Below are 144,179 nucleotides of genomic sequence, written 5' to 3'. Positions count from 1 at the left end.
GTTTAAGGGCTCGCTCACACTACTGTATTTTTGATTCAAGTGTAATCCAACAAAACATCAAATCACAGTCTGTCCAAGGAAAAAGTTGCTGCATATCTGAGTAGCCTGTGTAAATCAGGTTGCGCTAGAAAATTCAAATCAGTGGGTCCATAGAAAAAATTGGACTGCAGTCGAATGACTTCAGAATGCAGTCCGATTTTCATGGATTGACTTTTCAATCTTCTCCCCTTCCAACAAACTCTGAGATCACACTGATGAAACTGTGATCACAATCTGATCACGCTCTCATCATACTATGATCAGAGTCTAATCAAAATGTAATTTGAAAAATTGATCCGATTTTCTCTGATGAGAAGAAAATGGTCACCTGCATCTATCCTAAGAGTGTTCCCTGAAAGGGAATCTGTCACCAAGTCTTTGCACCCTCATCTGAGAGCTGCATAATGTAAAGACAGACTGATTCTAGTGATGTGTAACTCACTGAGCTGTTTGCAGTCATTTTGATAAAATTAATGTTTTCTCTGTTGCTGATCTAGCAGTTATACAGAGCTCATGAATATGCTGGACTACCTGCAGCAGGCCAAGTAGTCCTGTAATGATAATCTACTGCTGATTAAACAGCGATTTTATCAAAACTCCACTAAGCAAATCAGTAAGGGACACATCGCTGGAATCAGGATCTCTTCCCTGATGTTATGATGCTCTCAGATTAAGTAGCAAAAACCTGGGGACATATTCCCTTTAATTCCTTTTTTGAGCAGTATATAAAATTTAGCATCCTAAAAAATGCTGTTTCTAAATTGCTTATATAGTTTTGGAAAGGAAGGAAGTTTTTGAAAAAATGCTAAACTGGCAACGACTGTAAACTTTTTAGAGTGACTGGAATTTAACTTTCACTATTAGTAATTGTTGCAAGTTTTACTTATTAATATTTCATTGATCTGAAGCTCCTTTAAACAAGGGTGAGGCGGAATAACAACTGCGAACGTGTAATATTATATACCCTGTAATATGGAGAATTGGAACGTGGTAGCAGTTTGCAATTCTAAAGATTTATATTGGCTACACATTATCCGGAGGCAGAGGTAATTCCGAAGTTTCTCTATTCAGCTATATGCACTTACGAGGAGTGATAGAATGAAATACAGAATTTTTTTACGTGCACAGGTCAAAAGGTTATACAGAAAGAATGCCCTGGTGGAATATATTTTGTTAATAAGCAAGGTATGGTCCAACATTGCCTTCAGTGATTGAATCTGTTGTTGGCAAGAAAGCCGTTGCTTCTAAAAAAAACATCATTATGTGTTGTCCCTGCAAAGAACAGCACCTACTAAGAGTTAAAATGAATGTTCAGCATTTGGCACGCGGTCTTTAGGACTAACATGCTTTATAGAATGATTTCTTAATGCTTTCTAATAACCGATGCTTAGTTTTCTGATGGAAAGATTAAAATCTCCTGCATACACAGTATAAATAAGAACAGTCCCAAAGAAAAGTAAAACTTTCATCAATAATTCACTAAACACAAGAAAAATTCCCAAATTTTGCCAAAACAGAGTTTCATAGAACATTTTTTTAACCCAAACCATGAAACTTAAGGTGGCTTTACACACTACGAGATCGTCGGGGTCACGGAATTGGTAACGCACATCCGGCCGCTTTAGCGATGTCGTTTTGTATGACACCTATGAGCGATTTTGAATCGTCGCAAAAATGTTCAAAATCGCTCATCGGTGACATCCCCCCTCTTCCCAATTATCGTTGCTGCTGCAGTAATGATGTTGTTTGTCGTTCCTGCCACATCTTTTGGAGATTGCAGCAGAGAAGAGGCGAGGACCAGAGAGAGGAGACACCCATAGGACCAGACCTCCCCCTAGGTGAGTATTATAAAATTGTTTTTACGTTATAAAGAGTAACCTGGGCTCTTATATACAGCATGTTGGAATGCTGTGTATAAGAGCTCAGTGGTGGTGACTGTAGCTTATAGTCGCCAAATCTGGTGTCAGGTTCCCTTTTATTTTCACTCATATTAGTTGATGTAAAAATGAATATACCCTACATCATAAACTATTACATCTAGTATTTTCTATAACCTCCATCTTATTAAGGACAGCATCAAGTCTTCTAGGCATGGAATGCACAAGTTGGTGAGATATTTAAACATCTGTCTGTTTCTATTCTTCTAGAACAACTTCTTTTGCAACCTGGATGCTGGATGGAGAGGCATGGCCATCTTGTCACTTCAAAATTCCCCATAGATGTTCAGTTGGTTTCAGATCAGGATACATACTTGGCCACTGAATCACTTTCATCCTGTTAATCTTCAGAAATGTAACAGATGTCTATTTTGAATCATTGTAATGTTTGAAAAGTGCACGTCTACCAAAAGTACGGAATGATCTTCGCATCTTCTCTTTCAATATAAAGCACTATATCTAGGTATGCATGAATCATGATTACATTAATGAAACATACCTCATCGTCAACATTTATGTAGCCCCATATAAGGACACTGTCACCACCATGTTTCACTGTAGGCATCAAGAATTTATCTAAATTCATTTTTCTAAATGCATGCTGTCTACAATGAAGCATGGTGGTGGCAGTGTCCTTAGATGGGGTTGCATGAGTGCTGCTGGTGTCGGGAGCTTTTCTTTAGCTTTTTTATAGTGATATATTTAACTAGCTGTACTACCCGGCTTCGCCCGGGTTAATAACTGCTGTTAGCAAAATAGAATGTATTAACAAAAATGTATTCTGCACACAAAAACCACAAAACAAATAGAAATGTAATTATTAAAAGGCAAAAACTAAGCTAATAGAAGCATTTCCCAACATATATTTCAACACCCCAGATATTCCACACAGATTTAACTAAATTGGCCAAGTAATGTGCTCCGTCTGTCTCTTTCCTGTCTGTCTCTTTCCCTGTCTGCCTGTCTCTGTCTGTCTTTTTCCTTGTCTGTCTCTATTTCTCTGTCTCTTTCCCCGTCTTTCTCTATCAAGGTCTGTGTCTTTCCGCATCTATCTTTGTCTGTCTCTCTGGCTGTCTCCTCCTTCCCTGTCTGCCTTTCTCTGTTCCTGTCTGCATGTCTGTCTCTGTCTCTTTCCCCGTCTGTCTCTTTCCCTGTCTGTCTCTATCTCTCTGTCTCTTTCCTGTCGGTCTCTCTCTCTATCTGTCTCTATCCGTCTCCCCACCGACATCTTATTACCTCACATATAAGCTTCTTATACTATGAAGGTCTTTTGTTCCTATAGCAACCAATCACAGCTCCTACTAATAACCTGTAGTTCCAGGCTCCATTTACTTTAATGGAGGCATGTTTTTTGGAGCGTAACTGTAAAACGCGGGGTACAATTTTCCTGTCAAAAAATAGTCTGTGACATTCCCTGGGTCACATGTCTGTGCAAAATTTCGTGATTGTAAATGCGACGGTGCGGATACACTTTTCGTTTCCCTTTTTCCCCATTATGTAGATAGGGGCAAAATTGATTGGTAAATTGGAACATGCGGGGTTAAAATTTCACCTCACAACATAGCCTATGACGCTCTCGGGGTCCAGACGTGTGATTGTGCAAAATTTTGTGGCTGTAGCTGCAACGGTGCAGATGCCAATCCCGGACACACACACACACACACATACATACACACATTCAGCTTTATATATTAGATTATGTATTTTTACCATGACCAACGTTCTCCTTGTTATTCATTGACTTTAATCATGTCCAATAATTTTATAATTTGATAGAATAAATATCATATTTACTTTATAGATAAAACCACAATAAAAAAGTATAAGACCTAAAAATAATTTTGTATTTAATATATTATAAGTATAGACCATATATGTAATGTTTGTAAAAAATTGTGGCACAGATATAGGAAGCGGACGGATAATTTACTAAATATAATTATTATCTATTCCATATTATTCATATATTGGTATGTATAATATCAATGTAAAGTGCCTAAGTTCTTGATGGAACTTTAAAGTGTCTCCATGCAATAAATATATATGTCCATATAAAGTGTCACTGTTTTTAAAGGATAGGACTCATCATACACTCTATCAGATGTGTTGGTAGCTTTTTTTTCATAATTATATATTTAATCATATATTTTTGCCGTGACCATCGTTCTCCTTGTTATTCATTGATTTTAATGATGTCCAATCATTTTATAATTTGATGTAATAAATGTCATATTCACTTTATGTATGTCTATTTTTTTGTAGCGTAGTCCAGTTTATACAGGTTAACCTGATGCCATCAAGGGTTTCTATATAAACAGACAGGAGCTGATGGGTAAGGACAATATTCAAGGTGGGCCATTTATATGGATACACCTAAATAAAATGGGAATGGTTGGTGATATAAACTTCCTGTTTGTGGCTCATTAGTATATGGGAGGGGGAAACTTTTCAAGATGGGTGGAGACCATGGCGGTCATTTTGAAGTCGGCCATTTTGGATCCAACTTTATTTTTTCCATTGGGAAGAACACATCAAACTTATTGAGAATTTCACAAGAAAAACAATGGTGTGCTTGGTTTTAACATAACTTTATTTGTTCATTAGTTATTTACAATTTTATGACCACTTATAAAATGTGTTCAAAGTGCTGCCCATTGTGTTGGATTGTCACTGAAACCCTCTTCTCCCACTCTTGACACACTGATAGCAACACCGCAGAAGAAATGCCAGCACAGGCTTCCAGTATCCGTTGTTTCAGATGCTGCACATCTTGTATCTTCACAGCATAGACAACTGCCTTCAGATGACCCCAAAGATAAAAATCTAAGGGGGTCAGATCGGGAGACCTTGGTGGCCATTCAACTGGCCCTCGATGTCCAGTTCACTGGGGTGGGCCATTTATATGGATACACCTAAATAAAATGGGAATGGTTGGTGATATAAACTTCCTGTTTGAGGCTCATTAGTATATGGGAGGGGGGAAACTTTTCAAGATGGGTGGTGACCATGGGGGCCATTTTGAAGTCGGCCATTTTGGATCCAACTTTATTTTTTCCAATGAGAAGAGGGTCATGTAACACATCAAACTTATTGAGAATTTCATAAGAAAAACAATGGTGTGCTTGATTTTAATGTAACTTTATTTGTTCATTAGTTATGTACAAATTTATGACCACTTACAAATTGTGTTCAAAGTGCTGCCCATTGTGTTGGATTGTCAATGCAACCCTCTTCTCCCACTCTTGACACACTGATAGCAACACCGCAGAAGAAATGCCAGCACAGGCTTCCAGTATCTGTTTTTTCAGATGCTGCACATCTTGTATCTTCACAGCATAGAAAATTGCCTTGAGATGACCCCAAAGATAAAAGTCTAAGGGGGTCAGATCGGGAGACCTTGGTGGCCATTCAACTGGCCCACGATGACCAATCCACTTTGCAGGACACTGTTCATGTAGGAATGCTCAGACCTGACACCCATAATGTGGTGTATAATCCATTAGATAATTTATTTATGTTATCTTTATATATTTTGGAGCTAATTGGGAACATCCAAAATCCAATAATCATGGATTGATTTGACAGAATATACAATGATGTAGACTATAATGATAATGTCGCCTTATTTAGGTTGATGAAACATGGTTTTTGGGTCCTTACTCTGTCACTCCAATTACTACAGAAAATGAATATTTCTGATAAGCCTCTTTTTTAAAAAAAAAAAAAAAAGAAAAAAAGTGAAATAGTCTGATCTGCGAGTCACATCAGCCTCTCTTTTCCCATTTAGAATTCTTATCTACGGCGACACCTTGAATTTTCAAAGTAGCGAGTTGTTGAATGGAAAACCTGCTTATACGGTTTGTACCTAGCATTTAAACGATTCTGTATTACGTGAGGAAGGAAATGTTTCCTAGAGATGCCACGCAGCCTTGAGATCGTTTGATATTTGACATTACAAATAGGAAATATACTGTTTACGTACATTGCTCATTGATAAATGCAGTTAATTCTTAGATGTAAAATTCCAATTAGTATATTTTTTATTTCTAAAAATGTATTCGTTTTAATTGTATTCGCCAACGATACCTTTACATTACATAGCTACCATAGGTCATTATATGTGAGATAAAATGCATAGGGTACATTTATTATTGGCTTTAGGCCGGATGATTTGTATATAAAACGAGTACATTTTATCATCATATTTGTGACATTTCTTGCTACCTTTTAAAGGTTGGAAAAAATTGGGTGAAAATATCTATATAAATATACAACAGTTAGTTGGGGTGTTAGTGCATCCAAAAGAGCGCTAAACTTATTAAAATGCATGCATTAATAGATACATTTGTACAAATGAGTTCACAGGGAACCTGTCATGTTAATAAATGCTATTACCCTGCAGATACAGGGTAAATCTGCAGGTAATTGTCACGGGTTGTAATATAATAACTTGGGGGAGAGGCGCCTAGAATGGCCTTCAGACTAGGGGACCCTAAGTTGTCCCTTATTCCAGAAGTGGGTAGACGCCATTCCATGTGGGTACCCTGACCCATTCCCCCAGGTGAGCGATTGTCTCCTAAATAGGCTCAGACATGTATTATCTAATCCCCCTGGTGTTCACACTTCATGTGGAATTTCCATGTATTTTGACTGGTGTCTCTGTTATGGGGCTTTGTACACCATGTAACTTTATAGGCCATTATGCACCTGATTGCATATTTGACTTATATGGTCCCTGCCTATTGTGGCAATGTGCTATGGTTTAGTGTTGTTTTTGCCAGCATAGTGTTCTATTCAATTGTGTGCCTCCTTTTTTAAATGAACCTGTCACCACTTTTTTGGCCTATAAGCTGCGGCCACCACCACCGCACTCTTATATACAGCATTCTAACATGCTGTATATAAGAGACCAGGCCGGGGGTATAACATAAAAAACACTTTATAATACTTACCTAATGGTTGTGCGGTAGGCCTTATGGGCGTCTCCGTTGTCTGGTGCCAGCGCCGCCTCTTTTGGCCATCATTGTTCTCCTTCTTCTCCAGCCGCGGGGCATGACTTGTCTGACGTCATACACACTTGCTGGCATTCAGGTCCTGAGCAGGTGCACTTTGATCTGCCCTGAGCAGGGCAGATCAAAGTATTGTAGTGCACCTGTGCAGGACCGGCGAGTGTGTATGACGTAGCCGCATCATGCACCCAGGTTTCAGAAAGAGGACGAATATGGCCGATAGAGGCGGCGACAACGGAGACGCCCATAAGGCCCACCGCAGCGATCGTTAGGTAAGTATTATAAAGTGTTTTTATGTTATACCGCCGGCCTAGGCTCTTATATACAGCATATTAGAATGCTGTATATAAGAGCCCGGTGGTGGCGGTCGCAGCTTATAGGCCAAAAAAGTGTTGACAGGTTCCCTTTAATGGTGTACCATTTGTACCTTGTATTATGCATTTTTATGCTAATTTATACTATTCACATGTTAAAGAAAAAAGAGATTTTTTTTCTGGAATATAAATGTACATTTTGTATAAATTGTTACAAACTTATTTGTACAATAAGGTACATCACATGATCTAATTATGGTATCTTGGGTTCCCCCTGGAATGTGCGCCCCAATCTTGTTTCTTTGTGTCACACACCATCATCATTTCACCTGATTAATAAAGTTTTTCACTTTCATATGTTGGCTATTTGATCGCAATTTTTCTTTTCCTTTGGTCATATGTTTGTAGCGATTTTCCCTGGTTCATTTCTAACCATTTTCTGATTGGTATTTATCTCAATCATTCTGGATGATTGTCATGCAATGGGTTGGCTGCTGATTATTTTTGATCTCATTCCAGAAGTACACCTTATGGTGGCAAGGTCTGGACCACCAACATGACCTTCATTCCTGTAAAGCTCTGGTCTAATACCCCTGCCAAGGGCTGGGACAGGAGAAAAACAAGTGCATCTGAATAAATTAGAATATCATCAAAAAGTTTATTTTAGTAATTCAATACAAAAAAGGGAAAAGCATATATTATATAGAGTCATTACAAACAGAGGGATCAATTTCACATGTTTATTTCTTACAATGTTGATTAGTCTGGTTCAGTAGGCTACACAATCATGGGAAAGACTGCTGACTTGACAGATTCCAGAAGACAGTCATTAACACACTCCACAAGGAGGGTAAGTCACAAAAGGACATTGTTAAAAAAAGCTGGTATTTCAAACACTTGAAATAGATCACAGTTGTAATGACTCAATATAATATATGTGTTTCCGTTTTTGTATTGAATTACTGAAATAAATTAACTTTTTGATGATATTCTAATTTATTGAGATGCACCTGAATATCCTACAAATAACAACAAACAAGGGAAAACAAAGCTCAAACTCACAGCAAGCACACACAGAGGAAAACACAATAAGTGCTCAGGGAGAAATAAAGTACAGGGAAGAAATAAACAAACTACAAGGGTATTTCCAACACACACCAAATAGCATGCAACAAATCAACAAAGCTGAATCAAATGCACAGGACCGGTATCGCTGGAGCTAAGTTAGGGCTATCATCAGCATGACCCCATGTTCCACCATCTTTTAAAGGGGGGAGGTACCTGTGATATGTTTTCCATAACCTGTGCTCACAGCAGCAATTCACAGACCAGCAGGAATTAACTCCCACTAGACTGGACACCAGAGAGAGCAAAACTGGACAACGCCCTGCTCTGACTGAGCAACTTAAATGCACTAGGAGACGTGTCAGACTCTGAAGTGTGAACAGAGTCTGAAGAGGCCAAACCACCTGGTGAGTTAAGAGCAGAACACCACATGAGAGTAATAGAGTTCTGAACCTGCCCGGCACCTGCCCTGAGATCCCCACTGCCAGGAGGAAATGAACTTTATTCCTCCAGGCAGCCTTCACTTTCCAGTAATGGGGGTGACGTGGGTTCAGTTATCACTCAGTATATAGTGAGCAGTGGCTGTAACTACTCCCCTCCACTGACTGACAGCCATCTCAGTACTGATGCACTGCAAAGCCGGATGTCAGTCAGTGAAGAGGGTTCAGTTGCAGCCCGCCTCAATTCACTGAACAGGGCAGAGCAGGTTAAGAAAGCTATTGACCTGCAGATTATCCCCATATCTACAGGCTAATAGCATATTTTCACATGACAGTTCCCTTAAAGCATGACACATTAAAAAAGCAGTCTTATTATTATCATTATTATTATTATTATTATTATTATTATTTATTGCGCCATTTATTCCATGGTGCTTTACATATGACATATTAAATGTTTCCTATTGCCTTTACGTACCAGAATGTATAGAGACTTAAAATCCACAGCTGGACCATACTGTACCTTCTTGTAAATTGTGCACTGTCGAAGATAATGTTGAATTACAAGATTTTCTTCTTAGCAGCCTCCCTCTGGCAGTACAAAATTTCTTACCTATATTGCCCATACTTCCAGAGTAAAGATTGAGAGCAACTTTTTGCCAATACACAAGTTCTATATACACTGTTTGCTTAACTCTAAAATTATGTAAAGATAAAAAATGTGATATTCATTGTCTGGAGGATTATCATCATGGACTATGTCAGAAACATAGCCAGCCTGTATGCAAGTATAACCAGAGAAGGTAAAAACTGAAAACATGCAAAAACAATATGTCTCTGTCAAAACAATATCTTTTGCTTAAAGTGAACCTGTGAGCAGTTATGGGTGCATATTGCTAATTGCTGCCTAACTGTCCCTGTACCTAGTAGACTACATAAAGAGATCTTTAGAAAAAGTATTTTTAAAGATCCTTTATGATATGCTAATGAGGTCAGGGACGAGTTGTAAGGGCGTTAGTTCCTCATTCCGCCCTCTTAGCATGTTAGCATGCCCACAGGGGTGTACTAACATGCTATTCAATGCAGCATCACTAGCGGTGACATGTGTACCTGTGTTCGCTATCACCGATGATCAAAAGCCCTGACACTTCTGGTCATGCGCACTAGACCTTGCTGAAGCTGGGACACGTACACCTGGCTTTAAACTGCATATGACCGAAAGTGCCCGGCATTCAGATCAGCAGTGACAGTGGACACAGGCACGCACATACTAAATTGAATATCATGTTAGCACTCCCCTGTGTGCTAACATGCTAAGAGGGCAGAATGAGCGCAGGAACTAAAGCCCTTGTGACTAGTCCCTGCGCTCATTAGCATATCATAAAGGATCTTTAGAAATACTTTTACTAAGGATCTCTTTATGTATGCTACTAGATGCAGGGAATAGTAATATGCACCCAGAACTGCTCATGGTTCTGGGTGCATAGTGCACCTGACAGGTTCCCTTTAAGGAACTTTTTACTATACCAGTAGTGAGTGCTATATCTTAAGACAACATTGTGATAAATGTTTAAAAAGAACCTTTCTGCCCTCCTGAAAATGTTGGCTTTAGTAAACACTCATAAAAATCTCTATAATATATACATTACATTCCAGATCATTCTTTATCATAACAATGTGTTCCATTCACTTGGAAGTTCATGATCAATTGTTAAATCAAGGTGTTACTATTGGTATATGAAAGAAGCATGTCCCTGGATTGTGAGCAATGATTGGACAGTGTTAGTGTGTCCAGGGACAGACTCCTGTTTATACCAAGTTGCCAATTTATTCCTACATTTCTAGAAAGAGTAATAAAGAAATTCCCAAATTGCTATAATATGGGCAATACTATTACACTATTTATTTTCAAAAAGACTTGTCAGAGCTGAAAGATCATTTTTAATGACTGCTATTGATGTAGGTTGTCTAACCTAACAGTTGAGATCTCACCACAAAAATTCCACATATCCCTACAGTCCTCAGCAAACTCTTTAGAGACACCGAAGACTCAATATCAGTTCTATCAGTGGTAAAAAAAAGGAAGCATCTAAGTAACAAAACAACAATGTGAGTCTTCTGCACCGAAGCAATGACAATGATGAAGATATACTCTTGTCATTTTCTAAACATTGGGTGGTTGATGTTGACAGTTTAGATAAGTGCAGAGAAGCTATGCCTGACAAGGACTAACAGGAGATATTTGCTAAGGCGAGCTCCCTTTGGTTTACTGTATATTGTGTTTGAGAAAGGGAAAAGCGTCTGAAGAATTCAACAAGGAAAGCAACTAATATACTTTTTTCCAAGTTTATTTTGAGTTTAGACAGTGGAAGAGGTGATAAAATGTGTCACCTTTGGAGACCAATGTCAAACTAAAATAACCTTGCACAGCTGCTAACCTGAGTTTAGGGGAATAGAAGTACTTTGGACACGTTTTATTAAAAATATTTTTTCGAAAAATCACAAACGGTTCTACACAGCAAGCCGCCACTCCAGGACACGGCGATCCGGTAGTTTCTGCAAGGACAGAAAGTGATGATGTTGTTTTCTTTGGTCCTTTGGCCTCTGAGACCTGTGAATTGTCACTTAACTGGAATAAGAATTGTAATGTCCTTGGCTGTGTGACGATCAAGACCAACGTTTGTATTTTTCTTTCAGATACCCATTAATACTGCAGAGAGGAAATATAACTCTAAAGCGGGCTTTACACGCTGTGACATCGCTAGCATTTGCTAGCGATGTCGAGCGCGATAGCACCAGCCCCCGTCGTACGGTCGATATATGGTGATCGCTGCCGTACTGAACATTATCGCTACGACAGCGTCACATGCACATACCTGCTCTATGACGTCACTCTGGCCGGCGAACCGCCTCCTTTCTAAGGGGTCGGTTCGTGCGGCGTCACAGCGATGTCATACGGCAGGCGTCCAATAGAAGCGGAGGGACGGAGATGAGCAGGATGTAACATCCCGCCCACTTCCTTCCTTCCTCATTGCCGGTGGAGGTGTGATGCCCTGGACTAGCCAGGTAGTCACAGACATAACATCACACACACACCCCCTCCCCTGGATAGTTAACATCAGTCAAACAAAACCCTTGTTGCCTCCCTCCAGGGTCTGATGTCCACACCAGGTGGGGCGGAGCCAGGTGGTTGGCCCCACCCACCGAGGAGTTCACAGGCCTGGAGGCGGGAAAAGTAGTTAGTTAAGTAGGGAGTTCAGTTTGGAGTTGAGTGGAAGTGGAGTGAGGAGTTGAGTTTTGGAGTGGAGAAACTGCTAGTGTCTGGGTAGGAGCCCAGGCACTGTCAGCAAGGTTGGCAGACGGTGGTGGCCATCTGCAGGAGGTGGTGCAAGTCAGCGGAACCGTAGGACTGGGGACGGGCGGTGGCCCGCCGGTACCGAGCCGGGGAGCAGATTTGTACCAAGCACAATGGTCAAATCCGAGAGTGACCGGAACCCCAGGGGTTTCCTAACACCCAAGACCCAACAGAAGGCAACAGTACACACAGTGAGGATAAAAAGCCACCGCCATAGGCTAGAGATCCAAGGGCCAGCGCCTGCGGGCAAAATGGGCTCCTTCGGTACATACACGCCGGGGAGCGGACTACCGTTGGGAAACCATCGGGGTCAACACATTTTACAAAGGTGCAGGGAAAGACAGCCACCATCAACCTGTCTGAGGAGAGCAAAGACACTGCAGCTGGCTGCGGGACCCGTCCATCCAGCCGTTTCGGTTACCAGAGACTCTGTGAATCTGTGCCTGAGTGAGTACAACAGTGCCATCCGGCACCGCGCCACGCTGCCTCCACAACCCTGCACCCCAGCTACCCTGCCTCCCCGTATCACCACCGGGACCCGGGATCACCAACCCCTACCCACGGAGGGGGAACCAACATCCTAGCTGCTCCCTGCCACCGCTCCCGGGATCCCCGTCACCAGCAGCGGTGGTGCCCATTATCACCACGACCCATGGGTGGCGTCACGGACTATTCCCCCAAACAAACCACCCCTTTTCACTCATGGGCGATGAGCGCTGCTCGAGTCCCCGGGTCCGGCCCACCGCTCGAGCCACCGAGCAGCAGCAGCCCCAGACCCGAGCGTAGCGAGCGCGGCCCCTCCGCCCGCGACAGAGGCAGGTAAGGAGATGTTTGTCGCTCCTGCGGTGTCACACACAGCGATGTGTGATGCCGCAGGAATGACGAACAACATCGCTAATAAGCAGAAAACGATTTTTTATTTCAGACCTATTGTATGTGTGTCTCTGATTAAATTACATTAACCACTCTTCTACAGTATATACTAAGAAGGCTCCTATGTGCCTATCTCAAAAAGATACTGATCCGTGATTTTTTTTTTTTTGGAAGGATGAAACTATGAATTTACTGCATGTAATCATCGTGTCGTAATCCCTTATATATCCTTATCTTGCCGCCCCAAAATTTTGAAGTGAAACATTGTTATTTATAGAATTAATACTCAGGACAACATTTTTTTGCATAATAATAAACCCATGAACACAGAAAGGTGAGGCGCCATTGGATGCCAAATGATAGAGGCAACTATCCTAGGAGCTTTGCATTGACATCATAGTGTAGAATTTTACAGACCAACTGGTTTTAATTAGTAAAAATATAGATGATGCATTCCCTTTAAATAATATAAATAAATTCACAATATAGTCAACGAGTTAATATAGTGTATAGCTTGCACCATAATTCTAAAATGAATATTGTTTTGCTGCTTTAAGCTTATTTTAACAGTCTTCGCACATATGTATCTCGGTTTATAACACGCCTGGCTTGCCTCACATAGTACTTGCACATCTTCCTAATTACAGATTACTTTAGAAGTTACTTATACTGCAGAGTGAATTTATCTGAAACAATTGTATATGTTGAGTGTTCCGCCAGGAATTAAATCATCCCATGTTCTTAAATTGGATGAGGCGTTTAACATAAACAAAAGACAGATTAGAGGTTTTGTCACAGTTCAGTCAGACGAAATTCTGGAGGAGCAATTGTCATATTTGAATTAATCAGATTTTCTTACACTCAAGTGAATTTTTTATATTTTTGTAACAATAGTTTTGAGAGGGTTTTTTTTACAGTTTTGCATAAAACTTGCCGTGATCAACTTTCACTATTAACAAAGTCTTTTAGAAATAAAGCTTTTAGACATACAGTAATATAGGAGAAGTAACTTTGGATTGTAAACCTTACTTCTTGGTTATTTTTTCTCATTATATACAGTGAATAGTGTAGATAATGGATGTTTCTATTCTGGTTGACATCCGTAATCATGTATATAAGTATACTAGCTGTAGTACCCGGGCGTTGCCCGAGATAGTAACTGTCTCTCTCCCAGTCTCTGTCTATGTGTCGCTGTCTGTCCCGCTGTCTGTCTCTTTCCTTGTCTGTCTGTTTCTATCTCTCTGTCTGTATTTGCATCAGTCTTTCTGTCTCAATCTCTGTATCTGTCTGTCTCTCTCTCTGTCTCTTTGCCCGTCTGTCTCTTTGCCCGTCTGTCTCTTTGCCCGGCTGTCTCTTTGCCCAGCTGCCCCTTTTCAGGGCTGTCTCTTTCCCGGTCTGTCTCTTTCCCGGTCTGTCCCTTTCCCGGTCTGTCCCTTTCCCGGTCTGTCTCTTTCCAGGTCTGTCTCTTTCCAGGTCTGTCTCTTTGCCCGTCTGTCTCTTTGCCCATCTGTCTCTTTGCCCGTCTATCTCTTTGCCCGGCTGTCTCTTTGCCCGGCTGTCTCTGTCTGTGTCTCTGTCTGTGTTTCTGTGTCTCTCTATCCGTCTCACCACCGACATCTTTTTACCTCACACATAAGCTTCATATACTAACAGTTTATTTTGCTACTATAGCTACCACTGACAGTTGCTATTTATAGCCTGCAGTTCCCAGCTCCATTTAGTTTGATGGCTGCAGGATTTTTGTAGAGTAACTGGAAAGCATGGGGTTAAATGTTCCCATCCAAACAGTCTATGATGTTCCTTGAGTCACATTAGGCGTCTGTGCAAAATTTCGTGATTGTAAATGCGACGGTGCAAATTCCTTTAGCGGCATACACACACACACACATACATTGAGCTTTATATATTAGACTAGGAATACCTTAGGAATAGATGACATCTGTGTTAGCATTAATCATTACATATATGTATACATACAGGGTAGCAAAGATGTTGTAGGGCTCTTCAACAAGAAGACTATATGGGCTCCTTTCTATTGAATAGCTTATCTCCTCCCGTAAATTTAAAATTCACCAGTATTCAGAACAGTAAGGCCCCTTTCACACATCAGTTTTTTGCCATCCGTCACAATCCGTTTTCTCGACGGATCGATGGATCCATTGCAGATTGTGACTAAACTGATGCGACTGATTCGTTTTTCGATGGATCCGACTAGCTGGGGGCTAAATAATAAATTGGAGCATGGTCAGTTAAAAAAAACAGAATCTGTCGCCGGATTCCGTCATTTGACGGATTAAGACGGCTCCTGCGCCCATAGGCTTCCGTTCTACTAAACGACGGATGGTATTTTTTACCAGATTTTGTATTTGTCTTACATGCGGCACCAGCGTTAGACTGGCTCCACAAGTATCCCAGCATCTATATCAAGTCCATGGCGTGATGAGTTCCTAAATCCACCGTTTCTTCAAATTTTGTTTCGTTTCAGACTAATACTTTGCATCCCTGTCCCATTTCCAAAATGTAGTACCTATATCCAGTAATATTTTATTATTTCAAGTACGGTAACTAATCCCTCTTTTAACTTATAAGGAATATCTCACTAATTCTGCACCACACAAAGTTTCTATGGCTACACAGTACTGAATCACTTGGATTCTGCTCTCAGCATACAACTCTGCATTACTCTAGAACAGGGGATCTCAACTCCCATCCACATATCATGTCACATTTTCAGGATTTCCTTAGATATGAATTATTATCCAGAATTATCACAGGTCTTTTCTTTAAGCGATAACCCCAAAGGTACTCCTGTTGTGGGTATTTAGGACTGAAATCTCCACACTTACACACCTTGGCTGCTATTAATGAGGTTATTAATGGTTCTATGAAGAATGTTCTGCCACACTGAATTCACTTGGACAAATCATCAAGATCTGATACTGGCAGCTCCCAATGCAATTGCCATCCCAGATCTGCTCTATGTTAGAGAAGTCCAGAGATGCTGTAGGCCACTGTAGCATATTTAGGAGACATGTTTCTCAGGCATTGCCATTGACTGCCACTGGTGGTAAGCACAGCCCTACTCACTGCGGTCACCGTACTACTTGTCCCAGCCTCGGTTTGTCTCTCTGTGCTGCCCTTCCAACTCCACCGCATTTCCCTGCAGCTGGTGAATTCCACCTGGATATTAGGAGGTTCAGCTTGACTTTACAGGAGTTTAACCACACTGTGTCCTGCAGAGATTAGTTTCCCTGCCCAAACCCCTAGCAGCAGGGCTTTGATTTGGCAGCTCCACCCACCACTCATTACCTGATCTAGGTTCTAGTTCAGCTGTCTGTATTATCTGTATTATCGCTGCCATTTTCTGACTCAGCTTACCTACTCAATTTTCCCAACCTTTCTACCCCTACCTCGGCTACATCTACTAAACCTGTCCTGCCTGCAGTGATCTCGGATTACCATTACAATATTCAGCCGAACTGTTAGAGTAGTTTAAGTGAATGATGGAGAATAAAGGCTGAAATGCAGTTTTGGCTGCCAAAAGGTCTATCCTCTCCAGTGATGTGTCTCGTTTTTATTTTGGTCACAATGACAGCTGTAGATTGGTCTGAGGACCACGTGGGCAATATGATGAAGTAGGTTTTCAAGAGGGAAAGTTGCACAGGTTCTACTCATGAGATTATGAACTTGGGGGACACAATATATGATAGATTGACCTTTCTAGTCTTAATTCCAGGTACACTAACAGTTCATTGTCCCTTTGATTTGGGTGTAGAACTAATGGTATGGCTATTGCTCCAAAGTGTTCCAAGAGGTGTTTACCAAAAGAATGTCAGCATAGAAGAACGTTGCTGAGACACTCACTCGTACTCTATACTGAATACATTCTTAAGTTTGAAAATCTTGTTTCCAGTTTTTCATCATTTACATACAGTCAGGGCCAGAAATATTTGGACAGTGACACAAGTTTTGTTATTTTAGCTGTTTACAAAAACATGTTTAGAAATACAATTATATATAATATAGGCTGAAAGTGCACACTCCCAGCTGCAATATGAGAGTTTTCACATCCAAATTGGAGAAAGGGTTTAGGAATCATAGCTCTGTAATGCATAGCCTCCTCTTTTTCAAGGGACCAAAAGTAATTGGACAAGGGACTCTAAGGGCTGCAATTAACTCTGAAGGCGTCTCCCTCGTTAACCTGTAATCAATGAAGTAGTTAAAAGGTCTGGGGTTGATTACAGGTGTGTGGTTTTGCATTTGGAAGCTGTTGCTGTGACCAGACAACTTGCGGTCTAAGGAACTCTCAATTGAGGTGAAGCAGAACATCCTGAGGCTGAAAAAAAAGAAAAAATCCATCAGAGAGATAGCAGACATGCTTGGAGTAGCAAAATCAACAGTCGGGTACATTCTGAGAAAAAGGAATTGACTGGTGAGCTTGGGAACTCAAAAAGGCCTGGGCGTCCACGGATGACAACAGTGGTGGATGATCACCGCATACTTTCTTTGGTGAAGAAGAACCCGTTCACAACATCAACTGAAGTCCAGAACACTCTCAGTGAAGTAGGTGTATCTGTCTCTAAGTCAACAGTAAAGAGAATACTCCATGAAAGTAAATACAAAGGGTTCACATCTAGATGCAAACCATTCATCAATTCCAAAAATAGACAGGCCAGAGTTAAATTTGCTGAAAAACACCTCATGAAGCCAGCTCAGTTCTGGAAAAGTATTCAATGGACAGATGAGACAAAGATCAACCTGTACCAGAATGATGGGAAGAAAAAAGTTTGGAGAAGAAAGGGAACGGCACATGATCCAAGGCACACCACATCCTCTGTAAAACATGGTGGAGGCAACGTGATGGCATGGGCATGCATGGCTTTCAATGGCACTGCGTCACTTGTGTTTATTGATGACATAACAGCAGACAAGAGTAGCCGGATGAATTCTGAAGTGTACAGGGATATACTTTCAGCCCAGATTCAGCCAAATGCCGCAAAGTTGATCGGACGGCGCTTCATAGTACAGATGGACAATGACCCCAAGCATACAGCCAAAGCTACCCAGGAGTTCATGAGTGCAAAAAAGTGGAACATTCTGCAATGGCCAAGTCAATCACCAGATCTTAACCCAATTGAGCATGCATTTCACTTGCTCAAATCCAGACTTAAGACGGAAAGACCCACAAACAAGCAAGACCTGAAGGCTGCGGCTGTAAAGGACTGGCAAAGCATTAAGAAGGAGGAAACCCAGCATTTGGTGATGTCCATGGGTTCCAGACTTAAGGCAGTGATTGCCTCCAAAGGATTCGCAACAACATATTGAAAATAAAAATATTTTGTTTGGGTTTGGTTTATTTGTCCAATTACTTTTGACCTCCTAAAATGTGGAGTGTTTGTAAAGAAATGTGTACAATTCCTACAATTTCTATCAGATATTTTTGTTCAAACCTTCAAATTAAACGTTACAATCTGCACTTGAATTCTGTTGTAGAGGTTTCATTTCAAATCCAATGTGGTGACATGCAGAGCCCAACTCGCGAAAATTGTGTCACTGTCCAAATATTTCTGGACCTAACTGTATCATTAACATGTCTATCCATCCCGTGAATTTCATAATTACATGACGTTTCATTCTTGGTCTTGCATTTAATTCTAGGTTTAACAATGTTCTGCCATAACTTAATTTTCTGTAAAGAAATATCAATCTTCATATTCCATATACCAGTCCGGATGTCTACAGTGCTTATTTGTTTCCACTTTCATGAAATATTACATTTTTCCACATTCTAAATGCCATGAATAGCAGTATTTTGGAAGTGGGCACTAAAATGGATAAATAAATCCTCCATAACATAATATTCTTATAGAACCGGTATTTTCTAATGTGCTTCAAAGCAATAATAGTTCGACCTCTCTCTACAGCGTCCGACATTTGCACAGATTTCCTGTCAGCTATGCATTATCTGTTTTTCCCATGTTGTGCTGTATTGACACTTCCCGTGCTTTTTAGTCCTTTAATTTTCAATAGTAATGAATCAGTCTTAGAAACCTTCTGTCTAAAAATAAAACGTTTTAATATTCAAGCCGATTGATGAGTGTTGTGGTAAGGTAAGCTCTTAAATAATTTAGAAACATCAAACTATTTAATTTCTGGGACAGTTAAATGTCACCACATTGTATATACTATTGTTTAAAAATTAGATACAGTTGATCGATCTTGGACTGATTGGATTTAATTGGAGGTGTAATTTTAGTATTCCAGATCTCTTAGCAAAAACAGAGTAGTAGGTGAAGTTTAAACTAGTTGTGTTAAGATTAGAGATGGGCAAACCCGCAGATGTTCAGGTATGACAGGTCCGCCCAGACTTGAAAAAGAAAGTCCGGTCTGGGACCAGACTTTACCCTGAACTTGAGCCCAGACACAGCATCCAATATAAGTTTATGAGGGCCCAAACTTAAGTGCTATAAAATGGTGGTAGTAAGGGCTACAAGGCTGCAATCAGAAGCAAAACAGGATTTAAAGCAGGACAACTATACTTATCAAGTCACACTGCTTCTGGGTCCGCTCATTAAACCTTAGGAATATTCACTGCTTTCCCCGCCCACTCTCTCTGACAGTGTCTGTGATTGGTCGCACTCAAACTTTGCCCGTACCCTCTTGCTGATGTCTAGGATTGGTTCAATCACAATAGCTGTCAGCGTCCCCGGAGTATAAAGATAAATAATTGGAAAAAATGCCATAGGGTCCCCCATATTTGCTACCCAGTGCAGATAAAGTAAACAGCTGGAGGCTACAGCCTCCAGCTTTGTGTTTCATTTTGACTGTGTAACAAAATACAAGGGTCCTTGTACAGGTTTTTTAAAATTATGTAAATAAATCATCAAAAAAAACTGGCATGGGCTCCCCTCTAATTTTGACACCCAGCCAAGATAAAGCAGACAGCTGGGGGCTAGTATTTTTAGATTAGGTAGGCCCATGGTTATTGGGCCCTCGTCAGCCTAAAAATAGCAGCCCGTAGACACCCCAGAATTAAATCATCTATTTGTTATGCCAATTGTGGCGCTTTACTCTGCTCATTCTGATTGCCCTTGGATCGATGGCAATCAGGGTAGAGTTAATGACAAGGGTGATTTGTCAAAAAAATCACAGTTGCCACAAAGCCCTAGATTATTAATGAGTAGGGGTCTATGAGATCTCCCCATTACTAATTGTGAATGTAAAAATAAACAAACAGAAAAGACAGAGAAAATCTTTTATTAAATAAAACAAAAAAACACCCTCTTTGTTCAATTTATTAACTCTCTAAACACCTCTGCAGGTCTTATATAATCCACACCATGATGTCCCACAAAATTTCTGGCTCTGCTACATCCTGAGGTTGCAGTGCATGGTCACATTAGAACATGTGATTGATCACTGTGGCTGGTGGAACACTGATGGAGCCACAGCTGGAAGAGCAGTGACGTCAGTGAGTTCACAGCTGTTGGTTTCTGTGGTAACCAAACTGTGAGCTCAGGTAAACTCCCCTTTAGGGGAGCTCTTTGAACTCAGTGAAATCCCCTCGGGTGAACTCATTGAACTCAATGCTGGATTACCAAATTAGGCTATGTGTGTATGTGATTGTGTTCATGAGTCACACGTTTGCTACTGCAGTCATCATTTTTTTAAGGAATTCAATGGTCCATGCACTGACGTACCTTCCCTCCTCTTCAATTTTATTGATTATCTGACTTTTTCTTTACATACAGCATCTATGCAAATTAGACTAAAGTAGGCAGAACCTGCCAATATCGACTGAATCATCCAACAGCCCATAGTTCATGAGGGCCTCCTGACTCTCCCCAACAGATCATGTCGGGGGAGATAAGGATTCAGAATGTCCAGCTGGGTGAGTGTTCCAGCATATGAAGGAGTTGAGATAGATAGCTTCCAACAGTACAATCGGTCGAACCTTTGTTCTGAAGACAGCTATATCTAGTGCATGTAGCTTTTTGGAGCCATCATCTCAATGCTGACAGAAATTAAAATTATTACTATTCACCCAGTTGTTATCTGTGTCCATGTATTCAGTTACAGTAAAAAGGTTTTTTTTAAAAAAATCACACAAAAATATAGTGTTCCTGAAAAAAAAAAATCATAAGTTAATTGTGGGCTTCACAGTCAGTCTCCCCATTACCGACTCTTCTTAGCAGATCAGATGATACCCAGTATAATTATTATTAATTTTAAAGCACCATTAATTCCAGGGTGCAGTACATATGAAGAGGGTTTACATAGAGTTTATATAGTACAGTTTAAAAATACAACCAAGCAAAATAAATATAAACTAAGAAGTAAAAGACTTACACAAAGGGAAAGAAGACCCTGCCCTTTTGGACTTAATATCTGCAAGGTATTGGTAAAGGAAACCAAGGAGTTGGGGCAGCTCAGGTGGTAATGACATGGCAGCATTGTTACTGCAGGTTCTAGGCTTTTCTGAAGTGATAGGCTTTGAGGTTGTGTCTTAAAGGGAACCTGTCACCAGGTTTTTCCTACATAAATTGTGGCCACCACCAGTGAGCTTTTATATACAGCATTCTAGAATACTGTATATAAGTGCCCAAGCTGATCTGTATAACATAAAAAACACCTTTGATTATACTCATCTGTGGGGCGGTCTGGTCCAATGGGCATCTCTGATCTTGATCTGTCGCCTCCTGTCTTCTTGCGATCACCATCCTCTTTCCGTGCTTTGTGTGGATGATGCATCCTATCTCATCTACACAGTGTCTTCGATCAGTGCACAGCAAAGTATTGTAATGCACAGGTGTGCAGAAAGGTCAAAGAACGCCCGTGCATGTGCTCTATAAGGCCCTGTGCACACTAGAAAATGGAATTTTCTTAAGAAAATCCGCAAGCTCTGAAAGATTTCCGCACCCGCGGAAAAAAAACACAAAAAAAGCATCGAAATCCACGTGCGTTTTGTTGCGGTTTTGTTGTGGTTTTGGTGCGTTTTTTTTCGTGGGTTGGTACATGTGTTTTAATGCATTCAATGCAATAAAGCACATTGAAAGAAAAAAAAAAGGTCATTTCCTTCTGAGATAGATAGATAATAAATAGGTAGATAGATAGATAATGGATAGATATATAGATACATAGATGATGGATAGATACATAGATAGATAGATAGATAGATAGATAGATAATAAATAGGTAGATAGGTAGATAGATAGATAGATAGATAATGGATAGATATATAGATACATAGATGGATGGATAGATAGATAGATAGAAGGATAGATAATCAATAGATAGAGGACAGATCAATCAATAGATAGAGTCTCTGTGAGGACACACTGCAGTTCTCACGAGCGGTAATGTGTTCACATTACCGACCATGAGAAATGACCTGTGGTTACCTCTGCAGTCTCGTTACGAGGCTGCATTAAGTACAGTGTGTCAGACGCAGCTGCAGCAGTCTGCAAGCGTCGTGGGACCTGCGTGGATTACGCTGGAGCTGTGTGTTGGGAGGGGTTAATAAAGGGGTGAAAGAGGGGACTTTTTTGCTATTTTATTTAAAATAAAGGATTTCTCGGTGTGTGTGTGTGTGCGTGTTTATTCATGGGTTAATCATGGAAGCTGTCTCATAGATGCTGCCATGATTAAGCCTGGACTTAGTGGCAGCAATTTGCTGACATTAACTCATTATTACCTTGATAACCACTGCATCACAGCAATCTGGAAGAGCCTGGGACATGCCGGGATGTCGCATAATGGATGCGACAGTCCCGGGGCAGCTGCAGGCTGATATTCTCGGCTGCGGTCAGAGGGGGGGCATTAACCCTGGCCCTCACCCTCCCCAGCCTGAGAATACCAGGCCGCCGCTGTGTGTTTACCGGTAAAAATACGGCGGAGCCCGCATTTTTTTTTTATTTTTATATGTATGTTTGATTTCTATGTGTATTCTATGTCTGTGTCTGTGTGTGAGTGTGATCTGTGTGTGTTTCTCTGCTCCGCTTCCTCTTCCTGTCATAATGACATCACTTCCCTGCAAAACGCAGAGCAGTGATGAACATTATGTCCCGAAAAACGCGAAATACCGCAGGAAAACGCAATGAACTGCACAAAATTTGCTACCTGCATTATTCCCTGCGGGATTTCACGATTACATTACAGTCAATGCAGTGAAATCCTGCAGCTATCTGCGGAAAAGAAGTGACATGCAATTGTTTTTGCTGCGCGAATCCCGCAGCAAAACATGCAGCTGTCAAAATCTGCCTAGTGCGCACAGCATTGTTTTTTCCCATAGGATTTGCTGGTGAATCACTGCAGAGATGTTATGAACATTTTTTGCAGCGAAACATGCAGCAATGCCACGGGTAATCCGCGGGAAATTCCGTCTAGTGCGCACAAGTCCTAATACTTTGCTCTGCACTCAGCAGGGCAGAGAGAGTTCCAGAGAATGGGGGATGATTGAGAAAAATGGTTGGAACATACAAGGATAGAGTAAAGGACGGAAATTATGTGTGGGGACATATCAAAAGAATAGGTCAGACTTTTATGGGGGAGACAGATTATGGTCAGCTTTTCAGTCCTTTTGTTAATATTTTAAACTGAATTCTGTAGGTAATTGGTAGCCAGTGAAAGGAATGGCAGTGGAGATAAGTGAAGATATACACCACAAGCAGAATTATTAGGCAAGTTGTATTTTAGAGGATTTTTTTTATTATTGATCAACAACTATGTTCTCAATCAACCCAAAAGACTCATAAATATCAAAGCTTAATATTTTTGGAAGTTGGAGTGTTTTTTTTTTAGATTTGGCTATCTTAGGAGGATATCTGTTTTTGTAGGTAACTATTACTGTGCAGAATTATTAGGCAACTTAATAAAAACCAAATAAATTCCCATCTCACCTGTTTATTTTCACCAGGTAAACCAATATAACTGCACAAAATTTAGAAATAAACATTTTGGACATGCAAAAACTAAACCTCAAAAAATGTGTGACCAATATAGCCGCCTTTCTTTTTGATGACACTCAACAGCCCACCATCCATAGATTCTGTCATTGCTTGATCTGTTTACGATCAACATCGCGGGCAGCAGCCACCACAGCAATTCTGTGGAGTAGTTGGATGCATCTGATGGAGCATTGTCCTGCATGAAAATCATGTTTCTCTTGAACGATACTGACTTCTTCCTGTACCACTGCTTGAAGAAGTTGCCTTCCAGAAACTGGCAATATGTCTGGGAGTTGAGCTTCTCTCCATCCTCAACCCGAAAAGGTCCCACAAGTTCATCTTTGATGATACCAGCCCATACCAGTATCCCACCTCCACCTTGCTGACATCGGAGGGGAACTCACTGCCCTTTACTGATCCAGCCTCTGGCCCATCCATCTGGGCCATCAAGAGTCACTCTCATTTCATCAGTCCATAAAACCTTTGAAAAATCAGTCTTAAGATATTTCTTGGCCCTGTCTTGACATTTTATCTTATGTTTCTTGTTCAAAGGTGGCCATTTTTCGACCTTCCTTACCTTGGCCATGTCCCTGAATATGGTACATCTTGTGCTTTTTGATACTTCAGTAATGTTGCAGCTCTGTAATATGGCCAAACTGGTGGCAAATGGCATCTTGGCAGCTTCACGCTTGATTTTCCTCAATTCATGGGCAGTTATTTTGCGCCTTTTTTGCCCAACATGCTTCTTGCGACCCTGTTGTCTATTTGCCATGAAAGGCTTGATTGTTCAGTGATCAGGCGTCAAAAGTTTGGCAATTTCAAGACTGCTGCATCCCTCTGCAAGACATCTCACAATTTTGGACTTTTCAGAGCCCGTCAATCTCATCTTCTGACCGATTTTGAAAAGGAAAGTAAGTTGCCTAATAATTAAACACACCTTCTATAGGGTCTCGATGTCATTACACCACACCCCTCCTCATTACAGAGATGCACATCACCTGATTTACTTAATTGGTAGTTGTCTCTCAAGCCTATACAGCTTGGAGTAGGACAACATGTATAAAAAGTATCATATGATCAAAATACTCATTTGCCTAATAATTCTGCCCACAGTGTAGAGAGTGAAGGTGGATTAATCAGGCAGAAGGGTAAATTATAAGTTGGAGACATGTGAGACTGTTAGTTCAGAAGCCACAGAGAAGGATATTGCAGTAGGCCAGGTGAAAGATTATGAGGGCATGTATGCACATTTTTTCTGATATCCAGTTAATGAAGGGGTGATTCAGGAAATGTTTTTGAGCTAGAGATGGTAAGGGCTTGGACTTACAGCTTAAAGTGTGTTATTTAACTTCTACTTTAAAATAGCAACTTAAACTATGCTGCATAGTTAAAATTCTTAAATACTCCCAGAATTTTATTATTTATTATGATTCTCCCTGAGGAAGCAACAACAGAGAAACGTGCGTTGGGGAAATATGCAGATACATCACCTTGACCACTATGGGTAAATAGCCCGCCTTACTTTTGAGTTTTGTAATTGCTGCTTAATGCTTGTGCCATATGCCGTATGTGCCGTATGCTTAATGCTTGTGCCATGTGTGCACATAAAAATGAACAGTTATCCAAATGACATGCTTTTACTTTAATGTTTTACAAATCCATGGATAGATTCTACTATGCATATAAAAGCAGTTCATCCTATGTAAAGAGCTAAGCTTCACATGACATATACTGTACAGCAACTCAAAATGATGTATCATATTGTTCAGGACTATACTACTGATTAGCGATCTATGCAGTGAATTTTGCAATAAATTAAATAGGCAAGAAGGTCCACATACAAATATACATTACTTACTGCTATCAATGATGTTATTAATGGATAGACAAGGGATGTTTTGCCACACTAAATGCATATGAGCGCTCACATCATCATGATCTGCTGCTGGCAGATCCCTTTGTAATTGCTGATGATTAACGTCCCAGATGTGCTCAATAGGAGACAAGTCCCTGAGATGCTGTTGGCCTTGGTTGCACATTTAGGCCACCCATGCTGCTCACACTAGCATGAGTAACATGCAGCCTGGTATTGTAGTATTGAAAAACAGATCCTGGGGCACTTTGCAAAAATATTTGTATCACGTGTTCCACAACCAAATCAATGGTAGTGTACCATGAAGACTAAAGAGATTGGGTTATTGTAATTTTCCACCTCACACAATAATCCCGGGAGTAGGACAGGTGTGAAAATCCCTTGTGAAGGCCTCTTTATGATATTGCCTACATGGTTTCCAAAACACTCTCCAGCCATCATTGCTTTCAAGACAAAAGTGGGACACATTAATGATGAGGAAAGACTTACATACCACCTTCCATTAGTATTTTGTTATGCACCATGACAGCTTTGAGACCAATGGGGTAAGGTCAATGGAACACCCGTAGCTGGACATTAAGCTTTTAACCCAATGTCATTCAAACACTTTTGATGGTTTCTGTAGACACTATTTTAGGTTTGTAGTGTCTGTAGACACTATTTTAGGTCTAAGGCTTGGCATGTGATGTTTAATTTTACTTGCACACCACAATTTTAATTTAACAATCCGTTCTTGTAGAGAATTGCTTGTGTGTCACTCTTGCTGTTTTCCATTTCACCCAACTACTTTGGCATACAATGTTGAACAGTGCTGACATCTTGGTTTATATGAGATGTGATCTGCCAGTGTTAAATCATGGTCTCTTAATTCAACAATTCCGTCTCTCTCAGTTTACAAGTGGCCATAACTGGCACGTTGACTTGATCTGATACTTGAGGTTTGGTGTGGTTAAAAAAAATAATTGCTTTCAATCTAGCTATTATGCCGCTCCCAAATATTGGAGCTAAGTGCTTTGATCATTACAGGTGTTAAGGTACCGTCACACTAAGCAACTCTCCTGCGATCCCACCAGCAACCTGACCTGGCAGGGATCGCTGGAGCATTGCTACACGGGTTGCTGGTGAGGTGTCACACAGGCAGATCTCACCAGCAACCAGTGACCAGCCCCCAGCCTGCAGCGACGCGAGGAAGCATGCTGTGTTTGGTAACTAAGGTAAATATCGGGTAACCAACCCGATATTTACCTTGGTTACCAGCGCACACCGCTTTGCGCTGGCTCCCTGCACTCCTAGCCACAGTACACATCGGGTTAATTACCCGATGTGTACTCCGGCTACGTGTGCAGAGAGCAGGGAGCCGGCACTGACAGTGTGAGAGCGGCGGACGCTGGTAACGAAGGTAAATATCGGGTAACCAAGGTAAGAGCTTCTTGGTTACCCGATGTTTACCGTAGTTACCAGCGTCCGCAGAAGCCAGCTCCCTGCTCACTGCACATTCAGTTGTTGCTCTCTCGCTGTCACACACAGCGATGTGCGCTTCACAGCGGGAGAGCAACAACTAAAAAATGGTCCAGGACATTCAGCAACAACCAGCGACCTCACAGCAGGGGCCAGGTTGTTGCTGGATGTCACACAAAGTGACATCACTAGCAACATCGCTGCTACGTCACAAAAGTCATTCCTTAGCAGCGATGTTGCTAGCGATGTTGCTTAGTGTGACGTGGCCTTTAGTGAACTGTGATCAAGGGCGTAAAGTGCCCAAAACAATAAAAAGTTTGGTGTGTCAACCATCATGGATTTATTTGTCACAGGAGGCGTCTGTGCAAAATTCTGTGATTGTAAATGTGACGGTGCGGATTCCTTTAGTGGACATAAACACATACATACACACACACACCCACACACACCCACACACACACACACACACACACATACATACACACATACACTCAGCTTTATATATTATACTAATCACATCAGCCAAAAAAATACAGTTAGATTATCATTACCGTATATACTCGACTATAAGCCAGGTTTTCAGCCCATTTTTTTATGTTGAAAATGCACCCCCTCGGCTTATACTCGAGTGAGGTTGCCATAAAAAATTATTCTCATCTGTCCTCCATTCCTGAGGTGTCATCTTACCTGCTTCTTGCAGTCTGCAGGCACATAGACCCTTCAATGATCTCGTCCAGTGGACAGAGCCCCCGCTGCAGGCTGCCGGCATGGCTTTACTTCAGTGGAATGTTTGTGGCACTGTAAAACCTTCACTGCTGTAAAGCCATGACGGCAGCTACGGTCCCATACACCGGACGCAATCATCGAGGGGTGCTTCTTGTGGACTGCAGGCACATAGACACCTCTATGATCGCGTCCTGTACACAGGGTTGCCATTGCCATGATGGCTTTACTGCAGTGAATGCTTTATGGTGCCACAAATAATTCAACTGAAGTAAAGCGATGGTGGCAGCCTGCAGCAGCAGCTTCGTGCACCAGACGAGATCATAGAGGGTTCTATGTGCCTGCGGACTACAAAAAGCAGGTAAGAGGACACCACAGGAACAGAGGACAGATGAGAAGAATTTTTTTATGTGTAAACAATGGCATAGTAGGGGAGAAGAAGGGGACCAACATGAGCACATTACTAAAGGATGGGCACATTACTAGAGGGCTCATTACTAAAGAATGGGCACATTACTGCAGGCGCTACACAGAATGATGGGCACATTACTACAAAGGGGGGACAAGGATGGGCATATTACTATAGGGCAGAAGGGTTGGCACATTACTATAGGGCAGAAGGATTGGCACATTACAATAGGGCAGAAGGACGGGTATATTATTATAGGGAAAAAGGATGAGCACATTTCATTTTATTGTAAATTTTCCAGTAGCTGCTCCTTTTCCCACCCTGGGGGCCTCGACTTATATTCGGGTCAGCTTATACTCGAGTATATAAGGTATATGATATTTTATTATCTTGGCTTATTACAGATGTTGTGATACCACATGTGATTTTTTTTTTATTGCTTAGATTTTTTTTTGATGAATTAAAAAATGAGAGGCTGCCACAAAAGAGTTAAATGTCAAAGTATAAAATACTGCAATTTCCTTAATTTTACATCGCTTGTATAGCCTCATGCTTGGTTATATAGTATAGACTCTGAGCCTCTATAGAAATGACTTAGACCCCGACCACTTGTCTTCAGATAATTTCTTAAGTGGCCCTATATGTAGTAATACCCTCACAAAAGGATATATATTTGGAGATTATACAAAATTTAGAGCAAGATTAGTTTGCTTATTTAGTTCATTGTATTACATATTGATCACAGCTGGGAAACAAAAAATGAATAATGCAGCAAATCTATGTTTTAATATCCTTCTGGTTATTTAAATGTTTGAATACCCCCCAGGGATTTGGGTCTGTTCTGCTCCTTGGCAAAGATCAGAAACAAATAGCTTTTTCCTATGTTATTCTTGTCTTATGTAAAGAGGATTTGTAGAACTAAGTCTCTGGTGTAAAGAGTATTGAAAACTTGTTTTAAAGGATTAAGACTTGCCTAATGATTTGACCTAGGAAGAGTGTCTTCCAACAGTCAAAACAAGTGCGACTAACTAAGGTCACTTTTAATAGGACTTTGGTATCAGATGGAAAACAGATTGGAAACTATAATCATCTAATAAAGCTGTCACATTGGGTGTCCTGCTCTTCTAATAAGGACACTAACTTTATCAAAGAAATACAATTTTGTAAGATGTGTCTGTTGGGTAAATTTTACCATGTAAGTTTTCGCCCAATAAGATATAACATTTCCTCGTTAGATCACAGCAAACATAATTTTTCAACTGAAATCGCTTAAAGAGCACCAATCACCAGGATTTTCCTATATAACCTAAAGCCAGTGCTATACTGGCACTATCAGGCTGATTTTATATATACCTTTAGTTGTCAGCTAGGATGTATAGGTTTTGAAACACAAGCAAGTAAAGTTTGTTAAAAAGCAGCTTTTTGATGGGCAGCAGCTGGCGATCAGCTGCTAGCTGGAGTTGATATTCATAGTGATTCCCGCCCCCTCCCCCCTGCCTTTCCATCCAGCCCCTGTTTTTTATGCTGATTCTATTATAGAATCGTTTTACTGACTAAAAGGAGCTGTCCTGATGTCATAACGATGTGTCCAGAAGGGGCGGGGCCTCAGCCAACAGAAAAATAATGTTCTTTCCTGGTATCAGCTATGTTGGCCGAGGCCCATCCCTTCTGGTCACATGGGTATGACATCAACATAGGTCCTTCTAGTCAGTTACTAAAACGATTCTATAAGAGAATTAGCCTAAATAACAGGGGGAGGATGGACAGGCAGGGGGGCAGGAATCACTATGAATACCCACCCCAGCTATCTGCTGATCAGCAGCTGCTGTCATTCAAAAAGCTGCTTATTTTACAAACTTTACTTCCTTGTGTTTCAAAACCTATTCATTCTAGATGACAACTAAAGGTATGAATAGAATCAGCATGATACTGCCAGTATAGCACTGGCTTTAGGTTGTATAGGAAAATCCTGGTGATTGGTGCACATTAATAAAATTGTTTGTTTAGATGTTTCTGTTATATACTTTGTATGGTACACCCTGCTGTTATTTTCATTCCTTCCCAGGGGATCCTATTAATGTGTTCAGTATCACTAAGAAGATGCTACTGCTCCTGGTCTGATTCTTATTGGTTGGACAAAACAATAGCAGGAACCACTCCACCATTTCACCACCTGGGAAAGAAATCCTAGGCAGTAGGAAAGAGCTACAGTACCGAGTATGTGTGCTGTGACCACTAGCACTAGACACATTAGGTGGAAGTTCGTAATCGGTTTTTCCCTTCTTAACAAATTATCAAGTATAGCTCATGCCTATCTATCTCTGGCCATTCCATAGAAAATAAAGTGAAGTAGTAATGGACATGTGCCGCCTTCACAATGCTTCAGAGGTGCACTTAAGAGCCTGGTTCTCAGGATTGTTGAGGTCCAAGCCAGAGGTAACCCAGCAATCAACAAGATATCTCCTATCTTGATTTGGTGCAAATCGATTCTCATGACTTGGTTTATCAATTACATCAGTAGTCTGAGGCCACTGAACAGGAGCCCAGTGAATCATTTCCTACCTGCCGGCATCCGTATGTTTTCTTTTGATTAGCAAGCATAGCATGAGATAATTGGCCAGAAGGTACTCTCACACATTGACCAAAAATTGCTGACAAGACCTGGTCCTGCCAATCGTTTCACACCAATGCTACTCCTATGCTTTGAATAGGTGATAGTTTTTCTTGATAAAAATAATCTTTGTACATCAGGGTGTTTAATAATAAGTAAGCAACAGCAACAGATACACATACAATTTATAAATAACATTGCTCTACAGCAAAATTGCTTCAGAAATTAAAACAGTAAAATTCAACTAATTTTGGGGTGCTGGAAACAAATATGATTCTAAAATTTGCTGATTGGCTCTAATTTTCAAGATCCAGAAGAGGTTGTAATTACTTATGACACCTTTCATGTAGGCTTATAGAAAAATTGCATTTTTATTATTTCATTTTTCATCATTGCATACAGTAGTTAGTAGCCAGTCTATTACATCATCTATTTAGTCTATTGAACCTTGAGTATTCTATCATCATAAGCTGGGTTTACACGCTGCAACATCGCAAAGGACATCGCTGTAACGTCACCGGTTTGGTGACGCAATAGCGATCTCCATAAGTCTCTGCTAAGTCTCTGGTGAGCGTTCAACCCGGCAAACCTGGCCAACAACTTACCAGCGATCCGGACCTGCAGAGCGACCTAGCTGGTTGTTGGGGACGTTGATAAGCAGCCTTTTGAAAGGGAAGTTGCTAACAAAGTCGCTGAAAAGGATTCACACACTGAAACTTCATGATGCACAGCTGGAAACAAAGGACCTAGGAATGGTCCTGAACGACTTGTAGTGATCAGCAACTTCCAGCAACTTCACAGCAGGGGCCAGGTCGCTGATAGGTTTCACACACTGCAACATCGCAAACAACATCGCTATTGCGTCACAAAACCGGTGACGTTACAGCGATGTCGTTTGAGATGTTGCAGTGTGTAAACCCAGCTTTAGTGTGACCAATGAAAAAAACGGCAACTCTACTTCGATAACGTAATCCTAATTATAGTTGCGTCACCTGATCTTATAAATGCTTTGTGTGTAAAGTATACAGTTTTAGGATTTCTCAGCTTAGATGGCTTAAGGACATGTTTGTATATTTTTTTCAGATATGCCTCGTTCTTGCATTAACAAAGTGGATAGTTTCTGATACATATGCGGAGAAGTCAGTTTTGTGACACAAAAACAAAACTTGACTACCATGATAAGGAAAACCTACAACTTGTATTTTGTCTGCAGAATAGGAGAGCAGGACAAGAGTTGTTCTCTATATATATGCTGTAATATATGTGCATCACATCCTACCCAGTGGTTGCATGGGAAGAGGCAATTTTTGCCTTTTGCAGTTCCAGTAATGTGGAGAGAGTCAAAGTGATCGCACCACCAATTGCTATTTCTGCATGGTACCCCCCATTAGGAAAGGAGTTTCAATGAAAAAGAATTGGACTTTATAGTATCTTAACCTTCCATCTGTATTGCACCCAGTACCACATGCAGAAGAACTGCTGGTTCCAAATGAACTAGAAAAATTTTCAGTCGAGCAAAGTGAGTAAGAAGAGGGCGCTTGGTGTCATGAAGCATCTTCCTCTCACGACCCAGACTTTCTTTCAGCAACATCAACTGGACCACATCTGAAATCTGAAATGAATCATCTTGTTAGAGATTTGGATCTACCGAGGAGCAAAGTGGGCTTTACACGCTACGACATCGCTAGCGATGTCGCGAGCGATTGCACACGCGCCCGTCAGTTGTGCGCCCGTGGCGCACAATATCGCTAACACCCGTCACACATACTTACCTGCCTAGCAAAGTCGCTAAGGGTCGGTTCGTTCTGAGTCACAGCGGCGTCACTAAAAGGTCGCCCAATAAAAGCTGAGGGGCGGAAATGAGTGGGCCGAACATCCCGCCCACCTCCTTCCTTCCACATTGCGGGCGGCCACAGGGAAGGTGATGTTCCTCGTTCCTGTGGTGTCACACATAGCGATGTGTGCTGCCGCAGGAACGAGGAAAAACCTGCGTCCGGCAACAGCAACGATAATCGGGATTAGAACGACCGGTCAACGATCAATGATTAGGTGAGTAATTTTGATCGTTTAATGGTCGTTCGTGCATTTCACAAGCAACAACGTTGCTAACAAGGCTGGATGTGCATCACGAAATCCGTGACCCCAACGACATGTCATTAGCGATGTCATTGCGTGTAAAGCTCGCTTAAAGCCCGCTTTACACGCTGCAATGTATCTTACAATGTGTCGGCAGGGTCACGTCGTAAGTGACGCACATCCGGCATTGTAAGGTACATTGCAGGGTGTGACAGGTACGTGCGATTGCGATTGAACGAAAATCCGTTCATCGCATACACATCGTACCTGTCTCTAGAATTGCACGTGAGATTGTTCATCGTACCCGGGGTAGCACACATTGTAGTGTGTGACACCCCGGGAACGATGAACAGATCTTACCAGCGTCCTGCGGCGCCCGGCCCACAATGCGGAAGGATGGAGGTGGGCGGGATGTTTACGTCCCGCTCAGCTCCGCCCCTCTGCTTCTATTGGCCGGCTGTCGCGTGACGTCGATGTGACGCCGAACGTCCCTCCCACTCCAGGAAATGGACGTTCGCCGCCCACATCGAGGTCATATGGACGGGTAAGTACGTGTGACGGGGGGTTATTCGTTTGTGCGGCACGTTCAACAAATTGAACGTGCCGCACATACGATGGGGGCGTTGCAAATCGCATACGCTATCGTATGCAAAATTGTAACGTGTAAAGCAGGCTTTAAGGCTGAGCTCTTAGGTTCCCAGCTACAACAATGGAATTTTCTAGTGGGCAATGTTCGGATTCCTTTGTCCCGCAAGTATGATAAATATTTTGTCCAATACTTCTTCACAGAGACTGATCTTGTGGTGTGCAATAGCATCAGCAGTTTAGCTTTGAAGACAAGTCGTAATCCAGAGGAATAGAGACTCTTCTCCAAAACAAGCATAAAAACCATCTTGCTGCATAATGGCAATGTGCTACCTTTGGTTCTTCAGTCCACATGAAAGAAACCTATGACAACATGCTGTTGCGGTGCCTGGATTATAAGTAACATTTGTGGCCACTCTATGATGACTTAAAGATGGCTGCCCTCTTACTTGGTCTCCAGGGTGGATACACAGAGTACTGCTGCTTTCTGTGTGAGTAGGATAGTTGTGCAAGAGAATATCACTACAATAAAAGAGACTAGCATCTGCAACATGCACTTTAGTCAAGGAGGAAAAATCTTCTGCATCCAAAACATGTTGACCTACATAAGATTTTGTTACCACCATTGCATATCAAGTTGGGCTTATTGAAAAACTTTGCAAAGGCAATGGATAAAAATGTGCAAGCCTTTAAGTATCTCACTGATAAAGGTAAAGGACGGAGTCTTTTTTGGACCTTAGATTCTTAAGCTTCTTCAAGATGGGGAGTTTTTCCATTTGTTGCAGAGAAAAAAAAAAGGCTGCATGGGTGGCATTCCCATTAGTGGTAACAAATTTTTGGGGAAACTGAAGTGCATATAACTATCAAGAGCTAGTGGAAAATCTCCTCAAAACATATAAAGATTTAGCTGTAGCATTGTCCTTAAAAATTAATTTCTTACATTCCCATCTAGGCTTTTTTTCACCAAACTTTGGAATAATGAGCGATGAGCACGGGGAGAGATTTCACCAAGATATTGCGGCTATGGAAAAAAGATATCAAAGAAATGGAATCCATCAATGCTTAAGATTACTGTAGGATAAACGTATCAGATGATCCGATGCAGGAGGACAAGATACAAGAAAAAAAAAAAGTCTTGCCACTGAATGAGGAATACATTTTATACTGCAATTTCTGTAACTATTTATAATTCGTATTACTGTTAGACGGGTTTTAGTTATTAGAATTGTTGCTCAGTTTCCTCTAAATAAATATCAGAAAATTGGCCTAACAAAATTCAGCATCTTTATATTTGCAAAAAAATATTGTTTCATAGTACTGAAACTTTTATGCATTAATTATTTGTAGCAGTAAAAGGAAAACTGTTTGATATCATAGAAACAAGAGACAACTAAACATTTTCCTTGTCAGATTTGAATTCCAGACTTCCAACACATTAAAAAAGTCTCATTTCATAACTGAAGCTGACAACTTTTGAAAATGTTACCTCTTGCTGTGATTAGTTCGTCTAATAAAAACTTTTCTATTGTTTGCAAGAAGTGATTTCTTTATGCTTAAGTCATAATTATGACTCTAACTACTATAACCCCAAGTTCTCTTGTTTTAAAAATTCTCTAAGTTTGGGGTGTAGTCCTTATATACGAGTACTATGGTGCCATTTTCTGTCCAAACTTGTTCTATATATATAACGCACTGTAATGCGTCTAATTGAAAAATTTTTCTGTTTGTGTTATCTAACCAAGTAAATCAGTGCTTATACATGAAATTGTCCCTTTAGGCTTTGGGCACATGGGGCCTAAAGGGACAATGTGGTGAGATTTTGGTGAGTTTTTTACCTCACTATTTTGAAACTAAAACCAGGAGTGGAACAGTTGGAGGAAAAGTATAAACACGACAACCATAGGCACAAGTAGAAAAATAGCGTAGAAGGGGGACAAAGCGTGCAGCAAGACACGCGAAACACGCATTGGGGCAATCTCTCGAACCCCCTTGCAGGTAGACCTACTTAAGGACTACTGGTCATTAGCATTCAATTTTGTACTATGGTATATTTACTGACGTAATGCTGATCCAGCTTATTGTCAAACCTGTTGGTCCCGCAGAGGGTTTCAATGCTATCTTTCTACTTGGGCACATGGGTTTTAACCCTTTACAGGCTTGTCAGCCTTGATTACATGTAATCTCTGTAGGCTCATTATGTGGATGCTACAATAATGTATGTAACAGGACTATTTGTGACACAACATCTGTAGTTTATGTCTTGTCAGCTATATTACTGTTTGTGAAGCCGTGTATGTTTTTTTATAGGTACAACCATTTTAATTGCATCTAAAAAAAGTATATGTTTTAAATAGTACTTTTCATTGGAGTGCACAGTTTTTCTTTTCTCGTTCCCTACATTAATGTTTTTATATTACGCCCGCACATGAGACCTGAAAGGGGTTGCTTAATTTACTTATCTCATTTAATAGATAGACGGGATTAAAGACAAGTATCTATTAGCCAGATAATAAAGTGACCACACAGATCCTCTCTAATTTTACCTTTACACAGAGAGAACGGTGACACTAAATGACTGCCAATTGGTGGTTGTTTAATAGACTATTTACACAGACAGATTATAGCAAACAATGCTATAGGACATTTTTGCCTCTTAAGTTGTTGGATATAGTTTTACACAGAATACAATATATATTAGTGTTTACCTTTATAAATATTCTCATTTCGAAATGCAGTAATATTATATGTCCTTGGCTACAAAATGTTCTAACTAAAGAAAACCAAGTAATTAAATGTAATCATTTAACCTTCAAATCTTCACAATAAATATAATAGTTCAGACATACACATGACTCAATGACATTCAGAAACCCAAGATAATGTCATAAACATTGATAACAGTTGTAATTACCATACATGCATCTGGATTCAAACCCTTGAGTCTGTGGGTGGCTTCACCCGGACCACAGCAGATACACCTTTTCTTCTGGTGTTTAGTTTCTGTTATCTGTGCTTTAGTTCTTCTTGGGTAACATGTGTGTTCAATTACTTGTTTGCCTGCCCAATCACCTTTTAGGTGCTGCTGTAAATACTTTCCTTCTGTTGGTATTCCCTGCTGGTGATATCTCATTTTGAGGTTTAGCCATATGTCTGTTAGTTGCTGCCAGTCGATGGAAGACCAGCTACGATACCTGTCTCTGCTGTTTATATTTTCCACTCTGCACTACTGATGGGTGAATCCACTGATATCCAGGATCAGAGGGTCAAACTGGATTGAAATAAAATCCGGTTTGGGCCCAAAATTCATCTGAGATATCTGGCTGAATGCTGATCCCCATATAAGTCTATGGGTCCCAAGTCAGGTGCTATAAAATGGTGGTAGAAGGGATAGGGGAATTAGAGCAAGAACGTTATACTTTCCAGTCTCCTGCACGGCTGTAACACTTCTTCTGGACCGCTCATTAACCTCATGCATATACACTGCTTCCCCCGCTCACTGCCAGTCCCAGCGTCTGTGACTGGTTGAAGTCAGACCCCTACCCTGTGTGACAGCATGTCTGACTGCTTGCAATCACACACACTGTGCGTGTCTCTATTGTGGTGTGAAAATAAGTAAATAAATCGGGGTAGGGTCCCCAGCTGAGATAAAGCATACAGTTGCAGCCCCCAGCCATTTGCTTATCTTGGCTGTGCATTAAAATAAGAGAGACCCAATGGAGCTTTTTTTAAATTACTTACATTTTATTTTATTTTTTTTAAAAATGGTGTGTGGGACCCCCAATTTTCATACTCAGCTATGATAAAATCAACAGCTGGTGGTTGGTATTCTCAGACTGGGGAGGCCCCTGGTTATTGGGGTCCACCAGCCTAAAAATAGCAGCCTCCCAGAATTATCACATCTAATAGATGTGACAATCCTGGCACTTTACCCAGCTTATCCCGATTGCCCTGGTGCAATGGCAATCAGTGTAATAATGGCTAAATGACAGCTCACAGCTGCCACTAAGCCCTAGATTAGTAATGGGAAGATGCTACTACAACTTTTTTTTATTTATTTATTTATTTTACTCCATGACAGGGATATACACAATGTCTGTGATTGCAAGTAGTCAGACTTGCTGTCACACAGGGTGGGGGCACAGTCTGACTGATATAACTTCTAATACAATAAGTTAAAACCACAAATTCATGTAGTAATAATAATATGATATAAAATAAGCCACAGTTAGAGGGCTAGGTGTGCCTTTAAGTGAGTACTACAGTTATCACTATTTGGGCCTAGATATGCAGATCCTTGTCATTCCACTGCATTGTTATTGTTTTGCTCTTAACATTCTAAATTTAAACTTTTATTATTTTGTTAGCATTTTGCAAATCACCCTTTGGCTTTCAACACTGCCTAAACCTTTCTGGACAGGCTCTTGATCATAACTATGCAGGACTCAACTGAAATCTGATCCTAAGTTCCTTCTACATGTTTCCAATGTTGGTCCATACTGGTCAACTCACTGGGGTACGTATACGGCTTTTTCTTCAATTCTACCCACAAGTGTACAAATAAGTTGAGGTCTTGGGACTGTTTGGGCCAATCCAGCACCTCTACTTCATTGTCATTGAATAATTTCTTCATCAATATCGACATATGCTTCAGATTGTTGTCCTGCTGGAACACTATGTCAGCCTTTTTATACCCATAGTACTCTAGTGTATAAAGTAACTCATCTTGTAGGATCCTCATATATAGTTCAGCATTGAGACCACCATCGATACTTGTCAAGTATCCAACGCCTTTGGCTATGAAACAACTCCATATCATCAGTGTTCCTCCACCCAACTTCATAGTTCCTTCCATTTCTCCATCCATTAGCCCTTTTTTTTTCACTGTTAGCGCTCTTATCCACTTATCCATGCGGGAGCATGGTAAGCGATATGCTAATGACCCTCTGCTGCGGTGTCAGCCGAGGGTCATGTGACTGTAATACGATCTTGCAATCGCATTGCAGGAGTGGAGAAGAGGGAGGGAGCACTTTCTCCCCATCTCCTCTGTTGTCTGTCTCTGTGTGCACCACACTGCAGTCGTATAACATGCGAGTGCAGTGCGATTTTACACACGCGTGAACCGAGACTCGGTGCAAAACACAGCATGCTTCGATTGCACTGACAGCACAATTCATGTTGAGAAAAAACAGGACAGACGAAACTGCCTCATTGATTAAAATTGGTGCGAGTGCAATCCGATTTTTTATCGGATTGCACTCGCCCATGAAAATCACAGATGGAAAAGAGCCCTTACTTCCAGAAATCACCAATTTCTAATTTTCTACTGTCCATATTTCATACTATTATTTCAAACTCAAGCTTATACTTCTTCTGATGATATTGGGAGTCGAAGCCTCTTCACCTTTTTTCGGACCACAATCACAAACCATACAAGCTGCCTTTACTGATGCATTTGTCCCTCCATAACTGACAGAGCTTGTGATGAGCTGACTTGTTCTCTCTATTTTCACTGGACGTCCACCTCTTGGCTTTTGAATGGTTGGATGGACTTCATTTTGTATTTTCCCAACTATCAGGGCACTAATATGATTCAGTTTGGCAATGTTTTTTGGCCGAGAGGCCGCTATCGATGAGCTGGATGATCATGTTTCTCTTTCCTTGGGAAATCTTCTTTCTTGGGTTACCCTTTGCTTGTCAGTGTATAACAAGCTCATAAACGTTCAAGCCCCCTTGAAAGCAAAAAATAAGTTTTAAAGAACCTTTAAAAATATTAAGTAAAGAAATTTTTCTTAACTAAAATGTAAACAAAAGAAGTACTGATTATTGCTATTGCAGCATCTGCAATGATTGACATGATGATATCTTTTGAAATTTGGATTTTCTGACTTCGCCAATTTCCTCAGATAAATTTAATTTGCAGTGAATAAATTTGCATAAATCTCAATACTGGAATGCTTGTAACTGCTCAGAAAATATATATGGGGCAGAGGCAAAAGACAGAGAGGTCCCTGTTGACCATAAGAACTTAGGGGCACTTTGCACACTACGACATCGCTAGCCGATGCTTGCGATGCCGAGCGCGATAGTCCCCGCCCCAGTCGCAGCTGCGATATCATGGTGAAAGCTGGTGTAGCGAACATTATCGCTACGCCAGCTTCACATGCACGCACCTGCCCTGCGCAGTCACTCTGGCCGGCGAACCGCCTCCTTATTAAGGGGGCGGGTCATGCAGCGTCATAGCGGCGTCACACGGCAGGCAGCTAATAGAAGCAGAGGGACGGAGCTGAGCGGGATGTAAACATCACGCCCACCTCCGTCCTTCCGCATAGCTGGCGTGAGCCGCAGGACGCAGGTAAGGTGATGTTCCTCGCTCCTACGGCTTCACACACAGCGATGTGTGCTGCTGCAGGAACGAGGAACAACATCGTAACATCAGTCCTTCCGAAATTATGGAAATGACCGACGCTACACCGATGATAAGATTTGGACATTTTTGCGCTCCTTAATCGTATCAAAAAGGATTTACACATTACGATACCGACTGCGACGCCGGATGTGCATCACTTTCGATTTGACCCCAACGACATCGCAGCTGCGATGTCGTAGTGTGCAAAGTGTTCCTTAGACTCTACAGAAGACAGAGACTTACCCAGTGACTCTGGGATGGAAAATTAGTCTGCTGTACAGTCTGTGCTCCACTGGGAACCGCGGATGTGTGATGGATCAGGTAATGACCACAACTGTACAAGGTATGAGAGTTCGTAAGATGTCACAGCTGTGGGGCATTATGGAGAAGTTCCTGGGCAATTCTCTTTTTTTCCACAAATCAAATTTCAAAATGCTTAAACCCATGTGAAACTTTAAATTTCATGAAATTATGAAATTGGACTCAAACTTGATCCTCATTGAATCGTACTAGTCATCTCTAATAACCTAACCAATATTATCATTTTAATTAACCAACTAATTGAACAACTAAATGTGGGCAGCATGAAAAACCTGGTTGTTCAATTGCAACCAAGTAGCCTGAAATGCTGCGGTGTTTGAAATGCTGGATGGGGATTATAGGAAAATACCTACAGTATCTAGTCCAATGTGGTTCCAGATGACTTCCCCTTACCTCACTCCATTTATCCAGCGATCCAACATCCAAAGTAATTTTCCTCCTAAATCAATATCTATTTAATGGCATAATTTAAACTAATTTCTAATATTCATGAATGAAAAATTCCCTCTCCTTCCCTAAAAGGTGCTTTACACGCTGCAACATAGCTAACAATATATCATTGGGGTTACGTCATTAGTGACGCACATCCGGCGCCGTTAGCGACATCGCAGCGTGTGACACAAAGGAGCGACGATCAACGATCGAATAAACGTCAAAAATTGTTGATCGTTGACACGTTGCTCCTTTTCATAATATCGTTGGTGGTGCATGCCGCTGATTGCTCGTCGTTCCTGCGGCGTCACACATCGCTATGTGCGACGCCGCAGGAACGACAAACATCTCCTTACCTGCGTCTACCGGCAATGAGGAAGGAAGGGGGTGGGTGGCATGTTCCGGCCGCTCATCTCCGCCCCTCCTCTGCTATTGGGTGGCCGCTTAGTGACATCGCTATGACGCCGAACGCACCTCCCCCTTGAAGGAGGGAGTGTTCGGCGGTCACAGCGACGTCGCTGAACAGGTATGTGCGTGTGACACTGCTGTAGCAATAATGTTCGCTACTGCAGCGATCACCAAATGTCGCACAAGCGACGGGGGCAGGTGCTATCACGCACGACATCGGTAGCTATCGCTAGCGATGTCGCAGTGTGTAAAGCACCCTTAAGAGTGTGCTGTCATTGTGCTGAGTGGACAGGGACTAGCCAAGCCCACTTCATTTCAGCAGTGTCCGTAACCTCTCCCCCCTGATGACGCTTTGTTTGAGTATCCCAGCATGCACTGGAATTCTCAAACAAAGAGTCATCAGAAAAGTAAGATGTAAAAATATGGAAATCAATGTGTTAGAGTCGATAGGAAAGGAAAAGGAATTTTTCATTAAAGTATGTTAATAAACAATTTTGATTATTGCATTAAATAGATAGGGATTTAGGAGGAAAATTAATTTCAATGTAGGATCACCTTTAAGGTTAAATTAGGGAGGTTATGCAGATATTAATTACCGGATTCTTCGGATTATAAGGAGCGCTTTTCCTCCTAAAAATTTGGGATGAAAATGAGGTGTGCGTCTTAAAATCCAAATGTAGCTTACTGGGGGAGAGTGGAGAGGGATAGAAGGATCCAGGACTCCAGGAGCAATGCTGCTGCGGCTGTGAAGGGTCTGTAGAGGCTGTGCACTGGCTGTGGTGGCTTTGCACAGGCTGCGGAGGCTGTGCACAGGCTGCGGAAGCTGTGCAGAGTCTGCGGTGGCATTCCAGGGTCTGCGATGGCTGTGAGCAGTAAGGGCTGTAAATAATGGCACCCGGAGCTGGTGTGTGCACAGATGGAGCGCTCTGCTCAAGATCTCATCTACGCATGCCCCGTCTCTGGCCCATTGATCTTCCAGCAGCGGACTAAGGGAAAATGGCTTCCGGTGGTGGTGCATGTGTGGCGCCCCTGAGACTTCAGTTGCTGCAGAGTATTGCACCCAAATTTGGGTGTAATGCTAATCTCGGATCCTGAAGAGGTCAGTCCCGGTTTCACTACATTACACACTCAAATACACACCAGGTTGTCCTGTTCCCACTGGGAAGAGGGCTAGGGTCGGGTAATAAAGGGGTCACCGACAGAGTGGAATTTAAAGGATGCCCTGAAACAGGGGCCCCAGTCCCACCAGCTTAGGATCTGGGAGGGAGGGGAGCAGCCAGCAGGGGGAGTTTGGATTCACCCAACAGTTAACAAAACTAGTGAGACAGCCACACTCAGGCAGGCAGTCTGGAGGAGTTCTCCAGCAGGACGGCAACAGAGCAGTCGCATCTACAAGTGCTCCGGTGGGAAGGAGGAGAAGTTCACACAATTGCTGTGGGGAGAGTGAACCTGCTCCCCACGGAATCAACCCACACAGGGCGGCAGGACCCTAGGGAAGATCATACTTCACGTTAGCTTTCCAGAATCTGCCTGGACGGGGAAAGTTTCAAGCTTCCCTGACCACACAGCGCCCAACAGCACAATGCCAAAGAGGATCCGCTGTCTCGCATCAAGCTAGACCCCATATCGGAACTGCTGCACCTGCATATAGAGACAAGAGTACATTTCGTGAAACCCAGGGTCCCCTCGTAGCTTCAAGCCAGGGGATCCATAGACAGGCGTTACAAGGAGGAAACCCACCAAACACCCAAACCAGACTGATCTCTAATGGGTTCAGGTTCAACGGAGCCCATCATGGCAAGTGACTGGTATTACCTGGGTGAGCGGCACAGCACTAAAAGGCAGTAAATAAGCTGGAACTGCAGCCATAAACTCTTTAACTCTTTATTACTGGTACTGCCACTCCGCGCCACCATTACTACTCCCCTCATCATCCTCCCCGGGGCCTGCTCCACCTGTGGGGAGCAATACCATCCATAGCTGCTACCAACATCTGCCCCAGAGGACAGCGACAGCAGCAACAGCCCATTCCTTGGCTGCATACCACAGGTAGCGTCACGACATTCACATCACTACTACCCCCATCATCTCTCCCCTGCCATCTTTCTGTACACCTCGGGGAACGGAGTCGGGCTAGACTGCCCGTGACCACGACAGTTGATGGCCCGGCGATAAGTAGATTAATTCACCTTCCCCATGGGGCGCTACACATGCGCAGATGCGTTCTCGGCTTGTCATTGAGCCAAGAGCTCAATCTGCGCACATGCCGGCTCTGGGCACCATTATTTGAAGCTCTCACCGCCCACAGCACCAGCTTAGGTGCCACTGCCACTGCAGCCCAGGTGCCCCTGGAACCAGCACAGCCGCCCCAGCACAGCCACCCCAGCACCAGCACAGACGCCACAGCACAGCAACCCCAGCACAGCTGCCACCGCCAACAGTTTCTGGGACAGCATCTGGGACACCCACTGGCTGCACCACCTGCAGCATTGCCTTGCTCCACCACCGTCCCTGCCTCCTGTGACCCCACTCCACCACCACTGCCGCTCCCCTTTGGTAAGACATCACAGGATTATAAGATGGACCCCTTTTGTTCTCTAAATTTGGGGTGCATCTTATAATCAGGTGCGTCTTATAAACCAAAAAATACTGTATATGATGATTGTTTCAGTATCATGTTACCCAAATATAATACAGTACATATGATAATGTAATTACAAGTTAGCTGTTACTTTTTTTGCCTGTATATTACATACTGCTTCCTTTTTCATTGTCCAGTTTGTTCTCCTTCATTAATGTGACAAAATGGCAGAAAATAAACTGCTGTTCCATGCAATTCCCATTACGGGATTGCGAATTCTCCTTGCTGTAGTTTTATTTTTTTATTCCTAGAAAGATGCAGTCAGCTGCATCACAAAAGCACTTTTACAGCAACAACTGCCAATGTGAACCAGTCCATATAATGAACACCATTATGGCTGATTTATCGTCCTAGCACCGTGGCACCCATGCAGCTGTCAGCAGGTCTTGTCTCTTACAGGAAACCTTGCAGGAAGGTATATTGTTAGCGCATCTAGAAAAATATTTATTTTATGCTATCACTCACCAAGTCATTTACGTGAAACTGTCTATACAGGAATGAATCTTGACAGAAAAATAACACTTTTATCGCACTCAAACATCTCTATCTAATTTATCCTTCTACATTGAATTACGTCTAGGAAACTAGTAATTTCTTAACTTGTATTTAAAGTTAAGCACACTGCATCAAATAAAAGAGTCACAAATTCATTGTGCACTCGAAAACTATGATGAAAGTGAGATGAATACCCAACAGATTCATCTGTTACATTTTTTATCTCATTTCCTACTTCACGGAGCTGAGATATTTTAGCATTTGGTTTTCATGAGTTACACAGGTAAATAGGTGGATGCATTTATGGAATTTGAAGTGGACACTGTTCAGTCAGCGTAGAATTTAATCATGAGCCCCAATGTTATCTCAATCCGGAACCACACAAAATCTCAGTGACCAAGAGTCTCTCTATTTACCAGATTAGAGCAAATCTCACAAAATGTAATGTGGTCAGACTCAATCTATGCAGTGCGGCAATATAATTCACCTCGAATAAATTAAATCGCATCGGCTGGAAAGGGGTTAAAAAAAATCTTATGAGCAAATCTTCTCTGTCCTCCTTAATCTTCTCCTGCAGGACTTAAAATCGGCTCCTCTATGTTCTGCTTTCAATCTTCTTTCCTATATCTTATATTTTACATACATTCACTAGATCCAGAGCCGCCATCAGGGCATGACAACCATGACTGGTGAATGGGGCCTGGTCAAGAGGGGGGCCCGGCCGTGCCAGGGTACTTACTTAGCTTTATTAAGCCCCGGGTCAGGGCCAGTCACAGCTGCAGCAGAAGGGTCCAGCCGTGTCACTTCGGCCACTACAACACATATCTAAGTTGGAGGCAAAGCACTTCAAAAGCATTGCATGCAAATTAGCCATGTGCTGCAAACAAGGTCAGTGGCGCAGAGCAGGGCACCGACACGTTATCCTGAGGCCCAGCCTACGTGTTTTTCCAAGAGTGATGGTGAGACTGTGGAATGTTTGAGGAGTAGAGGCGGGGCTGGGGTGGATCCTGGTTGGAGTCTCAAGGGGGCCCAAAAATTTGAAAACCTTTGGAATGTAATCAAGAGGAAGATGGATAGTCACAAGCCATCAAACAAAGAAGAGCTGCTTACATTTCTGCACCAGGAGTGGCATAAGGTCACCCAAAATCAGTGTGAAAGGCTGGTGGAAAGCATGCCAAGACGCATGAAAACTGAAATTAAAAATCATGGTTATTCCACAAAATATTGATTTCTGAACTCTTCCTGAGGTAAAACATTATTAGTATTGTTGTTTCTAAATGATTATGAACTTGTTTCCTTTGCATTATTTGAGGTCTGAAAGCCATGCATTGTTTTGTTATTTTGACCATTTCTCATTTTCAGAAAATAAATACAAATTTTATTGCTTGGAAATTCAGAGACGTGTTGTCGGTAGTTTATAGAATAAAAAAAAAACTTACATTTTACTCAAAAATATATCTATAAAGAGAAAAATCAGAACTGACAATTTTGCAGTGGTCTGTTAATTTTTGCCAGAGCAGTATATACTGTATATGCACAGTATATATATACATATATATATATATATATATATATATATATATATATATATATACATATATTGTGATAACACGCTCGGGCTTCTCCCTTCCAGCTAAACCATACAGACATCAAGCACTGCTCCAACTCACAAGTGTCTCCTACACAGACAGGCTTACTGTGTTGCCCAGATGGAGACCCTGCCCCAACTTCTCAGACTCCTTTTACATCAGTCCTTCACCTCCCATTAATCCATTAGCAGCCAGGTGATCCTGACCAGGCTAAGTCACATAGGAACGATACCGGGGTGAGATATACCTGCCCTCATCCACTAATCCCACATGAGTCTCACAATATATATATATATATATATATATATATATATATACAGTACAGACCAAGTGTTTGGACACACCTTCTCATTCAAAGAGTTTTCTTTATTTTCAGGACTCTGGAAATTGTAGATTCAGATTGAAGGCATCAAAACTATGAATTAAAACATGTGGAATGAAATACTTAAAAAAGTGTGAAACATCTGAAAATCTGTCTTATATTCTAGGTTCTTCAAAGTAGCCACCTTTTGCTTTCATTACTATGTGACGCCCTGGGCAAGCCAGGGGTCACAGGTCATAACACCACCACACCCTACACCCCAGTTAGGAACACCTAGGCTACCAAAAATCCTTGTTGCCTTCCTCCAGGGGCTGATGTTCACACCAGGGGGTGGGCCAGGCGGTTGGCTCCGCCCACCGAGGAGTACACAGCCCTGGAGGCGGGAAGAACCAGGCAGAACAGAGTTGAGCTCAGGCAGAGCTGGAGTGAGGAACAGAGGAGAACAGTTAGGGGAGTGAAGTAGAAGGAAGCAGTAGTGGAGCTAACGAGAAAAGCTGAAGTGACAGAAAAGTGACAGTAGTAAAGCCTGAAGTTGGTCCGGGTGTGTGCCCCGGACAGTGACAGCAAGGTCATCAGACGGCAGTGATAGTCTGCAGGGGGACTGCTCGGAGGTTGCTGGAAGGACCGCGGACGGGTGGTGACCCGGCGGTCTGGAGCAGTATACGAAGAACAGTCAGCACCAGGGCAGGGGCCTTTCGGATCCCGGCAAGGCTAGGAGTCGCCATAATTTGCCAAATCCGTCAGTGAAGGGGACGTCTGTCTCCTAACAACCAAGTCCCGATTGAAGGCAACAGTCCAACCGTAACAGAGAGACACCGCCACCGCCAGGGCACCAGTTTCTCAGGGCCAGCGCCTGCGGGCAAAGTAGGGCTCCTCCAGCCCATATCCAAGCCGGGGAGCGGGTTACCGGTGGGAACCCATCGCAACCATCATCATCTTAGGTGCAGGAAAAAGGGGCCGTCACCGTCACCTACTGGGGAAAGCAAGTGCAGCCGTCCGTGGGAACCGTCTTTCCAGCCGTGTGTTTTACCGAGAACTGTGTCATCGTCTCAGGCTGAGTGAGTACCACAGTGCCGCAAGGCACAGAGCTGCCCCCGTGTCCCTGAACCCCACCGAGCCCTGCATCACCCACCTCATCATTGGGCCCCGGGACAACCAACCCCCTATCCACGGAGAGGAGGATTAACATCTGGCTGCTCCATACCACCACTCCCGGGATCCCCATACAGAGCAGCGGTGGTGTCAACAAATCACCACAACCGTGGGTGGCGTCACGGACAATAAACAATCCCAAATCCCAATCCCCTTTCACTCACGGACGAGGAACGCCGCTCGAGTCCCCGGGATCCGGCCCATCGCTCGAGCCACCGAGCAGCGGCAGCAGCAGGCCGCAGCAGCCGGACCCGAGCAGTGGGAGGGCGCGGCGTCCCCTCCTCCGCCCGCGACAACTACTTTGCACACTCTTGGCATTCTCTTGATGAGCTTCAAGAGGTAGTTACCAGAAGAGGTCTTCCAACAGTCTTGAAGGAGTTCCCAGAGATGCTTAGCACTTGTTGGCCCTTTTGCCTTCACTCTGCGGTCCAGCTCACCCCCAAACCACCTCGATTGGGTTCAGGTCTGGTGACTGTGGAGACCAGGTCATCTGGCGTAGCACCCCATCACTCTCTTTCTTAGTCAAATAGCCCTTACACAGCCTGGAGATGTGTATGGGGTCAATATCCTGTTGAAAAATAAATGATGGTCCAACTAAATGCAAACCGGATGGAATAGCATACCGCTGCAAGATGCTGTGGTAGCCATGCTGGTTCAGTATGCCTTCAATTTTTAATAAATCCCCAACAGTGTCACCAGCAAAGCCCCCCCACACCATCACACCTCCTCCTCCATGCTTCACGGTGGGAACCAGGCATGTAGAGTTCATCCGTTCACCTTTTCTGCGTCGCACAAAGACATGGTGGTTGGATCCAAAGATCTCAAATTTGTACTCATCAGACCAAAGCACAGATTTCCAATGGTTTAATGTCCATTCCTTGTGTTCTTTAGCCCAAACAAGTCTCTTCTGCTTGTTGCCTGTCCTTAGCAGTGGTTTCCTAGTAGCTATTTTACCATGAAGGCCTGCTGCACAAAGTCTCCTCTTAACAGTTGTTCTAGAGATAAGAAGGTGTGTCTAAACTTTTGGTCTGTACTGTATATATATACACACAAACATATATATATATATATATATATATATATATATATATATATATATATCTGTTTAGATAAAAAAAGCCTTCCTGCAGCTTTTAGTGACTATAGCCTGCAGAAGTAAAAACTGCTAAGTAATGGATATGTCACATGATGGTCAGAAATAGTGATATTCATCATGTGTACACAGGACAGATTATTTGGCCATCTTAAAAGGCTGCTACGCTCTAAAGTTATGATGTACTGTATTTTTTTTTCATTGGCTAACCATCCTAGTATACTTCATTCATATTTTTATACATTGAGGACCTGGTAAAGAAAGATGCAACTTCAAATATACTGAAAATTGGCTTCTCAAAGATAACTTTCTATTGGAGGAGAGTAGCATAATACCATGGAAGAAATAATGTATTATTATTGTATGCATGAGATTTCTGAACTCTTATAGCTTTTGCTGGTAGTGTAAAAAGCAGCTTTTAATGTGCATAAAAAATGCAGCAAAAAAAATGTTGTTTTATTACAAAAAGTGGGAAATTTTCCAGTACCAGCATCGCAAATAAGATTCTTGAAATCTCATGCACACATTGCCTATTTTTCCTAGCAGATTTGAGGCAGTTTCAAATATTTATTTCACTTATAGAGCGACATTAATTAAAGAGCGCTTTACAGATGTGATTATCTTTGTCTTCATTGGGGCTCACAATCTAGATTCCCTGTCACTATGTCTTTAAAGTGAGGGAGCTAACTGGAGAACCTGGAGGAATCTATCAAGGGGTATGAAATGATTGAGCATGGGCTCCTAGACAGACCCTCAGACTAGAGACCATGAACTGTCCCTTATCTCAGAGGTATGCTTGATGGTAGCAAGGTCTGAGCCCCCACCGTGACCCTGACTCCTGTCCAAGCCCTGATCTTACTCCCTCTTTCACCCACCCTTGGGGCAAGCCAGAAAACACAGTAACAAATCCCCACAAAAATGACACGGACAAGGGGCAACCAAAACTGGTACACACACACTCAAACAAGAAGGAGAGACTATACGTGTACAGTGGGAATAAAGATAAAAGGAAGGAAGTAAATGCACAACAGGAGAACATCCACACCACTCAATATAGCAATTACAGGTCACCAAGAACTGGATATCCACAAAGACTGGAATCGCTGCAGCTATGCTGAAGTTATTATCGACTCAGAGAAACAGACTCCCATCCCTTAAATAGGAAGGAGACAGCTGTGGGTGGAAATCAGCAATCAGAGCTCCCAAGAGCTGCACATCAATCCCCAGGAATTAACTCCTACAGGACTTGGGAGAAAATGGAAATTAATCAGCTGACATCTGGCTTGGGCTGATCAACTAGGATCATCAAGTTGCATGTCAGACTCTACAATGTGAACAGAGTCTGACACTGTCCTGGCACCCCTTGAGTGTGGAACTGAACACCACATGACAGAAACCCATGGAAACAGGATAAGAACATATAAACTCCTTATAGATGTTCTTGGTGGGATTTGAACCCAGGACCGCAGCGCTACAAAGCAACAGTGAAAAGTTCTGTGCTGGCCATTCTTTTCTTTCATCACTTTTTCAGTATTTTTCACCTATTCTAAACAATGGGAGGGGGAAAATGCAGCAAAAATACATGCAAAACGTACATAAAAAACGCATCAAGAACACGTAAAAAATGCATACATTTTATGTCTACAGCAAATACTTGACATCTGCACATACTCTTTAAGGTTGGTATTAGAGAAACCATCAATTAAATCCGTAGAAATGTTCTTGCTGGGATAGGGGTAAAAGACAGTTAAAGGTCAGAGTTCAGGGAACCATAAATGGAAATATCCCAGCATAACAAATGAATGGCAACACAACTTCAGAATTAGACCATTCCAGATCTGAGCGAGACACAGAGGTCTGGAAAGGAGTTGTATGCACAAAACGAAAAACGATTTGAAAAATGACAACATTTAGAATCTTGATTCTTTTGAAATAATAAAGTACAATCCATGTGCTTCCCCTTCACAAATTGCATTTTAAAGATGGAGGTGAAGAAAAGACCTCAATCCATGATCACTTTCCGAAAATCAAAGAGGAATGTATCAGAAGCATTTGTCATTTAAGCAGCTCTTTTTGTCAATGTATTTAGTCTGAATTGCAGCTACAGCTCTCCAAACACCAACACCAGGCTAGCTATGGCCTCCTATAATCTCTTATCAGATCAAATTATCATTAGAATGAAATGAGGGTCAGTCTGGAGGTGACTTCTAAACAGTCCTGTCTTCTTAACTCTCTGACTACCATGTAGACTAATAACCGTCTCCTGCAAAACAGGCTTCTCTGGAAATGAAGCGACAGATTATTAAAAAAAGGAAAACATAACAAATAATCACTTCAGGTAATAAAATTCTGTCCTCACATGCCTGCCTGCAGGTCTGTGGAATCAAATTGACTTCTGATTGAATAACGACATCAGAGCAGGCACTTGAATAGGTCATTATAGCGGAATGCCAGATTTAAATCTCATGCATTTATTTAGAATGTCAGATGATAAAAATCAGCCGCCATTCACTACCTAAACCTCTTCTACAGACAACTCCAGGCTGCTATTTGCATGATATGAACATTATAATATATTTTTTTGGGGGGGAAAGTCTGTATCAGATCTGTATCGTGGTTTCTGTTAACTATATCAAGTCTAAAGGAAAATAAAAAAGCATTTTAATATATAAGTTAAACTCATAGTAAGTGGACCAGAAATGTCAGATAGCAATTAACCCGAAACGACCTACCGGAAAAAGCTTTGCATTCGGAATATAACGTATTGTCTATGATAGAATATGGTAGTGCCACTAGAGGGCAGTCTGTTGTCTCGCGAAGTCACAGCTATAACAACTGCGAAGTATTAGTCACAGTACATAGTTTTCAATACCCAGTCATCACAAATATACTTCTCACAAAAATTTAGGGATATTTGGAAGTTTCAGGATGATCCTAAAATGCAATGTAACCGGTGAACTTCATGTGACTTTCTCTAAACTTTTGAACTACATGTTCAACTGTTCAATGTTTCAGTACTTTTTGCTCTTCTCTTAAAGCCCCATTACAAGCAACAACATCGCTAATGAGATATTGTTGGGGTCACGGAAATGGTGACGCACATCTGGCCTCGTTAGCGACGTCGTTGCGTGTGACACCTACGAGCGACCGCTAACAATCAAAAATACTCACCTAATCGTTGATCGTTGACACGTCGTTCAATTCCCTAATATCATGGCTGGTGCTGGATGCAGGTTGTTCGTCGTTCCTGAGGCAGCACACATCGCTACGCATGACACCCCAGGAACGACGAACAACAATGTACCTCCGTCCTGCCGGCAACAAGGTGGGACAGTTGGTCGCTGTGATGGCACACGAACCTCCCCCTTAAACAAAAGGTTGTTCGTCGCCCACAGCGACGTCGCTAGGAAGGTAAGTATGTGTGACGTGTCCTAGCGATATTGTGCGCCACAGGCAGCGATTTGCCCGTGATGCACAAATGAAGGGGGCGGGTGCTTTCATGAGTGACATCGCTAGCTATGTCGCTGCATGTAAAGCAGCCTTAATAAGGAACTTAATGACAAAAATCACAACAGATGTTTGATCCATGATACACCCAATAAATCTGGGGATTCCATTAGAATTGGTATTTAAACAGTCATCCTCATCATGCTGTTCACATTTTGACATCATGAAACCAAGACGCCACCTAACGATTGATCAGCAGTACCGCGCCATTGTTAGGCTTCAAGCAGGATGTTCTCAGACGGAAGTGGCCACTGCACTTAGAGTGATAAGGAAGGTAAAAGGCACACAAGTGTCATGTCAGACTATTCGAAACTGCTTACAGAAGCGTGATCTTCATGCTAGATGAACTGCAAGGGTACCTGACCACACCACGAGGCACATGAGTCATCTACGCTGGACAAGAGATCAGTTGACCTCACTGCTGTTCACTGATGAATGTCTATTCACCCTGAGCAGAAATGATGGCCACCATTAATGTTGGAGACGTCAATTACTTGTCTGCAGAAATTACAACAAAGACACATTTGACTTCTCACATTTTTTACACCGTCCCCATCTAATACCTAACAGTACAAACTCCTCATCCTGCTGATACCCAAATACTGAGCTCCATCTGTCGGAAGTGTCACTATTACTGCACCTGCTGCGTGGTACAATACAATAACAGTGAACTTCACACTGCCTCACATAATGTCTACAACTGTGACCGTTACATAGTAAAATGGCTCCTTTGTGCTATGGTAAAATTGCCCCCGACAAAATATTAATAAACTGTTCAAGTGCCCTAAAAAAGTGCCCACATTTTGCCCCTTGAAAGTAATAATTCCCCATGTGCGCCATTGTTAGACCAGCCTGAGTGCCCATATAGCATTAATGCTCCTTAAGTGTCCAATTAACATTTAATGATGTCCTCTGAGTCCCCCAATATACAGCTTCTCTTTACACAGTATGACGCACAGAAACCTCCGCTATACACAGCATGAGGGGCTCACACCTCCCCTACACAGTATGATTGGCTCACAGCTCCTCTATACACAGTGTAATGGGTCCACACCTCCCCTATACACAGAATCACAGAATGGTGGGTCCAAAGCTCCCAAATACAGAGTTTGGTGGGCCCACAGCTCTCAAATACACAGTGGAACATGGGAACCTCCAAGTTGTGACGACAACTCACCTGAGTGACATCACTGATTGTAGCTAAGTCTCTACCTGCAGATACTGCGTGTTGACATATTCCATGATTATGCTCTGTAATTTCAGATGTAGCAGAGCTGAATCATCGTGGGACCTTGTGTGGATTATGTTGGACCTGCAGAAGTGTTTTGGGGGTTATTAAAGTGGTGAAAGAGGGTGTTTTTGTTTTTTTATTCCAAATAAAGGATTTTTTCGGTGTTTGCCTTTATTTCTTTTCACTTACAGGTTAGTAATGGGGGGTCTCATAGATGCATCCCATTACTAATCTAGGGCTTAGTGGCAGCTGTGGGCTGCCGTTGACTCCTTATTACTCCGATTGCTTCCGCACCAGGGCAATCCGGAAGAGCCGTGTAAAGTGCTGGGATTGTCGCATCTAATGGATGCGACAATCCTGAGACTGCAGGCTGCTATTTCTAGGCTGGGGGGCTCCCAATAACCATGGGTCTCTCCATCCTGAGAACACCAGCTCTCAGCCATCAGGCTTTATCATGGCTGGGTATCAAAATAGGGGGGTGGGGCGCACTCTGTTTTTTTTAAAATTATTTAATTAAATATTGGGGTTTTTTTAAAAAAAAAAAACCCGCATGCGTCACTCAGCGTGGGGGCACATCTGACTGCAACCAATCACAGACACCATTGGGTGGTGAAAGCAGTGAATATGTATGAGCCTACTGAGTGGCTCTGGAAGAAAAATGAGAGGCAATGGGAACAGTTACAGCAGTGACGGAAGCTTGGTAAGTATAGCGCCGCTTGCTTTATTATTTTTTTCTTTACTTTTCCTTTATTTTTTTTGCATTTCTTGAGTGTCGGTCCGGATCATTAGACGGAATTCCTTGAGAATTCTGTGTCCGAGCCCGGCACTCGGATACGTTTGAAACCGCGCCTATCCAGACTTTTACAGTCTGGGTCCTCCCATCACTACTGACATACCCTAACTGGGAAAGAAGAACTGACATCAGAGCAGCTACAGGGAAAGGGGGGATAAAACCTCCTGAAAGGCAAACCTTATTGCAGAACAGCATAACAGAAACAATACAATGACCATACAATACTGGATTATTCCCAAGTCATTGGGACATGACAATTCAGGTGTTTAGATTTTGCTTCTTAATGACATTAGCAATATGTGTTAAACGCATTTTTATTTATTTTATTTTATTTTTGAATTGGGAAAATAAAGATGTCAAACTTTGCATTGTTTAATTTTTTATATTTTTAAAAACATTTTTTTCACTTTCTTTATTAGTCCCTCCGAAGTGACTTGAACCTGCAATTATTTGATCGCTTGTAAAATAAAACCCAATACCACAGTATTGCAGTATATAGTAAAAATAAAAAGAAGTAGCAAGGAGCTCAAAACTATTAGCACACACCTGGCTACAATAGCAATGAATTTTCTACCATGATCACTTTGTGGAAAAGAAGGGGTGTGGCACGTTTTTGAATGGATACCCCACCAGGATTGTGTGACCTAAGGCTATAGCCCCACTTTGCTTTTTACCTGCTTTTTTGCTGCTTTTTCAACTGCAGCATTTAATGCCAAAATGGATGTGTTCTGCTTTTCAAGCAAAGTCTATGGGAATTTGGTTTTCTTGAACACACTTTGCAGTTCAAAAATGCGCCTTTTTTGGCAGAAATTTGGGCAAAAACTCAGCTTTGCAGTTCAAAACGCAAATGGCATAAACAACTGACATGTGTGAGAGGAAGGTGCCAGCCGTGTAACACAGCCAGCACCTGCCCTGTGTGAAGCAGACACCCACTCAATGACAAATATATGTCATGGAAAAGAAGAGACTAAAAACACTGTTACTGTAAAAGTGTTAAGGGTGCTTTACACGCTGCGACATCGCTAACGATATATCGTCGGGGTCATGTCGTTAGTGACGCACATCCGGCGCCGGTAGCTACATCGCAGCGTGGGACACCAAGGAGCGACGATCAACGAGCGCAAAAACATGCAAAATCGTTGCTCGTTGACACGTCGCTCCTTTTACAAATATTGTTGCTGCAGGTACGATGTTGTTCATCGTTCCTGCGGCAGCACACATCGCTATGTGTGACAGATCAGGAACGACGAACATCTCCATACCTGCGTCCACCGGCAATGAGGAAGGAAGGAGGTGGGCGGCATGTTCCGGCTCTCATTTCCGCCCCTCCTCTGCTATTGGACGGCTGCCGTGTGATGTCGCTGTGATGCCGCACTAACCGCCCCCTTAGAAAGGTGGCGGATCGCTAGCCAGAGCGACATCGCAGGGAAGGTATGTGCATGTGATGCTGCCATAGCGATAATGTTCTCTACGGCAGCGATCACCAAATGTCGCACGAATGACGGGAGCGGGTGCTATCACGCTATCGCTAGCGATGTCGCAGCGTGTAAAGCACCCTTAAGAATTTTGGGGACTTTTTTCAGCTCTGCATTTTAAGACATATAAGTTATTTTTACATCGAAGTAGGCTTGTTTTGTGAAGGATGGTGTGCATTTTTAATGGAGCTATATTGGGCCACGTATAAATTATTTATTGTTTTTTATTAACATTTTTGAAAGAGGGAAAGCAAAAAGCAGCAAATTAGGGATTTGTTTTTATGACTTTTATTGCTACCATTTTGGGGTACATATTACATTTTGATCACTTGTCATGTGGTTCTTGGAGCCTGGCAAGGTTTCGTTTCACCCTATAGCTCTGTGATCAAATTCAATTGTATCCCCAACTTAATGATAAGGATAAGATTGTATCTAAGGGAGGGGATGGGTCCTGAGAAGTGAGGTCTAAGGGGTACTTTGCACACTACGACATCGCAGGTGCGATGTTGGTGGGGTCAAATCAAAACCATCGCTGTCGACATCGGAGTATGTGAATCCTTTTTACTACGATTAACGAGCGCAAAAGCGTCGAAATCGTATGATCGGTGTTGCGTCGGTCATTTCCATAATTTCGGAAGGACCGATGTTACGATGTTGTTCCTCGTTCCTGCGGCAACACACATCGCTGTGTGTGAAGCCGCAGGAGCGAGGAACATCTCCTTACCTGCGTCCCGGTGCAAAGAGGAAGGAAGGAGGTGGGTGGGATATTTACGTCCCGCTCATCTCCGCCCCCCTACTTCTATTGGCCGCCTGCCGTGTGACGTTGCTGTGACGCCGCACAACTCACCCCCTTAGGAAGGAGGCGGTTCGCCGGCCAGAGCAACATCGCAGGGCAGGTAAGTGCATATGAAGCTGCCATAGCGATAATGTTCGCTACGGCAGCTATCACAAGATATCGCAGCTGCGACGGGGGCGGGGACTAACGTGCTCGGCATCGCTACCATCGGCTTGCGATGTCGTAGTGTGCAAAGTACCCCTAAGAATTTGCTCAGTATAGCGGTGGACACTGCAGGAAACACTGTAACGCTTACCTCTCCTGGAAAACACAGACACTCTACTACCACCGCACACTGAGGAACATCTGTTACGGACTGAAATGTTTGTACTTGGTAGTGTCTTGGAATGAAAATCACTGTTCTTTCACATCAACTCCTGAATGCCAAGTTTTCTGTTATATTGTTCATGGGATTGGATCCAAAAGAAGTGCTGTGTTCTGCTACAATCACATTCAGGCAAGTCCAAAGGCAGCACTAAAACCTTTTTCATACTGCAATAGATCTAAGACTGGGATGGATGTGTTCACCTTACTGCAGGCCAGTGGCCCTAAACATAATGATAAAGCTTGAATGTAATGGTTTTGTCATGATGTGACTGCAGGTGTCATGCCAAGGACAAGAAGACTTTCGGTGAGTGGCGCAACACAGAGGGAACACCATGGTAGCAATACAATGGAATGCTCTGGCACTAAGGAGATGATAGCCGGGTCACCTTCTAACACTCAACTAAGGCTGATCCCTGCACTCCCTAATGTTCATAGATGGTCTCTTCCTACCTGTGCACCATCACATGCCTAGGCCCTCGCTGGCCCAGAACTCACCTTGACTAGTGAAGGCCAGTGATACTCTATTCTCGTCACTGCAATAAGACATCATGAGGAATGTTAGACAAAAAGGTGAGGAAAGACACAACAAATAACACTTCACACCTTCTTCTGCTGGAACGTCTCCGCTGCAACAGAAGCAACACCTCATCTTCTTAAGAGACTGGCTTCTTCAAAGTAGACAGTGTAGACATGAGCTATAACCAGCATAGAGAGGTGTGAGGAGTGGATATTTGTAGTAGAAGGGACTGGCTCAAGCTCAAATTATAACTACCTGTTAGATCACTCCAGGATAGAAATGAACCTTAACCCCTTCAGTACCAGATGGAATTAAATATGCTTCAACTCAGATTAAATGACAAACTGGCAGTAAAGCGGATCTGCAATCAACAATACGCTATAACTTTCTGATTCTTGATCCCCCTGACATCACATCAGGCCGTAAGACACTCATGTCAGGTTAAAATAGAGTCTGTCATGTTATACACACAGACCAACAGTGGCGTAACTAGAGTGCGATGGACCTCAGTGCAAAGTTTGAGCCTGACCTCCCCCACATGTTAAGCAGATGTATGGACAGTTGTAGCATTCTAAATTGTATAAAGACATACAAGTTGCCCCCCTCCCCTTCATTTTGTAGTACTGACCCTCATCCTGTACTAATGTCCCCCATTCTGGGCTACTTCCTGGTAAATATGCCCCCCATCCTGTTGCATGACCTAATCATGGCAATATCCTCACATATATAGCCCCATCTTGTTATATGTGTCCCCATCATGGCTCAATCCTAGTATATATGTCTCCTTCATGGGCCATCCTAGTATATATAGCCTTATCCCTGTATATATCTCTATGTCACCATCCTGGTATATGTCCCCATCATGACTACCTTCTTCTATATGATCCCATCTAAGCTCTATCCTGGTATATATGTCCCCATCATGGCCAATCCTGGTATATGTCCACATACTGGCCTCATCCTGGTATATGTCTCCATCATGACCCCATCCTGGTATATATGTCCCTATAATGGCCCCATCCTGGTATATATGTCCCAATCCTGGTATTCATGTCTCCATAATGGCCTCATTCGTTCATTGCGATCATTACGATCGATTGATACGTTGTATCAATCGTTACACCCCAGCAGAGCAATCTACCATCAACATGGTATAGAGAAGGAGACGTTGAGGAGAATGATATAAAGGTTTCCTGGAAAAGATTCAGTATAACTTTATTCATTAAAATCAAGCTTGTTTGTATTTTCAATCAGTCCAGTGGGTGGTCCTACTCAGTGACTGACAGTTATAGCAGCATTCACAATTGTACATGGAAAACTGTTATTAATTAAGTAGGGCCACCCACTGGACTCTTATGCATCCAAACACAAGGAATTTCAGTGCATGAAATAAAAGTTATACTGAAACTAATTCCACTATAATGTCTATCAATTGGATTAGCTTCTCCTGCTCTTTAGGAGCTAACAAAAATTTCTATGCACCATACCTTTGCAAAACAACATGGGTGGCTACTTACCTCACAGTCTGTCTTTACAGACTATGGGGAATATTACTACTTTGGAGGCCCAAAGAGAGATTAATACTTTGAAAGGGCCTCACTACTTTATAAAAGGAAATAGGGGAATAATATTCTGTGACATCCATTACTATTGGGCACAAAGCACAAGACATTATTAGTTTGTGGGAGTGTCATGCTTACACGTGGTGGTCGCGTCCAGACAACAGACGTCTGGTTCATGATAAAAAATACAGCAGACAATACAAGAAAGGGGGGTACACCGGGGACACAATAACAATGTTGGGCCCTAGCTCTAGTGAGAAGGGTAGATGGGACACCTCCTATCCTCACATGCATCTTTCCCTACACTCCTAGCTAGGCTCTATATAGTCTCCGCAACTGTCTCCGAGTAGGAACCTGAGACTCTCAGAAAAACCCTGTAGTTACCCTGGATAGTGTGTTGGCAGGTGGGAGACGCTAGCCCCACCGCTACACTAATATAACACAAGGAAATTAAGACAAACAGACAACAAAAAAAGATAATGTCCAGCTTCTGGAACACTCCTTTTAAACTCCTTCCCCAAGGGAGCCAGTATAAAATGCATTTGTACCTTCAGCAAGGATTGCTGGGTAACACATTTATATAACCTGAAGGGGCATGGCTACAAAGCAGCTGCAGCTGACACACTCAGCTAGGAACTGCTGGAAAAGCTGCTAGCGGCAATACTGACATTAACCGTTTCAGTACTAAGAGAAAAGAAACCACATTTAAATGTAGAGAGCCAGGTGGAGATCAGAGGCTCCAGTCCTAAAGCTGTCACTAGCTTAAAAAAACAGGGAGAAGACCGTAACAGGGAGATACAAAGGGAAGATTTTTACTTTATAGGGGAACATAGAGGCAACAGTATTACTGTTGAGTAGACGAGGGAGGACACTATTACTTCAAGGAGGAATTATCATTTTGTAGTGGGAACAATAGGAAAATTATTAATGGGCGAGGGCACTATTACTTTGTGAGGCTCAAAAGGATTATTACAGTGTGGAGGGCATTAAGAGTGGTAATAAGAGTAGAAAAAGGATGGGAAGGGTCATGATCCAGGCCTGGATCGACTACAGTAGTTGATTAATCCACCCAGCTCTGGCCTGGTCACATCAAGGGTTAACTGCCTTGCTCTGGTTTTCAGGACTCTATAGCCTGGCACTGCACCTCCGGTTCAGTGCCAGTGATAGTTTATGCTCTGCAGCGTATGTTACTGGTTCTGGAAAGTTACTGGATCTGTCCTGCCTCCCCACTACCTTGTTCTGACCCGTACCCCCTTCCATTTGTCTGTTCGCTCCGATCCCTGACTATCTGCTCCTGTCTACTGTTCCCTTCCCTGTCTGTCTTATCTTGGTCCCAACCTATTTGTCTTCCTCCCTTGTTTGTACTTGGACTTCCCGATATCTGACCTGTATCCACATTTCTGTCTCAAGCCTCTGTCTCTCCCTTCTACTGTATCCGTCACTTCTCGGTTTCTGACCCTCAGCAATCACCTGACTGCGTTTTAACTATCCCTGTACCATTGTGGAGACCTCCTACTGGAGACCCGGCTTTCTGACTACTCTACTGTCCTCTTGTGGTTTGCCTGCTAACTGCACTCTGAAGCTACACTGCTTGTAGCTTCAGCGTCTCCCTTTAGTACAGTGTTACAGAGAGTTTGTGTACAGAGACAATTCATTACTGTCAAACGTTTTTAGGTCTCTGATTCTGATTTTATTAACCTAGCAATAATCCTGGTTAAATTTGATCTGCTGATGTTTAGTATTCAAGTATATTTGAACTTCTATTTAAAAAGGGTTACATACTTCACTTTACAAATGTATATTTTGTAAAACTATTAGAGTGACTAATATCAAGATAAGCAATTTTTTTATTATTAAAAAGAATTGATTATAGAAAACATCCATTCCATAATGAACAATGGTAGATGTACTTTTTCCCTTCAGCCATTGAGAACGTTCATTGAATATCTTAGCAATCCATCAGTAGAGACATATCTTTTTATCACTTGTACTTCAAGTCTGTTCTAATTGAATGGCTTGACTTAATCATAATAATTTTCCATAGCATTTGCCTTGGCACTCTATCTGCGACCATTGATTTACAGCTATTGATCCATTCAGCTGTTTCTGACCACTAATACGTCTTTGCAAAGTGACAGTAAAGCCATTAAGCACATTATATAAGGCTATTCTAGGCAATCAAATGTTGTTAGCGACCCTTCATCTGTGACAAAACATAGAACAGATCCATTCAGAATTCCTCTATTTAAATCTTTTTCTTGTTTTTATGCCTTTGTTTCCTTTAAAATTACATGGCATTTTTCTTTAGCTCTTAACTAAATGCTTTTCCAATGTCAAAGCTGTGAATATTTCTAATACTGTGTTATTTTTTGACCCTCAAAAACATCTTTGGAAGAAATGACCCTATTCTATTAGATAGCCTCATTCACTCTTATTACAATGCAAAATTGCGCACATAGACACATTCTATTTATTGAAAAAAAGATTTTCATTAACAATCATCTCTGCTTAAAAAATTGCAGGATTTGACATTACAGTTAGCAGTTTTCATGATCTTATAGAAAGTCGGCTGAAAAATATACGTTCATTGTGAAAGGAAACTTTCCAGACTCAATTCTACTTGAAAATTTGTTAGAAATGTATATTTATTAACACACCTAAAAGAAATTACATATGAAAGACCAAATCCCTGGGGAGGAAAGGTATATTTTTTATTTCATACTATATTTTAAAACCATATATTTTAAAATAGCCTTCACTAATCCCACCAGAATTCATTGTATAAAAGTACATTTATTGGAATATTTAATCACTTTTTGGGGTTGAACCTCAGTACTCTTACTTTGTATGACATCTCAAAAGGGGTGACTGACTAAGGCTAATCCAAAATTTTGATTTTATGTAGGAGTTTTGGAGAAATTATGGTTAGTGATGAGCAGACTTGCAGATAACTGGGGAAAGCAGGTCTATGTTATCTGTTTGTTTGTTTTTTTTAAATCCAGTTCCGGGCCGGATTCCGGTCCCCATACTTCTATGGGGACCAGAGTCCAGCCATTGAAAATGTTTGTAGAAGGGTTAGGGGGATGGGAGCAATGCGCTGTATTTCCCAAGGCCCAGGGTTGGCTGTTACTGCTTCCAGGCCACCCATTCACTTACGGGGCCAATAATATACCTTTATTGCATATGCACTGCATATTGCATATGCCTGATTGGTTGCAGTCAGATGTGCCTCCACGTTGAGTTGTATTTTTAATTCTAGCATTCCCATAGCAGTTTTGTTTTTCATTATTTCCCCATACATTGTGACTAGTGTGCAACTCTTTACCTTATTGTATTGTTATATGTTTTTGAGTTTTGCACCTTGTTCACACCATTGGAGTTCCAGACGTACATTCTTTAATCAGTAAGCATTTTCTGTCTGAGAACCCTGCCCCACCCATAGCCATGTTTCATTTCGCATATATAGCTTGGTCCTTTGTTTCCCATACAGAGCAAGTTTTTTAACTGCAGGTGAGGTTACACATAAGTTAGGGGCCCCAAAAATAGATTACCTTGGCATGGTTTGGGGCTCTTTTGCATTGATCAATACAATGGCTAAACATCTCTTGTATTCCTATTATTCATAGCAGTTATGCATATTCCATTTTCAAGTTTTTTAAATTTTTCAGATAGTTCATTGAATTTTTCATTCTAGTATTCCCATAGCAGTTCTGCTGAGTGACAGCATGTCTGATGCTTCCAATCACAGGCTCTGTCTGCGGGTCAGTATCGTACAGTAAAAAAAAGTAAATTTATAAAATATTTGGGTGTAGTGCCCCACATATTATGATACACAGCACAGATCAAGCCTATGGCTACAGGCTGCAGCTGCCCAGGATTGTCGCATCCATTAGATGTGACAATACCGGAGCTTTACCCAGCTCTTCCCAATTGCCCTAGTGAGATGGCAATTGAGGTAATAAGGGTTAATGACAGTACACAACTCTCATCAAGTCCAGAATTAGTAATGGGTAGGGGTCTATGAAACACCCCCATCACTAATCCTATAAGTAAAAAGAAAAAAACTCACACACAGAGAAATCCTTTATTTGAAATAAAATACAGTTCACTGTTTATTAACCCCAAAAAGACCCTTGAAGTTCTGCCATAATCCACATGACGTTCCACAATGGTCCAGGCTCTGCTACATCCGAACCTGGAGAAGCCGAAAACATGTCTGATCTCTCCAGGTTCCAGGAAACACTGACAAGGGGTACCCGGCTGGCAACAGTGACATAATTAATATTGGTATATGTGGATCTTTTCTACTTGTTTATGTTGATATTAGTCAAGTTATTACATGCTAGCATACATAGTCAAGGCCGAAAGTATTGCCACCCTTGAAATTGTTCCAGACAATGAATTATTTCTACTAGAAAATTAATGTAATTACATATGTTTTGTCCTCCACATGTTTATTTCCTTTGTGTGATGCTGATTCAAACTCAACTGTGGTGAGTAACAGGTGTGGGCAATATGAAAATAACACCTGAAACCAGATAAAAAGGGGAGAAGTTGACTCAATCTTTGCATTGTGTTTCTTTGTGTGCCATACTAAACATGCAGAACAGGGAAAGGAGAAGAGAATGGTTTGAGGACTTGAAAACCAATATTGTTGAAAAATATCAACAATCTATAGGTTTAAAGGCTGCTTTACACCTTACAATTTCTCGTGCGATTGGATTTGCAATCGCACCCGCCCCTATCGTTTGTGTGGCACGGGCAATTTCTTGCCCATGTCGCACAATGCTGTAGCCCCCTGTCACATGTACTTACCTGCCAAACGACCTCACTGTGGGCGGCGAACATCCACTTCCTGAAGGGGGAGGGACGTTCGGCATCACAGCGACGTCACACAGCGGTCGGCCAATAGTAGCGGAGGGGCGGAAATGAGCGGGGCGTAAACATCCCGCCCACCTCCTTCCTTCAGTATTGCCGGCGGGACGCAGATAAGCTGCAGTTCATCGTTCCCGGGGTGTCACACGGAGCAATGTGTGCTTCCCCGGGTACGATGAACAACAAGACGTGCGATTTTTAGAAAATGAGCGACGTGTCAGTGATGAACGAGAAGGTGAGTATTTCTGCTCATTCATAGCTGTCACACGCTACGATGCTGGATGTGGACACGCTATCACTAACGATGCTGGATGTGCGTCACTTACGACGTGACCCCGCCGACATCTCGTTAGATATATCGTAGCGTGTAAAGCCCACTATAAGCCCATCTCCGGAAATAGTTATGTTCTTTTGTCCACAGTGTGCAACATAACAAAAAGTTTGCAACCCATGGCACTGTAGCTAATCTCCCTGGACGTGGATGGCAGAGAAAAATTGATGGAAGGTTGCAACGCAGGATAGTCCGGATGGTGGATAAGCCCCAATCAAGTTCCAAAGAAATTCAAGCTGTCCTGCAGACTCAGGTGGCATCACTGTCAGGGGGAACTATCCGTCATCATATGAAATAAGTGAAACACCATGGCAGGCGACCCAGGAGGACCCAAATGCTTACACAGAGATATACAAAAGCTAGATTAGTTTGCCAAAATGTACGTAATACTAAATCCTTCTGGAAAAGCGTCTTGTGAATGGATGAGAGACTGTTTTGCTGCCTTGAATGCGTGAAAGGCATTATGAAGTATGAAGATTACCAAATGATTTTGGGTTGCAATATAGTGCTTAGTGTCAGAAAGCTGGGTTTGTGTGCTAGGTCATGGCTTTTCCAGTAGGACAATGACCCCAAGCAAAGTACAATAAGCCCCTAGAAATGGATGGAAACTGACATCTCTGAATTATAAAGTGCTCCACAATATATTGCCGCTATAGAATATAAATGATTATTATTATCATGATTATTATTATCGGGCACTGGCTGCCCTGGACTGAGAGTTTCTCCCTGTACCTGCAGAGAGAGAGACCTGTCAGTCCAGGGCAGTGAGTAGCGAGAATTCACCAGGGACCCGCCAGTCTGACTGGTCTCCAGCGTGGCAGGTGGGTCCCACAGCCTTTCAGGATCAAACATAGCTGGCTGAGATGATACAGCCAGTGCCTGACACATTCTGCCTGTAGATCGGGAAGCATGTATCAGCTTCAGGTTCCCTTTAAGTATGTGAGTAAAAAAATTATACTAATGTTATATTCCTAATATTATAATTTCTCTTACAGTTGTAAACAAACTTTTTTATATGCTTAGGCTGGGTTCACACATAGCGACAGCGATAACGACGTCGCTGTTACATCACCATTTTCTGTGACGTAACAGCGACCTAGTAAGTCGCTGTTATGATCGCTGCTTAGCTGTCAAACACAGTGACGCAGCAGCGATCATAACATCGCTACATGTGCAGAGAGCAGGGAGCCGCGCACACTGCTTAGCGCTGGCTCCCTGCTCTCCTAGCTACAGTACACATCGGGTTAATTAACCCGATGTGTACTGCAGCTACATGTGCAAAGAGCAACGCACACTGCTTAGCGCTGGCTCCCTGCTCTCCTAGCTACAATACACATCGGGTTAATTAACCCGATGTGTACTGCAGCTACATGTGCAGAGAGCAGGAGCCGGCACTGACAGCGTGAGAGCGGCGAAGGCTGGTAACGAAGGTAAATATCGGGTAACCACCTTGGTTACCCCATGTTTACCCTGGTTACAGCTTACCGCAGCTGCCAGATGCCGGCTCCTGCTCGCTTCATTTCGTCGCTCTCTTGCTGTCACACACAGCGATCTGTGCGTCACAGCGGGAGAGCGACAATAAAAAAACGAACCAGGGCTGTGTGTAACGAGCAGCAATCTCACAGCAGGGGCCAGATCGCTGCTCAGTGTCACACACAGCGAGATCGCTAATGAGGTCACTGTTGCGTCACAAAAACCGTGACGTAGCAGCGATTTCGGTAGCGATCTAGCTATGTGTGAAGTACCCCTTAGACTCTAATTGCTGTTCATATCTCACTGAGGACAACATCTGCAAAGAATTTATGTGTTCTCCCCATGTTTGTTTGTCCTTCCTTTTTCACTCCAAAGCCATACTGATAGGGAAATTAATTTAGAGCCCCATTGTGGATAGCAATGAAGATGTCTATAAACCATGGTGTAATTAAAAGGCCATCTGTCACTAGGTTTTGGACAGCTAATCTGATAGCAGCATAATGTAGAGATAGAGACACACATTCCAGGGATGTGGTACTTACTTGGCTGCTTAGTGTAGTTTGATTAAAATTATTGTTTTATCAGCAGAAGATTATTGTTAGAACACTAGTAAACCTGCAACCAGGAAGTCAAGAATATTCATGAGCTCTGTATAACCCCGCCCCCACCACTGATTGGCAGCTTTCTGTCTACACTGTTATACAGAACTCAACATTCAGAGAACTGGTAGATCTTTTACACCATGTTCCAAATTATTATGCAAATTGGACTTAAGTGTCATAGCAATTTTTTTTTCTCAATTAAACTCATTGATGGTATTGTGTCTCAGGGTTCTTTGGATCACTGAAATCAATCTCAGATACCTGTGATAATTGGTTTGCCAGGTGAGCCCAATAAAAGGAAAATAGGATGTTCCACAATATTAAGCAGGCTACAGTTTTAAGTAACAAGGGAAAGAAAAAGGATCTCTCTGCTGCCGAAAAGCATCAAATAGAGCAATGCCTTGGACAAGAGATGAAAACAATAGATATTTCACGAAAACATACGCATGATCATCGTACTGTGAAGAGATTTGTGGCTGATTCAGAGCACATACGTGTTTGTGCTGATAAAGGCAAAATGAGGAAGGTTTCTGCCAGGCAAGTCCAACAGATTAAGGCCCGTTTCACACGTCAGTAAAAAACACTGACGTTCTTCACTGACGTGTAAAACATGCACATGTCCCTCCGTGTTCTGTGATTCACGGCACACGTGGGTTGTCCATATGCAATCCATGATCTGTGATCCATGATTGCATATGGACATTACTCACCTGCCTTCGTTCCTGCTCTCCATGGTGCTGAAGTCTCCAGCTCTGCAGCGTCCGCCCACCGCTCTCAGCAGCTACTTCCTGGTCGGCTATTCCTGCTCTCATGAATATTCATGAACCAGGCAGGAGCTGCCGAGAGCAGAGGCAGCACAGCGAATCGCAGGCAAGGTAAGTTGAAAATATTTAATATTTAGTATGTCCGTGATTTTCTGGTACGTGTTTCACGGATCACACACGGATCACACCATAGTGTGGTCCGTGGGTCATTAGTGATGCCAGAAAAAAACTGACTTGTCTCCGTGCAGACCCACGGCCACGGGTGTACGCTGCACGGAGACACGTTCAGTGAAAAATCACTGATGTGTGTGTAGAACTATTGATTATAATGGGTCTGCGTATGTCAGTGAATCTGGTACATATAAAAAAAAGCACATACGTACCAGAATCATTGATGTGTGAAAGAGCCCTTAGAGAGCAGCTGCTAAAAAGCCATTACAAACCAGCAAACAGATAATTGAAGCTGCTGGTGCCTCTGGAGTCCCTCGAACTTCAAGGTGTAGGATCCTTCAAAGACTTGCTGTGGTGCATAAACCTACTATTTGGCCACCCCTAACCAGTGCTCACAAGTAGAAATGGTTGCAGTGGGCCCAGACATACATGAAGACTAATTTTCAAACAGTCTTTTTTACTGATGAGTGTCGAGTAACCCTGGATGGTCCAGATGGATGGAGTAGTGGATGGTTGGCGGATGGCCACCATGTCCCAAAAAGGCTGCGATGTCAGCAAAGAGGTGGAGGAGTCATGTTTTGGGCCAGAATCATGGGTTGACATCTGGTAGGCACCCTTAGGGTTCCTGAAGGTTTGAAAATGACCTCTGCAAAGTATATAGAGTTTCTGACTGACCACTTTCTTCTATGGTGCAAAAAGCAGAAATGTGTTTTCAGAAGCAAAATCATCTTCATGCATGACAATGCACCATCTCATGCTGCAAAGAATACCTCTGTATCATTGGCTGCTATGGGCATAAAAGGAGATAAACTCATGGTGTGGCCACCATCTTTCCCTGACCTCAACCCTATAGAGAACCTTTGGAGTTTCATCAAGCAAAAGATCTATGAGGGTGGGAGGCAGTTCACATCAAAACAGCAGCTCTGGGAGGCTATTCTGGTATCATGCAAAGAAATTCAAGCAGAAACTCTCCAAAAACTCACAAGTTCAATGGATACAAGAATTGTGAAGGTGATATGAAAGAAGGGTTCCTGTGTTAACGTGTAACTTGGCCTGTTAGGATGTTTTGGATTTAAATAGCTTTTTATTTCAGTGAATGTGACCTCCTAATACTGAAAATTCTACAAATGAGCATTTTCAGTTCTTTTTCAAACATATAAAATGTTATCATTGGAAGGTTTCTTCAATAAAATTCGATGTATAGTCTAATGGATAATGACTTTTATTAGTCTGACTCTCATTTGCACTGACCATTTAGGAAAATCAGAGAAAAATATAATTTGCATAATAATTTGGAACAGGGTGTACAGATAAAATAGCAAGCAGCCCAGTAGGTGACATCACTGGAATCAGGGTCTCTGTCTCCACATTATGCTGCTTGTAGATGATGTAGCAAAATCCTGGTGACAGTTTCCCTTTAATTGCTCTTTATGAATAAGTAAAAAAAATAAAATGTGTAAGCTTATCTAACGATATTTCATGTTTTCCCTTTTTATGTGTGAAGTGTTCTCACCAGCCACAAACACTCACAAGTAGTTATTGTGTTTGGATTTTCCCATGTATATAATTCATGTTAATTTCCAAATGTATAATTTACACTTTAAAGTTCAGAAAATTACATATTTGACTTTTTTTTTAATAAAAAAATATTGGTTGCTTCGAGATTAAGGTAAATTTAATCAGATTTTTTTTTATTCTTGTTTCCTTTTTAACGTCATGTAAATGTCTCATAAAATATATTTGTGAAAGTATTGCGCATTGTGTTCAGGCTCTTCTCCCTATACGGCAGCAGCATGCATCTCATTATCCTGACACTGATTGCGGGTTCCCATTGACCACAAGCCGCCTGTCTGCCTGCCTTGATGCTGTGATTAGTATATAATCAATCTTTAATCCAATCAGGGAACTCACTGCCTGCTACTGATAAAGGTCTCAGCGGGGAACTGATGAGGCCATGACCTATGAGTCTCAAGGGAACACCTACAGAGTGTAAGGTGCAGTTAGCCAACAGACAGATACAAGGGAAAGCAATTAAGAACGTTTGAATAGGATTCTGATAAAAACAAGGCTTTCCAAGAACCAAAAGTATCACAAAAAGTATTTCTAGAATTGATTTTTTTTTTCTAATTTCACACTGCTTTCAGATAGACTTAGGCGGGCTTTACACGTTGCGACATCGCTAGCAATTGCTAGCGATGTCCAGCGCGATAGCACCCGCCCCCGTCGCACATGCGATATGTGGTGATTGCTGCCGTAGCGAACATTATCGTTACGGCAGCTTCACACGCACATACCTGCTCGGCGACGTCACTATGACTGCCGAACTATCCCTCCTTCAAGGGGGAGGTGCGTTCGGCGTCACAGCGACGTCACTGCGACATCACTAATCGGCCAGCTAATAGAAGTGGAGGGGCGGAGGAGATGAGCGGGACATAACATCCCGCCCACCTTCTCCTGTCCGCATTGTCGTCGGGACGCAGGTAAGGTGATGTTTGTCGCTCCTGCGGGTTTACACACAGCGATGTGTGGTGCTGCAGGAACGACAAACAACATCGTACCTGCGGTCGACCCGACATTATGAAAATGAATGACGCTACACAGATCACTGATTTTCGACGCTTTTGCAATCGTTTATTGTCGCACCTAGGATTTACACGTTGCGATGTCATTACCGGCCCGGACGTGCGTCACTAATGACGTGACCCCGACGATATTTCGGAAGCGATGTCGCAACGTGTAAAGCCCCCCATAGGGTCATCAAACAAGATTTTAAATGTGACGCATTAAATTATTATTATTATTATTATTATTATTATTTTTCATGAAAAAAAAAATAATCAAAGAAATATTTTTCCCTAAAATGATAAATACAAGTTATTTCATGACAGAGACCATTGATGACAATAAGAATGATCAGCTGACTACTGGAAGATTGGATCTTACCACTCACGTAAAGCAGCTGTTAATTAGAGATGAGTGAATCTTTGGAAGTTCAATTCAGAGGGTACAGTCAAATCTTAAAAAAGTTTGGTTTGTGACCCCCAACTTGATCCTAACCTCAATGGAAATCAGTAATTGGGCAGTTCGTGGATCCACCCACATGCTGCTAGCCATAAGCAGAACATTTCTGGGGGAGTGTTGGTGGGGTTTTTTATTTTTTATTTTTTGTGTGTGCACACTATATTTAATCACTCTCATTTTACCCCCAGTGTGTGCCCTTCAAACACTGCACGCGGCTCGCACAGAACTGACCATCAATCATACCCAAGCACAGCGCTGCTCGCTTCGGTGTACTTGTAACTCCCTCGAACTTCAAACCCGAACTTTGTTTTTTTCGAAGCCGGTTTTCGAACCCGAACTCCTCAGGTTATCTCTACTGTTAAATCCAGGGAAAGCTGAGGCCAGCTATAACCTAATATTAAAAGGCAACCATTCACTTCTTAGAAAGTGGCTTTTGCCCTGACGCATACAAGAGTATGTTCAGAAGGGAACTCCCTTTTATGAAGTTCTTATGCTTTAATTTGGACAGGAATTGTCTTGTTGAGACAATCTCTTCAATCAAAAGCTTAATGGCTTCTTACTATTATGAAAGATGTCAAAGTTAAGCAAATTGGTTCAATACAAATTGAACTTTCCCAAAAACGTAGACTTACCTGATTTTTATATTTTTCTTTGTGATATTTCCTCAAAATGGCAACTGGCTATTATGTTGTTGATTTTTAGAGAGCCAAGGAAAGGGTTTAAAAAAAATAAAACTCACCTTGCCTTTCACCGGATTAGTCACTACAGCCCCCACCTGGTCCTCTACAAACCTTACTCTGGCCCCTGGCTTATCTCCAGAAACTATGGATCAGCCACCGAAATTCAACAGGTTTGATCCATGTCTTTTCCTACATCATCTGTCAGGGAAGAATCAGGAAGACCACACTAATATTGGATTGTTGACTGATCTGCCAATTCGGCCTTAAGCCAAGAATAAAAATCTTATTCACTTGGGTCTATAGTAATTAGTTTTCTTTTCAACATCTATTTGAGTGAATATATCTACACCTAAATCAAATTTTAACAAAATGACTGTAAATGGTTTTTGTCTCTACCAAGTGTCCAGTCCAAACAAAACAAAAAAAATCTACTAAAAGTTTCCAACCGGACGTGGTTTGTTTTCAAGATGGCCATTGAAAATCTTGAAAATTTGACAAATTATTTTAACTTTCTTATTACTAAGCACAGAAAAATTATTTATTCATCAAACTTACGTTTTTTATGGTCATTGAATTAATTTAAAACAATAAATTTTGCCCATGGGATCAAATTGTAACCAATAGTGAATAATACAGGTAGAATATAGGTAGAAAAGGCAGCTAATAATAATAATCAGGTTCTTATTATGGGGGATTTCAACTATCCAGACATTCAGTGGGACATAGAATCTTCTGGTTCTGCTAAAAGCTGTAAGTTCTTATCTACCATTCAAGACCATTTCCTCTCTCAGATGGTAGGTGAACCGACCAGGGGAGATAATTTGCTAGATCTGGTCCTGTCAAATAGACCGGATACAATTTCAGATCTACAGGTCCGGGAGCACTTGGGCACCAGCGATCATAATATGGTAAGCTTCAACATAATATTCAATAGAACATTTCAAAGGGGGAATGCTAAAACCTGGAATTTTAGGAAAGCTGATTTCAACAAATTAAGGGAAGAGCTTAAATGTGTAGATTGGGACAAAGTCATGGTAACTGGGGATACCGAACATAAATGGGGTAAGTTTAAGGATATACTACTAGAGTCCTGTAAAAAACGTATACCCAGTGGTAATAAAATGTCCAGGAATAAAAAGAAACCACTATGGATAAATAAGACTGTACAAAGTATAATAAAACAAAAACAAAGGGCATTTAAAATCTTAAAGGCTGAGAATACAGAAATAGCATTTCACAAGTATAAAGATATCAATAGGAAATGTAAAAAAGAAATCAAACAAGCAAAATTAGCTACTGAAACAAAAATCGCCAATGACATTAAAATAAATCCCAAAATCTTTTATAAATACATTAATGCCAAAAGGAAAACAAAGGATAGTATCGGCCCCTTAAAATATAATAACAAGTTAGTTATAGAGGACAAACAAAAGACTGAGATATTAAATAGGCATTTCTCATCTGTATTCACCAAGGAACTGACTGTACCAGGGATCATTCAACAAGTGAAAACTCAAAGTCCACCACCCGATATAATTAATTTAACACAAGATGAAGTACGCCTACGTCTGAGTAAATTAAACATTGACAAATCCCCAGGGCCAGATGGCATTCATCCACGAATATTGAGGGAATTGAGCTCCGTAATCGACAGACCGCTGTATCTCATATTTTTAGACTCACTTGTAACAGGGTTGGTGCCTCAGGATTGGAGGATTGCTGATGTGGTACCGATATTTAAGAAAGGTAAGAGGGTAGACCCAGGCAACTACCGTCCAGTAAGCCTGACATCAGTAGTATGCAAAGTTTTTGAGGGCATTTTAAGGGATGACATGCAAAAATATATTGCAGAAAATAATATGATAACTGACAAACAGCATGGATTCATGAAAGATAAGTCGTGTCTAACCAACCTGTTGGGGTTCTATGAGGGGGTAAGTTCAAACCTGGATATTGGTAATGCAGCTGATGTGATTTATTTGGACTTTGCAAAGGCATTTGATACTGTACCACATAATAGCCTTATACTAAAGCTTCAGAAGCAAGGACTAGGGGACACAATATGCAACTGGGTAAGGAATTGGCTAAAAGATAGGAAACAAAGAGTAGTTATAAATGGTACATTCTCTAAATGGGCTATAGTCAGCAGTGGGGTGCCGCAGGGATCTGTGCTTGGACCGATTCTTTTTACTCTCTTTATTAATGACCTTGTGGATGGGATTGATAGTACAGTGTCAGTCTTTGCCGATGACACCAAACTATGTAGGATATTAAAAACTGACCTGGATAGTACAATATTACAAAAAGATCTGGATAAGATGTCAGAATGGGCAGATACTTGGCAAATGAGATTTAATGTTGATAAATGTAAAGTAATGCACCTAGGACGGAGTAATCCTATAGCTGCGTATACATTAAATGGAAGTAAACTCGGAACTACAGAACAGAAGGACTTGGGGATTCTCATTACAAATAAGCTGAGCAGCAGCACTCAATGTCAAGCAGCAGCTGCAAAAGCAAACAAGATGCTAGGGTGTATAAAAAGAGAGATTAGATCCCGTGATCCCAACGTATTGTTACCCCTCTATAAATCACTTGTAAGGCCACATCTGGAATACGGGATCCAGTTTTGGGCTCCACATTTTAAAAAGGACATTCAGAAGTTAGAGTCAGTTCAAAGGCGGGCAACTAGACTATTACAAGGAATGGAGGCCTCCCATATGATGAGAGGATGAAAAAGTTAGATATGTTTAGCTTAGAAAAAAGACGTCTCAGAGGAGATCTCATTTATATGTATAAATACATGTGTGGTCAATATAAAGGACTGGCACATGACTTATTCCTTCCAAAGACAATACTAAGGACTAGGGGGCACTCACTGCGAGTGGAAGAAAAGCGATTCCGAAACCTAAATAGGAAAGGGTTCTTTACAGTTAGAGCGGTCAGACTGTGGAATACACTACCACAAGAGGTAGTAATGGCAGATACTAGAACAGCTTTTAAAAAAGGGCTGGATGATTTCCTCAGTACACAAAACATTGTTGGTTATAAATGACTTAGTGACTAAATGTAGAACTGGTGGAGGAAGGTTGAACTAGATGGACCTAGGTCTTTTTTCAACCTAAGTAACTATGTAAATATGTAACTATGTAATATTTGTTATTATGTCTAAATATATATGCAGCATTTTGTCGTATTTTTTTTATTACCACAACAAATTTTAACTGATGATTAGGATAAAATGCGATTCTTCTGCGCTGCCTCAATGGATAAAAAAGATTCCAATTGGATTTAAGTTGAAAATTGCTTATTTGTCTAAGGCGTGCACGTTGCGACATCGCAAGCCGATGCTGCGATGTCGCACGCGATAGTCCCCTCCCCCGTCGCAGGTACGATATCTTGTGATAGCTGGCGTAGCGAAAAATATCGCTACGGCAGCTTCACATGAACTCACCTGCCCTGCGACTGTCGCTCTGGCCGGCAACCCGCCTCCTTCCTAAGGGGGCGGGTCGTGCGGCGTCATAGCGACGTTACATGGCAGGCGGCCAATAGTGGCGGAGGGGCGGAGATAAGCAGGATGTAAACATCCCGCCCACCTCCTTCCTTCCGCATAGCCGCCGGCGGCAGGTAAGGAGATGTTCCTCGCTCCTGCGGCATTATACACAGTGATGTGTGCTGCCACAGGAACGAGGAACTACATCGTACCTGTCGCTGCAGCATAATTATGAAAAAGTCGGAGCCTGCAACGATGATACGATAATGACGCTTTTGCGCTCGTTAATTGTATCACGTAGCATTTACACACTACGATCTCGAAAGTGACGCCGGAAGTGCGTCACTTTTGATTTGACCCCACCGACATCGCATGTGCAATGTTGCAACGTGCAAAGCCGCCCTAGGTGTTTCAAGGCAATCTAAACCCTTCTTCAGGACAAAACCATAGTATCCATAATTGTCCTCAGGAAGGAACTAGATTGCCTTGAAACGCGTATACAAATAAAGCAATTTAAACCTAAATCCAATTGGAGTCTTTCTCGTCTATTGAGGCAACTCAGAGGTACCGCATTTTATCCTGATCGTCTCCTATCTCAGTGTGCATCACCCGTGGATCTACAGCAGGCTTTTACACATACATCAGTGGTTGTGTCACACACAACTATCCCAGTTAAGGATAAATCTCATTCCTACCCCTTTTTTAACCAGTTAAGACCCTTTTGCGCTTGTGTTTCTGCTTTAGTTTCTCAATAAATTTTAAGCATAATAAGAACAGCAGCTATTTTTATTAGTGAACCATGACTTAACTTCAACCACAATCATCTCTTTAACTGCTGTGATATCATAATCAAGTTCAATTTATTGTTTGCATTTATTCCAATCATCACTGGGTATTTTATAACCTCAAACTCATTTACCACTTTCCGCCTCAATACTGCATGTCTCCAAATACTATCACGTATTCACTCTGAATTCCATCAATTACTTTATATTGTATTTCTTTAAAATGTATCATTTTAAGTGCATTCAATGGAATTCCACATATCAATATATCTACAGGCAGTCATAAAAAGACAGATTCAGAAGCAATCATGTAAGAGAGGTTTCAAGAAGTGTAATAAATGTAAAGAGACTGTGCTCTTGTCCATGTACCACTGCCTTAGTTTTTATTATTTGGAACTTAGTTGACTTCTAATAATATACAAAAAGACCAAAAAATCAAGAGCAAAATCATTGCTCACTGGTGAGTAAAGCCCGTTTCTCATATCCGGCATTTTGCCGGATTGCCGTATCTGGCACACTCCAGTATACAGTGTAATACAGTGCAATGGCATCGCGGCAACCTCCAGTCACATGCTGTCATGTGATCGGAGCATGTGACCGGAGCTTGCCGCGATGCCATTGTACAATATTACACTGTACTGGACTGTGACGGATTCGGCAATCCAGCAAAATGCTGGATGTGAGAAACGGCCTTAACTAAAATGTAATACATAGATTATATATACAGAAAAAAGCCACATTGAATAGACTATCCCTTTAGAGAAGAGAATGTACAGTATATACATACAAATAACATCTACTATGCTTGAAATATGACATTCCTACCCAGAGCAGATCAAATTCTATAGAAAAATTCAACATCAGACCACGATATCTGACAATACTAGAAATGAGCAGATCAGGCAAATTTCAAATTCGCCTTTGTGTGTTTTTTTCCCAAGAAATTTGATTCTCTTTGAATGTAGTCCCTTATTTTGCTTTGCTTCCATACAGAATACAAAGAATAATAAGCGTATTATGTAAAAAAAAAAAAAAAATGTTAAAAAACCCTTGAACTCACCTCATCGCTCATCTTTGATCTTGCTTGTGCATGCGTAAAACTGCCCCAATCCTCATCAGAACAGGAAGTCCGGGTTCAGTGTCAGTGGCCCGGTGGTGTCAGCGAGAGCGATCAGAAGGTGCTATGTGGACGGATGTGTGATACTGAGGAGAAAAGGGGCCTGATAGGTGAATAATGAGTTGATTACAAGGTTACTTTTTTCATTTTGTTTAAATCTTTTAATGTTCCTTCATGGTTGAGAAAATCCACGCAACCGCAAGGAAATCAAATTACTAAAAATTCACATTTCAGTGGACACAGTTTTTTGTAAAAATCAAGAAGAATTCAATTACATTCAAATTTTTTGGTTAAAGCGCACCAATCATCGGGATTTTTGTATATAACCTAAAGCCAGTGCTATACTGGCACTATCAGGCTGATTCTATACATACCTGTAGTGGTCAGCTCGGATGTATAGGTTTTGAAATCCAAGAACATAAAGTTTATAAAATCGGCAGCTTCTTGAGTGACAGCAGCTGAGGAGCAGATAATATCTGGGGGGTATTCATAGTTATCCCCTCCCCCTGTTAGAATTAGCATAAGTATTATGCAATTGATTTACTTTTACTTGCAGGACCTAGGAGAGGTCTTTGTATGCTTTGTGGTTATTTCATGCATGCTATTTGGAGGGAATGTATGTTCTTTATATGGGTTAAAAAAAAAGAAAAGAGAGAATAGTCCAGCTCACCAACTGCCTTGCTGGTAGTATCCAATTCCTGCGCACGGAGTGTGGCTAGGCAGCCATACAATTGTAGAAAAAACCAGCAGATTTCCAGCGCCAGGAGTAGCTTGATTAAAAGTCCATTTTATTAGGTATAAAATAAAAAACCAGGAGGTACAGCATATGTCGGATGGCTTAAAGAACAACGTGTTTCGACGCTCAGGTCTTAATCATGTTCTAAACATCAGAACATGATTAAGACCTGAGCGTCGAAACGCGTTGTTCTTTAAGCCATCCGACATATGCTGTACCTGCTGGTTTTTTATTTTATACCTAATAAAATGGACTTTTAATCAAGCTACTCCTGGCGCTGGAAATCTGCTGGTTTTTTCTTTATATGGGTGTTATATATGTTTTCTAATAACTACATAATATGTGCAGTTTATTTGCTATTTGCTTAAGGCCTCCGACACACACGTGAAAATCACGCACGTGCCGAAAGACATGTATTTTCCCTGCGTGTTGCGTGCAGGTAAGTACGTATCTCTGGTACGTGCGGGCCACGTGTGTTCTCCGCATGCTATCAGTGATAACATACGGAGAACAGGTTATTTACACACTCACGTGGTCCTTCCTGCTGTCCGTGGTGCTGATCTTCGGTCTCCAGCCTTCCAGTCTCCCCGCTGCTGCTGCTGCTGCCAGGCAGTGAAGTGAATATTAAATGAGAATAATGAGCAGCGGTCAGCAGAAAGTGACAGCAGCGGCAGAAACAGGAGGGCTGGAGAAGGTGAGTTAAGGGGTTTTTTTTTCTCTGACATGTGTGTTTTCCGGCGCGTGTCACACAGGACCGCATCCACACTACATCCGTGTGGTACGTGTGCAGCCCGTGTGACACCCGTGCTGCCGGAGAAAACACTGACATGTCAGCGCGTAGAAAAACACACACACGTACAAACGCACACGGACACACGTTCCGTGTGGTTTTACGTGTGTGTGCCTGCTACAATAGGGTAGCATTGCTTATCGTGTCTCCGTGCCGCCGGTACGTACAAAAAATGGCAAACACGTACCGGCGGCACGGATGTGTGTCGCAGGCCTTAAGCAGGCTGATGTGTCATATAGATTAAGGAGGCTGATGTGCCATAAACAGTAAGGAGTCTGGTGTGCCATACACATTAAGGAGACTGGTGTGCCATGCAGATTAAGGAGGTTGATGTACCATACACATTAAAAAGGTTGATGTGCCATACACACTGAGATGACACACTCATACCTGGAAACGTAGGGTCCAGGGAGATAAAAGCAAGAATTCTAAGGGTTTATTTCAACGGTGACGCAACATAAGGAGTTTCTATTTATATAATTAAGATGTAGCTTAATTAGCATATTTTACACATTTTTCAAGTAATTTCAAGTGCAATATCATATGTATTTCTCACATAGAACTGCTGCTGTGGTTTTGCCATGAAGGGATGTGCAGTTTTACAAAAAATATATTTTTATTTTAGCAACAGATAAAAAGCAGCGCAAATGTGAAACAAGAGAAAAAAGGCTGAATCCAGCCCGGCTGCAAAATACAAATTGTTGGTCTTAATGAAAATGGCATGTCTTACTGGAGGTGTCCTGCGTGCTTCTGACAAAGCCATTCTCTACATTAGCGAACATTTCATTGGTCATTTTGCAGCAGATTACAGTTCTTCTAACCTCTCCCGACAGCCTAGACTTCATTTTATACAAAATCAATGAGATCTGTAAATGTGCATTGTTTCCCTGAGGAGACTTCCTACTGGAAACAGGCCAGTAAATAGATTTCATTATACACAGCAGAGTAGGGCAATCATTATTTGATTTTCTGCAAATTGTGTCTTTGGATTTCCTGTTTTTGTCCAGACACCAATAGATGTATTTTAAAACCATGTCGCTACTTAAACTCCGGCAAGTAAATCATGTTGCCTATTTTTTATCCCTTTGTGCTAGACACCTAATTCTGATGTACTGTTGTTCTCCTACCACAAGTCAGCAAGGCTTATTAATCTGACTAATTCCATTATCATTGTTGCATTAATGTTAAATCTTGTTTACTTGAAGTGTCTTAACTATTTATTATCCATTTGCTGATTGGACTTACAGTGCCTACAAGTAGTATTCAACCCCCTGCAGATTTAGCAGGTTTACACATTCGGAATTAACTTGGCATTGTGACATTTGGACTGTAGATCAGCCTGGAAGTGTGAAATGCACTGCAGCAAAAAAGAATGTTATTTCTTTTTTTAGTTTTTTTTTTTTAAATTGTGAAAAGTTTATTCAGAGGGTAATTTATTATTCAACCCCTCAAACTACAAGAATTCTGTTTGGTTCCCCTAAAGTATTAAGAAGTATTTCAGGCACAAAGAACAATGAGTTCACATGTTTGGATTAATTATCTCTTTTTCCAGCCTTTTCTGACTAATTAAGACCCTCCCCAAACTTGTGAACAGCACTCATACTTGGTCAACATGGGAAAGACAAAGGAGCATTCCAAGGCCATCAGAGACAAGATCGTGGAGGGTCACAAGGCTGGCAAGGGGTACAAAACCCTTTCCAAGGAGTTGGGCCTACCTGTCTTCACTGTTGGGAGCATCATCCGGAAGTGGAAGGCTTATGGAACTACTGTTAGCCTTCCACGGCCTGGACAGCCTTTTTAAAGTTTCCACCGGTGCCGAGGCCAGGCTTGTCCGAAGAGTCAAGGCCAACCCAAGGACAACAAGGAAGGAGCTCCGGGAAGATCTCATGGCAGTGGGGACATTGGTTTCAGTCAATACCATACCGCAATGGTCTCCGTTCCAGACGAGCCCGTAAGGTACCTTTACTTTCAAAGCGTCATGTCAAGGCTCGTCTACAGTTTGCTCATGATCACTTGGAGGACTCTGAGACAGACTGGTTCAAGGTTCTCTGGTCTGATGAGACCAAGATCGAGATCTTTGGTGCCAACCACACACGTGACGTTTGGAGACTGGATGGCACTGCATACGACCCCAAGAATACCATCCCTACAGTCAAGCATGGTGGTGGCAGCATCATGCTGTGGGGCTGTTTCTCAGCCAAGGGGCCTGGCCATCTGGTCCGCATCCATGGGAAGATGGATAGCACGGCCTACCTGGAGATTTTGGCCAAGAACCTGCGCTCCTCCATCAAGGATCTTAAGATGGGTCGTCATTTCATCTTCCAACAAGACAATGACCCAAAGCACACAGCCAAGAAAACCAAGGCCTGGTTCAAGAGGGAAAATATCAAGGCGTTGCAGTGGCCTAGTCAGTCTCCTGACCTTAACCCAATTGAAAACTTGTGGAAGGAGCTCAAGATTAAAGTCCACATGAGACACCCAAAGAACCTAGATAACTTGGAGAAGATCTGCATGGAGGAATGGGCCAAGATAACTCCAGAGACCTGTGCCGGCCTGATCAGGTCTTATAAAAGACGATTATTAGCTGTAATTGCAAACAAGGGTTATTCCACAAAATATTAAACCTAGGGGTTGAATAATAATTGACCCACACTTTTATGTTGAAAATGTATTAAAATTTAACTGAGCAACATAACTTGTTGGATTGTAAGATTTATGCATGTGTTAATAAATCCTGCTCTTGTTTGAAGTTTGCAGGCTCTAACTTATTTGCATCTTATCAAACCAGCTAAATCTGCAGGGGGTTGAATACTACTTGTAGGCACTGTTTCTGTTGACAAATTTCTTTTAAAGGGAACCTGTCACCACTTTTTTTGGCCTATAAGCTGTGACCACCACCACCAGGCTCTTATATACAGCATTCTAACATGCAGTATATAAGAGCCCAGGCCGGGGGTATAACATAAAAAACACTTTATACTTACCTAACAGTCGCGCTGTAGGCCTTATGGGCATCTCCGTTGTCCGGTGCTGGTGCCGCCTCTTTTGTCCATCTTTGTGCTCCTTCTTCTCTAGCCGCGGTGCATGACTGGTCCGACGTCATACACACTCGCTGGCATTCAGGTCCTGAGCAGGTGCACTTTGTTCTGCCATGAGTAGGCAGTACTCACTGCAGCATCATGTACAAACTGACAGAGCCGCAGCTGTGAGAGCAGTGACATCAATGAGTTCACCTGACGTCACAGCTGAGGTTTTCTTCTTTAAAAGACTCTGCTGTCCTCCACATATTACCTGTAGTAATGGCACCTGTTTGAACGTGTTATCAGTATAAAAGACACCTGTTCACAACCTTATACAGTCACACATCCAAACTCCACTATGGTGAAGACTTAAAAGCTGTTGAAGTACACCAGAAACAAAATTGTAGCCCTGCACCAGGCTGGGAAGACTAAATCTGCAATAGGCAAGCAGCTTGGTCTCATGAAATCAACTGTGGGAGCAATAATAAGAAAATGGAAGACAATCTCCCTCGATCTGGGGCTCCACGCCAGATCTCACACCATGGGGTCAAAATGATCACAAGAACGGTGAGCAAGAATCCTATAACCACACGGGGGGACTTTGTGAATGACCTGCATAGAGCTGGGACCATCGTAACAAAGGCTACCATCAGTAATACACTATTCTAAGTGACCAAGACAACTGATCCATGTATACAAAAGAATGAATAGGGCCATGTATCGTGAGATTTTGAGTGCAAACCTCCTTCATCAGCAAGGGCATTGAAGATGAAACATGGCTTTCTGCATGATAATGATCCCAAACACACCACCAGGGCAACAAAGGAGTGGCTTCATAAGAAACATATGAAGGTCCTGGAGTAACGTAGCCAGTCTCCAGATCTCAACCCCATAGAAAACCTTTGAAGGGAGTTGAAAGTCTGTGTTGCCCAGCGACTGGCCCAAAACATCACTGCTCTAGAGGAGATCTGCATCGAGGAATGGGCCTACATACCACAAACAGTGTGTGGCAATCTTATGAAGACTTACAGAAAACTTTTGACATCTGTCTTTTCCAACAAATGATATATAACAAAATATCGAGATGACCTTTTGTTATTGGCCAAATACTTATTTTCCACCATAATTTGCAAAAAAATCTTGCCAAATCAGACAAGGTGATTTTCTGGATTTGTTTTCTCCTTTTGTCTCTCATAGTTGTGGTCTACCTATAATGTCAATTATTGGCCTCTCTCATCTTTTTAAGTACGAGAACTTGCACAATTGGTGGCTGACTAAATACTTTTTTCCCCATCTGTACCACATCAAAATGCATGCGGTTAGGATGTGTTTTTTGCCGGGAGATGCAGATTTTGTGCAGAAAAGTCAGCAACCAAATACTGAATGTGTGCACATAGCCAAACCCGGTAATCTAGCATTGACTTCAAAGACTTTACCTGCAGTCACAGCTGGGGTTTCCATGGTACCCCACCTGTGACCTAAAGTGAAATGACCTGAGGTGAACTCATTGAACTCACTGATCTCACCTCAGGTTACCAGATTAGGCAATGTGTGCACATTGAATATTTGGTTGCAGAAATTTCTGCACGAAATCTAAATCTCATGGCAAAAAACTGCACTGATACAAAATGCATTTTGATGTAATTTTGGTGCAGTTTTTTGCCATGACAGATTTGGAGCAGAAATGTCTGCAACCAAATACTGGATGTGCAAAAATAGCCTAATCTAGTAATCCAGCATAGAGTTCAATTGCATCACCTGTAGTGAGGTCAGTGAGTTCAATGAGTTTACCTTAGGTCAGTTCACCTGAGGTCACAGCTGGGGTATCATGTGAATTGGATTAGGCTATGTGCACACATTCAATATTTGGTTGCATACATTTCTGCCCAAAATCTGCATCTCCTGGCAAAAAAGCCCTGATACTGCATGCATTTTAAGACATTACTAATATAGGGCTTGATGGCAGTTGACAAATAACAGCTGTCATTATCCCCTTTTATTTCCTCAATTGACACTGCACCAGGGCAATCAGGATGAGCCAGGTAAAGCTCAGAATTGTCGTATATAATGGATATCACATTTTGGGCAGCTGTGGGCTGCTATATTTAGGCTGTGGAGCCAATATCATGGCACCTCCCATCCTGATAATACCAGCCCCCATCTGTCTGTTTTACCATGGCTGGATATCAAAACTGAGGGGCCCTACAACTTTTTTCCCCTTCTATTTTAATATCCAGCCACGGTAAAGCTCACAGGTGGGTGCTGCAGCCTGCCGCTTTTCTTTTACCCAGGCGAGAGCCTATGTCATTTTATTTAAAATATTTACTTATTTCTTTTTATGCTACTATATAGAAAACTGACTACAACCAATCACAGACACGGACACAGGGTGAGGGGCATGTATAGCAGTTTGCAACCAATCACAGAAACTGGCACAGAGGGTGGGCTGGGGAGCAGTGAATATTCATGAACCTTAATTAGTGGGCCCAGAAGAGAGTCTGAGTGCAGCATGATGCTTTAGGAACCATGGTATGTATAACTATCCTGCTCTTACTACCATTTAACTTCCATTTGTAGCCCACGTCATTTTTTATTTTTTTTTTATAGTGTTTTCCCTGGCCAATCACACCCATGCCAATACTTGGCATAGCTGTGATGGCTCCAGAAGTTCCCACAGTCTAAAAGCTTGCTGATTGGCTGCTTTGCAACCTTTCAACAAACTTTATTCTGGTAATAAACCCGAACAGGAAATGGACATACAGTTAAAAGTCTGTGTTCGGGGTTCAGTACCGAACATAAGGTGTTCTGTACAGACACCAAACTTTACAGTTTGAGTTTGCTCATCCCTAGTCACTGTTCCTACCGTTAAGCCCCTCCCAAAACGTTAACTCTTTCTTTCTCTGCTATCTGGCATAACATATCTCAACACCACTACCACATCAAAAGGTACATTACCATCAGTTTCCACATTATTCGTCACACAATAGAACAATTACAATGGTGTCTTCAAGAGGGAATGTGTGCAATATGTCCATCTCCTTATATATGCACAAGAAAGTCACACATAAGACAATTAATTATATTATTGGTGATTAAGAAAAACATTCATGCAAGCAATAATTCTGCAAATATATTATAAAAAAAACCCAGATATAATAATGCATTATATTAAAATGTATATAATAGTTGATAATCCAATATCAGATACATATACCTAACATATGTAATTAATATCTTTATTTATATTATTAAGATCAAATATGTACAAATTGATGAAAAACAAATTCAATAAGGCTCTCCCCATAACATGAGGAGCCAATGAAACACATGAAATGGAGACCCTTGTAGACTTGGGCATAGACGCCAACAAATGCAGCAGTTGTGTTTCTCAAGACACTTTCTATACTCACCTGAAAGCATGGTACTGAACATCCAAACCATGTAGAAAAAAAACCTGAAAGACAGGAGCGCAAAAATAGGGTTCTTATCAGATATTACCGGGGGGTGATCAAATGAGGAGTCGTAAAGTTGTGTGAGTCACAACTAAAGCTGGGTTTACACACTGAGACTTTCTAGCGATCCAACCTGCGATCTCAACCTAGCCGGGATCGCTACAAAGTCTCTGGTGAGCTATCAAACAGGCAGACCTGGCCAACGACCTAACAGCGATCCGGACCTGCAGAGCGACTAGCTGGTCGTTGGGGACGTGTCAAAAAAGCAGGTGAACTTCACCCGACTTCATTTAATGCCGCGCGGCTCTGTCTGTGTGCCGTGTAAGTAAATAAATAATTAAAAAATCCGGCGTGCGGTCCCCCCCTATTTTAATACCAGCCAGCTAAAGCCATACGGCTGCAGGCTGGTATTCTCAGGATGGGGAGCCCCACGTTATGGGGAGCCCCCAGCCTAACAATATCAGCCAGCAGACGCCCAGAATTGCCGCATACATTAGATGCGACAGATCTGGGACTGTACCCGGCTCTTCCCGATTTGCCCTGGTGCGTTGGCAAATCGGGGTAATAAGGAGTTAATGGCAGCCCATAGCTGCCAATAAGTCCTAGATTAATCATGTCAGGCATCTATGAGACACCCTCCATGATTAATCTGTAAATTACAGTTAAAAAACACACACCCGAAAAATCCTTTATTAGAAATAAAAAACACTAACACATTCCCTCATTACCAATTTATTACCCACAACAAAGCCCTCCATGTCCGGCGTAATCCACGGTCCTCCAGCGTCGCATCCAGCTCTGCTGCATGCAGGTGACAGGAGCAGCAGAAGACACAGCCGCTCCTGTCACCTCCACGCAGCTAATGAAGACAGCCGTGTGATCGGCTGAGCTGTCACTGAGGTTACCTGGATCCAGCGGTGGATCCAGCGGTGGCCTCGGGTAACCTCAGTGACAGCTCAGCTGATCGCGCTACTCACCGCCGCTCCGGTCAGCTCCACAATGAGGTGAGTAGCGCGATCAGCTGAGCTGTCACTGAGGTTAATCGCGGCCACCGCTGCATCCACCGCTGGATCCAGTGGCGGCCACCGGGTAACCTCAGTGACAGCTCAGCTGATCGCATTACTCACCTCATTTGCTGGTGATTTCCCCCCCTCTCTCATACTCACCGATCCCCGATCACCGGCGCTGCACGGCGTTCACACTGCTCCGGCGGCTTTTCCTTTTTTGAAAAAGCCGGCCGCTCATTAAACAATCTCGTATTCCCTGCTTTCCCCGCCCACCGGCAAATGTGATTGGTTGCAGTGAGACACGCCCACACGCTGAGTGACAGCTGTGTCACTGCACCCAATCACAGCAGCCGGTGGGCGTGTCTATACTGTGCAGTAAAATAAATAAATAAATAAATAATTAAAAAATCCGGCGTGCGGTCCCCCCTATTTTAATACCAGCCAGATAAAGCCATACGGCTGCAGGCTGGTATTCTCAGGATGGGGAGCCCCACATTATGGGGAGCCCCCCAGCCTAACAATATCAGCCAGCAGACGCCCAGAATTGCCGCATACATTAGATGCGACAGTTCTGGGACTGTACCCGGCTCTTCCCGATTTGCCCTGGTGCGTTGGCAAATCGGGGTAATAAGGAGTTAATGGCAGCCCATAGCTGCCAATAAGTCCTAGATTAATCATGTCAGGCGTCTATGAGACACCTTCCATGATTAATCTGTAAATTACAGTAAATAAACACACACCCGAAAAATCCTTTATTAGAAATAAAAAACACAAACACATTCCCTCATTACCAATTTATTACCCACAACAAAGCCCTCCATGTCCGGCGTAATCCACGGTCCTCCAGCGTCGCATCCAGCTCTGCTGCATGCAGGTGACAGGAGCAGCAGAAGACACAGCCGCTCCGGTCACCTCCACGCAGCTAATGAAGAGAGCAGCTCAGCTGATCGCGCTACTCACCTCATTTGCTGCGTGGAGCTGACCGGAGCGGCGGTGAGTAGCGCGATCAGCTGAGCTGTCACTGAGGTTACCCGCGGCCACCGCTGGATCCACCGCTGGATCCAGGTAACCTCAGTGACAGCTCAGCCGATCACACGACTCTCTTCATTAGCTGCGTGGAGGTGACCGGAGCGGCTGTGTCTTCTGCTGCTCCTGTCACCTGCATGCAGCAGAGCTGGACGCGACGCTGGAGGTCCGTGGATTACGCCGGACATGGAGGGCTTTGTTGTGGGTAATAAATTGGTAATGAGGGAATTTGTTAGTGTTTTTTATTTTTAATAAAGGATTTTTCGGGTGTGTGTTTTTTAACTGTAATTTACAGATTAATCATGGAGGGTGTCTCATAGACGCCTGACATGATTAATCTGGGACTTATTGGCAGCTATGGGCTGCCAATAACTCCTTATTACCCTGATTTGCCAACGCACCAGGGCAAATCGGGAAGAGCCGGGTACAGTCCCAGAACTGTCGCATCTAATGTATGCGGCAATTCTGGGCGGCTGCTGACTGATATTGTTAGGCTAGGGGGCTCCCCATAACGTGGGGCTCCCCATCCTGAGAATACCAGCCTGCAGACGTATGGCTTTATCTGGCTGGTTTTAAAATTGGGGGGGACCGCACGCAGTTTTTTTTAATTATTTATTTATTTCAATGCACAGTATAGACACGCCCACCGGCTGCTGTGATTGGGTGCAGTGTGACACCTGTCACTCAGCGTGGGGGCGTGTCTCACTGTAACCAATCATAGGCGCCGGTGGGCGGGGAAAGCAGGGAATACGAGATTGTTTAACGGGCGGCCGGCTTTTTCAAAAAAGGAAAAGCCACTGGAGCAGTGTGAATGCCGTGCAGCGCCGGTGATCGGGGATCGGTGAGTATGAGAGAGGGGGGGACACTTCAGTCACTCGGGGGATTAGCGGTCACCAGTGAATCCTTCACAGGTGACCGCTAATCAGGACGCTACACAGACAGAGCCGCTGAGTCGCTGTAAAGTCCCCTTTACACACTGAAACTTTCTAGCGATGCATGCTGCACAGCGGGAAACAAAGGACCTAGGAATGGTCCTGAACGATTTGTAGCCATTACAACTTCACAGCAGGGGCCAGGTCGCTGATAGGTTTCACACACTGCAATGTCGCTGGGGAGGTCGCTGTAACGTCACAAAACCGGTGACGTTACAGCGATGTCGTTTGCGATGTTGCAGTGTGTAAACCCAGCTTAACTATAGACACTTGTAAGTAATGGCTGCTGTGGCCCCACCCGGAACAAAGGATAACCATTAGCTAGATAGGGATGATTGCTGCACTGCCATAGAGAGGAAGACAGTCAATAGGTCATCACAGTGATTTATTTCAATGTGTTTCAGAGAGAACCCCTCTTCTTCTTCAGGAAAAAAAATCATATAATCATTGTTATGTGACTATAACTGAAGAAGGAGAGGGGTTCTCTCTGAAACGTGTTGAAATAAATCACTTTGATGATCTATTGACTGTTTTCCTCCCTATGGCCTCTGCCACACTCACGTGCCTCCGGTACGTGTCTGCCTTTTTTTTCACGTACCGGAGACACGGGCCCACGTGGTAATATGTATTGTTATTGTTTTGGACACATGTAAGTATTCAGAAACGGAACATGTGTCTGTTCCGTACTTACGTGTGTCCGTTTTTTAAAACCGCTGACCTGTCCGTGTTGCTCCGGCAGCATGGGTGTCACACGGCCCGTACCACACGGAAGTAGTGTGGATGCGGGCCCGTGTGACACGAGCCAGAGAGAGACACGTGTCAGTGTAAAAATAATAAAAACACATACTCACCTCCACCATACCTGCAGTCTCTGCCGCGGCTGTCCCCTGCATCCATCCCCCAGTGAATTTGAACAACGCTTCTCCTTCACTGGGGGACGGACGCAGCATCAGCGGGGCGTGACTTTGGCCGGAACGCTGTCATTCAGCACCACAGACAGCGCCGGATAATGCAGGTAGGCGGGGCTTTCCGTTCTTCGTGTGTTATTACGTATAACACACGGAGAACACGTACGTGCCACAAAAACGGCACACGGGGACAAAACCACCCCTTTAACACGTACGTGACAAAAACGCTACGTTTTGTCACGTAAGTGTGGCAGAGGCCTATGGCAGCGCAGCAATCATCCCTATCTAGCTAATGGTTATCCTCAACACCAAAACTAGGCACTTGTCATGGTAACATTAGAAAATGTGACCAGAAGAAAAAGTGCATCACATGTAACAGAGAGCGCCTTACTACTTTTAGTTTTTAATCAATTTCTATACATTTGATCATCATTATATACCGTAAATAAATATTTATTATACATGAACTTTTTAGATATACATAACTGATATTTTATTATGAACTATTATGTATATTTTGTTATCATGCATTAATAAATCTGTTTTATATATTATCATGATTATCTATTGTTTGAATTGTTTTGCTTAATCACCAATTATGTAATTAATTACTTAATGTGTGATTTTCTTTTATATATATATACTCCCACAACACCATATGTCTCTACATTTGATAAAAGCTGAATTGTGTTAGCTGAAATGTCTCTTTTTTTAATGACTAAATTTACATTATTGCAACTCTCTCAACGAACCATCCAAGATTTTCAAGTGGAATCCACTTCAGCAAACAGGAACATTTTTCTCACTATCTTTAAAATGCTACAACAGATGTCATTTCATCCACCTAACTTGTGGGGGTCTTCATAGACTTTTTTTCATTTAGTTTGGTACATCTTCGAAATGGAAGATGCCAATGGAAAGATTTGGTCACTTCTTATAACCACTTTGCATCTTTTGAAATTTGAAGCAGTTAAAAAATTATCAAAAGACTAAACATTTGAGCAGCTAGTTGTTTTGACATAGGAATGCATATGTTTAACCTTTTGGGAATGTTTTTAGGAAACTTTTTTCAGGCGGGTTTCACAGCAGTTCCACTTGAAAAAGACTAAAGGCCGCTTTACACGCTGCGACATCGCTCAAGCGATCTCGTTGAGGTCACAGAATATGTGATGCACATCCGGTCGCTTTAGCGATGCTGTTGCGTGTGACACCTATGAGCAATTTTGCATCGTTGCAAAAACTTGCAAAATCACTCATCGCTGACATGGGGGCCCATTCTCTAATATCGTTGCTGCAGCAGTAACGAAGTTGTTCCTCATTCTTGCGGCAGCACACATCGCTCCGTATGACACCGCAGGAACGAGGAAGCTCTCCTTCCCTGCCTCCCGCCCGCAATGCGGAAGGAAGGAGGTGGGCGGGATGTTTGTCCCACACATCTCCGCCTCTTTGCTTCTATTGGGCGGCGGTTCAGTGACGCAGCTGTGACGTCGCTGTGACGCTTAGAAAGGAGGCGTTTTGCCAGTCACAGCGACGTCGCAGGGCAGGTAAGTAGTGTGACGGGTCTGGGCGATGTTGTGTGCCACAGGCAGCGATTTGTCCATGTCGCACAACCGATGGGGGCGGGTACCCACGCTAGCGATATCGGTACCGATATCTCAGCGTGTAAAGTGGCCTTTAATGTGCACATAACTTTAGTTTAATCATTCTTATGTTACATATGTAACATAAGCTTCAAAAAAGACCATGTTAACGAGCTAAAATATTGCAAGTTACAAAATAAGTGAATTGTCTAAGAACTATTTTCCTCTTTTGTGGAATGCTGCCTTATTCTCTTAATGCCTTTATAATTTTTTTACTAGTATAAGTTTTTATCACTTGACCTTTTTCTAGCTTACATAATTTAAATAGTTTGAAAATTACTTAGTAAGAAAAAATATAATAATTTTTTTTTTTCAAAACAATTTTTATTGATTTTACAAACTTATTTCAATATCGTATCAAAAGTAGTATGATTTACAAAAGACAAGATTGCAGCTGTCGATAAGTATCATTGGAAGGGGTAGAATCCCCTCTCTATCTCCAATCCCGCTTCAGATTGCATTGACAGATAATGAATCAGAGTTAAAAAATCCAAACATAACATAAATGAAACAAACCCCTGAACCCCTGTGCCATTCTCTAATAGTTCTAGTGCCAATGTCATGTCTTGATGACGTCATGTTGTCTCGCCTTTGTCCCTCACCTGGGTCCCTGCTAATTAGTCCTCAGCTTTCCCAGACTATCCTGGATTTCATTTATGAGGTACCACTCCGTATGTCTGAAGGGTGCCACTAAATGGCTTATGTCCTCCTGTTTGTAATGAACTTCTATAAAAGTTTTCCACCTCCTAAAAAACTTGGTTGTCAAATTATCCTTGTCCCTTTCTGCTTCTAATTTCTCCAGCCTCAAAAGGTTGTGCAGTTCACTGATGACTTCCCCTATGGCTGGGGCCTCCTCCTGTATCCAGTGCCTTAGGATGCATCTTTTAGCTATCATGGCTATGTCATGTATGATTACAAATGTTTTTTTGTCCCGAGCGTTCAATCCCCCTCTAACTCCACCCTCCAAAAAGTGGAAGATCCACACCATTAGTTCTAGTTTGCAGGAAATTTTCCATGTTGTTTGAACTAACGCTCTGACTTGGTACCAAAACCTCTTTATTGGACTGCATTCCCACAAACCGTGCAGCATGTCTGTTTTTTCTTTGTGGCACTTAGGACACCGTGCCTCCCTGCCCGGGATGTTGAAGCCCAAAACAGCCCTGTGTAATATCCTAAATTGGGTGTCCCTCCAGCTCTCGTTAGTGACTTGTTTCCTCATCTGAACCCATCCTTTCAGTATGACCTCCACTACTTCCTGTCCTTTCAGTTGTTTTTCCCATGCTAGAAGTGTTCGACTATCTTCCCTGGATATTAGCACACCTCTAAATGTTTGGTATATTCGGGAAACATTTATATTTGTTACGCTACATCCCATGAGCTCATCAATCATGCTCTTGTTCAATTCCCTTCCAATCTCACCAAGCTCTTTCAGTACTCCATGTTTCAATTGTTCGTACTGCATAATGTGGGAGCCGTTGAGATTGTACTTATCAAGCACCTCCCGACCTGTCATCCATCTTCTCTCTTCCACATTCATGACATCTATCAGACTCCTAATGCCTCTCTCTTTCCATTTGAGGAATAATTTATTCTCTCTCCCCTGGGGAAAGTTTGGTGACGCCCAAGGATTTAGGTATTTTGATACCTTCCAGGAGAGTCCCAATTTCCGTCTAACCAATCTCCAGGCCAACATGGTGTCTCGAAATATAACCGAGTTTCTTATATGACCTTCAACCTTAGACATTGGGGAGTGTAAAATGGACGTCAGGTCCCATGGTTCTGCATACTTGAGTTCCGTTCCATAATCTGAGTGCCTGCTCGTTCCTCTCAGCCAGTCAATCACATGTCTCATAATGCATACAATGTTATACCCTCTGACATCCGGAAAATTTATCCCACCCTCCTCCACTGACTTCATCAGCGTGCGCAGCTTTATTCTGGGTTTCCTTCCCCTCCAAACAAAGTCTGCATACGCTGAATTAAGTCTGTTGACATCTTTCAGTGTTATCAATAGCGGGATCGTCTGAAAGGGGTACAGCAGCCTAGGGAAGCTCATCATTTTTATGAGGTGACATCGTGCCAATAGTGGCAGGGGCAGCCCCTTCCAGCCCCTCAACTGGTTAATGATTTTTCTAATCAATGGACCATAATTCAATTTATAAATTAATTCCGTCGTCCTCCCTATATGCACTCCCAGGTACTTTACTGATGAGTGCGCTATAGGGATCCCATTCACATGACCCTCACTTGGGTTTCCCACAGTTGGTCCTTTGCCTCCGCCCAGGAATAAGAGCTCGCATTTTTTTTTGTTTAACTTAAAGCCTGAAAAGGCACCAAATTTTCCAATCATATCAAGTGTCCAGGGTAGGTCCGCAACAGGGTCCCCCATATACAAAATCACGTCATCGGCGAACAGCGCTAACTTCATCTCTTTTCCCCTTATTTTGATCCCTTTAAAACTATTGTGACCCTGCAGCACTCTTGATAGGGGTTCTATTGCAAGGTTAAAAAGTAGGGGGGATAGCGGGCATCCCTGTCTCGTCCCTTTCATCAGGGGGAACACGTCAGACAAAAATCCCGGTGTGTGGATCCTTGCTCCCGAGTTGGCATACAAATTGTTAATGTAAAGTCTCATCCTACCCACTATCCCTGCGGCCTCCATCACCTTGTCCAACCAGTTCCAGTTAACATTGTCGAACGCTTTCTCAGCATCAAGCGTGACTAAAGCAGGGCTTGCCTTTCCCTCTGTACGCCCCAGTCTAACCGCATCAACCACTAAAATCGTCTTTCTAATATTGGTCACTGCATTTCTTCCTTTTATAAACCCTACCTGGTGTTCTGAAATTAATCTAGGTAAGACTGCTGCCAATCTGTCAGCCATGATTTTAGACATTATTTTTAAGTCCTGGTTGATGAGCGAAATGGGTCTATAACTCGAGGGGTCGTCCAGGTCCTTGGCTCCCTTAGGAATTAATTTAATGTACGCTATATTTGCATTTTTAGGGATTTCTGCTCCTCCCAGTATCGCATTAAAGACTGAGGTTAAATCCGGCGAAATCTGGTCCTTGAGGGCTTTATAAAATTCACTATTAAAACCATCGGGCCCTGGCGCCTTGTTGGTGCTAAGTTCCCCAATTGTTCTTGAGACCTCCTCCTCCGTGATGTTTGTATTTAGGGCCTCCCTTTCCTCCTCCGTTAAGCTAGGTAGTTGGGCTTGTCGTAGCCACTCCGATTCGTCAGTCATGTCATTCTGTCCTGGCCCGTACAACTTTCTATAATATTCTCCCAGCACCTTGTTAATTTCTTTAGGATCCGAAGTCATCCCCCCATCCTTCGTTTTCAATGAAGAGATTACTGTCATTTTTCTGTTGCCTCTTGCTAGATTTGCCAACATCCTCCCCGCCTTGTTACCAAATCTATGAAGATCTGCCTCTTTATGTGACCAAAATAATTGCTCCTTTTTTTTTGCCCACTCGTCAAAATCTCTCTTGGTTGCCAGCCACCTCTCCTTTGCCCTGCTAGACCTGTCTGACAGATAATTAGTATACGCTAGACGTACTGCCTCACTGTGCAAGTTGTAATTCGCATTCGTCTTCCGTTTGACCATGGCAGCATACCCCATCAAGCGTCCTCTCAAGACCGCCTTTGCAGTTTCCCAGAACAAAATCGGGGTCACCCTGTGATCCTTGTTATCCTCTGAGAACTCCTCCCACCATTCTTTTATTATCCTGCGAAAATTGTCCTGTCTAAGGAGAAACGTCGGGAATCTCCAAATAATATCTGATCCCCTTTTGAATTTTTCTCTAAGGTCCACTCTCACCGGGCTGTGGTCTGAGATTACCATATTCTCAATCATACAGTTTTGCACACCATTCGCAAGTTCCATAGATAACCAGATCTGGTCTATGCGAGACCAACTGTTGTGTGGGTGAGAGAAGTGCGTATATTCTCTATCGTGCGGGTGAGTTAGTCTCCAGATGTCTTTTAGGCCTACATCCTCCAGTGATACATCTCTGTGATTTGTTCCCTTATCCCCGGATCCTGGCTCCCCCTCTCCCTTGCTTCTATCCTCCACCGAGTCTGGCACTGCATTGAAGTCCCCCGCCACTATGATGTTAGGCTCCTTGTCCAAGAGAATTATGTCTTTTATGGTGTCGTGAAACTGATTCTGCTTCGAGTTTGGGCCATAAATATTATATATGCTGAGTTTCCCCGCTGGGCTATTAATTATTATGTGCTGCCATCTTCCCTGGTCATCCTCTTCCTGAGCCACTATTTCATGTCTAAGTTGCTTGTTTATCAAAATCATTGTGCCCGCCTTCCTTCCTTGCGCCGCTGCCCCATATACTGAGCCCACCCAGTACTTTTTCATGCGAAAGAAATCTTCCCTCCCCAAGTGAGTTTCTTGTAATAGAGCAATGTCTGTTTTTAATCTTTTCAAGTGTCTTAGTACCATTGCTCGTTTGTTAGGTGATCTTAGGCCCTTAACATTCCATGTCGTTAGTTGCACCATGTTTGTCTGGGTAATTTGCTCTTATCAATACCACCCCCCAGGTCCCCAGCTGTAGGAGAGACACGACTATCATTATATCCTTCACACGTGGTTTCCCCAGAATGGCATTTCTTTTCCCCAACCTGTGTGTAAACTCTTAAACAACATAAGCAAAGTATAAATCCTACAACAGTATAACAAGTTGTCCCTTTGGTGGGACTTTCGGCACTTTTTGCCATGCTAGTGGCTTCCCTTTTTCCTGGCCAAAATATGAGTCTCCCTAGTCCCCCCCCAATAGACAGATTCAGAGCTCTATCCCCCGCGTAAAACATAACGATCTGAAGTAATATACATAGATTAAAACATTATGTTATAAGTGGTAGGACCTTAAAGAGAGTTCATCTACTGGGTTAGTCCTAGTTTCGTGGGACCTTCCTGCCGACCCATTCGTGCCCACTGTATTTGGACCTGCAAAGCAATCCACAAAGAGAGAAGAACAACGGAGCAGAGACAAAGAGATAAAAGAGCCCAGCATAGAAATAGATAAAGGATATCATAGCCAAGAAGCACGAGAGGGGAAGAAACAGCGCAGAGGAGAAGAGAAGAAAGAAGCGAGGAGTAGTATTGGAAAAAAGGCAAGAGAGGTAGAACCGGGGAGGGCATAGAGAGAGAGAGGGGGGAAAAGAGGGGAAGGGAGAAAGAGAAAAGAAGGGAGAACACACCAGAGACAAATTAGGGGAGAGAAGGGAGGAGGTAGGGAAGAAAAGAGAGAGGGAGAGGAAGAAGAGAGGGGGAGAGGAGAAAAAGGAGAGAAAAAAAAAAAAAAAAAAAAAAAAAAAAAAGGGGGAGGAGGGGAGGGAGAGTAGGTGACTTGATCAGTCTCCCCTCCGTCCCCTTCACGCTGGCTCGTCCCCCTCAGCTCGGCCACCTTCCTCACTCAGGGGGGTAGATCGATAAGGGCTAGTAGAGATCAGTTCAAGAGTCATCTTGTGTCTTGGTGTCTTTCAAGAACGCTGTTCCCTGGGTCCCATCCCTGGGCTAAACTGCTGGGCTGGACTGCGTCTCCCCTCTCCACTGGCCTCGGGTTGTGTTTGCCTTCCGCGTTGTCCACCTTCCCCTCTCGAACCCGCCGGGGAACCTTTTCTGAAGTTTTCTCCTCCACTGGGTCTCCTCTCCTGCCCCTCCGTCCGGTTCCCTTTATGTTCTGACATGAGAATATTCTCCGCCTCCTTGTGATCTTTATAGTATGAGAACGAACCATTGGAGTTCCTGACCTTCAGCACTGCCGGGTAGAGTAGTTGGCATTTTATTCTTTTATTGTACAGAAATGTGCACAGTTTACTGAAGTCCTTCCTCCGTTTGGACACATCAACGGAATAATCCCCAAAAATCAGCAGTCTATTTCCTTGGTATTGTAAAGGTCGCTTTCGTTCTCTAAAGGCTTTCAGAATTTCCTCTTTGTGCTTGTAGTCAAGGTATTTGACTATCACCTGTCTGGCTCTTGAGGGCGGTTTATTGCTTGAATTTTGCCCTTCTCCCTCCTTCGCCTCTTGCTGCCTCAATGGTCCCACTCTGTGGGCTCTCTCCACTCTAAATTTCGCCTTTATGCCCAGCGCCTGTGGTAGTTCCGCCTCACAAATATTGTCCAGCTGTCCCGGTGTTACCGATTCTGGCAGCCCCACAATGCGAAGATTGTTTCGTCTCGATCTGTTTTCTAGGTCCTCTGCCTTGTCTCTCAGGTAATCATTAGATTTTACAAGAGTTGCTATCTGTGCTTGCATGGTCAAGATTGTCTCCTCAGAGTTAGAGATTCTTTGCTCTGCTTCTGTGAGTCTCTTTGAATGATCAGTCAATTGCTTCTGCATGGCGGCTAGTGAAGTTTGTACGGCTACTTCAATGGCTATTTTTATGTCTTTGGACAAGTGAGATGCTACTTCTACTGCCAGTTTTTTATAATCCATATGAAACTCTTAAAATATAATAATTTTAACTAATAAAACAAAAATAGGAAAATGAAGTCTGAAAATACAAGGCTCTTGTAATTTAAAAGTTCTATGGTAACATTGTTTATACTGTAGATATATCCAGAGGAAGAAGTTGCATAGCTTCAAAATGCGTAGATAATAAACCAAAATCTGTTAACCCTGTGCATCCTGGATCCTAAATGGCAGAACAGAAAATCCGAGAACTATTTTGTCCACTGTTAAGATCTTGCAATAATTGTATGTAACTGCTGATATATTCATTCTACTGTTTATCAAAAGCTAGATACAAAATAAATCTGATTTAAAGTTGTAGTAGGATTCACTTAGCTTCCGAAATACGGCGAGAAATAATAAAAAAAAAAGTTTGAGAAAGTCTGAAATGCATTTGTGGACTTTTATTCAAGGCTTTCATAAGTAATTGTACACCCCATCATATTATCTTTGTTTTATTACTTCAATTTCTTTTACAAAGAAGACGTGAATTTCTCTCTCCCTGAATTTCTCTGATAAGAGAATATATGAAAATGAATACAATGAGCCCATTGTTGCAAATTACTGTGCCGATAATGTTGTATGACATTAAGTTCAATGGTGTTATTTCCAAGAGAGAAGTTAGTTAAATTTAAATAAAAGATTGCTCATATAAGAGAGACCTTAAGTTACGGCAGAATGGGGAAGGTTGAATTTATAAATATGTTAATAGGGCCTTCTTTCATAATAAATTAGTTTGTCATGCTTTGGAATAAAAAGAAAATATGTACAAGTAATTATTCTCAGAGCAACTCTATTAATAAATTAGAAATTGTATGCTGTCATAAAATACTGCATCATGACATGTGACATTTTGTAGCTCTCCCTTGTATACAGAATACCAAACATCAAAGACCTTGTCACATCATTCCTTATTTGACCAACTACAAATCCATTGTATAACAATCAATTATCTGACCTCACTAATATAGCGGTCATACAAACAGATTTTATCCTGTTTTGAAATATCTGCAACTTTTTAATTTTTTTTTTACTTTTTAATAATTTTAATAGTGTTTGTAGTGGTAGAAAAATCTATTTCTAAAGATAAAATCAATAAATCACGTAAAAATCTTTACAAAGCTATGAGTTTGCTATATTTAAGAACATTTCTCAAAAAACCTGTGTCAGTTGTCAAGCATCAAAAAGTGTTACGGTTGTCTCCTGAGACTAAAGGTCCAGTCACACTAAGCAACTTACCAGCGATCCCAACAACGATAGGGATCGCTGGTAAGTTGCTAGGAGGTTGCTGGTGAGATGTCACACTGCGACGCTCCAGCGATCCCACCAGCAACCTGACCTGGCAGGGATCGCTGGAGCGTGGCTACACGAGTTGCTGGTGAGCTCACCAGCAACCAGTGACCAGCCCCCAGCGCTGCGTGGAAGATGCTGCGCTTGGTAACTAAGGTAAATATCGGGTAACCAACCCGATATTTACCTTGGTTACCACCGCACGGAGCTACACGTGCAGAGAGCAGGGAGCAGCGCACACTGAGCGCTGGGTCCTTGCTCTCCTAGTTACAGCACACATCGGGTTAATTACCCGATGTGTGCTGCAGCTAAATGTGCACAGAGCAGGGAGCAGCGCACAATGCTTAGCGCTGGCTCCCTGCTCTCCTACTTACAGCACACATCGGGTTAATTACCTGATGTGTGCTGCAGCTAAATGTGCACAAAGCAGGGAGCAGTGCACAATGCTTAGCGCTGGCTCCCTGCTCTCCTACTTACAGCACACATCAGGTTAATTAACCTGATGTGTGCTGCAGCTAGCTACATGTGCACTGAGCAGAAGCCGGCAGCACAGGCAGTGAGAGCGGCGGAGGCTGGTATCGAAGGTAAATATCGGGTAACCAAGGACAGGGCTTCTTGGTTACCCGATGTTTACATTGGTTACCAGCCTCTGCAGAAGCCGGCTCCTGCTGCCTGCACATTTAGTTGTTGCTGTCTCGCTGTCACACACAGCGATCTGTGCTTCACAGCGGGACAGCAACAACTAAAAAATGGCCCAGGACATTCAGCAACAACCAACGACCTCACAGCAGGGGCCAGGTTGTTGCTGGATGTCACACACAGCAACATCGCTAGCAACGTCACAAAAGTTGTTCGTTAGCAGCGATGTTGCTAGCGATGTTGCTTAATGTGACGGGGCCTTAATGGCAGTTTGAGGACTGGAACCCCTTATCTCTATCTAGATCTTTGCATTTTAATGTCATTTAGTTTCCTTGCTGCTGATCCTTTTCCCATATAGACGATAGTGCTGAGCCCAATTGCTCCTCCTCAGGTACCACAGACAAGTACCCCTTAAGAAAAGTACAGAACTGGGGGTGGTAACCATAGACACAAAAGAAAGGGGATATACCAGATGACTCATGGTGGCGATTATTGATAGCAAACTCTGCAAGAGGACGGAAAGAGGACCACTCCTCATGATTATACAAGAAATAGCGCAAATACTGCTCCAAGTTCTGATTCATAATTGGCCTAGGACAATGGTAAGCGCTCGACCCAACTACTAATAATTCTGCAGCTAGTTAAATGGCAAAGGACCCCAAAAATTGCCACATAGACAGCGGTGGACACCGCGTCATACCAGACTACGCCAGTTGTCAAGTTACTATACCTTCTGATGACCCCCTGTACGTGTGGACTGGAGTTACTGAGCTATCCTTGAGGAAGGGGACCTATAACGTCCCCAAAACGCACGTCGGATTTTGCTCAGTCGACTTTCTGTTTTGTGGACGTAACAGTCTGATCAATCCTGCTGGAGCGTGGAACTTCAATTTCCTGACCGGTGAATGCCCAGACAGTTAACGGAGAAAATCTCCTTCAACAGCGCCTGCCAGCTGCCTGTTTCTTGGAAGCGCAAATTGTGTACATAGGAGATCAGCATTTAACCTACTCTCTCTGGCAAGTAAAAGGCTCTTCGTGTAAGGATTATCATCTACGGAGCCCGCCGGTCTAACACCGGTGACAGGTACTTCACACCAGAAGATCTCTAACGGGTCTCTGCTGCGCTGCTAATATTACCGCTAGACTCCTATTTTGGAGTGCGGTATACGTAGGGTCTATAAGTAAGTGGAGCCCGACCGTTAATACGGTCACAATAAGCGGGGAAGAAATAGTTCCACCGCAGGCATTCTCAAGCATGTGCTGATGTGATATACGAACTGGCACTCCTTTAGTGCTTTTTTTCAGACTCTTCAATTTAAAGCCCTCTCCTCTGACTTATTATTTTATACTATATACAAACAATTTTTATTTTTATTTTTTCTTAATCTGGTGATTCTTGTTGCCGCCAGCCGGGGCTTCATTACCATTTTAGGTGTTTTTTTCATCTGCTAATACAGTTTTAGGAGCTGTTTAGTTTAATCTTTGTATGTATATCAAATTATCTGAATGTGTTCAATTTTTAGAACAAGGATATTATCAATAAAAATCTTAACAATAATTCTTTGACTACTTTTCTTCAGCGCTGGTTTTTGAGTTTTTTTAAAAAAATCTCTCCATTTTCTATTTAACTTCTGATTCATGCACTCGGTTTGTCCATTATACTGTAGATTAAAGCCAATGGGTGAGACAGTTTAATACCTAAGCGAGAGCATAAAGCCCTCTAAAAATTGGCAATAACTTGAGTACCTCTATCAGAAACAATGTCAGATGGGACGCCATGAAGACTGACTATTTCATGTATAAATACCTGAGCTAAGGATTTAGCATTAGATAGTAATTGTCACGCTCCCCGGCTCCCCTGCCACGCTCTCCGGCTCCCCTGCCACGCTCCCCGGTTCCCCTGCCACGCTCCCCGGTTCCTCTGCCAGGCGTTCCCCGCTCCACAGCCTCCATGCCCCATCACCTGCGGTCCCCAGGCAGCCCGGTCCCCGCTCCCGGCGCCCGTCGGCAACTCTGCACCAGCCCGGCACTCCTGCCTCCTGTGCACCGCTCCCTGCTCTGGCTTCTGGCACCCAGGCTTCGCGCATGCGCATTAGGGCGCGCGCGTGGTTATTGACCCTCTCTTAAAGGGCCAGTGTCCTCCAACAGGATATTGAAGAATCAGGTACAGGGTATATAGGGGGATCCTTTCCAAGTGGGCGGGGCCTGTTCTTCGTGTTTGCTAAGCTAGGAGTCAGGTCTCCTTGTGTCTTGTGGTATACTTACCTATCTCTCTCGTAGAGCCGCTCCTGTCTTGCCAACCGGTCCTGACGATACCCGAACCCTGAACGGTAACTGTCTGCCATCCCGTCAGTTCATACCATCTCCGATCCCTGTGGTGACCCACCTTCTCGCTCCGTTGGTTCCGGACTCTGCCTGACGTCATCTTGGCCTCTGAACCTGAGCTCCGTCACCCGGACTACCTTCAGAGACCCCATGGTCCCAGGGACTTCTTCACTCCACTCCTCTGAACGGACTGTCCTGCTACCCGTAGTGCTCCGGCTACCGGGCACCTTGCCCTCGGTGAGGTGTTCAGCCCAGTGGATCCACCTCCTGGGTCTGCCCGTCCACCTGGCCCTAACAGTAAGAACAGGCCATGGATCCCGCCGAAGCACTAGCGACCCAGCTAAGCACCTTGCAGCAGGAACTCGTACAACAGCGCGAGACCCAGTCCCGCATGCTGGCCTTCATGTCCTCGGTGGATACCCGCCTGAACACGCTGCAAGCAACTGCCACGTCCCTGGCATCTCAGGCTTCTACTGCACAGTCCACGGCCACGGTTCCCGTGGTGGCTACCTCGGAAGCTTCTAAACTCCGCTTGGCCTCTCCACCCCATTATGCCGGAGATCCCAAGATCTGCAGAGGATTCTTAAACAAGTGCTCCCTCCACTTTAAGCTGCTTCCGCACCTGTTTGCCTCCGACCAAGCCAAGGTGGCGTTTGTGATGTCCCATCTAGAGAGTGAGGCACTGGCCTGGATGAACCCCTTGTGGGAAAAGGAGGACCCTGTAACCACTAACATCCAGGACTTCCTGCAGGCGTTTAGAACCACCTTTGACGAACCCGGACGTGCCGCCGCATCCGCCTCATCACTCGTCAGGCTACGTCAGGGGACCATGACGGTGGGGTAGTATGCCATCCGCTTTCGCACCTTGGCCTCAGAATTGGGGTGGAACAATGAAGCCCTCACCGCCGCCTTCTGGGAAGGACTCTCCAGTCGTATTAAGGACGAGCTGGCAGGCCGCGATGTTCCTTCCAAACTGGATGCCCTAATTGCACTAGCCACCCGCGGGGAGCTCAGATTCCAGGAACGATCCAAAGAGGTGTCCCGCGAGAGACGTCCAATACGGCATTCCTCTCCTCCACAGAAGCCCGTCGTACCTCAGTCGGCATCGTCTGGCGTCTCTGTCCACGAACCCATGCAGATTGATCGTCTGAGGCAGTCCGACCAACGCCAAGCAGAACGGCTCGCTAAGGGTCTCTGCTTCTACTGCGGAGAGGGCACACACCTGCTACGTTCCTGTCCAGAGAGGCCGGGAAACTCCAAAGCCTAGGGTTGGTAGGAGAGGCCACCCTAGGTGCTGGGACTCTCTCAGACCCGGTTACGTGGACTGTTCAAGTGAAAACGGGAGAGACGCGGTTCACGGCCAAGGCGTACCTCGATTCCAGGGCAGCAGGCAATTTCATCCAGCAGGCCACGGTGGACAAGTACCAGGTGCCTGTTACTCCACTCGACAAACCCCTCGTGATTGCCTCTATAGATGGGAGACCCCTCTCTGACACCATCTCGTGGATCACCAAGCCGGTGGAACTACGTATCGGTGCCCTGCACACCGAGAACATCGCTCTCTACGTCCTCCCACACATGTCTCATCAAATCCTGCTGGGACTCCCCTGGTTACGGACACACGAACCGTCAGTCAGCTGGCGTACTGGTGAAATCACCCGATGGGGCTCCTCTTGCCACGAGAACTGCCTGAAGACCATACAACCCATCCGACGACCTCCGGTTCCGGAGTCCCTACCGGGACTGCCCTCGGCCTATTGGTCCTTCGCGGACGTCTTTGATAAAAAGGAGTCAGAGGTACTGCCACCACATCGTCCTTACGACTGTGCCATCGACCTACTCCCGGGAACTACACCACCTCGAGGACGGATATATCCTTTGTCCCCTGCTGAAACAAGGGCCATGTCTGCCTACATCACGGAGAACCTGGCAAGGGGATTCATTCGGAGATCCTCCTCTCCTGCTGGAGCAGGCTTCGTCTTCGTTAAGAAGAAAGAGGGCGACCTGCACCTATGCATTGACTACCGTGGATTGAACCAAATCACCGTGAAAAATAAATAGCCCCTGCCGCTCATCCCCGAATTGTTTGATCGGCTTAGAGGAGCTCGTGTGTTTACCAAGTTGGATCTTCGGGGTGCCTACAACCTGGTCCGCATCCACTCTGGGGACGAATGGAAGACCGCATTCAATACTCGCGATGGGCACTATGAATACTGTGTGATGCCCTTCGGCCTGTGTAACGCACCAGCAGTCTTTCAAGAATTGGTGAACGATGTGTTCCGGGACCTTCTCTACGTCTGTGTGGTGGTGTATCTTGATGATATCCTGGTCTTCTCTCCGGACCACCAGACCCACAGAGAGAACGTGCAGCTGGTACTACAAAGACTGAGAGAGAATCGTCTGTACGCCAAGTACGAGAAGTGTGTCTTCGAGCAGTCTTCTCTAACTTTCCTGGGTTACATTATCTCCGATACCGGTCTGCAGATGGATCCAGAGAAGGTCTCTTCCGTTCTCAACTGGCCCCCTCCTTCCGGACTGAAAGCAATCCAACGGTTTCTTGGATTTGCAAACTATTACCGTCAGTTTATCCCTCACTTCTCTGCCCTGACTGCGCCTCTCTCCGCCTTGACCAAGAAGGGGGCTAATCCAAAGGACTGGTCACCTGCGGCCAACGCCGCATTTGGCTCCCTGAAACAGGCATTTGCTTCCTCTCCTGTGCTCCACCGTCCTGAGTTAAACCGACAGTTCACCTTGGAGGTGGATGCCTCCTCCTCGGGAGCCGGAGCAGTGCTCATGCAGAAGTCCTCCATGTCAGGCCATGCCACGCTCCCCGGCTCCCCTGCCATGCTCCCCGGCTCCCCTGCCACGCTCCCCGGTTCCTCTGCCAGGCGTCCCCCGCTCCACAGCCTCCATGCCCCATCACCTGCGGTCCCCAGGCAGCCCGGTCCCCGCTCCCGGCGCCCGTCGGCAACTCTGCTCTAGCCCGGCACTCCTGCCTCCTGTGCACCGCTCCCTGCTCTGGCTTCTGGCACCCGGGCCTCGCGCATGCGCATTAGGGCGCGCGCGCGGTCATTGACCCTCTCTTAAAGGGCCAGTGTCCTCCAACAGGATATTGAAGAATCAGGTAAAGGGTATATAGGGGGATCCTTTCCAAGTGGGCGGGGCCTGTTATTCGTGTTTGCTAAGCTAGGAGTCAGGTCTCCTTGTGTCTTGTGGTATACTTACCTATCTCTCTCGTAGAGCTGCTCCTGCCTCACCAACCGGTCCTGACGATACCCGAACCCCGAACGGTGACTGTCTGCCATCCCATCAGTTCATACCATCTCCGATCCCTGTGGTGACCCACCTTCTCGCTCCGTTGGTTCCGGACTCTGCCTGACGTCATCTCGGCCTCCGAACCTGAGCTCCGTCACCCGGACTACCTTCAGAGACCCCGTGGTCCCAGGGACTTCTTCACTCCACTCCTCTGAACGGACTGTCCTACTACCCGTAGTGCTCCGGCTACCGGGCACCTTGCCCTCGGTGAGGTGTTCAGCCCAGTGGATCCACCTCCTGGGTCTGCCCGTCCACCTGGCCCTAACAGTAATGCAATAAAATGTGTCATTTTGGAAAACCTATCCACCGCAACAAAAATTACCAGCAGAGGGAGGAAACTCCATAATAAAGTCCATGGAAATGGCCATCCAAGGATAGCTAGGGACCCTCAATGGCTGCAGACAATGTGATGGATGAGAGTGCGATGGCTTAGAGTGCGCACAGGTGGCACATATAAACACATAGGACACTAAATCCTTCCGGATTTTGGGCCACCAGAAATTACACAATGAGATTCAAAGTAGTTTTCACCCCAGGGTGACCAGCCAGAATGGAATCATGATGTGGACATATAATACAGCCTGCATTTGGGCAACTTGGCTTGGTTTCAACCTTATGGTGCAGTCATAAGGTCTATGCAGCAGCAGCTCCTGACAATCCTTCTCAGAGAACACATCTCAAACTCTGAGATAGGATCCAGAATACTAGTGGTTAGAGATAAAATATTGATATCTAGACAGTGTGTGTTACAGTAAAAGCTCCATTTAATTATGTCCTGGGTCTTCCAGTCAACCAAAGGGTTATGTATTGTAAATCCAGGGAAGCCTAACACAATTTGGGCAGGAAGGTCTTTAAGCACATAGTATGAAATTATCTCTGAATAGAGTATCCCTGTGCAGAGTTCCAATCTCTTTACAAACTCCATAAAGACCCCTTGGGAGAGAGGTGACAAGTCAATGGGAACAATCCGGACAGGACTAGATAACTCATTCACCCTTGACCTGTTCTTCAATTATGTTTACCCCAGAACCACTATCTAGAAATACCTAAATATGGACATCATTGTCCTTTATTTTAACTCTGGCAGGTATAAGACACTGAGACACCATGGTGGAGGAAATACATAGACCCAGATTGGAATTCCCCAACCCACCAGGGTCTAAAGGTTTTAAAAACTGCTGATTTTTCTTAGACACCGAGCACAGATGCTAATAAAGTGTTCCTTTATACTACAAAAAAACAGACTCCTCCCCTTTCAGGAGTAGGGCAACTTTCCCCTCCTGGGACATCTCTGTAAACTGCATGGGCTCAGATGAGGCCTTGGGAGGTAAAGTAGGTACAGTAACCCCCTTGCAGAGAGTCTTGGTATTGAGATCTCTGTCGGAAATGGTTATCAATATGGATTACAAGAGAAGGTGGAGTTTCATACATCACCAATGCCTCCTTTACCCTTTCGGACACATCCTTAAAAAAACTATTTTTTCAGTGCACTAATTTAGAACCAGTTACACTGGGTTTATAGCTTAGGATGCAGTTAAGGACACCAGGGTCACCTATCAAAGAGCAGGGACGCCATTACTTGATCTTAGGGTGCTACCCTCCAAGGTCAGGCAGGGACAAAACAGGATCAGGTCAAGGGAAAGTAGTAACCTTTTTTGGGACTTGTGGATTTCTGTTTTTTCATTTCCCCTGGTTAGTCCAACCCCTTGAGTACATTAGGGTTCAGTTGTAAGAGTCATAAACTCTACTGCTTGCCATTTTTGCTCAAAGATTTGTGAATTTTTACAATTTTATTCTCACCACTTTTGACATGAGTGAGAATGTGAATCTCTTTACCTAATAGGTTAATTGGAAAAACATTCTTGGGCATATGTGTGACATTTAAAAGTATGCCAGTTTTATTATATACCATACAAACCTTCCACCTATAGTAAAACTACCCAATAGTATCTAGCATAGACAACTCTCATATGCAAATGTCATTTATTACAATGTTTCAGAATACATTAAAACTATTAGATTGGCAATTATTAATAACACTACTACACCTCTCTATGATAACATTTATCTTCACCTCCTTTAAGGGGTGATAAAAAAAAAATAACTAAAGGAAATAAAATTAAATTCCTAAATACCTTTAATTATCAAATGAAGCTTATTGCCTCTAGGGAAGTTATCACAACAAAAGTAGCAGAAGATTTATTAGACAGCCAGAAATCTTTCCTAGAATGATAGGACAGATGCCTGTGAGAATGTGTAGTAGTAGTAGTAGTAGTAGTAGTAGTAGACTTCAATGCTGTAACCTGGAGGTAAACTATGCCACATTCCAACAAACAAGAATGCGGTTCTGCATTACCTTGCTGAGCTCCTTGCGGTGCCAGGGAGGAGGGAGCTGGTCGATTCCTTCCATTATGTGGGTCTCTGGTGCACGTGGAAAGAAGGCAAATGATGTTAACAAGCATTCATAGGAGTAGAAAGTCCACAGCACATCCAGTAAGTTTCCCAAAAGTGCTTTATTTTAATTCCATGTGTGCATTGAAAGAGCGGGCAGAGAATCGAATGCAGGTCTCTAAAGGACAACAGCCGTTTCATACCTCTTGGTACTTCGATGGGACCCGTCGAAGTACTAAGAGGTACGAAACGGCCGTCGTCCTATAGGTTCCTGCACCCGGTTCTCTGGCCGCTCTTTTAATGCACACATGGAATTAAAATAAAGCACTTTTGGGAAACTTACTGGATGTGCCGTGGACTTTCTACTCCTATGGATGGTTGTAAACTATGCCACATACTACTCTACACCAACAAAATGTCAGACAGATATTCATAATATTAATAGTAATATTATTTATTTATGAAGCGCAAACATATTTCCCAGCACTTTACAATTAAGCCTCAATGTGTACAGACACTGAAAGGTATTACAAAGTAACACGTATTTCAACAGTTACAGGAGGAGTGAGGTTCCTGCTCGAAAGCTTACAATCTATAAGGAAATGGGGTGGGACACAATAGGTAGAAAGTGCTAGTGAGGTATGGTTTAGCCATCATTATAATAAATAAGGGTTGTCAAATAAAGCAGCTTGTGCCATCTTGAGTTAGTATCTGTCTAAGGGGCACTTTGCACACTGCGACATCGCAGGTGCGATGTCGGTGGGGTCAAATTGAAAATGACGCACTTCCGGCATCGCATGCGACATCGCAGTGTGTAAAGGATGGATGATACGATTAACGAGCGCAAAAGCGTCGTAATCGTATCATCGGTACAGCGTCGGCGTAATTCATAATTACGCTGACGCAATGGTCCGATGTTGTTCCTCGCTCCTGCGGCCGCACACATCGCTGTGTGTGAAGTCGCAGGAGCGAGGATCGTCTCCTACCGGCCTCACTGCGGCTTCCGTAGGATATGCGGAAGGAAGGAGGTGGGCAGGATGTTTACATCGTGCTCATCTCCGCCCCTCCGCTCTGATTGGCCGCCTGCCGTGTGACGTCGCAGTGACGCCGCACGACCCGCCCCCTTAACAAGGAGGCGGGTCGCCGGCCACAGGGACGTCGCACGGCAGGTGAGTGTGTGTGTGAAGCTGGCGTAGCGATAACTTTTGCTACGCCAGCTATCACCACATATCACTGCTGCGACGGGGGCGGGCACTATCGCACTCGGCATCGCAGCATCGGCCTGCGATGTCGTAGTGTGCAAAGCCCGCCTAAGTAAAGTTTCTAAGTCCTATTGGGTGCATGAAGAATGAGGAGACATAAATAGGAGAGACCAATTTTTGAGGAACATTTAGAATGGGAGAACAAGGTAGAGTTATATTTGTGACAAGAGGTGATAGGCCTGTCTAAAGAAAAGCGTGTAATGGTTGGTGAAGCTGCCCTCTGTTACGAGGGGCTGTCTGATAATAACTTAAAGGAGTATCAGACAGTCAGGGTCCACCGTGCAAAGACTCTGCTGCAGACTATGGCAGAGTGCAATACCTCTGTTAACTCACAGAAGGATATAATAAGTAAGTAAAGCAATTCCTCCCTTACTTGGAGGGTGTGTGGAATGATCTCTGTTAATAATCACAGAGACAAAGGCAATGTGTGCGAAATGGCACCTACCTAGGTCCGCTCTTCTAGTGGTGCAAAAGAGACGAACAGCAGCGTAAGCCGCACAAAGCTCCTACCTGCGTTCGCTCCACTAGTGTGCGAGGACACGAACCACTAGATATGGCACCTGCCTAGGTCCGCTCTTCTAGTGGTGCAAAAGAGACGAACAGCAGCGTAAGCCGCACAAAGCTCCTACCTGCGTTCGCTCCACTAGTGTGCGAGGACACGAACCACTAGATATGGCACCTGCCTAGGTCCACTCTTCTAGTGGTGCAAAAGAGACGAACAGCAGCGTAAGCCGCACAAAGCTCCTACCTCTGTTCGCTCCCCTAGTGTGCGAGGATACGAACAACTGCCAGACGCAGTATAAGGAACGTTACCCTAGCGGCAACGTCCACCTACGAGTCGAACCACAAGGCCCAGCCAGACCATGTGCCTCAGGCACCTGCCTATGTCCGCTCCCCTAAGAGGTAAGGATACGGACAGCAGCCAAAGCTGTAAGGTATAAGAACGCTACCCTGCCGGTAGCGCTCACCTAGCATAGACAGAGGAATGCCTAGAGGAACGCGCACAGAGCGTCTACTCTTATGCATGAACCAAGAGGACTGAGCGCCATGCGGCGTGTGTCAGGGTCTTATATAGACTCTGTGCCTCATCCAAGATGGAGGACACCAGAGCCAATCCGCTGCCAGAACGACAGGAGTGACGTCATGCTGGCCTATCACCGAGCAAGGCATCACAAGCACATGACCAGCGACCAATCGGCATAGAAGGTGTCAGAGACATGTGACCTCGTGTCAGCGATGATGTCACCCGCACATGTGCAATGGCTCCAAGATAGGACTTAGTCTCCGGCGCTCGCACATGTGCAGTAGCAAGAAATCTGGACTTAGTCTCCAGCGCTCGCACATGTGCAGTAGCAAGAAATCTGGACATAGTCTCCAGTGCTCGCAGCAACCGTAACAGTACCTCCCCCTCAAGGGCCTCCCTCCCGGCGACGCAGGTAATCGGCAACTAAGTCGGGAGCATGGACAGCCTCCTCAGGCTCCCAAGAGCGATGTTCCGGGCCGTAACCCTCCCAATCTATCAAGTAGAACCTGCGCCCTCTAACCATCTTAGAACCAACTATGGCTCGTACCTCATAGCTAGAGCGAGAGGAATCAGAGGCAGGAGAGTGAACTTCACGAGCGTGAGGTAAAATAGCCGGCTTTAGCAGTGAGACATGGAATTTGTCATGAATCCTAAGATGGACGGGTAACTTCAATTGGTAGACTACAGGATTTACCTGTCGAAGAACCTCATAAGGACCCAGGAAGCGAGGAGCAAATTTGACAGAGCTCACTCTAAGTCTCACGTGTTTTGCAGAGAGCCACACAAAGTCCCCTGGAGAAAAGACAGGAGCCGGGCGACGAAACCGATCGGACACCGTCTTCATACGGTCCTTAGCTGCTTGGATCGACTCTTGAGTCCGATCCCAAACCTCTCTGGCATTAGTTGCCCAGTCGGCCACAAGAGGAGGAGGTGCAGCAGCGGGAAACGGTACCGGTACCCTAGGGTGTTGCCCATTATTGAGTACGAACGGTGTCTGCCCAGTGGCCTCAGCCAGCGAATTGTTAAGGGCAAATTATGCCCAGGGTAGGAGGGAGGACCAGTTATCGTGGTTCTCAGCAACAAAGTGTCGAAGGTATATAATCATAGATTGATTGGTACGTTCAACCAAACCATTGGTCTCCGGATGGTATGCCGAAGAGAGATTCAACTCAATTTGCAGAAGGCTACAAAGATCTCGCCAGAAACGGGAAGTAAATTGCGAGCCTCTATCACAAATGATACGATCTGGCATCCCGTGAAGCCTAAAGACATGCTTGAGGAATAGTTTGGCTAGTACCCTGGAAGATGGGATTCTCGATAACGGTACGAGATGAACCATCCGGGAGAAATGGTCCGTAATGACCCACACAAATCTATGTCCCTGTGAACATGGAAGATCACCCACAAAGTCCATGCCTACCACCTCCCATGGTCTATCTGGCACTGGTAAAGGATGCAAGAGCCCAGCCGGTCTCTGCCGTAATGGACGGTTGCGAGCACACGAGTAGCAAGAACCGACATATCTCTTGACGTGGCTGGCTAAGTGTGGCCACCAATACCACCTCTCCAGTAACTCTCGTGTCCGCCTAATACCAAAATGCCCACCCACCTTTGAGGTGTGGGCCCATGACAGTATATCATTTTGTCGATCAGGCGGAACAAAGGTCTTGCCCGGTGGGATTTGGTCTAACGTCACAGGGGAGAGCGTATGAAAAACCCTTGAGGGAAGGATAAGACGAGGTTCGTCAATCTCTTCCTGGGTAGAAAGCATAGAGCGAGACAGGGCGTCTGCCTTGTTATTCTTACTCCCAGACAGATAGTTGATGGAGAAGTGAAAGCGGGAGAAAAACAAGGACCAGCGGGCTTGGCGAGGATTCAGACGCTGAGCGGTTTGTAAGTACGTCAGATTCTTATGGTCAGTATAGACCTGGAAAGGATGTTTCGCTCCTTTCAGCAAGTGACGCCACTCCTCCAAGGCTAATCTCAAGGCGAGCAGTTCCCTATCCCCAATGGTATAGTTTCTCTCTGCCGGTGAAAAGGTTTTCGCAAAGAAGAAACACGGCCTTTTTCTACCTGCACCGTTCTTTTGATACAAGACCGCACCAGCACCCACTGAAGAGGCATCAACCTCTAAGAGGAAGGGCTTACTCTCATCGGGTCTTTGAAGAACGGGTGCAGTTGAAAAGTGTCTTTTTACTGCCTCAAAAGCCTGAGATGTCTCAGTAGACCAGGCTTTGGGATTAGCACCTTTCTTAGTCAAGGCCACCAAAGGGGCCACCAAAGTAGAAAAATGGGGTATGAACTGCCTGTAATAATTGATGAATCCTAAGAAGCGTTGCACCGCCTTCAAGGAATGAGGTTCGGACCATTGCAGGACAGCAGAGAGCTTCGCAGGATCCATAGCCAGGCCCTCTTGTGAGATAATGTAACCCAAAAAAGGCAATGAGGACTGCTCGAATACACATTTCTCGAGTTTAGCAAACAATGAGTGCTCCCTTAAACGGGAAAGGACACGAACGACATCCTGACGATGAGTCTCCAGATCAGGAGAAAAAATCAGGATGTCGTCCAGATACACCACTACTGAGGATAACAGTAAATCCCTGAACACATCGTTTACGAAGTCCTGAAATACTGCGGGTGCATTACATAACCCAAAAGGCATGACGAGGTATTCATAGTGACCGTCTCGGGTGTTAAAAGCGGTCTTCCATTCATCACCCTTTCGAATTCGTACCAAGTTATACGCACCCCGCAGATCCAATTTCGTAAAAACTTGAGCTCCTCTCAGTCTGTCAAAGAGCTCCGAAATTAAAGGTAATGGGTATTTGTTCTTTATTGTGATTGCGTTGAGACCCCTGTAATCTATGCAGGGACGCAAATCACCCTCTTTCTTCCGAAGAAAGAAAAACCCAGCTCCCGCGGGAGAGACAGACTTACGAATGAACCCCTTCTCTAAACTCTCTCTTATATAGGTCGACATGGCCTCCGACTCAGGTATCGACAGGGGGTAAACCCTGCCTTTAGGTGGAACCGAACCTGGGATAAGGTCTATGGCACAGTCATACGGCCTATGGGGTGGAAGAACCTCAGCACCCTGTTTGGAGAACACGTCAGCGAAATCCAGATAGGGTGTAGGTATGGGAGAGAGATCAGTAGATGCAACCGCAATGACCTTAGGTGGTAAGGGAAGACATCGGGACTGACATTTCGAACCCCAACTAATAATGCTGTCAGACTCCCAGTCAATGTGAGGAGCATGAGTCCGAAGCCATGGGAGACCCAGAAGGACATCGTCTATACCCTCAGGCAAAACAAGAAAAGAAATCTCCTCTATGTGACCCTGAGACAGGGAAAGGCGCAAGGGAACTGTCCTCAATGTAATGGAGTCAGACAACATAGTTCCATTAACAACACGGACAGGAATAGGCGCCTCTAACATGATAGAGGGAATATTGTGTCCCTTTACAAATCCTGAGGACACAAAAGTCCCGTCAGCTCCGGAATCCACAAAAGCCATAATAGGCCATGTATTCTCAGATAACGAGAGCTGACCTGGGATACAACACTTAGAGGGTGCAGAAGACGTCTCTAGTAACCCCCCTCTAATGGTTACTAGACCAGGGAGTTTCCCTGACGACTAGGACACTTGTTGGCATAGTGCCAAGCCTGACGACATACGTAACATATAGGAGGACCAGACTTGCGTAGTCTGGAAGACGTATGACCTAACTCCATAGGAGTGGGAGATGTTTCAGATGCTGAGGAAGATGGTAATGGACCCTCAACAACTGGAATAGCCCGATGCTTAGGGCGTGAGGAAGAGACCTCGAGTCTACGTTCCTTATGGCGTACATCGATCCTCGTTGCTACTGTGATCAAGTCCTCCAGAGAAGCAGGGACCTCACGAGTAGCAAGAGCATCCTTGACATAGCCTGCCAACCCTCTCCAGAAGATAGGAATCAACACCTTCTCTGGCCAATCTAGTTCTGCCACCAGAGTTCTAAAAGCAATGGCATAAGAACTAGTGGATAACGAACCCTGAGATAGATCTAACAGTCTCAGGGCCGCATCATGGGTAACCTGCGGACCCATGAATACCGCCTTAAGAGCATCAAGAAAGTCTTGATGTCTCAGAGTAACCACATCAGAGCGCTCCCATAGGGGAGTCGCCCATTCTAAGGCTTTGTCCTGAAGTAAGGAGATGATAAAGCCTACTCTGGACCTCTCCGTAGAGAAGCGAGAAGAGTTGACCTCTAGGTGTATCTGACACTGACTAATGAAACCACGACATGATCTGGCATCGCCAGAATATCTGTTTGGCAGAGCAAGTCGAGGATCATGTGCAGATGTCACCATGGTCTGAGATTTATCCTCTATACTCTTGAGCCGTGACTCAAGTACTTGTATGTAACGGTGTAACTGCTGAAATTCTGCCATAACTGCCAGACCCTTGGCTCAGTCCTAATGTTACGAGGGGCTGTCTGATAATAACTTAAAGGAGTATCAGACAGTCAGGGTCCACCGTGCAAAGACTCTGCTGCAGACTATGGCAGAGTGCAATACCTCTGTTAACTCACAGAAGGATATAATAAGTAAGTAAAGCAATTCCTCCCTTACTTGGAGGGTGTGTGGAATGATCTCTGTTAATAATCACAGAGACAAAGGCAATGTGTGCGAAATGGCACCTACCTAGGTCCGCTCTTCTAGTGGTGCAAAAGAGACGAACAGCAGCGTAAGCCGCACAAAGCTCCTACCTGCGTTCGCTCCACTAGTGTGCGAGGACACGAACCACTAGATATGGCACCTGCCTAGGTCCGCTCTTCTAGTGGTGCAAAAGAGACGAACAGCAGCGTAAGCCGCACAAAGCTCCTACCTCTGTTCGCTCCCCTAGTGTGCAAGGATACGAACAACTGCCAGATGCAGTATAAGGAACGTTACCCTAGCGGCAACGTCCACCTACGAGTCGAACCACAAGGCCCAGCCAGACCATGTGCCTCAGGCACCTGCCTATGTCCGCTCCCCTAAGAGGTAAGGATACGGACAGCAGCCGAAGCTGTAAGGTATAAGAACGCTACCCTGCCGGTAGCGCTCACCTAGCATAGACAGAGGAATGCCTAGAGGAACGCGCACAGAGCGTCTACTCTTATGCATGAACCAAGAGGACTGAGCGCCATGCGGCGTGTGTCAGGGTCTTATATAGACTCTGTGCCTCATCCAAGATGGAGGACACCAGAGCCAATCCGCTGCCAGAACGACAGGAGTGACGTCATGCTGGCCTATCACCGAGCAAGGCATCACAAGCACATGACCAGCGACCAATCGGCATAGAAGGTGTCAGAGACATGTGACCTCGTGTCAGCGATGATGTCACCCGCACATGTGCAATGGCTCCAAGATAGGACTTAGTCTCCGGCGCTCGCACATGTGCAGTAGCAAGAAATCTGGACTTAGTCTCCAGCGCTCGCACATGTGCAGTAGCAAGAAATCTGGACTTAGTCTCCAGCGCTCGCACATGTGCAGTAGCAAGAAATCTGGACATAGTCTCCAGTGCTCGCAGCAACCGTAACACCCTCACTCCCCCTTGACAATCATGTGATTATTTAATGCATTGATATGTTTAAAATATATTTTTAAATATTTTAGGGCTAGCAACAGTGAGTTAGGAGCAGACAAGGTTATTAGTTGGGAACCAGCCCAGGATGGGAAGAGTTGCATGGGTCCAAGGGGAGCAGCTTCATGTCTAATGTTCAGAGAGGGATCAGTGTTGAGAAATGATAAGCCGATGGTGTAGCTTCTTGCAGACTTGCAAAGAACTGGTGTTGTGTGTGAGGAGAGGAACCACCATATATCAGCTAGTACCGTTCTAAAGGAAAACAAATACTGGCGCAGAATTCCAGATTTCAGATAAGATGCTTAGCATAAATAAGGGGAGGACGCGGTCCTTATCCCATGCCAGGAGGTCTCATTAACAGTAGGCACTTTGCTCAGAGGAGCATTAAGTTAGGAGGCCTAAATAGCCCTAAGCTGAAGGAGTTATTCATGGGTAGTATGTATCAGGCACTGGCTGTACCATCACCAACAGTTATGTTTGACTGTGAACCGCATAGTTTTAATAGCCGCCATTGACAAGCCACACTGTAAACTAGCCAGAGAGGTGGGACCTGGTGGAGTCTCCCCTCCAGTTCTCATGAGCTGACAAGTGTGCACATAGACAGAGACCTGTCAATCAAGGGCAACAAGCAGAGAGAAGCCACCGGGGACCCACCTGTCTACAGTATAACTTGTTTTTGGTGTCCAATAAAAGTATGTGTTTCACAGATGTCTGCCTGTGATCGTACAACCAGTGTCAGACACATGCTGTCTGTAGATTGGAGATAGGTTCTCTGTAAGGACAAGTTGCAGTAGTAGACAAATATATAACAAGTTTCTTAGATTTTAGATTTTTTTAGATTAGCTTTGAATAAAAAAAGAGCAATGGGAATAATATGACTGAAATTTCATAAATATATTTCCTTCTTCCGATGACTGTCAGTGCTGAGAGATGCGCAGCCCAGAAGGCAAACATGGACTGTCTCTGTGATACATAATGTTCTTCTAATTCTGTGCAAGAAACATTCTAGCTGGTATTTTGTCACATGGAGGCACTGAGGCTGCCATTACAATGTTACAGAGTTGCCATTACTGTTTTATTTGTACTTTGAAGTTAAAGATCTAAAGTCAGCAGCTAATGGACACTATTCCTATACCCTCATGACATTGCTTCCTGTCTGTACCTTGGAATTGCTTAGAACAACAGGCAAAATCAATTAATTTGATTATGTCTAGTAGAGATTGGCTGTATAATCCTTTTTGAAAGGTTAAACTTACTCTCCAACCACCAGGCCTTAATGACAGCTCCTTAATTTGCCTCCTCCTGGTTGCTGCTACTGAATGTCTATCAATCTAGTTGACTTAACAGCTCATTAATGTCCCTACTCCCTGTTGTTGAATCCCTACTCACTTAGCCTGACTGGCAGATTTTATTTAATGTCCCCCCTTCCCGGTTTCTGCAGAGATTTCAAATTAATTAGTACAAGGTGTATCTGTAAATAAAGCTAATAGACCTGTGAGCTCTTGCAATCTTTAGGTAGACTCATAGTTTCATCTATCAGGGTCTAACAGCCATTTAAGAGGAATTGTCAAAGTAAGAACATCAATCTTTTTAGGTATGAGAGAACATTTAATGATTGTATGTACTTTGTGTAATGCAAGTCACAACTTATGGATAGTAAAGAGGGAAGAGTAGTCAGCAAGCCGAGGTCTGGTAACAGGAGGACACTTATGGATACAGGGAGTACACAGAAGCGTAGTCAGGTCACAATCCAAGGGTCAGAATTCCAGGTAGGCACGTAATAGATTCAGGGAGAAAACTGAGACGTAATCAGGTAACAGTCCAAGGTCAAAAGCCAGGAGGTCACGACAGGAACAGGGAGCGAGCAGATTGGAGTCAAACAACAGTCCAGAGTCAAGAAACAAAGATCAGAACACATGCAGAAACACAGGCCAACAGCACAAATACAGAACCAAAATATATGACTGGCAAGGTTCTGGGGGAGTAAAGAAGCAGAACAATTACCAGGAAGATCAAACACCTGAGGAATCAGCACCTCCCAGAACCAACTTGGAATGCTGCACTGTAAATCAACCTGCCATCTCAGTAGCTCAGGAAAACACAGCAGGGTATCTCCTAATGTGCAAGATGCTCTGCACAGAGGAGTAGTGTCACTGCCAGCTCAGTGGTCCAGGAAAGCTCAGTAGAGCATCTCCTAGTGTGCAAGATGCTCTGCACAGAGGAATTGTGACACTTTGCATTGTAAAGTGTGATGAGAAATCCACTTCTGAAAAAAATTTCGGTATCACTTTTTTATGTACAGAAAACGGCTTTTTCTAAAGCAATTTAAGCATGTTATTATCTTATTGGGCATGGTATATTTAAAATATGTGCAAAGGAAGAAACAATAAAACGTTGCCAAGGTAGATCTAAATTTCAATCTATTAATGTGGGAATGCGGTTTGAGGTGAGGAAGACTTACCTCTTCCGTGTGTCCTATTCTTCCGACAGTAAATGCAGAAGACAAGAAGATATGACAACATTTTCTTCATTCATGATTTCTGGTACTCCAGATAGGCTTGTTTTGTTGAAAAAATAACTTTTCTTTGAACCTGCCAAATTTAGTTGAACCTGGAGGTTTGCAAAATTTGATTTATAGCTTGAGTAATATAATAACAGACAAAAACATTTTAATTTATTAATGAAGTCTCCTCTTCTAGAAAAAGATTGAATAGTCAATTGAACAACAGTTCACTAAAATACATTAACATCAGGTCAACTGCTTTGCATTTCAAACAATATGTGCACATTTCCATGGAGGGTAATCTAAAACTGTATTTTTTACGAGCAGCCAGTGCATCTTTATCTTAAAATTCCAAATGTTTCAACAATGGAAAATTGTTAAGAACCAGACAATTATTTTTCAGCATCAATTGATTAATGACTTAGTCTTGACACAGAGAAAGTATAGAACAAAGAAATCCATTATAATAATGCATAGGCATAAACCATCTTCATTAATTGGGTCTTTTAGCATTAGCTTCCCATAAAAGAGAATATGCTATAAAGAAGACGGACAAATATTAACTTTAACTGCATCCTAAGATGCCAGTGATGAAAGTGAAGGATAAATAAAGTGTTTGCACTCAATTAAAAACATTTTGCATGCTTGGCTTGTCCTGCCAATTCTAGGGGACACTGAAAAATATAATGTCAATTAAACTTGATTTTTTTCCTCCACATTTTTTATAACAATTAACAGAAGGAGATGATTCACTCCTCTTTGACCCAAAATCATGGGAATATGGACTGAAGATGTTCAAAACAATGAAAATGTCCCAATTAGAGATGAGCGGACCAGTGGATAGTTGGGTTCCCCAAATCCGCACAGACTAAAAAAAAGTTTAGTTTGGGGACTTAACTTGACTTGAACTTGACCCTGGACATAGAACTCCATACAAGTCAATGGGGAAGAAAAGTTCTCTGGTGTAGAATGGTCATAGTTAGGGCTAAGGGGCTACCAAAGGAAGCTAAATGAGGATAAAAACAGAACAGTTATGCATACTACATTTCCCAAAGGGAAAAACTGCAGTAAGACTCTTTCTTGGCCCGTTCATTAAGCTTCATAAATATTCACTTCTTACTCTGTCTATTCTTTGTGCCAGCATCTGTGAGTGGTTGAAGAATGCTACTCAAGCCCCCACCCTCTGTGTTGGCGTATGTGATTGGTTGCAGTCAGTTTGCTGTATGGTAGTGTAAAAGGAAATAAATCATTTTAAAAAATGGCTTGAGCGCCCATCCTATATTTTTAATAACCAGCAAGGGTAAAACATTTGTCTATGTGCTGCAACCCCCAGTGGTCAGGTTTACTGTGGCTGGTTGTCAAAAATAGAGGGAATCCTACTCTGTTTTGTTTTAATTATTTAAATAAATAATAAAAGCAGTGATGTCAGTGAGTTCACCGGAGGTCACAGCCTGGTTCCAATTAAGACTGCCAGTAAAACCACTTCCAGATCACGGGACACAGCGCCACAGCAGTCTACAGGTCTTCATAAAATGGTGCCAGAGGTGGCATGTGCACAGATCAAGACTTCAGCTCAATAACCTCTTCATTAAGGGGAGCCTGTCACCACATTTGGTGACTATAAGCTGTGGCAACCACCAGAGGACTCTTATATACAGCATTCTAACTTGCTGTATATAAGAGCTCAGGCCACTGTGTAGAATGTAAAAATCACTTTATAATAATTACCTAAGGTAATCAGACTGGTAGAATGGGTGTCTCCATTCTGCGGTACTGGCGTCTCCTCTTTCGACCATCTTTGTCCTCCTTCTTTTGAAGTCTGGGTGCATGACGCATCCTACGTCATCCACACTATCCGGCATTGAGGTCCTGCACAGGCCCACTACAATACTTTGATCTGCCCTGCTCAGGTGCAGGATCTCAAGGCCACTCTTACCTCACCTGGTTGATAAAGCTACCCGCGAAACGCGCGTTCTTAGGCTTGGTGTGAATCCCCTCCACCTCTGGGTATTGGTATACATATGACTGTTACTTGATTTGTTATATATGTGCTGCTAAAACTCTTGTCTGATCCACTAGGATATGCATAGCACTTTATATGGGACAGTGTGCAATGTTTATGTAATCCCCCTGTTTCTGTGGTAATAGTAATTGTATTGCACATGACACTTTATTCCCTGTATCCTTTGTGGACATGTACTTCCTTGTAGCAATAATGTGATTTAATTAACTATATACTGAATACCTGGATACCCTTTTTGACCCCTGCTCTCTATATGCAATTTATGAGTGTTACTGTATAATATGGTATTTGCCAGCTAATAAAATATTTATTGTTATCCCTTAAACCACAATTCTCCATTTTTTTGTCATCCACACTAGCATTGAGGTCCTGCGCAGGCCCACTACAATACTTTGATCTGCCCTGCTCAGGTGCAGGATCTCAATGCCAGCTAGTGTGGATGACGTAGAACTCGTCATGCACCCTAGCGTAATTTTCTCTTTTAATATCTTTCAGGTTCGCTTTTGAGAATGTTGTGGGATGACGCTATGGATTACGCCAGACTTTTTTTTGTTAAAATTTTAATAATTGGTGAACAAAAGATGTAGTCTGGGGTCGTTTGTCTAAATAGAATTTATTTTCCTTTTTACAACTTTACTAATACCAGGACTTGATGTTAGCTGGCAATTCACAGCTGACATCAACCTCATTTATTAGCCCGTTAGCCACCGCATTATGGCATCGGGAAGAGCACCAGTATTGCCGCATCAAATGGATGTGCCACTTCTGGGATGGCTGTGACCTGTTATTTTTAGGCTGGGGAGGGCCCAATAACCACGGGCCTCCCCAGTCTGAGAATACCAGACCACAGCTGTCTGCTTTACCTTGGCTTGTGATCCAATTGCTTTAAATTATTTACTTAATTTTAAAGAAATAATTTAAAATAACAGCGTAGGGTGCTCTCTGTTTTGCATTACCAGCCGGATAACACACGGATATCCCATGGAGACTAGGTGAGGGGGAAAATGCCTTTTCATAGCACTCACATAACATACAGAATGACACTTGCATGACACTTGCATCTCATGCCAAGATACTTCAGGAGCAACAATGGTGCTATATTTTACATGCAGATGTGACTGAACCCTAAAAAACCACAATTCCACCATGACTTTGCTCATTTTGCTATATACAGTCATATAAAAAAGTTTGGGCACCCCTATTAATGTTAACCTTTTTTCTTTATAGCAATTTGGGTTTTTTGCAACAGCTATTTCAGTTTCATATATCTAATAACTGATGGACTCAGTAATATTTCTGGATTGAAATGAGGTTTATTGTACTAACAAAAAATGTGCAATCCGCATTTAAACAAAATTTGACCGGTGCAAAAGTATGGGCACCCTTATCAATTTCTTGATTTGAACTCTCCTAACTACTTTTTACTGACTTACTAAAGCACTAAATTGGTTTAGTAACCTCATTGAGCTTTGAACTTCATAGGCAGGTGTATCCAATCATGAGAAAAGGTATTTAAGGTGGCCACTTGCAAGTTGTTCTCCTATTTGAATCTCCTATGAAGAGTGGCATCATGGGCTCCTTAAAACAACTCTCAAATGATCTGAAAACAAAGATTATTCAACATAGTTGTTCAGGGGAAGGATACAAAAAGTTGTCTCTGGGATTTAAACTGTCAGTTTCCACTGTGAGGAACATAGTAAGGAAATGGAAGAACACAGGTATAGTTCTTGTTAAGCCCAGACAAGGCAGGCCAAGAAAAATATCAGAAAGTCAGAGAAGAAGAATGGTGAGAACAGTCAAGGACAATCCACAGACCACCTCCAAAGACCTGCAGCATCATCTTGCTGCAGATGTGTCAATGTGCATCGGTCAACAATACAGCGCACGTTGCACAAGTAGAAGCTGTAGGGGAGAGTGATGCGAAAGTAGCCATTTCTGCAAGCGCACCATAAAGAGAGTCGCCTGAGGTATGCAAAAGCACATTTGGACAAGCCAGTTACATTTTGGAAGAAGGTCCTGTGGACTGATGAAACAAAGATTGAGTTGTTTGGTCATACAAAAAGGCGTTATGCATGGAGGCAAAAAAACACGGCATTCTTGCTACCCACAGTAAAATTTGGTGGCGGTTCCATCATGCTTTGGCGCTGTGTGGCCAATGCCGGCACTGGGAATCTTGTGAAAGTTGAGGGTCGCATGGATTCAACTCAGTATCAGCAGATTCTTGACAATAATGTGCAAGAATCAGTGACGAAGTTGAAGTTACGCAGGGAATGGATATTTCAGCAAGACGATGATCCAAAACACCGCTCCAAATCTACTCAGGCATTCATGCAGAGGAACAATTACAATGTTCTGGAATGGCCATCCCAGTCCCCAGACCTGAATATCATTGAACATCTGTGGGATGATTTGAAGCGGCTGTCCATGCTCGGCGACCATCAAACTTAACTGAACTGGAATTGTTTTGTAAACAGGAGTGGTCAAATATACCTTCATCCAGGATCCAGGAACTCATTAAAAGCTACAGGAAGTGATTAGAGGCTGTTATTTTTGCAAAAGGAGGATCTACAAAATATTAATGTCACTTTTATGTTGAGGTGCCGATTAGAGTTGAGCGCGGTTCGTGGTTCGTGGTTCTCCAGTTCTAGGCTCGAGTGATTTTGGGGCATGTTCTAGATCGAACTAGAACTCGAGCTTTTTGCAAAAGCTCGATAGTTCTAGAAACGTTCAAGAACGGTTCTAGCAGCCAAAAAACAGCTAAATCATAGCTTGGTTTCTGCTGTAATAGTGTAAGTCACTCTGTGAATCAAACTATTATCACATTTCAGTGTATAGTGTGCGTGAACAGCGCCTTCAGATCACTGCTGTTTCTATAATGGCGATCGCCATTTTTTTTTTTTTTTTTCTTGTCTTCCTTCCCTAAGCGCGCGCGTCTTGTGGGGTGGGCCAGCATGTCAGCCAATCACAGACACACACACAGCTAAGTGGACTTTGAGCCAGAGAAGCAACGGCATGTGTGATAGGATCTGCATGTCACATGTCCCTGCATTATAAAACCGGACATTTTCTTCACGGACGCCATTATCTGCCTTCTGCGTCTTTGGTGTCAGACATCACTGTCGCAGCTCCGTCTTGAGTCCTATCGCTGATACAGCTGTATGCGCTGCATACACAGCGTTAGACAGCATAGGGAGAGCACTTTATAGCAGTCCTTTTAAGGGCTCAAACCGGCAGGGTCAGAGTTAAGGTGACAGGTCCTGAAAACAGCGCCAGCGTCTGTGCAGCCAAGGTCAGGGATTTCCTCCCTGCATTTCACCATTAGGAGGGAATAGAAAGGCAGGCTTCCATTCCTCTACCCAGAGCACCACAATCCTGCCACTGTATCCTCTTGTCCTCTGCACACTCCAACTCATAACTAAGCCATTATACTAGCAAACACTCAGTGTACCTAGTGGCATCCTATCTGTGGCTATTGGACTTTGCTATAGTCCCACTAGTGCAAAGACATTTGCAGAGCACGTCTGCCTGCATTGCACACTACAACTAATTATAACTAAGCCATTATACTAGCAAACACTCAGTGTACCTAGTGGCATCCTATACGTGGCTATTGGACTTTGCTATAGTCCCACTAGTGCCAAGACATTTGCAGAGCGCATCTGCCTGCGTTGCACACTCCAACTAATTATAACTAAGCCATTATACTAGCACACACTCAGTGTACCTAGTGGCATCCTATACGTGGCTATTGGACTTTGCTATAGTCCCACTAGTGCCAAGACATTTGCAGAGCGCATCTGCCTGCGTTGCACACTCCAACTAATTATAACTAAGCCATTATACTAGCAAACACTCAGTGTACCTAGTGGCATCCTATACGTGGCTATTGGACTTTGCTATAGTCCCACTAGTGCCAAGACATTTGCAGAGCGCATCTGCCTGCGTTGCACACTCCAACTAATTATAACTAAGCCATTATACTAGCAAACACTTAGTGTACCTAGTGGCATCCTATACGTGGCTATTGGACTTTGCTTTAGTCCCACTAGTGCCAAGACATTTGCAGAACGCATCTGCCTGCGTTGCACACTCCAACTAATTATAACTAAGCCATTATACTAGCACACACTCAGTGTACCTAGTGGCATCCTATACGTGGCTATTGGACTTTGCTATAGTCCCACTAGTGCCAAGACATTTGCAGAACGCATCTGCCTGCGTTGCACACTCCAACTAATTATAACTAAGCCATTATACTAGCACACACTCAGTGTACCTAGTGGCATCCTATACGTGGCTATTGGACTTTGCTATAGTCCCACTAGTGCCAAGACATTTGCAGCACGTCTGCCTGCGTTGCACACTCCAACTAATTATAACTAAGTTACATTGTCAGGGATATTTATTCTTTATTATTCTGCTGTTAATAAAGCTAGACCACCACTGCAATCTTCACCACCTCTCAATTTTTACTACCACATTTTCAGTCCACAATCTTGTCGCAATCAACATGAGTGGCAAAATGACAGATGCTGGTGGAAAGGGGAAGAGGCGTGGTGGAAAAGGCAAAAAAGGTTTTGTCAGTGGGGAAGGTGGCAAAGCTCCATTATCATCTGCTGCAGATAGACCATCTACTAGCAAAAGTAAGATGTCTACTACTTATTGTGGACAATCCGATGTGCTCCCTTTTTTACGGACACGAACAAGAGGAACAAAGGTAGATGATGGGCAAAAAAGGAAAATGCTTGAATGGATCTCAAGTGGTCCAACAAGTGCCCTCTCAGCCACTTCAAGTACCGCATCCAAAAAACACCAGTCCTCTGAGTTGTCATCCCAATCACACTTGATTTCTCCCAGCTCTGAAGTCTCCATCAGCCCTGCACAGTATGGTGGAACTGAGATGGCTGAGTCTGCAGAGCTGTTCAGTCACACTATAGCCTGGGAATCAGAGGTCTGCTCCCAAGCTACAGTGAGTACAGAACAGGAAATGGTCTGCAGTGATGCCCAGAACCTTTGTGACTCTGATTCAGGCCGTGAGGACCAAGTTTCTGAGCATAATGTTGACCCTTTGTCACAAACTGTAACACCTGTGGTTATAGACAATGAGGAACATACTGATGAAGATGAGACGCAGATACCCGATTGGGATGACAACTTAAATATTCGGTCAGGGCAAGAAGAGGCTCGGTCTGAGGGGGAGGGGAGTGCAAACACAACAATTGATGATGACGTTCTAGATCCCACCTACTGTCAACCCCCAGTCAGGCACTCGAGGAGGTCAACAGAGGCGGTGGAGGAGGATGCAACCGACGACGAAGTTACCTTGCGCCTTCCTGGACAGAGTCGGAGCACTGGTAGCACGTCTACAACTGCATCCTCAGCCACCACTCTGCCTATGAGCATTATTCGGGGTGGATCAACAGGTCGCATGGCCTCTAAGCCTTGCCTAGCCTGGTCCTTTTTTCACATCGAAAAAGATCGCCCAACTCATGTGATATGTAACATTTGTCATGATTCTGTTAGTAGAGGTCAAAACCTCAGCAGTTTGACAACTTCTTCCATGAATCGTCACATGACTAAATATCATAAGTCCCGGTGGGAAGCTCACCGTGCTGCAATGCGGCCTAGCGGAGCGAACCATCCACCGCCCGCCCCTTCCAGTGCATCCGCGCGCTCTTCATCTTCTAGGACTGTGGGGACAGCTGTCACACCTGTTTTTCCACGCAAAACTTCCACCACTGTAACCGCAACAGGCAGTTTGCTTGTAAGGTCGTCAGTTGGTTTGGAAGGGGAAACAAGTGAGTGTGTACAGCTCTCTCAGACATCGATAGCACCAACGTTGGATGAAGGCAACATCATGTCTCCGCCTGCACTTTCCTCACAAACCTGCATTTTTCCAGGGACACCCTACTCAACACCGTCTACACACAGCAGCCAGATCTCTGTCCCTCAGATGTGGTCAAATAAAAGGCCACTTCCTCCGACCCATGACAAAGCTAAGAGGTTGACTCTATCCCTCTGTAAGCTGTTGGCTACCGAAATGCTGCCTTTCCGCCTAGTGGACACACAGGATTTTAGAGACCTTATGTCTGTCGCTGTGCCCCAGTACCAGATGCCTAGTCGCCACTACTTCTCTAAGAAAGGTGTGCCCACGCTACACCAGCATGTCGCACACAACATCACCGCTTCCTTGAGAAACTCTGTGTGTGAACGGGTGCATTTCACCACCGATACTTGGACCAGTAAGCATGGACAGGGACGTTACATGTCGCTGACTGGGCACTGGGTAACTATGGTGATAGATGGTGAAGGGTCTGCTGCACAAGTCTTGCCGTCCCCACGACTTGTGTGTCAATCCTCTGTCTGTCCAAGTTCCGCCACTGCTTCTGCATCCTCCACCTCATCTGGGTCCTCCACCTCCGCCCCAAGCCTGCCTGGTCAGGCCACCAGCGTTCTCACTGCGCAGAAGGAATCACGCACCCCTCATTACTATGCTGGCAGCAGAGCGCAACGGCATCAGGCGGTCTTTAGCTTGACATGTCTTGGTAATAAGAGTCACACAGCTGAGGAGTTGTGGTCAGCTCTGCGGTCCGAGTTTAATAAATGGTTGTCTCCACTCAACCTGCAGCCTGGTAAGGCCGTGTGCGACAATGCTGCAAACCTGGGTGCGGCCCTTCGCCTGGGCAAGGTGACACACGTACCTTGTATGGCTCACGTGTTGAACCTTGTCGTGCAGCAATTTTTAACACACTATCCCGGCCTAGATGGCCTTCTGAACAGGGCACGAAAACTGTCTGCTCACTTCCGCCGTTCAAGCGCCGCAGCTGAGCGACTTGCATCGCTCCAGAAGTCTTTCGGCCTGCCGGTTCATCGCCTGAAATGCGATGTGGCGACACGCTGGAATTCAACTCTCCACATGTTACAGCGACTGTGGCAGCACCGCAGAGCCCTGGTGCAATACGTCATGACGTATAGCCTGGGCCAACGAGATGCAGAGGTGGGGCAGATCACCCTGATAGAGTGGTCTCAGATCAAGGACCTATGCACCCTTCTGCACAGTTTCGACATGGCGACGAATATGTTTAGCGCTGACAATGCCATTATCAGCATGACGATTCCAGTCATTTACATGCTGGAGCACACGCTAAACACTATTCGGAGTCAGGGGGTGGGACAACATGAAGGGGAGGAACTACAGGAGGATTCATATGCGCAAGGGACAACAACATCACCAAGGTCCAGACGTTCATCATCACCAACGCAGCAGGCATGGGACCAAGGGGGACAGGGATCGACAAGGGCGCATAGTAGCAGGCGAAATGTTGAGCAAGGTGCAGGAGAACATGAAGAAATGGAGGACGAACTGTCCATGGACATGGAAGACTCAGCGGATGAGGGAGACCTTGGTCAAATTTCAGTTGAAAGAGGTTGGGGTCAGATGTCAGAGGAAGAAAGAACGGGTAGCACCTCTATGCCACAAACACAGCGTGGACTTGGTCCGCATGGCTGCGCAAGACACATGAGTGCCTTTTTGTTGCACTACCTCCAACATGACAGTCGTATTGTCAAAATTAGAAGTGATGATGACTACTGGATTGCCACACTATTAGATCCCCGGTACAAGTCCAAATTTTGTGACATAATTCCAGCCATAGAAAGGGACGCACGTATGCAGGAGTATCAGCAGAAGCTGTTACTAGATCTTAGCTCGGCTTTTCCACCAAACAACCGTGCAGGTGCAGGGAGTGAATCTCCCAGTTGTAACTTGACAAACATGGGACGGTCTCGTCATCTTCAACAGTCTACCCGTACCAGTAGGACCGTATCTGGTGCCGGTAACAGCAATTTTATGGAATCTTTTCATAATTTTTTTAGACCCTCTTTTGCAAGGCCACCAGAGACAACAAGTCTGACACATAGTCAACGGCTGGAGAGGATGATACAGGAGTATCTCCAAATGAACATCGATGCCATGACTGTGCAACTGGAGCCTTGCTCCTTTTGGGCTTCAAACCTAGAAAAATGGCCAGAGCTCGCAACTTACGCCTTGGAGATTTTGTCGTGTCCAGCTGCCAGCGTTGTCTCTGAACGTGTATTCAGTGCTGCTGGGTGTGTGCTGACAGATAAGCGCACGCGTCTGTCCAGTGACAATGTGGACAGACTGACGTTCATCAAAATGAACAAGTCATGGATCCAGAAGGAATTTACTACCCCTGTGTCATCCTGGGGAGAGTAAATGCTTGTTGATTTGGAATGTGCTTGATGCAAATCAAAACATCCTGTTTGCAACTAGGGCACAAGTGCTGCCACTGAATGGGTGGGTGTGTGGGGCCCAATTTTTGGAAAAAAAGGGAGACTCCGCTTGGAGTAACCCTTGCTTACATTGTTTTTAAAAGAAGCCAAGATGAACAGAGCTGGGATCAGGAAAGACTTTGCTACCTACCCTGGTGTCATCCTGGGGACGGTTAATTATGGCGTATTTTTGAATGTGCTTGATGCAAATCTAGCTGTGAAGTGTACAACTGGGGCACAACTGCTGCCACTGAATGGGTGGGTGTGTGGGGCCCAATTTTTGGAAAAAAAGGGAGACTCCGCTTGGAGTAACCCTTGCTTGCTGTGTTTTTAAAAGAAGCCAAGATGAACAGAGCTGGGATCAGGAAAGACTTTGCTACCTACCCCGGTGTCATCCTGGGGACGGATAAGAATGACGTATTTTTGAATGTGCTTGATGCAAATCTAGCTGTGAAGTGTACAACTGGGGCACAACTGCTGCCACTGAATGGGTGGGTGTGTGGGGCCCAATTTTTGGAAAAAAAGGGAGACTCCGCTTGGAGTAACCCTTGCTTGCTGTGTTTTTAAAAGAAGCCAAGATGAACAGAGCTGGGATCAGGAAAGACTTTGCTACCTACCCCGGTGTCATCCTGGGGACGGATAAGAATGGCGTATTTTTGAATGTGCTTGATGCAAATGTAGCTGTGAAGTGTACAACTAGGGCACAACTGCTGCCACTGAAGGGGTGGGTGTGTGTGGGGCCCAATTTTTGGAAAAAAGGGAGACTCCGCTTGGAGTAACCCTTGCTTACATTGTTTTTAAAAGAAGCCAAGATGAACAAGTCATGGGTCAGCAAAGACTTTGCTACCTACCCCGGTGTCATCCTGGGGATGGATAAGAATGGCGTATTTTTGAATGTGCTTGATGCAAATGTAGCTGTGAAGTGTACAACTAGGGCACAACTGCTGCCACTGAAGGGGTGGGTGTGTGTGGGGCCCAATTTTTGGAAAAAAGGGAGACTCCGCTTGGAGTAACCCTTGCTTGATGTGTTTTTAAAAGAAGCCAAGATGAACAGAGCTGGGATCAGGAAAGACTTTGCTACCTACCCCGGTGTCATCCTGGGGACGGATAAGAATGACGTATTTTTGAATGTGCTTGATGCAAATCTAGCTGTGAAGTGTACAACTGGGGCACAACTGCTGCCACTGAATGGGTGGGTGTGTGGGGCCCAATTTTTGGAAAAAAAGGGAGACTCCGCTTGGAGTAACCCTTGCTTGATGTGTTTTTAAAAGAAGCCAAGATGAACAGAGCTGGGATCAGGAAAGACTTTGCTACCTACCCCGGTGTCATCCTGGGGACGGATAAGAATGGCGTATTTTTGAATGTGCTTGATGCAAATGTAGCTGTGAAGTGTACAACTAGGGCACAACTGCTGCCACTGAAGGGGTGGGTGTGTGTGGGGCCCAATTTTTGGAAAAAAGGGAGACTCCGCTTGGAGTAACCCTTGCTTACATTGTTTTTAAAAGAAGCCAAGATGAACAAGTCATGGGTCAGCAAAGACTTTGCTACCTACCCCGGTGTCATCCTGGGGATGGATAAGAATGGCGTATTTTTGAATGTGCTTGATGCAAATGTAGCTGTGAAGTGTACAACTAGGGCACAACTGCTGCCACTGAAGGGGTGGGTGTGTGTGGGACCCAATTTTTGGAAAAAAGGGAGACTCCGCTTGGAGTAACCCTTGCTTGATGTGTTTTTAAAAGAAGCCAAGATGAACAGAGCTGGGATCAGGAAAGACTTTGCTACCTACCCCGGTGTCATCCTGGGGACGGATAAGAATGACGTATTTTTGAATGTGCTTGATGCAAATCTAGCTGTGAAGTGTACAACTGGGGCACAACTGCTGCCACTGAATGGGTGGGTGTGTGGGGCCCAATTTTTGGAAAAAAAGGGAGACTCCGCTTGGAGTAACCCTTGCTTGCTGTGTTTTTAAAAGAAGCCAAGATGAACAGAGCTGGGATCAGGAAAGACTTTGCTACCTACCCCGGTGTCATCCTGGGGACGGATAAGAATGACGTATTTTTGAATGTGCTTGATGCAAATCTAGCTGTGAAGTGTACAACTGGGGCACAACTGCTGCCACTGAATGGGTGGGTGTGTGGGGCCCAATTTTTGGAAAAAAAGGGAGACTCCGCTTGGAGTAACCCTTGCTTGCTGTGTTTTTAAAAGAAGCCAAGATGAACAGAGCTGGGATCAGGAAAGACTTTGCTACCTACCCCGGTGTCATCCTGGGGACGGATAAGAATGGCGTATTTTTGAATGTGCTTGATGCAAATGTAGCTGTGAAGTGTACAACTAGGGCACAACTGCTGCCACTGAAGGGGTGGGTGTGTGTGGGGCCCAATTTTTGGAAAAAAGGGAGACTCCGCTTGGAGTAACCCTTGCTTACATTGTTTTTAAAAGAAGCCAAGATGAACAAGTCATGGGTCAGCAAAGACTTTGCTACCTACCCCGGTGTCATCCTGGGGATGGATAAGAATGGCGTATTTTTGAATGTGCTTGATGCAAATGTAGCTGTGAAGTGTACAACTAGGGCACAACTGCTGCCACTGAAGGGGTGGGTGTGTGTGGGGCCCAATTTTTGGAAAAAAGGGAGACTCCGCTTGGAGTAACCCTTGCTTGATGTGTTTTTAAAAGAAGCCAAGATGAACAGAGCTGGGATCAGGAAAGACTTTGCTACCTACCCCGGTGTCATCCTGGGGACGGATAAGAATGACGTATTTTTGAATGTGCTTGATGCAAATCTAGCTGTGAAGTGTACAACTGGGGCACAACTGCTGCCACTGAATGGGTGGGTGTGTGGGGCCCAATTTTTGGAAAAAAAGGGAGACTCCGCTTGGAGTAACCCTTGCTTGATGTGTTTTTAAAAGAAGCCAAGATGAACAGAGCTGGGATCAGGAAAGACTTTGCTACCTACCCCGGTGTCATCCTGGGGACGGATAAGAATGGCGTATTTTTGAATGTGCTTGATGCAAATGTAGCTGTGAAGTGTACAACTAGGGCACAACTGCTGCCACTGAAGGGGTGGGTGTGTGTGGGGCCCAATTTTTGGAAAAAAGGGAGACTCCGCTTGGAGTAACCCTTGCTTACATTGTTTTTAAAAGAAGCCAAGATGAACAAGTCATGGGTCAGCAAAGACTTTGCTACCTACCCCGGTGTCATCCTGGGGATGGATAAGAATGGCGTATTTTTGAATGTGCTTGATGCAAATGTAGCTGTGAAGTGTACAACTAGGGCACAACTGCTGCCACTGAAGGGGTGGGTGTGTGTGGGACCCAATTTTTGGAAAAAAGGGAGACTCCGCTTGGAGTAACCCTTGCTTGATGTGTTTTTAAAAGAAGCCAAGATGAACAGAGCTGGGATCAGGAAAGACTTTGCTACCTACCCCGGTGTCATCCTGGGGACGGATAAGAATGACGTATTTTTGAATGTGCTTGATGCAAATCTAGCTGTGAAGTGTACAACTGGGGCACAACTGCTGCCACTGAATGGGTGGGTGTGTGGGGCCCAATTTTTGGAAAAAAAGGGAGACTCCGCTTGGAGTAACCCTTGCTTGCTGTGTTTTTAAAAGAAGCCAAGATGAACAGAGCTGGGATCAGGAAAGACTTTGCTACCTACCCCGGTGTCATCCTGGGGACGGATAAGAATGACGTATTTTTGAATGTGCTTGATGCAAATCTAGCTGTGAAGTGTACAACTGGGGCACAACTGCTGCCACTGAATGGGTGGGTGTGTGGGGCCCAATTTTTGGAAAAAAAGGGAGACTCCGCTTGGAGTAACCCTTGCTTGCTGTGTTTTTAAAAGAAGCCAAGATGAACAGAGCTGGGATCAGGAAAGACTTTGCTACCTACCCCGGTGTCATCCTGGGGACGGATAAGAATGGCGTATTTTTGAATGTGCTTGATGCAAATGTAGCTGTGAAGTGTACAACTAGGGCACAACTGCTGCCACTGAAGGGGTGGGTGTGTGTGGGGCCCAATTTTTGGAAAAAAGAGAGACTCCGCTTGGAGTAACCCTTGCTTACATTGTTTTTAAAAGAAGCCAAGATGAACAAGTCATGGGTCAGCAAAGACTTTGCTACCTACCCCGGTGTCATCCTGGGGATGGATAAGAATGGCGTATTTTTGAATGTGCTTGATGCAAATGTAGCTGTGAAGTGTACAACTAGGGCACAACTGCTGCCACTGAAGGGGTGGGTGTGTGTGGGGCCCAATTTTTGGAAAAAAGGGAGACTCCGCTTGGAGTAACCCTTGCTTGATGTGTTTTTAAAAGAAGCCAAGATGAACAGAGCTGGGATCAGGAAAGACTTTGCTACCTACCCCGGTGTCATCCTGGGGACGGATAAGAATGACGTATTTTTGAATGTGCTTGATGCAAATCTAGCTGTGAAGTGTACAACTGGGGCACAACTGCTGCCACTGAATGGGTGGGTGTGTGGGGCCCAATTTTTGGAAAAAAAGGGAGACTCCGCTTGGAGTAACCCTTGCTTACATTGTTTTTAAAAGAAGCCAAGATGAACAAGTCATGGGTCAGCAAAGACTTTGCTACCTACCCCGGTGTCATCCTGGGGATGGATAAGAATGGCGTATTTTTGAATGTGCTTGATGCAAATGTAGCAGTGAAGTGTACAACTAGGGCACAACTGCTGCCACTGAAGGGGTGGGTGTGTGTGGGGCCCAATTTTTGGAAAAAAGGGAGACTCCGCTTGGAGTAACCCTTGCTTGATGTGTTTTTAAAAGAAGCCAAGATGAACAGAGCTGGGATCAGGAAAGACTTTGCTACCTACCCCGGTGTCATCCTGGGGACGGATAAGAATGACGTATTTTTGAATGTGCTTGATGCAAATCTAGCTGTGAAGTGTACAACTGGGGCACAACTGCTGCCACTGAATGGGTGGGTGTGTGGGGCCCAATTTTTGGAAAAAAGGGAGACTCCGCTTGGAGTAACCCTTGCTTGCTGTGTTTTTAAAAGAAGCCAAGATGAACAGAGCTGGGATCAGGAAAGACTTTGCTACCTACCCCGGTGTCATCCTGGGGACGGATAAGAATGGCGTATTTTTGAATGTGCTTGATGCAAATGTAGCTGTGAAGTGTACAACTAGGGCACAACTGCTGCCACTGAAGGGGTGGGTGTGTGTGGGGCCCAATTTTTGGAAAAAAGGGAGACTCCGCTTGGAGTAACCCTTGCTTACATTGTTTTTAAAAGAAGCCAAGATGAACAAGTCATGGGTCAGCAAAGACTTTGCTACCTACCCCGGTGTCATCCTGGGGATGGATAAGAATGGCGTATTTTTGAATGTGCTTGATGCAAATGTAGCTGTGAAGTGTACAACTAGGGCACAACTGCTGCCACTGAAGGGGTGGGTGTGTGTGGGGCCCAATTTTTGGAAAAAAGGGAGACTCCGCTTGGAGTAACCCTTGCTTGATGTGTTTTTAAAAGAAGCCAAGATGAACAGAGCTGGGATCAGGAAAGACTTTGCTACCTACCCCGGTGTCATCCTGGGGACGGATAAGAATGACGTATTTTTGAATGTGCTTGATGCAAATCTAGCTGTGAAGTGTACAACTGGGGCACAACTGCTGCCACTGAATGGGTGGGTGTGTGGGGCCCAATTTTTGGAAAAAAAGGGAGACTCCGCTTGGAGTAACCCTTGCTTACATTGTTTTTAAAAGAAGCCAAGATGAACAAGTCATGGGTCAGCAAAGACTTTGCTACCTACCCCGGTGTCATCCTGGGGATGGATAAGAATGGCGTATTTTTGAATGTGCTTGATGCAAATGTAGCAGTGAAGTGTACAACTAGGGCACAACTGCTGCCACTGAAGGGGTGGGTGTGTGTGGGGCCCAATTTTTGGAAAAAAGGGAGACTCCGCTTGGAGTAACCCTTGCTTGATGTGTTTTTAAAAGAAGCCAAGATGAACAGAGCTGGGATCAGGAAAGACTTTGCTACCTACCCCGGTGTCATCCTGGGGACGGATAAGAATGACGTATTTTTGAATGTGCTTGATGCAAATCTAGCTGTAAAGTGTACAACTGGGGCACAACTGCTGCCACTGAATGGGTGGGTGTGTGGGGCCCAATTTTTGGAAAAAAAGGGAGACTCCGCTTGGAGTAACCCTTGCTTGCTGTGTTTTTAAAAGAAGCCAAGATGAACAGAGCTGGGATCAGGAAAGACTTTGCTACCTACCCCGGTGTCATCCTGGGGACGGATAAGAATGGCGTATTTTTGAATGTGCTTGATGCAAATGTAGCTGTGAAGTGTACAACTAGGGCACAACTGCTGCCACTGAAGGGGTGGGTGTGTGTGGGGCCCAATTTTTGGAAAAAAGGGAGACTCCGCTTGGAGTAACCCTTGCTTACATTGTTTTTAAAAGAAGCCAAGATGAACAAGTCATGGGTCAGCAAAGACTTTGCTACCTACCCCGGTGTCATCCTGGGGATGGATAAGAATGGCGTATTTTTGAATGTGCTTGATGCAAATGTAGCTGTGAAGTGTACAACTAGGGCACAACTGCTGCCACTGAAGGGGTGGGTGTGTGTGGGGCCCAATTTTTGGAAAAAAGGGAGACTCCGCTTGGAGTAACCCTTGCTTGATGTGTTTTTAAAAGAAGCCAAGATGAACAGAGCTGGGATCAGGAAAGACTTTGCTACCTACCCCGGTGTCATCCTGGGGACGGATAAGAATGACGTATTTTTGAATGTGCTTGATGCAAATCTAGCTGTGAAGTGTACAACTGGGGCACAACTGCTGCCACTGAATGGGTGGGTGTGTGGGGCCCAATTTTTGGAAAAAAAGGGAGACTCCGCTTGGAGTAACCCTTGCTTGATGTGTTTTTAAAAGAAGCCAAGATGAACAGAGCTGGGATCAGGAAAGACTTTGCTACCTACCCCGGTGTCATCCTGGGGACGGATAAGAATGGCGTATTTTTGAATGTGCTTGATGCAAATGTAGCTGTGAAGTGTACAACTAGGGCACAACTGCTGCCACTGAAGGGGTGGGTGTGTGTGGGGCCCAATTTTTGGAAAAAAGGGAGACTCCGCTTGGAGTAACCCTTGCTTACATTGTTTTTAAAAGAAGCCAAGATGAACAAGTCATGGGTCAGCAAAGACTTTGCTACCTACCCCGGTGTCATCCTGGGGATGGATAAGAATGGCGTATTTTTGAATGTGCTTGATGCAAATGTAGCTGTGAAGTGTACAACTAGGGCACAACTGCTGCCACTGAAGGGGTGGGTGTGTGTGGGGCCCAATTTTTGGAAAAAAGGGAGACTCCGCTTGGAGTAACCCTTGCTTGATGTGTTTTTAAAAGAAGCCAAGATGAACAGAGCTGGGATCAGGAAAGACTTTGCTACCTACCCCGGTGTCATCCTGGGGACGGATAAGAATGACGTATTTTTGAATGTGCTTGATGCAAATCTAGCTGTGAAGTGTACAACTGGGGCACAACTGCTGCCACTGAATGGGTGGGTGTGTGGGGCCCAATTTTTGGAAAAAAAGGGAGACTCCGCTTGGAGTAACCCTTGCTTGCTGTGTTTTTAAAAGAAGCCAAGATGAACAGAGCTGGGATCAGGAAAGACTTTGCTACCTACCCCGGTGTCATCCTGGGGACAGATAAGAATGACGTATTTTTGAATGTGCTTGATGCAAATCTAGCTGTGAAGTGTACAACTGGGGCACAACTGCTGCCACTGAATGGGTGGGTGTGTGGGGCACAATTTTTGGAAAAAAAGGGAGACTCCGCTTGGAGTAACCCTTGCTTGCTGTGTTTTTAAAAGAAGCCAAGATGAACAGAGCTGGGATCAGGAAAGACTTTGCTACCTACCCCGGTGTCATCCTGGGGACGGATAAGAATGGCGTATTTTTGAATGTGCTTGATGCAAATGTAGCTGTGAAGTGTACAACTAGGGCACAACTGCTGCCACTGAAGGGGTGGGTGTGTGTGGGGCCCAATTTTTGGAAAAAAGGGAGACTCCGCTTGGAGTAACCCTTGCTTACATTGTTTTTAAAAGAAGCCAAGATGAACAAGTCATGGGTCAGCAAAGACTTTGCTACCTACCCCGGTGTCATCCTGGGGATGGATAAGAATGGCGTATTTTTGAATGTGCTTGATGCAAATGTAGCTGTGAAGTGTACAACTAGGGCACAACTGCTGCCACTGAAGGGGTGGGTGTGTGTGGGGCCCAATTTTTGGAAAAAAGGGAGACTCCGCTTGGAGTAACCCTTGCTTGATGTGTTTTTAAAAGAAGCCAAGATGAACAGAGCTGGGATCAGGAAAGACTTTGCTACCTACCCCGGTGTCATCCTGGGGACGGATAAGAATGACGTATTTTTGAATGTGCTTGATGCAAATCTAGCTGTGAAGTGTACAACTGGGGCACAACTGCTGCCACTGAATGGGTGGGTGTGTGGGGCCCAATTTTTGGAAAAAAAGGGAGACTCCGCTTGGAGTAACCCTTGCTTGCTGTGTTTTTAAAAGAAGCCAAGATGAACAGAGCTGGGATCAGGAAAGACTTTGCTACCTACCCCGGTGTCATCCTGGGGACAGATAAGAATGACGTATTTTTGAATGTGCTTGATGCAAATCTAGCTGTGAAGTGTACAACTGGGGCACAACTGCTGCCACTGAATGGGTGGGTGTGTGGGGCACAATTTTTGGAAAAAAAGGGAGACTCCGCTTGGAGTAACCCTTGCTTGCTGTGTTTTTAAAAGAAGCCAAGATGAACAGAGCTGGGATCAGGAAAGACTTTGCTACCTACCCCGGTGTCATCCTGGGGACGGATAAGAATGGCGTATTTTTGAATGTGCTTGATGCAAATGTAGCTGTGAAGTGTACAACTAGGGCACAACTGCTGCCACTGAAGGGGTGGGTGTGTGTGGGGCCCAATTTTTGGAAAAAAGGGAGACTCCGCTTGGAGTAACCCTTGCTTACATTGTTTTTAAAAGAAGCCAAGATGAACAGAGCTGGGATCAGGAAAGACTTTGCTACCTACCCCGGTGTCATCCTGGGGACGGATAAGAATGACGTATTTTTGAATGTGCTTGATGCAAATCTAGCTGTGAAGTGTACAACTGGGGCACAACTGCTGCCACTGAATGGGTGGGTGTGTGGGGCCCAATTTTTGGAAAAAAAGGGAGACTCCGCTTGGAGTAACCCTTGCTTGCTGTGTTTTTAAAAGAAGCCAAGATGAACAGAGCTGGGATCAGGAAAGACTTTGCTACCTACCCCGGTGTCATCCTGGGGACGGATAAGAATGACGTATTTTTGAATGTGCTTGATGCAAATCTAGCTGTGAAGTGTACAACTGGGGCACAACTGCTGCCACTGAATGGGTGGGTGTGTGGGGCCCAATTTTTGGAAAAAAAGGGAGACTCCGCTTGGAGTAACCCTTGCTTGCTGTGTTTTTAAAAGAAGCCAAGATGAACAGAGCTGGGATCAGGAAAGACTTTGCTACCTACCCCGGTGTCATCCTGCGGACGGATAAGAATGACGTATTTTTGAATGTGCTTGATGCAAATCTAGCTGTGAAGTGTACAACTGGGGCACAACTGCTGCCACTGAATGGGTGGGTGTGTGGGGCCCAATTTTTGGAAAAAAAGGGAGACTCCGCTTGGAGTAACCCTTGCTTGCTGTGTTTTTAAAAGAAGCCAAGATGAACAGAGCTGGGATCAGGAAAGACTTTGCTACCTACCCCGGTGTCATCCTGGGGACGGATAAGAATGGCGTATTTTTGAATGTGCTTGATGCAAATGTAGCTGTGAAGTGTACAACTAGGGCACAACTGCTGCCACTGAAGGGGTGGGTGTGTGTGGGGCCCAATTTTTGGAAAAAAGGGAGACTCCGCTTGGAGTAACCCTTGCTTACATTGTTTTTAAAAGAAGCCAAGATGAACAAGTCATGGGTCAGCAAAGACTTTGCTACCTACCCCGGTGTCATCCTGGGGATGGATAAGAATGGCGTATTTTTGAATGTGCTTGATGCAAATGTAGCTGTGAAGTGTACAACTAGGGCACAACTGCTGCCACTGAAGGGGTGGGTGTGTGTGGGGCCCAATTTTTGGAAAAAAGGGAGACTCCGCTTGGAGTAACCCTTGCTTGATGTGTTTTTAAAAGAAGCCAAGATGAACAGAGCTGGGATCAGGAAAGACTTTGCTACCTACCCCGGTGTCATCCTGGGGACGGATAAGAATGACGTATTTTTGAATGTGCTTGATGCAAATCTAGCTGTGAAGTGTACAACTGGGGCACAACTGCTGCCACTGAATGGGTGGGTGTGTGGGGCCCAATTTTTGGAAAAAAAGGGAGACTCCGCTTGGAGTAACCCTTGCTTGATGTGTTTTTAAAAGAAGCCAAGATGAACAGAGCTGGGATCAGGAAAGACTTTGCTACCTACCCCGGTGTCATCCTGGGGACGGATAAGAATGACGTATTTTTGAATGTGCTTGATGCAAATCTAGCTGTGAAGTGTACAACTAGGGCACAACTGCTGCCACTGAAGGGGTGGGTGTGTGTGGGGCCCAATTTTTGGAAAAAAGGGAGACTCCGCTTGGAGTAACCCTTGCTTACATTGTTTTTAAAAGAAGCCAAGATGAACAGAGCTGGGATCAGGAAAGACTTTGCTACCTACCCCGGTGTCATCCTGGGAACGGATAAGAATGGCGTATTTTTGAATGTGCTTGATGCAAATGTAGCTGTGAAGTGTACAACTAGGGCACAACTGCTGCCACTGAAGGGGTGGGTGTGTGTGGGGCCCAATTTTTGGAAAAAAGGGAGACTCCGCTTGGAGTAACCCTTGCTTACATTGTTTTTAAAAGAAGCCAAGATGAACAGAGCTGGGATCAGGAAAGACTTTGCTACCTACCCCGGTGTCATCCTGGGGACGGATAAGAATGGCGTATTTTTGAATGTGCTTGATGCAAATGTAGCTGTGAAGTGTACAACTAGGGCACAACTGCTGCCACTGAAGGGGTGGGTGTGTGTGGGGCCCAATTATTGGAAAAAAGGGAGACTCCGCTTGGAGTAACCCTTGATTGCTGTGTTTTTTATAAATGATCCAAGCTGCACAGAGCTGGGATCAGGAAAGACTTAGCTACCTACCCTGGTGTCATCCTGGGGACGGTTAATTATGGCGTATTTTTGAATGTGCTTGATGCAAATCTAGCTGTGAAGTGTGCAACTGGGGCACAAGTGCTACCACTGAAGGGGTGGGTGTGTGTGTGGCCCAATTTTTGGAAAAAAGGGAGATTCCGCTTGGAGTCACCTTGCGGTGTTTTACATGATTTTAGAAGGGCGTGCCATGCCTATATCTGTGTGTCCTCCTCTTTTTCCTTGTCCAGCTGTTTTGTTTTCGCATGAGTATATGTCCTTGTCACTTTCCAATGTGTTTGAGTTGTTTGTCACCTTTAGGACACCTTTGAGGGTGTTTTCTAGGTGTTTTTCTGTGTTTGTGATTGCCTGCCATTGTTTCCTATGCAGTTCGAGTTCGGTTCGTCGAACGTTCGACGAACCGAACTCGAACGGGAGGTCCGTTCGGCGAACCAACCTCGAGCCGAACCGCGACCGGTTCGCTCATCTCTAGTGCCGATACTTTTGCACCGGTCAAATTTTGTAAAAATGTGGATTGCACATTTTCTGTTAGTACAATAAACCTCATTTCAATCCAGAAATATTACTCAGTCCATCAGTTATTAGATATATGAAACTGAAATAGCTGTTGCAAAAACCCAAATTGTTATAAAGAAAAAAGATTAACATTAATAGGGGTGCCCAAAGTTTTTCATATGACTGTACTGTGCAGTGAAACTAACATGAACACTTTTTATTTTATAAATGAAGCAATATCAAATATCTATACTCTTTTAAAGTTTAGTGCACAATGTTTAATGATAAAAATAGTAATTTTAGTGTCACTGCATTCAGAGAGATTTACATTTAGTTTTTTTCATTTGAGGACAATATTGAGTTTTCCAATGTGCTGAAATTTAGTTAAAAACTTCCAAGTGGTGTAAAAAAAACCCCACTCAATTCCAACAATTTTTTTGTGCTTTATTTTTCTAGAGTTCATAATGTAAATGTACTAGTAGCAACTTAATTTTCTCAGTCAGTATGATTACAGCAATACCATACATATAACTTTTTTTCTATTTACTGTATATATTCATGGTTTGAAAGAATTCTGAACTTTCTAGATAACTTAGTTTGTCCCTCAATTTACTGAGATTTAGATTCTGTTTTTATTTTTGTTTCAAAGGAACAATATGCAATCTTGTTTTTTGAATGCCAATCTGTAGATTTTATTAATACCATTTTGGGATTCATACAATGTTTGAATCACTCTTTTTGAGGGAGTGCAGTAACCAAAAAACAGCAATTTTGACATTTTGATTTTTTTTTTTATATGGTGTTTAACCAGATCATTACCCCTTACCCTCCACAGCTACTGTTCCCTGCCTACATTCAACGCTCACATGTTCACTGGATCAGGAGGAGGAGGTAGGGTAAGTGCTTCTTAGCCTATATACACAGCGCTATTCAGCGCTATGTATACAATGATCGAAAAGGTAAACATGGTAGTAAACAATATTTATCTTCTTTCTGGAAGGTCTGACTTGTCTAATAGCCACATGCTTCTCCCATAGCTACACAGTCATGTGAAATCTTCATAGGGTCGACGTTCCAGTGATTCCGACAACGATGCGACCTGGTCAGGATCACTGGTACGTCGCTACATGGTCACTAGTGAGCTGGCAAACAGACAGATCTAATTAACTACGCAGCAATGATACTGCGATCCGTATAACGACCTCGGCGGTGGTTGGGACTCTGTCACACAGCAGCTATTCTGACGAATCAGACCTCCATAGAACACTGAGTTCTGAGTCGCCAACGAGGTCGCTCATCGTTGTTATAGCATCAAACATAGTGAGGCATGCTGCCCAGCGGGACACCAACGATCAAGAACCAGGACATTCAGGTAAGATCGGCGATATCGCAGGGGGGGGGCCGTCGCTGCTATGTGTCACACATAGCGAGATCGCTAGCAAGGTCATTGTTGGGTCACAAAACCTGTGACGTTTCAGTGAGCTCACTAACGACATCGCTATGTGTGACGGGGGCTTTAGACAGCACTGACATTTTAGAACATCAGTGCAAGGATAAGAGTTTGCTTTCCAGAACTTTAGAGTCTATAGTCAGTCCTGAAGTAGTCCTGAAGAAGTTAAAGTTTTATATTATCATAGAATAAGCTTCTATGGACATAACAGTGCAAAATATGGTATTTTTTAATGTTATAACTCAATTTATATTATTAATATCTCAGTGGATATCAACAAGTAAGAAATCACATTCAAGAAAATTTTTAGTATAATTAAACTGATAATCAGTGGTGATTGATTATCTTATCAACTTCATCATTGTATTCTTCACACATTTACTAATGGCATAACAGGAGATCATTTTGACCAGACCAGTAAAATAGAAAAAAGTCCAGAGAGAAAACAAAATATATCCCTCTTGCCTAGGTGCTGGCTTTCACCCCTGGGAAACTTTGTATCATAGTGAAAAACAATATAGTGCAAAATATTCCACCTTTATGTTTCTTGAGACAATGATAGTGTCAACTTCGGACAAGGGGATGTCAGGCGCATGGCACAATAAAGAGGTACAACGAGGATAGAAAGGGAGAGGAAGGCCCTGATGATGGGGAATGAGGGATGGGACACCTACTGACACTAACCTGTGTCTGAACCCTGAGCTACCCTATATGAGTCCTTCCCCTCATTGCCATCACTCGCCTCGCCCCTATCTGTTCCTCTACTCACCCTGGGTAGTGCAAAGGCTGGTGAGTGCTCTAGACTTCACTTCTACAATAGTCCAACACAGGGAACAGTAGACAAAAAGGATATACTTAAACTTCAAAGCTGCAGCCAGACACCAGGGCTGCAGGCAACAGGACTCCAGTAGTTACAAGAAGCTTCCTTCCTCCAAGGTGGTCAGTTCACAATGACTCTCTATAACTGGTGACAGAACATGTGATTAGTTAAAGTGGAGGTGAGTGGTCAAAACCAGCTTCACCTGAGATGAACTAACTAGACTCTACCAGCAAGGAAAGAGTACATAACCCTTGCTCCACTGAAAGAAAGTAAATGCGTTTAAAACCCAGTCTTACAAGGCAATGTGAGACTCAGATCCCAAAGCTGTCACACGTCTCCCAAGAATGGAGACAATCATGACTGATATGACCTGACTCTAAATATGCCTTTATTACTATTATTAATAGCATTAATCTAATATATAAAGCTGAATGTGTCTATGTGTGTGTGTGTGTGTGTGTGTGTGTATGTCCGGGATTGGCATCTGCACTGTCGCAGCTACAGCCACAAAATTTTGCACACTCACACTTCTGGACCCCGAGAGCGTCATAGGCTATGTTTTGAGGGGAAATTTTAACCCCGCGCTTTACAGTTATTCACCAAAAAACCTGCCTCCATTAAAGCAAATGGAGCTGGGAGCCACAGTGCAGCCAGAACTTCAGAAGAATGCGCAGCCACACCCTTATATGGAATGTTGGCATGTCACAATGCAGCCAGGGAAAGAGACAGACACAGACAGGGAAAGAGGCAGACACAGACAGGGTAAGAAACAGACATAGACAGGGTAAGAGACAGACACAAAGAGACAGACACAGACAAAGAGACAGACTGACAGGGAAAGAGACAGACAGGGAAAGAGAGGGAAAAAGAGAGACAGGTTAAGAGACAGACAGGTAAAGAGACAGACACAGACAAAGAGACAGAGACAGACACAGGGAAACAGACAGACAGGGAAAGAGAGAGAAAGAGACAGACAGGGTAAGAGACAGACAAAGACAGGTAAAGAGACAGACAAAGAGACACAACACAGGGAAAGAGACAGAGGAAAAGAGACAGACAGGGAAAGAGAGGGAAAAAGACAGACAGGGAAAGAGAGGGAAAGAGACAGACAGGGAAAGAGACAGATAGGGAAAGTGACAGAGATAGATAGACAGACAGGGAAAGAGATAGATAGACAGACAGGGAAAGAGATTGAGACAGACAGAGAAAGAGACTGAGACAGTCAGAGACAGACAGGGAAAGAGACAGACAGACAAAGATAGAGAGAGAGACAGAGAGATATATACAGAGGGGGAGACAGACATTATAATTACATTTATATCTATTTGTTTTGTGGTTTTTGTGTGTAGAATACATTTGTGTTAATACATTCTATTTTGTTAACAGCAGTTATTAACCCGGGCGAAGCCGGGTAGTACAGCTAGTATCATAATATAAATCCATGATGGATTCTACAATTTTACTTACTTTACACAATGTATACTTTAAGTCTGCAATAATATCTGTACTGGCAGCTGTTAACTCAGAAAATAAGACGTTTATTAGAATCGCTTAGTTTACATAAGTCTTAAGCAATGTCATATGTGTCACCTCAAAGCAGGGAGCATAGGCTAATAAGACCCAAGTAATTAATAACAGTCATCCAAGAAAGTCCATTTATATTATCTCAGTGACAAAAGAATACATTAGATTGGTCAGGAGCACAGGTTACATGGATATAGGGAAAAATTTCCCAATATTACTTAAATAAATAGCTGGAATCTTCATTATCAATTATTATAGCAAATAACTAATCCTGGCATCACACGGGACGATATATCATGCGATCGCATGAGTGATCGCACCCGCCCCCGTCGTTTGTGCGTCACGGGCAATTTGTTGCCCATGGCACACAAAGTCGGTCACCCCTGTCACACATACTTACCTCCCGGACGACCTCGCTGTGGGCGGCGAACATCCTCTTCCTGAAGGGGGAGGGACGTTCGGCGTCACAGCAACGTCACAAAGCCGCCGGCCAGTAGAAGCGGAGGGGTGGAGATGAGTGGGACGTAACATCCCGCCCACCTCCTTCCTTCCGCATTGCCGGCGGGACGCAGGTAAGCTGCGTTCGTCGTTCCCGGGGTGTCACACGGAGTGATGTGTGCTGCCACGGGAATGATGAACAACTGGCGCGCAGAAGGAGGACTGACATTTTGAAAATAAACGACGTGTCAACGAGCAACGATAAGGTGAGTATTTTTACTCGTTCACAGTCGTTCGGAGGTGTCACACGGTACAATATGTCTAACGATGCCGGATGTGCGTCACTAACGACGTGGCCTTGATGACATATCGCCCGATATATCATACCGCATGAGTCTATAGTCTAAGTTCACAATTGCACATATGCATATGTATGACATATGCTTAGTGCGTATACATCACAAACGTATGCAAGCATGGACCATGTGACAAACTATGTCTGTCCAAATTTCCATCAACTTCTATATACTTTTTCTTATTTTAATTATTTTCTTAACTAGCATTTTATGGTAAGACAGGAAAATGTATACATGTTAGATGAAATTTACTACTATATGTTTCAATATGTCTCCCATTGAGAATAATGAAGAGAAAACATACACGTTTCATATGTTTTTTTGAGGGGGAACCAAAACAATATTGTTAACTACATTGTTTTAGTATGTCCAAAAATATATAACGTGAACTTGATATAACATAGTCAAAAGAACAAGTTTTCTTACATGTGATACATCGTGCGGAATGCACTGTATGGATGTGAACCTGGCCTAACAGTCACATGATAAAAAAAACCCAAAAGAATAAAAACATAATGTCTCTTTGAAGAAGGTGAAAAAAAAAATGAAAAAAAGGGAATTGACCATGGTGAAAGGTGATTAATCACACTATTTAATTTACCTTATAATTTCTGGGGAAATAGAGATATTAGTTTGTTGTGTGAAATGAAAAAACAATGAAATTTGACTATTGTATTGGAGGGGGAGTCATTTTTCATGATACTCAATGTAAGAAAAAAATGATGTGCTAAGTTTATTTAACAGGCTAATATGATTGCACTGATGACAAATTTATGCACTAACTAAATGCTTTACTGTTTTACTGTACATATGTATAGGTTGTGGGCAATCATTCCCCAGAGGCAACTTCTCGAGGTAGAATAACAGGAACATTGTCACTTTAAGAGTCCAACAAGTTTATTTCTTACATATAAACCGACACTCCGGCAAAATAACATAGGCCTTCTTGAGGCTTCAAAGCAACACAAGCAGATCTTCTTTCTCACACACAATCCTTCCATAGGCATCCCAGCCTCCTCATACTGACCATGTGTCAAACAAACCTATCCCATTATAACAAAATGGGCCCCACTCAGAGGTGAAAGTATGTGAAAAGACAGACACATCCTAATGAGTCTTCTTAGTACTACAGATCCCAGACTCACCATCTTACATACCCCCCTTCTGCCT

Source organism: Anomaloglossus baeobatrachus, chromosome 6 (assembly GCF_048569485.1).
Source record: "Anomaloglossus baeobatrachus isolate aAnoBae1 chromosome 6, aAnoBae1.hap1, whole genome shotgun sequence".
Classification (NCBI taxonomy): domain Eukaryota; kingdom Metazoa; phylum Chordata; class Amphibia; order Anura; family Aromobatidae; genus Anomaloglossus; species Anomaloglossus baeobatrachus.
The sequence above is the reverse complement of the archived record's forward strand: the minus strand, read 5'-3'. Positions refer to the sequence as shown.